Source organism: Carcharodon carcharias, chromosome 13 (genome assembly GCF_017639515.1).
Source record: "Carcharodon carcharias isolate sCarCar2 chromosome 13, sCarCar2.pri, whole genome shotgun sequence".
In the NCBI taxonomy this organism is placed as follows: Eukaryota; Metazoa; Chordata; class Chondrichthyes; order Lamniformes; family Lamnidae; genus Carcharodon; species Carcharodon carcharias.
Window position 1 is genome coordinate 32107802 of NC_054479.1, and position 144179 is coordinate 32251980.

Consider the following 144179-nt stretch of genomic DNA (forward strand, 5'->3'; position numbering starts at 1 on the left):
AGGTTAGTATAGCTCTTATGGAGAGACAAGAAATTTAAAAAAACTAAACCTTCCTTGTATTATGCACGAAAGGCAGGAAGCCATGTAGAATCATGACACTTTCTTTTGTTTTGGAAAGGTGATAGCTGAATATTTAAATCCCATACAAATAGTTTTTAAAGATTTATTTATATAAGCATGATATTGGCAGCTGCTCTGCAAGATTTTGCAAAGATTATTCTTTTGACAGCCTTGCTTAAATCACAAAATACCGTTAGTGTAAACAATTAATCAGGCCTAACTATAAGAGGTACTTGTTGAATACATTGTTGCTTTGACAACCAAAATGAATTATTCCTAGTGAACACAAAATGACACATAAGAGCAACAACACTTTGAATTTATTATCTATGAATAGCACAGCAATAACATTAAAATACCTTGATTATCATTCAAATGTGATCCCTCTTCATTAATACCAACATCAACCTTTTAACACAATTAAAATAACATATCATATCAAGGTTTTGCATGAAATGGTTTCACAAAATAATGGACATCGCTTCCTCTCTCTGTCTTCTCTGAAATGGAGCAGGAAACCAGCACAATCCATACATTGTGTCTGCGTACAGATACATTATTTTGTTTTTTTATTTTCTATTTTCCCATTACATCAGACCATCTTGTCATATTCTTCTTTATCTATCACTTTATCTATAATGATTAACTTTCCCAGACAGTAACAATCTCACCAACTTTCCTTGAAACTCCCAGATAATATGTTCACAGTTTCTTATTTTCCCCATCATACAGAGCCTCATTGCTCCACTCTCTTTTTGTAGTTCAAGACCTTCTCTTTTGCCATTTAACATGTGCAAATAATTTTCAGGACATGTCTACAACACTGCAATTTGAATCCTTCTAGTCCTTTGCTCACTTCATGTTCAAAATCCAATCACTAAATTAAATAAAACAACTGCAACTGGTGAACAAATAGAATTCATCACAGTTACTCTTAAAGCCAACAACTATTGTTTTAGAGTCATGGAATCCTTATAGCACAGATGGGAGTCATTTGGCCCATCAAGTCCACATCTGGTCTCTGTAGAACAATCTATTTCCCCTTGCCTTGCAAGTTTATTTCCCTGAAGTACATCTAATTTCCTTAAAATCATTGATTGTCTCCTCTTCCTCCATCTACATAAGTAGTGAGGGCTTGGCCTAAATAGCCAAGTGGTTATGGTACTGGGTTTGTAACCCCAAGATCAAGAGTTCAAATCTCACAATGGCAAACTATGGAACAATGTGACTTCATCTGAAACAGATGGAAACAGGTTTGTACTCGAAAGAGTATCAAGAGTTCAAATCTCACAATGGCAAACTATGTAACTTCATCTGAAACAGATGGAAACGGGTTTGTACTCGAAAGAGTTACAGCATGCAGGTGTAATGAAAGCATGAAGAGTTCAAATCTCACAATGGCAAACTATGAAACAATGAAGAGTTCAAATCTCACACTGGCAAACTATGAAACAATGTAACTTCATCTGAAATAGATGGAAACGGGTTTGTACTCGAAAGAGTTACATCTTAAGCTTGGCCTAAATAGCCAAGTGGTTATGGTACTGTGTTTGTAACCCCAAGATCAAGAGTTCAAATCTCACAATGGCGTTAAAAATATTAGGCCTAAATAGCCAAGTGGTTATGGTACTGGGTTTGTAACCCCAAGCTCAAGAGTTCAAATCTCACACTGGCAAACTATGAAAATAATGTAATTTCATCTGAAAAAAAAACAGATGGAAACATGTTTAAGCTTGAAAATGCTTGGCCTAAATAGCCAAGTGGTTATGGTACTGGGTTTGTAACCCCAAGATCAAGAGTTCAAATCTCACAATGGCAAACTATGCAACAATGTAACTAGCTTGGCCTAAATAGCCAAGTGGTTATGGTACTGGGCTTGTAAACCCCAGATCAAGAGTTCAAATCTCACAATGGCAAACTATGAAACAATGTAACTTCATCTGAAACAGATGGAAACAGGTTTACTCAAAAAAGAGTATCAAGAGTTCAAATCTCACAATGGCAAACTATGAAACAATGTAACTTCATCTGAAACAGATGGAAACGGGTTTGTACTCGAAAGAGTTACATAAGTAGTGAGGGCTTGGCCTAAATAGCCAAGTGGTTATGGTACTGGGTTTGTAACCCCAAGATCAAGAGTTCACATCTCACAATGACAAACTATGAAACAATGTAACTTCATCTGAAACAGATGGAAATGTGCTTGTACTCAAAAGAGTTACATAAGCAGTGAGGGCTTGGCCTAAATAGCCAAGTGGTTATGGTACTGGGCTTGAAACCCCAAAATCAAAAGTTCAAATCTCATAATGGCAAACTATGAAACAACGTAACTTCATCTGAATAGGAACAGATGGAAACGTGTTTGTACTAGGCATGAGAGGGATTGGTGACCTGACTCTGAATGAAGTATGGGGGCTATAGTTACAGTGCACCCACATCTGTAACATAACCAACAAATGATGAAGAGGCTGCAGATAGGGCAATCTCTGTAAAGAGGTAAGAGGAGTGGGGCTCTGCCTTACCAACCACACACTCACTAATGACACTTTACCAACCTAATTTTAAGCTTGGCCTAAATAGCCAAGTGGTTATGGTACTGGGTTTGTAACCCCAAGATCAAGAATTCAAATCTCACAATAGCAAACTATAAAACAATGTAACTTCATCTGAAAACAGATGGAAACGTGCTTGTACTTGAAAGAGTTACATAAGCAATGAGATCCAGGTCATTTCTAAGTGCTGCACAAAAAAAGTTCTTCTTCACATCTCCCCTGCATCTCTTGCACAAAACCTTAAATGTGTCCCTTAGCCCTTGTAAGATCAACTAATGGGAACAGATTTAAATTTTGTTTTCATTGTTGAATTAAATCAAATTTGAGAATGCTATAGAAAGTTTTGCAGAACATATTATTAAAAAACAGAACAATTAAGTTGTTCCAATAAATTTATAAACCACAAAAGCAAAATTCGAGCACTTTAGCCATTCCTAAATTTGATTTACAGCAGCTACTCATACCTATGAGCTAGTGAATACTTTTAACTGTTGATAGCCATATATGTAATATTTCAGGCATTAGGGAGTAATTGTAGTCACAGTCCCTTGAATTCCTCCACCATCTGTTAAAAGCTTGACAAGTAATATTTGCAATCACATCTGCAAATCAAGATTTGTTCAATATCAAATATGAGAGAACACAAAATTGAGACAATGAACAATTGGTGTCCAGAACCCTCCTTATCAAAACAATGATAAGATCCATCATCAGTTGGTGGGCTGAAGGTTTAGTTTCCAGTGAAAGATGATTTATTTCTGGCTATCTTAATTTCACCCAGTAGAAAACTGTATTAATATCTTCAAAACCTAGGGACAAAGATCTTCAGAAACAAGCTTCTTGAAAGGTTCCCTGCTTTCATGATATGTTGAAAGGTTTGTATTTTGATTTGAGAGGCAAAAGGGCCCTTTGATATGTTTCAGTGTGATGAGAAGCAAAAGGGCCCTTTGATATGTTTCAATGTGATTTAAATAACATTGAATATGGTTATACATAAAGAAAAAATATTTTTAAACCTCAAGAGGGCATCACTGGCACTTTAGATTTGAGTTGAAATACACTCTTACATTACAACAGTAACTACACTTAGATACTGCAGATGCTGGAAATCTAAAACAAAAACACTTAATTGGCTGTAAAAGCCTTTGTTATGTCCAGAAAGGAATGTAAATCTTTAGAAACAGAATCACGGCCCAGACGGAGACCTTTCGGCCCATCGTATCTGTTGGGCCCAGCCAACGTAAGCTACAGTTTTAGATAAACTTGGAATTATTACAAAACCAGTCTTTGGTTAGTTATCTGTTTTCGTTACGATATATATTTTTATATATTCCGATTTTTAACCAGTGATGTAAAGAGACTGGCGCTGAAGAAGTCACCCTGGACTGGGAAAGTTATCTGTGTCCCTCTATCTCTCTCCGCAGACGCTGCCAGACCTGCTGAGCTTTTCCAGCATCTTCCGTTATTATTTCCCATTTCCAGCATCTTCTGCTTTTACTAAAGAAGGAGGCGCACTCGATTTGAACAGAGGTAAAACATCCTTTGCAAAATGAAGCCATGTTATATTCTTACGGAGATCATTGGTATTTAGGAGGAAAAAAAAGGTAGGTTAAAGGGGAGCTGTTGAGGTCTGTGTGTGTGTTTTTTTTAAAAGGACAAGCTTCACGAAGGCATTTCGAATTGCGCGGTTGACGGGGGGGTGTGGGGGGGCGGTAACGTCGTCCCAAATAGGCTTCCGTAGCCGGAGAAAAAAAAACAAAAAAACTGCGGATGCTGGAAATCCAAAACAAAAACAGAATTACCTGGAAAAACTCAGCAGGTCTGGCAGCATCGGCGGAGAAGAAAAGAGTTGACGTTTCGAGTCCTCGAAGGGTCATGAGGACTCGAAACGTCAACTCTTTTCTTCTCCGCCGATGCTGCCAGACCTGCTGAGTTTTTCCAGGTAATTCTGTTTTTGTTTCCGTAGCCGGAAGTTGCGTGTGACGCGGCGCCCTGGGCCCGGATGTTCCGTTGATGTTGGGTTAATGGCGGCGGGATGCCTCGATATGCTCAATTGGTGATGGGACCTGCCGGCAGCGGGAAGGTATTTCACACTGAAGGACTCCGGCAGTAACAGCGGGAGAGAACAGCAGCGTGTTTTTAATGGAACACCACTGGGGGTGGGAAACATGCCCGGGCCGTCGCGGGAGGTTGTTAGGCACTAGATGGGGTGAGCTAACACATGCTGCCCTCAGCCAAAGCCTCATGATCACAAACAAGTAACTATCACAGTGTTGACAAGCGGGCTCCCACTGTCTGCTGTAAAATCATTCGCATTATAATATTGTTAATTAGTTTTTGCAATGATCGTAATAGTGCGTTGAGATGTAAAATATTGGTTGTCCTGAGACTAAAGAGGCTTTCGCACAACATGCAGCATAGAACCATGAATGTTTGCGACACAAAAGTAGCCCACTCAGCCCATGGTATCCTCTTTGACTTTTTGCTTGAGCAATCCCACTGTCTCACACCCTCCCTGTATACCCATAACTTTCTCTGCTTCAAATCTTTATCAAGTTTTTCCCCAAAATTTGCAATGGTCTCCGCCACAACTTTTTGTGTTAAATCATTCCACACTTCAACTGGTAAGAAATTTCTTTTCACCCCTCCGCTCACTTTCATTGATCATTTGAAATTGATGACCCTTTTGTAATGACGCTACAGACAGCAATCTCATTTTCTGTCAAAATTTAAAAAAAAATTAAATCTAGTTTTGTCTCAAATCGCTCCACATAATGGTAGCTTTCTATCCCTGTTCTGGTGAAGTTGCGCTGTACACTTTCTGTGGCTTTTATGTCTTCTATCACAGGGAAAATAAAACTACTCTTACTATTCTAAATGTAGCCTAACAAATTTTTGTATGAATTATTAGTTCTTTCCTATCGTACTCTATATTCCTAATTATAGGTCTTCGTTACCCATAAACTCTAAAGCAAATTGTATCACATAAGCCATGTTATGGAATCTTTCTTGGCTGCATTTGCATTAGCCTTCAAAGAATACTAAAACTTAATGAAAAACAGGTGTTTGTTTTACAAAAACACAATCTTTCTTTGGATTTCATTCTTTGTGGTTTATAAAGTATTTTGAACCCCTTTTAAATTATTTTATTATACTGTTCTATGTCCATTATCCTTTTTTACCCTCAAGATTAGATGGTAGCTAGCAGCAGTAATTATATGGGAAAATGATGCCTTTTGATCCTTTAAAACAATTGAAGCACTTATGATTAAACACAACATCTAATTAGACTGATGCATCACTAAGGTTAAGCAGTGAAATTTACACATTTTTGGTTACAGAATGTTGCAAATTTCTAGACATCAAGCGAGGAATTGTTAGATTATAAGTGAACAAGTTTGGGAGAATTTGTGTTCTTTGATTTGTATATTTAATACATGATGCTTGAATAAGAAGCTGGATTTGCTGTATTTCATTTCAGAGCACTTACTGTTCCTCTGTGCAGCAGCACTGTGAGGTACTGAATCGGTCTGTGCAGGTGGTGAACCTTGACCCTGCTGCAGAATACTTTGACTATCCTGTCTTGGCAGGTGAGTTGGCTAATGAATTTGTAATTCATCCTTAAACTGTTCTTTTGAAAACCTAAACAAAATGAGGTTTAGCAATTTAGTGTAAAGACTGTGCTTCTTGGTACATTGTGTATACCTTGCATAATATGATAACACCCATTGCAAACAGAATTTAATTTTCATGCTAAATTCTTAGAAATATCTATTGAAATGTAATAAAAAAAATAAATTCTGAAATAGAAAATTCTCTCAATGACATGATTTTCTACTAGGTGAATAATGTATATATAAAAAAAATTCCATTGCCCTGTATCAAGAATTGGTTTAACTTTAACCTCATTTTAACACCATATCCCTCGATCTTCTTTTCTATTCCAAAACTCAGCTGGTTACCTCTTCAACTTATTTATGTTTTCCTATCAGCTATCTTTCCTGGTGACTTAGTTCACAAGTCTAATGCAATTTATGCAACAAAATAAATCTACCTGCCTTCCTTAAAATACTTTTCAACTTGTCTCCAGGCATTTGAATCTTGAACAAAATCCTGCAGTTTTGCCAATCCCCTTCATAATCTTAAATTTAGAATCTTTAGATTTAAATTCAAAATGGATGGGAGCCTGTCCTTGTTTTGCTGAGTACTGTTCAACTGTTATTAAGAAATGCATAAAAATTCATTTTTTGCGTTTGCGCTATATCTTGAGTACTAGGAAAAGCATTGATGTTAGGGCATAGGAGACACTTATGTTCACCTAATAATTTGCACACAAGCCTGTTGTTTGGGTCAAAGTCACTTCTACAGGCTATGTCAGATTGCACAACCTGTCTATATGTTCATTTACAGAGCCAGAAACAATAGTAAATCTTGAGCAACACCTTGTACACAGATAGTTTCCCTGTACTCTCAAGGGCTTATTGGATAACTGAATTGATGAGCTGTGTACAAAAGAAAATTGGCTCTATTTTTTTGTATGCAACATATTTTGGGTTATATTCCATGGTTATTGTTAAAAATAATAGCTGTAGAAAATGATCTTTTCTGTCAGCAGTTTTATTCTACAATAATTGATTATGGTGGATTTACTTGCTTTTAAATGGTTATTTCGATAAGATAAAAATACCTGGAAAAACTCAGCAGATCTGACAGCATCTGCGGAGGGGAACACAGTTAATGTTTTGAGTCCGTATGACTCTTCAACAGAACTGTTCTGTTCAACAGATCTGTTCTGTTGAAGAATCATACGGACTCGAAACATTAACTTTGTTCCTCTCTGCAGATGTTGTCAGACCTGCTGAGTTTTTCCAGGTATTTTAATTTATGTTTTGGATTTCCAGCATCCGCACTTTTTTGCTTTTATTTTGATAAGATGTCCAGTTTTAAAACTGAGTTCCCCGATTCTAAAATGTTATAGTGAGTTACCTTTCTTTACTGTTACTGGATATAGATATCCGGGAGCTCATCCAAGTGGATGATGTAATGGAAGATGATTCCTTGAGGTTCGGCCCAAATGGTGGACTCATTTTCTGTATGGAATACTTTGCTAACAACTTTGATTGGCTGGCAGATTGCCTAGGTCATGTGGAAGATGACTATATACTATTTGATTGTCCAGGTTGGTAGAAATTGATATGTGTTTTCAATAGTAGTTTGATAATGAAATGCTATGATGAAGCAGTCTTGGATTTTTTCCAGTCGTGGCTTTTGTATCCAGAAAAGGCAGTGAAGAAATGGTGGGAATGTTGACAAAAGCTGCATGATTACACTACCAAAACTGTCCAATGCTGTAATGAGAAAGAAAAGGAGAAAAATTTTAAGGGAGTGACAGAGGTAAAAGTCAACTCTTGAGCTGATTACCTCCTGATGGGAATTCTGTTTATAAAATAGAACTGGAGAACTGTAGCCTGGGAGGAGGCTCATTGTGGCTATGCAAGCTCTTTGAAAGCCTTTTTTTCCCACTCCATGAGCCTTTCTCTTTTGATTGTTACCATTGAATCTATTTCCACCACCCTTTTAGTGTGGTGGAACAGATAATTTGCTGTTTGCTGCATAAGAAAAATTCTCCTCATCTCACCTCTGGCTTGTTTTCCAATTGCCTTAAAGCCCTGTCTTCAGGTTAAGCTTTGTTCATTTTTGTTGTAAATGCAGTTAATTTATTGCAACATTTAGCTCGGTATAGTGTATTGACTAGGTGTAGCAAAATTTATACTATATTATAATCCTAACACAGTAATGGTCTCTGATTTAGAAAAGAAACTTGGTCAAAGAAGCAATCACAAAAGTGTATTGAGTTACTACGATACCAATTTTGGGCTCTTCCTGAATTTTTTTTCCCCCTCCCCCTCCCTCCTGAAGATGCTGACTCATGAAATGCAAGTGTCAGCCGCTCCTAATACTTTCTCCAAAAGCCATTCCATGAGAAAATTTGGACGGTGAGCATTAGCAGGCTATTCAATCACGTCATCTCATGATCAAGTGAAGTCGGAAAAGCCAATCTTGATTATTCTCTCACTCAACATCCATATCTGTATTTTCTCATCATAGTTAGCTTGGGTGGGTTCTGTCTGATCTATATGGATTAGTGTTAAGTTTCTTTTATCATTAGACCACTAGGTGTGGGGTTTGGGCTTTGAATGCATAGTGGTTATGATAGCATTATACACCCAATTTAAACTCTGTGCACCTTTGTAACTGAACCCTTTCATATCTAATAAGTTTTGATTGTTGGTTCTGCAAACAGATTGTAACCTAATGTGCCTTTTATTCCTTCATTACAGGTCAGATTGAGTTATACACTCATCTTCCAATAATGAAGCAGCTAGTGGAACAGTTGCAGCAGTGGGAGTTTCGTGTCTGTGGGGTATTTCTTGTTGACTCTCAATTTATGGTGGAGTCATTTAAGGTAGTTTTCACTACTTGATCAAGATGTCATAGTAATCCTGCACTGTTGCATTTGAAGTTTTCGTAACCATCTAGTTATTACATGATCAATGTTATTGAATATCTACTATTTTTATTAAATATGTGACTTGCAAAAAGGTAAAACTTTTGGTCCAGACCTTCGCCCCCCCCCCCCAAACTTTTATTGCCTTTTTCTCCTCCTGTTCGTCTAAAATCAGTGATTTATGTCGGAATATAATTCCACAGGGTCTTCAGTACTTTGCTCTGGTGGCCATTCTTCTTGTGAGCCTAGATCATGATATCAGAAAGTTGTTTAACTGTGGAGACAACAGCCCTGAGTCTGAGACCGTCCCCTTCCAATGTCACAGGGCTTTCAGAAGGATGACAGGCAAAAGTGAGAATGTTGAGTGTGGAATTTTCTGTGCCATTGACGTTGGGTGTCATGGCAGGTGTGAGGGGACACTGTGCTGGGAAGGCCAAAAATCGGTTTCAACCAATAGTGAAACCAGTTTGCGATCGTCCGCTCTGCCCTTCAATGGCAGGCCTCCTTTCCCACTGCCAGACGTCAGGAACTTTGTTTTAACACATCTGCATATCATTATAAGCCCTGATTGTTGGAATCATCCCCTCATGCTGGGTAATCCAGGCACATGCTGATGTGTTTCACAACTGCACATAAGCAACGTGTGCCTGGCGAGCTGCACTTCGCTCGGGACTTCAAGGTTTATTTGCCTACCTTTCTTCAGGTAGCAATCATCAGTGCCATGCTTCACAGGCAGCACCACATCACTTTTAAGGGGACTTATGGGCAGGTATCTACCTACCAGAGCAGCCGTAAGGCTTTTCAATGGCTGCAGGGCTAGGGCTTGCTTGGGGAAGGGGAAGAATTGGCTTCAGGCAAGGGAATAGGCGGCAGGGTGAGGGCTGTACTCAGGAAGGGGGGTATCCCAGAGAATGTATGGGGGCACATGTTGATCTGTGCAAGTGACCTCAAGCTGGTGAGGGCTGAGGAGGCAGTTTCCAGAGGAGATGAAGCCAGATGGCGATGTGAAGGTGTGTGTGAGAGAATGAGTGGTGAAGTCCGTTGAGCTGGCAGTGAGTGAGATGCCAGTGAATGTGTGGGGCCTTGAGTGTGTGAGTTTAGAGTGATCTAATGGTTGCTTTACCTAGGCACAGATGAGATCATTCATCTGCTTTCTGCACTGGGTGGCCAACCTTTTGTGTGCAGCATTGGCACTGACCACCTCTGCCACCACCTCCCAAGCTGGCGTGTCATAGAGGTCTACGGCACAGAAAAAGGCCCTTCGGCCCATCGAGTCTGCACTGGTCAAATTAGTACCTAACTATTCTAACCCCATTTTCCAGCACTAGGCCCATAGCCTTGTATGCCATGGCATCACAAGTGCTCATTCAAATACTTCGTAAATGCTATGAGGGTTTCTACCTCTACCACTCTTTCAGGCAGTGAGTTCCAGACTTCCACTACCCTCTGGGTGAATTCCTCCTCACATCCCCTCTAAACCTCCTGCCCCTTACCTTAAATCTATGCCCCCTGGTTATTGATCCCTCCACCAAGGGAAATGTTCCTTCCCGTCTACCCTATCTATGCCCCTCATAATTTTATACACCTCAATCATGTCCCCCCTCAATCTCCTCTGCTCCAGGGAAAATAAACCCAGTCTAACCAATCTCTCCTTGTAACTAAAACTCTCCAACCCAGGCAACATCCTGATAAATCTCCTCTGCACTCTCTAGTGCAATCACATCCTTCCTATAATGCGGATTCCAGAACTGCATGCAATACTTTAGCTGTGGCCTAACCAGCGTTTTAAACAGTTCCAGCATAATCTCCCCGCTCTTATATTCTACGCTTCTATGCTAATAAAGGCAAGTATCCCATATGCCTTCTTAACCACTTTATCTACCTGTCCCGCTACCTTAAGGGATTGGTGGGCATGCACACCAAGGTCCCTCTGATCCTTGGTACTTCCCAGAGCCTAACCATTCATCGTGTATTCCCGTAAGTGGTGAGACTGATGGGCCTCCTGCGGCCAGAGTGGGGGTAGAGGACATCGCAGCATGCCTTCAGGGTGTCCAGAAGGCGTCCCAGGGATGTATCGCTGAATCGGGGGGTGGGGGGGGGAATGGGAATGCAGGGGTTGCGTGGTGTTGAGCTCTTCTTGGCTTTTGGAGGCCGTGTCTCCACTGGTGCCCTTCTGGGCTGCAAGCATTGAGAAGTGTCCATACAGCTGCAGTTTAAATATAGCACCCTGCGTGAGGAAGTGGCAAGGTAACGGTGCGGTGGGCAATTCAAAGGCCACGAGCTGGTGTATTTCCTGTGGCTACATAATTAGAAGCAGGAAAGGGACAATACAGCGCGAAAAGCTGCCATTGTGGCCTGCGGTTAAAATGTCCTTTTTCCACTTAGTGCAAATCTGGGATGATTCTGCCTTGAGTGTGGGATTCTCCTTTATAACCTAAGAGCACAGAGGTCAGTTGCATCTCAATCCAACTGAGATTGGTGATCTTAACAAAAACCAAAGATTGAATCTGGGATCTTTTTGGTCTGGGTGGCTCAGCACCCCATAGCACATATTACACAAACGTATTCCATCAGCCCAAGCATAATCTATTAATTATTTTATAAATGGTTAATATATGATATAAATCTGACATTCACTGTAAGACGTGCAGATGTATAACTTTACAATTTTCTTAGTTTGTGTCAGGTGTTTTGGCAGCCCTCAGTGCAATGGTGTCTCTGGAAATTCCTCAGGTCAACATCATGACAAAAATGGATTTACTGAACAAGAAAGCAAAAAAAGAAATTGAAAAGTAAGTGAAACCTTATGTTGTATCTGATGGACCCATTATACATACAATATTACATATTGTAACATACCTGTTAATGGTATACAGTTTCAGAAATGTATCTTGTTATATTGACCATTTTTAGATTATTTTCGGATTGACAAGTGACGGCTAAAAATTATTTAAGGATTTTACAGTTCAATTCCTGATGCATTTGTAGATATGGGTTGTGGTGCTACAAGACAAAGCAAATGTAAATTTAAGCTGGGAAAAGTAAATTTGGAACATATATTATGAAAAACCTCTTGACTGAAAGGTGACATTTTTGGAATTATTTGCTTTGCAGGATAGTGGAGATTGACATTAGAAGTATTCAAAATTTAGTTGTGTGTTAGACTGTGAGCTTCTTTGAGCCAAAGCCTTTTCTTTACCTTGACATGTATTTGTAAGAACACACATTTCTATAATTACACCATTTGCATTGTTCCACATACTGCTACCATGATATTACACACTTCACGATGAGAGCATTTTTTGGCAGTTGCCATGTGGGGATTGGTGGTGGCTGGACAGAGATGCTCAGTCACTATCCTATCGTTCCTGGGAGATTGGTTGCTTTCATTTGTTGTTGAGGTGCCTGGAGAGTGTATTCCCATCTTCCCAGTGTAGTGTGTACAATGTAGATCTGTTGTGTTTGGGGCAGGAAGAGGACCCAACTGCTTGGTATTTTTCTTGTCTTTTAAGTTGAAGTTGAAAATTGTGTGTTCTGATGGACAAATACCATGCAGACAATTTTTCTCTTATTTGTGGTGGAACATTGTCTTAGTGATGTTTGCAGCTTTCTCTGATAGCGAAGGTTTGTATTTGTACTTGTTTGCATGTTTGAGGGCCTCCTTAACCTGAAAAGTGGTAGTTAAAAGCCTTTTAAGGTACCCTTGATAATGCTTTTAAAGTAAGAAAGGACTTTCCTCAATGTTACAAAACACGTTACAGATCGTGAAGTGCTTTTGAAATGTTCACTGTTCTAATGTAGGAAACAGGACAGTCTAAAGGGTGGAAAGGAAGGTCCCACAAACAGCAATGTGATAATGACCAAATAATTTATTTTTTAATATTTTTGATTAAGGAATAAATGTTGCCAGGACACTGGGGAGAGCTTCCTTGTTCTTCAAAATAGTGCCATGAGATATTTTATGCTCACTTGAGAAGAAGGGCAGGCCCTTGGTATAATGTCTCGCCAAAAGATGGCACCACTCCAGCAGTGCTCCATCCCTCCCTCACTACAGCACGAGTGTCAGCCTGGATTTTGTGTTTGTTTCTGGAGTGGGGCTTGAACCCACACCTTCTGACTTTACATAGTTTATTCTCTTCCTCTAAATGGGATTTCCAATGGGTGATAAAACACGAAGCAACTCAAAACAAGTGCAGCTTATTTCAGGAGTTGTAATGCTAAACGTGTTTATTTTTCTATTAAATTATATTCACTTTCCTTCTATATTGAGTTCTCAAAACAGCAAAGGAACTCTAATTTGAAGATTCACGTTACAAAACAGTTTTATATCAAACTTTTCATATATATTTTCAGAAATTGTTTTGACACAGTTCTTGGACATTAATGTCAATAATATTTCCTGATATTCTTTCATTAAAGGTATTTAGACCCTGATATGTATTCATTGATGCAGGACTCAACTGACACTTGGAAAAGCAAGAAATTCAGAAAGCTAACTAAAGCAATTTGTGGATTGGTAAGTAGTTTGTGCTGCAATCAAAGAAGCCAAATTTCCATTAACATCAAAAATGCTCTATTAGCTTATCTCAATCAAATTCTGTATTCCAAGATTACTTAAGCAACATAGAACTGTTCTGTCTTTGTACAAATAAATGATTGTGTAGCATTAGTAAAATATTAGGCATGAAGTTTATTATGAATAGAGAAAGTTGAGAAGATTTATTAACAGTGTTCAAATGATTAAAGGTTTTAATAGAGTAAAAAAAGGGAAAGTGTTTCCACTGGCCGAGGTTCGGTAATCATAGGACAGAGATGTATGATCACTGGTACTGATCAGTGCAGTGTTCTGGCAGCAAATTGAACCTCAACATTGATTCTATAGAGGGTGGAGCTATAGTACTGGAATTCTAACTATTTTGATAAGGGTCCCACGTAATTGCTTCAGTTACCTATGCCATTATTTGCTAGAGAATTTGAGACATTGTAATGGCACATGCCATAGACATACTATTACTACAGTGCATGTTTTAAGAAATTCCAAATCAATTTACAGGATACAACCAAAGACCATGACAATTCAGGTCTGACTTGAAACTGAGCTTTTCTCAAAAATCTAAATGTACTTTGAGCATTTTAAAAATAATACAAAGGTACCAGTGTTTTTGCTAGCAACATTTGATTTGTGTTTTTTTAATATAATTTATTTTAAAATATTGGCTAAAATGCTATTGTGAAAATCCTCAATAGTGAAAATCATGGGATCTAGAATTTTATAAGTTTCATCAGAATGATGCTGTGCAAACATTTTGATAATGTTTATTAACATCAACATTTGTCTTTTTAGATTGATGATTACAGCATGGTTCGTTTTTTGCCATTTGATCGTTCAGATGAAGAATGTGTTAACATAGTCTTGCAGCACATTGATTTCTCCATTCAGTATGGAGAGGATTTTGAAGTCAAAGAACCAAAGGTGAGTGACATATAGATTTTGTATAAGAGCTTTCCAGTGATATTGTTTGTCCTGACCATCTTCTGTCCTTCAGCCTAGTGGTTAGGAATCTCTGTGACTATAGATATTTCAAGACGGATTAGTAGGTGACGCACTGGAAGTAATTTAAGCATGACTTTATCTTGCGTTCCTTATTCACCAAACTGACTAAGTACTAGATATATTAAAACTACATCAACAGATAGAGATCAGTTGTTGTCACTGATGGACCTGTGATTTAATCTGTGGCTTATGAGCCAAAGGATCATGTACATTGGACAATGATAGGACCAAGTTTCAGCTGTGGTGCCTCCTACAATTGAATAACCTGCACACGTGCACTCTGTAGGGTCACATAAAGAATGGATACTTGGATGAAATACTAGTGGGTTCCTGACTCCTGTGGAATTCCAGGATGAATCATTCTCTTTAGGAGATAAAAGGGGGGAGCAATTGCTTTTTAGTAGATAACACCAGGCTGTAAAGATGTGAAGTTGTACAGTTCAATAAATGAGTATCCATCTTTAATGTATTCTTGTTCGGTTTTTGCTTTGTTTCTCTTCGATTATCTTTGGAACTAAAAAAAAATTGCAACGACCTTATTAACACAATTTTGATATACAATTCAATTGAGTAACTTTGCTGTTTAGTAGTGTATCTTGAGACAATTTAAAAATTCTTTTATGGGATGTGAGTGTTGTTGGCAAGGCCAGAATTTTTTGTTCATCCCTAATTGTCCTTGAGAAGATACTCTGTTCGATTACATAAACCTGCTTTGAAATAGCTGAGGTTTTCAAAACTTGCTTGCATAATTATATTTACTAATGGGCCTTTTATTACAGGAGCAAGAAGAAGATGCTGATCCCCCTAGCGCAAGTGAGCAGTTTTTTCAAGGTGCAGCAGCAGACTGAAGTTCCCGGATATGGCCAAATGTTTGGACCAGTTAAACATTTGGTGTGTTAGAAGCATTCTATTTGGATCCATTGCCATTGTGCCCTTCCAGCATTCCCTAATATGAGGCACTTTAGGAATTTTGTTTAGAACTCAACTAATTTATACCATATTGTGTGGAGGAGATCTTAGAGACTTTAAAACTGAAAAAGAAAATTATTAATGTTTGAGCTTGCTAGGTAATTATGTGCAGATAACTTATCAACACACCAGGTTCCTATTCTACTTAAGGTCCCATAAAGAATTCTTTGATGTTTAGCAAGAATGGTGGCAAATTTTTTTTATCTAAAGTAACACTTTCAAAGGCCTGTACCTTTTAAAAGGTTGTTTGCTTCAAACTGTGTGAAGGATAAGTTTTTGTTTTTCCTCAGCTTTTACACTTCTTCTGCTTTTGAGTATGTGTTCTCCTTAAGTTGTTAGAGTAAATTATTTTTGACAGCCTGCAGAATGGGCAATGTCAGGAATTGTACAGCAATGAGTTTTGCTTTAATAAATCTAATTTTTTTGTTCAAAAATATCATTTTCATATGATGGCAAAAACTTATAATGGGATTTTGGAAAAAAAGCATTCATGGGATGTGATTGTCACTGGCAAGGCCAATGTTTATTGTCCATTTCTAATTGCCCTAGAGAAGGTGGTAGTGAGTGGCCTTCTTGAACTGCTGCAGTCCATGGGTGTACATACACCCACAGTGCTGTTAGGGAGGGAGTTCCAAGATTTTGACCCAGGGCTAGTGAAGGAATATTATATATTCCCAAGTCAAGATGGTTTGTGACTTGGAGGGGACTTGCAGATGGTGATGTCCCCGTGTGTCTGCTGCCCTTGACCTTTTGGGTGGTAGATGGTGATGTCCCCATGTGTCCGCTGCCCTTGACCTTTTGGGTGGTAGAGTTCGCAAGTTTGGAAGGTGCTGTCAAAGCAGCCTGGGCGAGTTGCTGCAGGGCATCTTGTAAGATGGTACACACTGTAGCCACAATGTACTTGTGGTGATAGGATGCCTGTCAAACGGGCTGCTTTGTCCTACATGCTGTTAAGCTGCTTGATTGTTGGAGCTGCAGTCATCCAGGCAAGTGGAGAGTATTCCATCACACTCCTGACTTGTGCTTTGTAGGTGGTGGACAGGTTTTGGAGAGTCAGGAGTGAGATCCTTTTTGTAGTTCCCAACCTCTGACCTACTCTTGTAATCATAGTATTTATGTAACTGATTGAGTTAAGTTTCTGGTCAATGGTGATCTCCAGGGCGTTGATGTGGGAACTCCGCGATAGTAGCACTATTGAATGTCAAGGAAGAGATGCTTAGATTTTCTTGTGTTAGGGATGGTCTTTGCCAGGTACTTGTGTGGTGTGAATGTTTTGCAGTTATCAGCCCAAACAATGTTGTCCAGGTTTTGCTGCACACGGGCAGGTACTGCTTTATTTGAGGAGTTGCAATTGGAACTGAACACTGTGCAATCACGAGCGAACATCCCCACTTCTCTCTGACCTTATGATGGAAAAAAGGTCATTGATGAAGCAGCTGAAGATGTTTGGGCCTTAGGCCGAGAAGCTCCTGCAACAATGTCAGGGGGCTGAGATGATTGGCCTCCAACAAACACAACTATCTTCCTTTGTGCTAGGTATGATTGCAGCCAGTTTGTTGGAATAGACTTAAGTGTTCCTTACAGCTGTTTGGTGAATACAGGACCACAAGGCAGAGCAATATATTGCAGCAGAGTAGACATGGGCTACTGATGTGATGCAAAATATTCTGGCTTTGCTCTTCCGTGTTGTCCCAGGGAATTGATGACAGGCAAGATGCAGTCTCCGTGTGTACATGTTCAACGAGAAGTTGCCAGCTGCGTCACCGAGAAGATGATCCAACACCCTAAAGTGGCCTCCCGATTGAAATGCCTGAAAGCATATTCCAAATGGTTTCTCCTTAAGTCTGTGAAACCACCGGTTGTTTGTCACTGGTTAGCAGAAACCAGTAGGATTTGATCGTATTCCATAAGCCACATACAAAGCACCCAATATGCTTCTACAGCGAAAACTAAAAATATAAGTAAACCAACATAAATCTAATCACATGAAGGTTGGAACTAAATGCTTATAGAAACTTGAAATAACTGCAAACATTTATAAATTCAAGTTCATTTGCACTGTATGGAAAGAAAAGCTTAATTTGCTTCAGTTCATGCAACTGATTACAAATGTAGTATGACTCTTTGGCGGTCATCAAAAGGGAAGAGTGTTTTTGTTTCAACCATAAAAATGTGGAATAAATTTCTTATTTTGGTACCAGCTGAATCAAGTTTTGCAATGTTTATATAATGGTAATTAAATAAAGTGAGTCTCAAATCCCAGCCTGACTAAGATGGGCACCTCCAAAGTTGTCTTTCTCGATCTTGGCTGGATTGTGGAAAGTTGTCCCATAAAAGTTTTCTTTCCACCTCACACAGCTGTGTCTCCTGTGTTGACAGAGTTTAGTGGATTGAAAATGCTTTCTTGACCAGCGAGTATAGATATGAGAGACAATAACTGGGAAGGGGGAGTAAGTTAGAAGAGGAAGTACAAAAAGTCTTTTTCAAAATTGCCTTTTTGTCAACATGCAGATCTTTATATCTCAAACCTTGTGCAAATGAAAATCTTATGCTTTAGGTTCCTGGCTATTACATATACTGCACTTGGGTACCATTTGTTCAAGTATTACAATCTTTTTATAGTCATTTAAATAACCATAATTTGGAATGTAATAAATTGCCATGAAGTTTAATCTGTAAGAACATACTTGCTGTCATTCAGCATTTGGAATTGAATGTAACAAGACGGGTTGGAGATCATGCAGAGTTAAAGGTTAATGATCAAACTTCCTTGTATCTTGGAACAACAGGCTTTCCAATATAGACAGATGGCTTTGAAGTGTCATGAGAAGAAAGCATATGGTTACTCTTCTGCTTTGAGTGTCTGCTTTAAATAAGATGCTTATGCAAGGAAAGAAGTGACCATAATGACATCAACCATAGATGATTAAAGTTTAATCTTGCTGACTAGTGCAACAAACATAGATTGAAGGATTTATTAACTACAGTAATGAAAAATAATAGTTAGGCCGGGATTCAAGAACAGTTAAGTCAGGATGTCTTGTTTGAGAGAAGTAGCTTTGGAGTTTTAAAACAAAAGAGTTTACATTAATAGACCTGTTTTCAAATGATTCAGGAACAGCTACATTATGAGGTCTTATCTGTGATGTATAACTTTTATGTAGACAAAATGTGATGCATAAACTAAAGGAGCATGGTTTTCATCAGTCCTTCAGAGGATTCAAAAGATAGAGCTAGAAACTTAAAGCCTTTGTTTGTGTCTAGTTGGGCTGATTACCTATACTAAATGTCAATAAAGCCTGTTTCACCATCAAGTGTCTTGTGCTTTCTCAAAATGTATTGTAGTGAACCAGGGAAGGAAGGAAGTTGACTGATAGTTGAATGTTGACAGATGACATGGTCATGATTATTTCTTTGTTCCCCCCCTCCTTTCTCAAAACAAATCTATCTGCTCTGAGTAATTACCTTGCAATAAATGAAGCCCACCTTTAAAACCCATTTGAAAAAGTTGTATTTCAATCAATTCCGAGTAAGCGCTACTTCTGTCAAGAGCTTGAAGCAGTTTCTGTGCAGACGTGTAAGTTGTAATATATCTGGGGTATTTGAGGGGAATATAACTGTCTTCGAGTTAATAGCTCAAAATGATGTGAATATACTCTATACAACTCAGTTTTGTTCAACTTCCCAGGGAGATTTTATTATTGATGCATATCTACAACTAATCCAGAGGACAGCTTGACTGCAACACTATATCCAGGCTTGGAGAAAAGATGAATATATTAGGAACATATTATTCAGAAGGAGGGAAGCGTTGGGGTAAAGTGAATGGAATAACAAGTTCCCGAAACAGAGACTGTCAATAAAACACCATGAAACCTTGTTATTTAAAAATTAAGGTTACATTTGCAGTATTTATCAAAATATTCTCCATTCTAAAATATTCAAATAGGGTTATTAATATCTGCATTTAGTTGACAAATATGCACATTAACATTTAATTTTAAATTAGCTTTGAGATCCAAAATAAATCTTAATTTGAAATGTCGTTATTTGGAATATTATATTTTCTTTGTTAGAATTTATAGATATAAATTTGATATCAAATCCTGACTTTGTTTAAATATAATTAATCCTGATTTTAATATTAAACAAGTCCTTGTACAATAACGTACACAGGATAGAGCAGGTAATAAATGGGCTTACAGGATGGTCTCCTGGACCCACAGTCATAAGTTGCTTCCTTCAAGAGAAGAGTACATTCATCAAAGTTGAGACACTTCTAAAATCTTTTATATTCTCAATTAATAAATAATAGTAAAAGAGATCAACTGATGACACGTGATTATGGAGCTCTCCATCAATCAAAGACTCTAACGATGAGCAGTTTTCCCAGTTTGTAGTACATATTTTTGCCCATTTGCTTGAAATCAGTGTTGATGGAAAAAATATCACCACATTCTTATTGATCCAAATGACAAAGATAAATATTGATAATGACATTTTATTAAAGCTGACATTGTCAAAAGGATATTACCTGCCCTGTACTTCTACAGAACTAAAATGATATGCACACTGAAATGATGACAACCTACATAGCAGTTAGATACATTTCTGGGTAAGATTCTATAGATGCAAGCAGCCATTCAGTATAACTATTTTCCTAGAGGCATACATGCTGATTATCAGTATTTCACATGAACAGTCTGCATTTTGGGGGCCTGGTCAGTCTTCCAATGTTTGCTGGCAGACAAAAGCCTTGGACGCCTCTTGTATTAAAGAGTGAAAAGGAAAAACAATGGTGCAATGGGGTCACTGAAAGTGGAATTGGGCAAAGATGTGACAAATGATGCTACTCGCTCAGTATTTTTGCCCAGGTTTTTTACACAGGTGATGGGTAACAAATGATCTAGAAAGGGAACTAGGGAGTGTTGCAGAGGTAAGTTGTTTGTCACAATCCACATTACTACCAGCATTGTTGCCAAATAGCTTTGAAAACTCAAGGTAAATGTCATAGAATCTCAGAATTTTTACAGCACAGAAGGAGGCCATTTGGCCCACTGTCTGCACCAGCTCTCTGAATGAGCAGTTCACTTAGTGCCATTCTCCTGCCTTCTCCCTGTAACCCTGCACATTCTTCCTTTTCAGATAACAGTCTAATTCCCTTCAGAATGCTTCGATTGAACCTGCCTCCACCACACTCTGAGGCAGTGCATTCCAGACCTTAACCACTTGCATGAAAAAGTTTTCTCCCATGTCACTTTTGCTGCTTTTGCCAATTACTTTAAATCTATGCCCCCTTATTCCCGATCCTTTCAAAGGTGGGAACAGTTTCTCCCTATCTACTCTGTCCAGACCTATCATGATTTTGAATACCTCCATCAAACTTCTCTTTATTCTTTTGCAGGATGCACATGTCAATGGCAAGGCCAGCATTTGTTGCCTATCCCTAATTGCCCTTGAACTGAGTGGTTTGCTCAGCCATTTCAGAGGGCAGTTAGAGTCAACCACATTGCTGTGGGTCTGGAATCACATGTAGCCTAGACCAGATAAGGATGGCAGATTTCTTTCCCTAAAGGACATTAATGAGCCTGATGGGTTTTTACAACAATCGATGATAGTTTCATGGTCACTGTTACGGAGACTAGGTTTCATTAATTGAATTTAAATTCCACCATCTGCCGTGGTGGAATTTAAACCCATGTTCCCTGCACATTAGCCTGGGACTCTGCATTACTAATCCACTGACATTACCACTACACCATCCTGCCTCATGAGAAGTAACCCTTTTGAAACATTCAAGATTCTGAAGGGTCTTGACCTGTTGATGCTGAAGGTTCTAGAGGATGTTTCACCTTGTGGGGGAATCTAGAACTGGGGGCAAAGTTTAAAAATAAAGGATCTCCCATTTAAGATTTAGAGATGATGAGGAATTTCTTCTGAGGGTCATGAGTCTTTGGAATTGTCTTCTACAGTGAGCAGTGAAGGTTGGGTGATTGAATATATTCAATGTTGAGTTAGGCAGATTTTAGATCTGCAACAGAGTCAAGGGTTCTGGGGGCAGGCAGGAAAGTGGAGTTAAGGCAGCCATGATTTTATGAATCATAGAATGGTTACAGCATAGAAGGAGACCATTCAGCCCATTGCGTTGCTGCAAACTCTCTGCAAGAGCAACTCAGCTAGTCCCACTCCCCAACCTTTTCCCTATAACCCTGTATTTTTTTCTCTACAGATAATTATCCAATTCTCTTTTGAAAGCCACAATTGAATCAGCTTGCACCACAGTGTCAGGAAGTGCATTCCAAATCCTAACCACTTGCTGCATAAAAATGATTTCCCTCATGTTGCTGTTGGGTCTTTTGCCAATTGCCTTAAATCAGCACCCTCAAGTTCTCGACCTTTCTGTCAACGGGAAGAAGATAGAAGCAACAGTTTAGAAACATAGAAAATAGGAACAGGAGTAGGTCATTCAGCCAATCGAGGCTGCTCGCCACTCAATATGATCATGGCTGATCCTTTATCTCAACACCATACTCCTGCTCTCTCCCCATACCCCTTGACTCCTCTAGTGTCTAGAAATCTTATCTATTTCCTTCTTGAATATATTCAGTGACTTGGCCTCCACAGCCTCCTTTGGTAGAGAATTCCATAGGTTCACCAACCTCAGAGTGAAGAAATTTTTCCTCATGTCAGTCCTAAATGGCTTATCCTGTATCGAGGCTGAGAGCCCTTGTTCTATGAACATACAAATTAGGAGCAAGAATAGGCCATTCGGCTCCTCAAGCCTGCTCTGTTATTCTGGGGCTTGCTGTGCGCAGATTGGCTGCCGTGTTTCCTGCAATACAGCAGGGGCTACGCTTCAAAAGTGCCGTTGAAAGGTCACAGTCCACATATACACCTAATCACTTTAAGTCTAGTTACATCCACATTTGTAACATTGCTTGATTCTGTGCTTAAATCAACTCATCTGCTACTGAACCTCTCATCCTTGTCTTTGTTACCTCTGCATTGAACTTAACTATTCCAGTGGTCTCCTGGTCGACCTATGACCTCCCACACTACATAAACATGAGTCATCCCCTTATCTTAACTTACAACATCTCGTTCACCCATCACCCCTACGCTCACTGATCCAGCAACACCTCAATTTTGAAATTCTTACCCTTGTTTTGAAATCCCTCCATGGCCTTGCCCCTCCCCATTACTGTAGCTCCAATTCTGGCCTCTTGCACATGCCCCCATTTTAATCATTGTATCATTGATGATTGTGTCTTCAGTTGCATATGCCCTAAGTTTTAGAATTCCCTCCTTAAGCCTCTCTCTACCTTTCCTCCTTTAAGACACTTAAAACCTAACTCTTTGTCCAGGTTTCTGGTCATCTGTCCCATTATATCCAATTGGCTTGGTGTGAAATTTTGTTTGATAACATTCTTGTGAAGTGCCTTGGGATGTTAAAAGTGCTGTATAAATGCAAGTTGTTTGTTGTCATCATTACAGCATTCCAGACTCAACATTGAGTTCAACAATTTCAGATCATAACTACTACTTCCATCAGTCTATAAAACTCCACTTCAGCCTCAACTGGAGTACTGTGTCCAAATTCTGGGCATTGCACTTTATAAAAATTATGAAGGCTTTAGAGTGGGTGCAGAAAAGATTTACAAGAATGGTTTCAGGGATGAGGGTCTTCAGTTACATGGACAGATTGGAGAAGCTGGGTTGCTCTCTAGAAAAGAGAAGGCTAAGAGGAGATTTTATATAGCGGTGTTTAAAATCATGAGGGATTTAGACACAATCTAGATAGGGAAACTATTTCCATTGGTGGCGGAAGGGCTGAGAACTAGAATTGACTGATTTAAAGTGAATGGCAAAAGAACGGAAAGGCAACAGGAGGAAAAACATTTTTATGGAGTGAGTGGTTAAGATCTGGAATGCACCGCCTGAGAGTGTGATGGAGGTGGATTCAACCATGGCTTTAAAAGGCAATTGGATAATTACCTCAGAATTTATGAGGGACTATATCAAAAGCCTTCTGAAAATCCAAATACACCACATCTACTGGTTCTCCCTTATCAATTCTACTAGGTACATCCTCAAAAAAAAACTCCAGTAGGTTTGTCAAACGCGATTTCCTGTTCACAAATCTATGTTGACTTTGTCCAACCCGTTGATATTTTCTAAGTCTTCAGTTATCAGTTTATAATAGACTCCAGCATTTTCTGCATTACTGATGTTAGACTAACAGGTCTGTAATCCCCCGTCTTCCCCGTCCCTCCTTTTTTAAACAGTGGGGTTGCATTTGCCACCTTCCAATCTGCTTGGGATTGTTGCAGAACCTGCAGAATGTTGGAAGATAACAACCAGATCACCTCCCCCTCCCACCTCCTCCTCCCGCTCCCGCCCACCTCCTCGGCCCTGGAACCGTTCACCTTCCCCGAAATGTCTTCACCTCCTTCCGACAGCCTGGTGCCCAGAGTCAGGCCGAACCTGCCCTCCATACAGTTCGGTGGAAGGGTCATGAGGACTCGAAACGTCAAGTCTTTTCTTCTCCGCCAATGCTGCCAGACCTGCTGAGTTTTTCCAGGTAATTCTGTTTTTGTTTTTGCCCTCCATACACATCACAATACGGAGACCCTGGGCCCTCCCTCACCACCTCCTGCCCAGCCGCAGGGCCAATTGGGTCACGTGGGACCGGCGTCGCCGCGCTCGTCCCCACTCTCCCTCCCTCCCTCCCTCTCGCCGCGCTCGCCTCCGCTCTCCCTCCCTCTCGCCGCGCTCGCCCCCCGACGGCGTGCTCGCGGCCGACAGGGTGGGACAGGCGGAAGCGCTGAGACTGACAGACTCAGGTTTATTTTCAGAAGCCGCTCGGTTGCCGTTTCTAAAATGCCGGTGAGTTTGTGGAATGATTGTCTCCCCCTCCCCGGGTGCCGGAGAGATTTTAACTCCCGCCAAATGGATGTTATTTCCTGGAAGATGACTGTTAGAATGGTGTGTGAGAAATCAGGAAGTAGGCCAATTAGGCCTACACAAAATTACAATTTCTTTTGACTTTTACATCAAAAAACAAAATGTTTGGGGGAACTATATGGATTTCCACCTTTAGCCTAACGAAGTGAATAATTAGAGTTCCATAATATAATGTAATGGTGACCTTCACTAAACATCCTTCATCTTCCTGGAAGTTGTGGTCTGAAGTGCTGACCTTAATCATCTACAAAGAAGAAAGTCTTAATCCATGTTTTAACATGAACATTCATTCCACTTCAGACCGAATAATAGAAAGGCGGGGGGGGGGGGGGGTCAGGGGAAAGCATTTCTAATTGTACTTTATTTCTCCCTCTCAGGCTTATCATTCCACCCTCATGGATAGTGATGTCAAACTGATTGGAAACATGGCGCTATTGCCACTTCGAACCCAATTTAAAGGACCAGCTCCCAAAGAAAGTAAGCTTTGAGATTTATTTATTTTTTTATAAAGCTATACAATATTTGTATCCATTTATACTGTTATGCACAAGCAGCATGAACATTCGTTTCGTAGTTTAAACCTGTTAACAGTCATAGAATGATTTTTCAAGAAAATCTTGGTGCTAGGAAGCTAAGTAATGTCCATAAGTTTACAAATTGACCTGAATCCCTAGAGCAGTGTTGTCATGATAGAATTTCCCGACTAGCCGCCGGAATGGCTACAGTGACACCGATTTAGCCATTTGCATAAAACATCTAACGCGCAGCACAGGGAAATGTACTTTACCTGGGTATATTTAGCATTTCTACCACCATTCGGTAATAAAGGACTCAAAAACTAAATACACTGCTCTTTTTGTGATTTTTAACAACAAATGCACAAAGGTTAAAGTGGTTGTGCTGTGTGGACAAGGGTATTGAAATCCCATGCCCAATGACAGTGTCTATTATTCAATTTTTTTATTTGCTTATCAGAAATAGTTACGTAGAACTGGATTCCTAATTAGCCACATGTGACTAGTGGCTAATATATTGAATATCATACAAATTCCCATTCAACAACTCTAATACAATGCATGCACCTCCCACGGTGAATCTCAGCTGGGTTCTCTGGAGAGATGTGGAGTTCAACAGTTAGTAATATTTTTGAGAAACTGTAAAACAACTCAAATTTTGATACTCTTTTTGGCCTTGAACTATGTTCAAGAGTACTGTTAGCAGAGGTCTGGATGTAGGTTGCTTACATACGAACATACAAATTAGGAGCAGGCCATTTGGCCACTTGAGCCTGCTCCGCCATTCAGTAAGATCATGACTGATCTGATTGTGGCCTCAACTCCTGCAATTATACTTTCGAGTGTCACTTGGAAGATAAGTGGTAGCCATATCTGAGGGGTGAAACTAGCTTTAAGGGGTTGTGTTTTTGCACCATTCACTTGGTGAGAAACCAAGGAGTGGTTGTATAGGCCTCTGGATGTTATTTCACAATCAAATGTAGTATGTGGTAAAATTGAGCAGTTTGCAGCAGTTAGTAGCACAAAAAAAGCATCAGTTTTCTCAGGATAGACCAAACTACAATTCCTAGTTTTATGTAAATGTTCAGCCTGAGAATTCTCCAAGAGGACAAGTTTTTTTTCATTGAAATCTGGTTGCCTTTGGAAGAGAGACCTAATTGGCAATTGCAATGTCTTCATGGACTATTCAAGTATTGATTGGGGAGGACAAAATTGGGATGTTAAGTTGTTACTGTGTTTTAAGGATTTTATTATATGATTTGATTACCAAGGGTTATCTCTTCCAGCCAAAGACTCTGATGTCATCGATGAAGCAATCTACTATTTTAAGGCAAATGTTTTCTTCAAAAACTATGAAATAAAGGTAAGTTTTTGGTTTTTGATTTTTGTCAATTTTGAAGAAACTTTTAAAAAAAAACTGGATAATGTGTCATATATGGTATGTATTGAAGAGAATGCTGCATTGCAGAGTATAACAGTGAGATCTGTGAGAACTTTGGCACAAAATAGTGGGATATGGATTTGCACCTGATTGTCAGTTGCTGATATCAGCCATACCACTACGTTCAGATATCCTAAAATGTCCCAAGAAGCAGCAAGATCAGAGGGAGATTGCTATAGGACATTCTTGGGCACATCTTGTTAACTGATCCATGAGATGCATCGATGCAAAGCTTAGAGCAGATTCTCTGCCTACCCTCTAGTATATGGGGCTCAAGAAAGATGTTTCAAAAAGAAACATGGATAACAAGCCTGTTAAGTATAGCAATATAAAACCACAATATGGTGAAGCTAGTATTTTCTCTTGCATTTCTTAGAGGGTTTCTATCTCAATTATTCTTTAAAAGTAAAGCTGTTTTAAAAAAATTATTCAATTTTGTTTATATTTAGAATTCTTATAAGTCATCCTGAGGATTTAGCTATTGGACATTACTTTGTTTTATGTTCTTAGATACTTTCATATTAAAATGAGTAAAGATACTTGGGACTTCTCCTTTTACTTGCACTACTAGCAGCTGCTACTTATGTTTTAATGGGAATTCTTTTAAAAATTCAGATTGTTCACAATACTCTACTAGTCTGCCACCAAAAAGCTGTTGAGGCTAGGTCCATTGAAAACATAAAATTGGGGTTGATAGATTCTTAGGCAGGGCATTAAGGGTTGCATAAACAAGATAGTTAGATGGAGTTAAGCCATGATCTAATTGAATAATGGAACAAGTCCATGGGGCAAAATGACCAACTCCTGTTCCTATGCTCCAGCATTTTAATACTGCATATCAGAATGTTCAACTAACAAGTTTTTTTTTGCAGAATGAAGCTGACAGAACCTTGATTTATATCACCCTCTATATTACTGAATGCCTCAAAAAATTACAAAAGGTAAGGAAAAATGCTGATACACTAACTTTTTCTTGCCTTGCTTTTGTCAGCTGTGAAGGTTGGCAGGCAGACTAGCCCCAGACTTGCAGTACCGCTTGAGCCAGTTCCACCGAGTAGATGTGTGATCTGAATAATTTGCTTCATAGTTGGAGCGAGGAAGTAATTTTAGTCATACGGAATGGTGGTTAGAATGTTTCTGTTACGCTAAGTGGTTGCATGAAAAGGTGTCACAGATGTAGTAGAAAAATAGAAGAAACCCAGGAACTCATTAGCATTGACAATGCTACTGCTGTTTTGCACATGGTGAGTTGTGAGCTATTTGACAGTTCTGTTTCATAAAATAGTGTGCACTTGTGTGCTTCAGCATTATTTTGGGATGTGAGTGAGCTTTTTTTCATTTTGGTTGTTTTTATTTTACACAGTGCAACTCCAAAAATCAAGGAGAGAAGGAAATGTACACCTTGGGGATAACTAACTTTCCCATTCCTGGAGAGCCAGGCTTTCCCCTCAATGCCATGTATGCAAAGCCTGGACACAAGCAGGAAGATGGTATGAGGAAGCAGCACTACTAGAATTAATAAAGTTGATTATTAAAGGACAGAAAAACATATATCTAGCCAGAGTATTTTTACTACTTATATTTTGTTTTAAAAACAGAAGTTGCAGAATTCCTCAGTCACAAATAAATTTTATGCTAATTAAGCTTAATTCCACATTGATTCCAAAATACTAAAGACATTGAAATTAAAATTTAGATTTTTGTTTGAGGTTGGGAATCTTCCTTTAATTTCCTGATTCATACGCTTGATCACTTCAGATTGTGCACTATCTCTGAGAATAAGGTTCCCCCTTTGCTTCTAGGAATTTTCCAGAAATGCTCTGAAGCTGGCCAGTGAGATGTAGGAGTGGGGTTTGTAACAACTCTTCTTGTAATTTTTCCTCAATCCTTTGGGGAAACTTATCTGTTCACTATGTGACTAAGGTTGGGCATTCAATATTTTCGAGGGAAATTAAACCAGAGTCTCTCCACTGCATGGTACATACGCTGGTAGTCCAATGTGTTATTCTACCCTTTTTTGCACAAAATATCAGTGAGCTTATATTTTGTGGATTGAGTGTATGTCCTTGCATGTAACCTAATTTTGCATAAAACAAATTCTTGCTTCTAACTTTGGAGGACTCATGAATTTTAATTGTTTTATCTTAAACGAAGGTGAGATGTCTAATTATCATATTTCACATTGAGATTTAGCTGTTGGATATCATTTATAATGTATGCCCTGAGAATTAATTGTTCATGATTATATAAATTCTGGTTACCTTTTCAGAGATGATGAGGGGTTATTTGCAGCAAATCAGGCAAGAGACTGGACTGAGACTTTGTGAAAAGGTGTTTGATCAACAGACAGACAAGCCCAGCAAGGTAAGCAGCTGTAGTCTTAGCTTTAAATTATCATTTATAGTTCTTACAAAAAGATTAATAACTTCAACAAAAAAATTTAACCACAGATACTCGTTTAAAAGGACTGGATGGAATCCTAATGGTAAGGGGATATGGGACTAGGTTCCAGAAGAGAAACGATGGAAGGTTTGTGAGAGTAGGCTAGATGGACCAATAGTTTTCTCCTGCCTGGGAATTACGATGTTAATACAATATAGGGCTCTATTTTGTCTGGTCCACTAGTAACATTATGCTGGTCAAATGCCACTGGGAAAATTACTTCTACATGCTATCCCAAGAGGAAGGTGCCAAGATGGGTGGTTCAGTCAATTAAAACGCATATGAGTATCATAGTGATTTAATTCTTAGTTGATGAGACAAACCATGTCCTATGATGCCCACCAGTGGTGGAAAGCAATAAAATAGGGCAATAGTTTTAGACTGGATTGTGGTGTCATCTAATAATGTTGCTGTTCTTCCCAAATTCAAACTAGTTTATAAGCATCTAGTTTTTTTTCCAAGTATGCTGCCATTAAAACTTAACCATAGGAAAGTAACTATCATATATCTCCATTTGCCGTCTCAACAGCAGTTTATTAAACTGAACAACAGAATTACACTAAAATTTAAATTTACTTCGGTTTTCAGCTTTTTCTTGACTTGCTTTGAATTTTTTTTGTGGTTACTGTGTGAGATGATATGGTAAATGATTTCTCTGGTGATTGTGGTTATTTTTAACAGGAGACTTCTGTTTCCTGAACTCATGCAGTACTCAAACTAAGCTGTTCTAAAAGTAGTGTGTCAGTCAAGGTTTTTAATACATGAGTTGATCTAAAAGACTGATGGGGAAATTTGGGGAAAATAATTTCTCTTCATTTTAACTTTATTAAATATCACAAAATACAAGATAAATGTTTTTTTCTGTTTCTAATGTTAAATTCTACAGTTGTACAGGACATTGGTGGGACCACACCTAGAAGACTGCATACAGTTGTGGTCTCCTTATTTAAAGAGAGATATACTTGCATTGGAGACAGTTTAGAGAAGGTTCAGTAAGTTGATTCCTAAGATGAAGAGGTTGTCTTATGAGAAAAAGTTGAGCAGGTTGGGACTATACTCCTAGAAGCTTAGAAGAATGAGCCGTGATCTTATTGAAACATAAGATTCTGGGGGGGCCTGACATGGGTAGTTGCTGCATGGATGTTTTCCTTCATGGGGGATATCTAAAACTATGGGACACAGTTTCAAAATAACATCTCTCCCGTTTAAGATGGAGATGAATTTCTTCTCGCAGAGGGATATTAATTTTTGGAATTCTGTACCTCTACGAGCAGTGGAAGCTAGGGGACCGAATATATTCAAGGCTGAGTTTGACACAGTTTTGATCTATAAAGGGAGTCAAAGGTTCTATAGTTAAGGCCAGAATCAGATCAGCTGTGACCCTATCGAATGGCAGACTCCTCCTATTCCATACGTAATTTTGTTTGGAGAGTTTGACACCTTCCATATACCATTGGGAAACAATTGTTGGTGCTCCTGATTTTGAGATTTATTTGATTTTTTTGATGTGTTTTGTGCTGATCATGATGTACCATTTTTGGAATAAAATGAATAAGATGCAAGATAGTGTTTTTTCCTGTCATCACTTGGACTTAACTGTTGGAAGAGCAACTGCATTAGTGAGAGCATTTTTATTGTCTTTTATGGTTTTAAATAAAAGATTGTTCTTTTCATGCTGTGGACATACATATGCAGGAAATGGGTTGAAAATTTCTAAACTTATTTCATGTCATTTCATGACAAATATGCTTTTGTTTTTAACTCCTGACTGTAGATGTACCTGGCTTAATTATTTGTTTTTGTCTTTCTAGTGGTGGACATGCTTTATAAAGAAGCAGTTCATGAACAAGAGCCTATCAGCACCAGGACATTAATATCATCACAAATATTAAAATGATACGTGCAACAAGTGAGAAACATCATACAGACATGCTGTGCAGCAAGATGTACAAAGTTTTTGCCTTGTTTTGTATGATTTTATACTGGGGATTGGATATAATAAAAGTACGGTGTCATTCTGAAGCGCGTTTTTAAAAAAGGTGAATATTACCTGCTTGGTCTAATATAATTTACATGAGCTTCTACTCATACACTTGTTTAATGTGTTCACGTGGCTCATATGTGCATCTAATATTTGGTGCTTAAATGGTGGTCAATACAGAAGTTACATAAAGTAAGCCTGCTGTTTATGATATTTCAAAACTGTACCCTCACTGCTGGTTACTGCTCACATCACATTGCATGTAATGTCAGGTACAGGTATATAATCATCTGATGCTGCTTGCACAACGATATTAGTATTAAGAATAAAGTGTTGGTATTTCTTCTCTCCTGTAACTGGTATTAGAATACTACCATATGTAACCATTTGTCGTTTATTTTGGATTTATTTTCTGCTGTTTAACACAATTTTCTCAGCTGTATGGAACCAAAATAGTTAATTGAAACCTGTTTGATTGCCAAGCTTTAATAGGGATTTAGCTGGCTTTCCATATTTTGGCAAAAAATTATGTTGATTTTTTTTTAAGAAAATGGACAAATAAAAATATTGGACATCATAAAGGCCTGATTGATGTCATTCATGAAATGGTTGTTGCTGACAGACATCTGGAATTTTTCAATAAGCATAATTTTAATTCTTCAAAATATAAATTACAACTCTCTAAATTCCTGATTTAACTAGTGATATAAAGAAGTGAATACATTCATATGGCATAACTGCTGTGCGGCAGCAATTACATAATAAACAATTGTATGCTATAAAATGTTGCCAAAATTTTGTACGTCTTTATTGATCAGTTAACCAGAAAAATGATATTCAGTATGGCAGATAAGGTTCCAAGCAGAAAAGCATGAAGCAGTGCACTTTGGGAGGACTAATAGGGTAAGACAATATACTGTAAATGACCTGATTTTGAAAAAAGTAAATAAGTAGACACACCTTGGTATCCATTTGTACAAATCCTTAAAGCTGGCAGGGCAAGTTGATGTTGGAAAAAAAGCATATGGCTTACTTAGGTTTGTAAAAGCAGAGAACTACCTGAAAATATGGTGGAAGCTGATTCCATAAATCATTTTAAAACTGATTTGGATAGGTTACAGACAAAAAGCAGGGATGTGGGACTGAGTATGACCCAAAAATCCAGCACTGGCATGATAGGTTATATGACCATCTCTTGTGCTGTAAATTTATACATGAAATGAAGATGTCAATGTTTTGCTCCATTTATCACTGAGTACTTAGTCCCACAAATTACATTTACTGAATTCAAAGCTGTGGCAGCTCAAATTTTCTTTGCTCTTAAATTGAGGCACACACAGCAAACTAACTTTGTGTAGGATATAGTGGCTATCTTTATCTATTAAACCATTCATAGGGACCAAAACTTTTAAGTTGGTACAAAGCTGCCTAACAATATTAAAGTACACTTGTGTATACTGAAGAGAGTTGGCACAGTAAATGTTTAGATGTACATGAGTCATTGCAACAAGCTTTATTCCTCATTATCCAGCTGAGTAAATTTCATAAGGTTACATGTATGAGTGTTCAGAGTAATATCAGTTGTCACTTACACTTGATTATTGCAAATAGGTTTGCTGCATGTAAATGCTTTTTTCAAAAAAAAAATAGCGCTGGTTTTATAATCTTTAAGACTTAAGAACTAAGAGTACCTTCTGTTTTGGAATCACACAATAAGTACAATCATCCTGGAGGTCAGAAAATCTTATTCCTCTGCTCAGAAAGGATTACAATGAAACACTTGCATTTTGATGTAGGAAATGTCCCAAGGTGTTCATTTGTATAAGGAAAATGTAAACGAAGTCAGAGAATTGATTCAAAACCTTAAAGAAGTGGGCTTTGAGGAGGATTTTGAGAGAGATGGAAGGGTTTAGGAAGGAAATTCCAGACAGTGGGATTTAAGCAGCTAAAGGCACTGTGACTACCACTGGGGAGAAGCAGGGATGCAGAAGAGTTCACTGAGATTGTTGCTAATCCAGTCATCTATGCCTCAGATTGGTTTTGTACCTGTAGTTCTCCCAGACAAATTCCCAGTATAATATGCAAGTTGTTACCTGTGGGACAAACACTTTGCTGTAAGTTTGTGTACTAAAAAAAAATTAGAAACTAGCTGCCAGGAGATGAATTAAGTTAGAATAGATAGAAACCATTGGTATAATTCAGGCGCTTAAGGTATTTTGTAACCTTTCAGATCTGTAATGATTTGGTTTGTCTGGTGATACCAATACTCTCAGTACTAACATGCTTTACAAACGCACAATTTGACCATTTCACTTTGAAGCTTTTTTTTCACATTGAGAATATTTTGTATCACCAGCTTGTTCTAATTAATGTCTTTTACCCATGTTAACCTTCCCTCTAGAAGGAGACCCCAGTTTCCAGTTTTGAAAGAAGTCTTCACCTGGGAAGCCTTGGTGATGAAGGAGAGAGTTTAGTTGTGTAGAATGTAGCTATGTAGGAGAGGGATATTAAATATTTTGTATCAGTTATTTCAAATGGTGGTAGAAGTGAGAATGTAGAGAAGGGGATGGAACTGGTTGTAAAGAAGATGAGATAAACTTAAAGTGGAAATGTTACTAGGTTCTCATGTAAATTGTACCATGGGACTGAAAAGTACCCAATGTTTGTTCAAGAAAGATAAACCATGTAAATGGACAGTAATGTTAGTTGTGGGTAACCTCTTACATTTAGCATTTAGAAATGCATGTGTTGATCAAGAACAGACAACATGGATTTGGTAAAGGTAAGTCATGTTTGACTCTTTTTTTGAAGAGATGACCGGATGAAGAAAATATAGTAGGAGCAGTGCATATGGATTTTCAGAATGTGAGAAGAGGCTTGTTTGAAAAAAATTCAGACGTATAGTACAAGAGAAAATGTAGTAAGTAGTATGGAATGGCTGTTGGATAGGAAACCAAGCTGTGTTAAATGAGTGTTGCTTGGATTCCAGTGATCACTTCTGGGTACATGTTTGTTCTTTAATATATAGGGATGATTTAGACTTGGTCATATGAAACACAATCTTTACTTTTGTGTCTTCAGCAAGGAGGAGAATTATAAAAGACTCCAGAATGGCTGACATTGCCAGAAGCAATTTAAAAAGGACGAGAGAGATGATATCCACAGGGAAGTGAAACAAGGAACAGGAATTCATTCAGTAGCATGGATGAGTAGAGATCCTGGAATTCCAATTCAATAAGCTGAAAGTTTAAGTCTAGGTAGAAACAGTTGTGAACTAGGATAACTGCATTTTGAATTTTATGATGGGGCAAAGAGTACGAGAGGAAGAAGTATTGTAAATCTGTACAAACATTGGTCAGGCCACAGTTAAGAGTGCTGTGTGCCGTTTTGGACACCACAAGCTGGCAAAGCGATAGAGCATATATAATGTAGATTCACCAGAATGATGTCTGCGATGAAAGTAGTTATCGAGGCTTGAGATATCGCTCATTCCATTGCGCAGAGATTTGAGGTTTTAAAATTATGAAGGGTTCTGCATTTGAAAAACAGAAAAGGGAATATAAATTTAATATTGTCACTGAGGAAACAACATTTCTTCATGCAGTGGGTTGTTAAAGCGTGAAATGTTTTGTCAGTCTTTAAGGCAGGGACTATTATATAACTTTAATAATTTTCTGTTAAGCTGAAAAGAAAAAGAAAATATAGAACAATTAGGAAAGAGTAGGACATTGAGATTAGTTTTGTATTGCTTCGGCAAAGATCCACCACATACATGATGGACTGAATAACCTATTCTATGTTGTAAACTTGAATGGAAATGGTGAACTATCATCTCTTCAGAAGCTGGCGGATGTGATGTAGTTCTGGCAGTTTCTGCCCTTTTGGATTTTTGGGATTCAGTTTACTTTTGTTATAGTTCAGCTGTTTAAACAACTCATTCATTCTCATTTATCCTGTCCCACAGATTCTAACTATTTGTTCACATTTGAAAAATGTCATGATTTATAACAGTTACACATTGCTATACAGAAAAAGTGGAATATTGCATATATGTAATTTATAAGAAATGAGTAACCAGCTCAGAGCTGTACTGAGCATAGTAACAAAATAACAAAAGGCAAAAAAAATCTACAACAGAATAATACTGGATGCTATCCTACCAAGAAGTGTAAGAGTGTAAGTTGCAAGAAAAGCACTAGACAATTTCTTGCCTGAACAATTATCAAGGGTAAAATAAATATTTGTTAATGGAAGAGCTTTCAGAGTAAAAATATCACTGGACAAAGGGTGGAAGTGATGATAATTAACAAGAGCCAAAAACGTTAATTGAAAGAAACAAAACTGTCAGTACCTGAAAAAGCAAAGAATGAATGAACTGGCATTGATATTGTGCTGTGCCATGTCTCAAATGTCCCAAAGTACTTCACACGAAACAAAGTTCTTTGAAATAGTTATGAATGCAAATATGGCAGCTTATTTTGCATAAGCAAGATCTCAAATGGCAACGAGCTGATTAGCTGGTCAATCTGCTGCAGTGGTGTTGGTTCAGAGAAGCATTGACTTGACCATCAAAATGCTTTATTCCAAATGTCATGGTCTTAAAACATCCAACTGAACCAGTGAAATGGGTAAATGGATTCTCGGTTTAATGTTACATCTAAAGGAAAGTCCTTTTGCTAATATAGTATTGTCTTGGTAGTGGACTGAAATCGTAGCCAAGATTATCTAGCCACAAATCCAAGAATAGGGCTTGAATCCACAACCTTTTGCTTTGTTACCAAGCTGATGCTCTACTGAAAACCAAGACAATGCCATTTCTGGCTAATATTATAGTTGCAACAGCAATCAGTTTTTAAGAAATAAGTGAACAATTTTTAGTTCAAGTTTCTGAAAGAAAATAAGAGCCAGTGTTTTGAAGGATTCAATTTTTTAAACTAAGGAGGATAAATTAATTTGAATTTAAGAAAATTATTTGATTTGAAATTTCATTATTTAGCTTGTATAACTAACATATGCCTTTTGTTTTGTCTGTCATGTTACATTAGTAATTTTATGACTATGACAGACAGAACTATTAGTTACACAATCAGCCAGATTCTAAAATAAATTCGGTTTATTAGGCTCAGATCAAATGTGGAAATAGTTTATAAAAATTAAAGCTGAATACTTTTACAATCTTCATACTTTGCAGCAAGAAAACAGCTAATAACACCCCAAACTCTTAGCTGCTCCTTATAATATATTCAAAAATAAGTTTTGCATTGAATCATACAGTTTTCAAATGAATGGCAAATGCAGTAACCAGAACTGTTTTTGTATTTCCTGAAATTGCTACAGCACCAAAACTGGCTTAAAAGGAAAATCAGGGAAGGCATTTTTAACCATCCCTTTTCTTTTCCCACTGAGCCTTGAATACTATTACTGTACTGTACCTGAATTATTTTTTAAAATTGTTAAACTAAAAAAAAAATCAAAAAAGTTACATGCTACATTACTGTAAATGATTCGGTGAACTAGTTTGTCACAAACCATTCCCAAAGTATATAGATTATATTTGCTTTAGGCAGAGCAGCAACTTTCAGAAATACAAAAGTAAGCCTTGTTTAACACGACACTTTCATAAGCAGTCTGATTTCTTTCAAATAAATAAACATAATTCACGGCACGATTTGAAAATAACTGAGATGAAACTTAAGGTAATTTGAACTTTTTTTTTGTTGCATTAAACGGAAAGCCACATTTCTTTCAAGAGCTCTTAGCAATGAGCATCTCTCTCTAGAAGAGGAATTCTCGTCTATCCAAGCTCTACAGCATGGAATTCTTAGCTGCAGGCTGCATTGATGTTATGGCCAGTGACCAGTAAGAACAGGTAAAGGCAAAGTTCTTGTTTCAGCTACCCCTGAAAATAGAAATATGTCAAATTAGAAAACAAAATACATTCACATTTTTCAAAAAGCTCATCAATAGAACAATGAAGTATATTATTTCACAAATTTAAATATGTTTTTAAAAGGATATCAGTCACATTTGAGATGTGCACTCAATGTGGATGCAACAGGATGCAGACTTTTTCCTTTCCACATGGTAAACTGTAAATCTTGATCAAGTCTTTGGAGAACCAATTATCAAAACGAAAATATTTGAAAAAAAAAGCCAAAATAAAAGCTCTTCATCACTTTAGCAAAAATACTCTTCTTCCACATAATCTGAACAATTACTTTTATTTATTTAGAAGTAAAATTCTGGATAAGCCAGTCTGGACTATACAGACCTATTAAATGCATTTACAAACACAAGCTCTCATCAATTACTTAGTTGGCTATTAAGCTATACCAATACCAAAGTTAAACTTAGATCATTGTTCAAAAACATGCAGATAGGAACACTTCATAGTTTGAGAAAAACGGCAAAAACAAGTTCGCTCAGTCGACAAAAAGCGCCATCGACCTACAATATGTTATATATTATCCAAAAGAAACTCAACTTTCTTCAGTGTGGATGGTCATGATGATGTGACAAATGAAACTATACTTCAGCAAACATAAATAGCACCACTGAATATCTGTCCACAGAAGAATCCATGACTTAAGCAAACATGAAGTCACGAGAGGAAAGAGACGGATGTTCACCAACTGAAACTTTATGCAACACTTCTAACTGCATAAACTCAAGGCAAAATCCCAAGACTGACTGACTTATGGCCCTTAAACCACAGGAAGAACGATGACGATCTTATGTCATAGCCACTTTACAGGATTAAAATGAATGAGTCAGGATCAGTGAGTAGAGAGACAGATTTAAATTTTCAAAACTCCTTTGCACTAAAACACTCCTAAGTATCCTACACAGTCGTATTTGATCATTCATTCCACATAATTATGGTCTTCAAAGTTTGATTAGTTTCTAGCAGCTTTCAGATTTTATTAAATCTGTTGTAGCTGAGCCTTTTGAAAATGGTGTGCTCTATACTCCTGAAGACAGTTTTACATCTGGATAATTGTGTTATTCAAGGGGATAAGAATTCTATAATATTTGTTGCTTGCAAATGACAGATGTTATTTAAATCAGAACATAACCAAAATATTTTCTATAATCTAACTTTAAAATCTTAATTTAAACCTTTTATATGATTCAGCTGAACCTCTTTATAATCTTTCATGTCAAACAAAATTTTGAAGTGTGATGAAGAAATGTATAGAGATGATGGATTTCTCACATTCAGTTTAAATTTTAGAAGAAATTATACAGAATTCAAGATGGATAACCAGATTTGATGTAAAGCACTGGCAGCTTAGTTATCATACCTCATGATAAAAGTTAAATTGACGCCAAGTCAGATTTGAACATCATAAGGGCTCAGGTAGTTTTTTTAATCCCAGCCAATAGTCAACACTTCTGTTACATCAGTAGCAACCTCGAATTCAACTGCTGTAAACATTGTAGTTAGCTAAATGTTAAGTCATAAATTCCTCTTAATTGAGCAGTGCGAGGAGTTACTGGTTCAACATCTATATGACAGAGTAATAGAATATGGATGCAGTAAGATTCTGCATGCGATTGGTTTCATTTTATACACATCATTTGGGGAACATACTGAGTGGGGTCCATGTGGCTTCACTGTAGGGAGTTGGGGCACATTAGAATAAATAGTTGTTGTTAAATAAAAAAACAAACTGAATAACTACCAGCACATAAATCTAAATAGAATTCACATAGTGTCACAGTATGAATTTAAAAAGCTATTTAAAAACCCAACAGTTTGAAAAAATACTTACCACAAAATTGGAGGAAAAATTTACTCAAATGCCATTTCTTGGCTTTTTCTTACACACCGAGCAACTTTCCTCTTAAATTCACCATTAGGATCATCTCGCCATTCTTTCTACATGAAAGCATAATAATTGTGGTAAAAAAAATGTCCACTCAACTATTAGTTAAAAAACTGGCTCAGCAGGCACCACTTTCTTCAATAGAAGTTGTATTTAATTTGGTCTCTCCACATCTCTCAAACCCCAAGCTTAGCAATAATGTAGAGCTCTTCTTCTGCCATCTATGCACCTTTTTGTTCAAGATACATCTTTCCTCTGCGAATTTGATCCATTATTTCTTTTTCAACCTTCTCTATCCTCTTGCCTTTTTATTCAATATTGCTGCTATGATATTATTGGTCATGTCAATTTCCCTGTTCCCCTCTATATCCTAATCCATGATCCCTTTATCCTGTAGCTTTCTATTAACTGTTTCAACTCAAACCTGCTGACAAAGGGGTAATTATTGCTGTATGGTGTTTAAAGGACCTCCAGCTGGCTGAGGCTGAACACCAACCACCCTTATAAATCTTCCTACCTCCCTCTGGACCATGATCTACCTAACAAAGTTTCATTTTCAAGAGCACTGCATCTCCTGCCACGACACTGGAACAGGAAGTTGGCACCCAATGCATCCATAGATGCATGCGTGGTGCCACTGACATCATCGTTGTGTGCCCATTGTCCATGGAAAGCTCACCACCTTTGCTCACCCCTTTGCTTGTGGCCTCACTCACTGCTATACACAAGATCTGAAACTTCAATAAATAAAACTTGTACCTTAAATATATTTAAACAAACTACGCTTCCTACATTATAAGAAGTTCTATTTCAGTATTCTATGATACAGGCAGCTACCTGCAGCGTTGCTGGCAATGACATCACAGTCACAGTGACTGCATGTGCAGCGAGTGTACCCCCTGCAAATGCAGTCTTTCAAGAGTGTTACTAATAATAACTCTTCCAAGATCTCATTGCCAGTGTTTTATTGTCCTTCCCCCACTGCCCATTTCTAATTCCTCTCCAAGATACACGGAGAAGTGTCCGAGAAAGCTTTCTGCAGTTTTTTTTTATTCATTCTCAGGATGTGGGCTTCGCTGGCTGGGCCAGCACTTATTGCCCATCCTTAGTTGCCCTTGAGAAGGTGGTGGTGAGCTGCCTTCTTGAATCGCAGCATTCTATATTGTGTAGGTACAACCACAGTGCTGTTAAGAAGGGATTTCCAGGATTTTGATCCAGCAACAATTTTCCACATAGACAGGTAGATGCCAGTGATGTAGCTGTACCAGAACAGCAAGTTCTGCAGCACATTCTTCAGTGCTATTGCTGGAATATCGTTAGGGTTCATAGCCTTTGCAGTATCCAGTGCCTTCAGCCATTTCTTGATGTCACGTGGAGTGAATCAAATTGGCTGAAGACGGGCATCTGTGATGCTGGGGACCTCTGGAGGAGGCAGAGATGAATCATCCACTCAGCACTTCTGGCTGAAGATTGTAGCAAATGCTTCAGCCTTATCTTTTGTACTGATGTGCTGGGCTCCCCCGTCATTGAGGATGGGGATATTTGTGGAGCTGCCTCCTCCACCGAGTTGTTCAACTGTCCACCACCATGCACGACTGGATTTGGCAGGAATGCAGAGCTTAGATTTGATCCGTTGGGGGGATCGTTTAGCTCTATCACTTGCTGCTTATGCCGTTTGGCACACAAGTAGTCCTGTGTTATAGCTTCACCAGGTTGACACCTCATTTTTAGGAATGCCTACTGCTGCTCTTGGCATGCCCTCCTGCACTCTTCATTGAACCAGGGTTGATCCCCTGGCTTAATGGTAATAGCGGAGTGGGGGATATGCCAGGCCATGAGGTTACAGATTGTGTTCGACCACAATTCTTCTGCTGCTGCTGATGGCCCTCAGCGCCTCATGGATGCCCAGTCTTGAGTTGCTGGATCTGTTTGAAATCTATCCCATTTAGGATGGTGGTAGTGCCACACAACATGATGGAAGGTACCTTTAACGTGAGGATTGGACTTTGTCTCCACAACAACTCTGCAGTGGTCACTCCTACCGATACTGTCATGGACAGATGCATCTGTGGCAGGCAGGTTGGTGAGGATGAGGTCAAGTATGTTTTTCCCTCTTGTTGGTTCCCTCACCACCTCCCGCAGACCCAGTGATGGAAGGATGGCAGATTTCCTTCCCTAAAGGACATTAGTAAACCAGATGGGTTTTTAGAACAATCGACAATGATTTCATGGTCATCATTAGACTTTTTAATTCCAGATTTTTTTTATTGAATTCAAATTCTACCATCTGCCATGGTAGGATTTGAACCTGGGTCCCCAGAGCATCCTGGATTACTTGTCCAGCAACAATACCACTACACCTCCCAGCTGAACTAATTTCCTTACATCTGAACTCTTTTTGTATAGCTTCTAACCATTTATATTTGTGACTCTTCTGATGCCCTCTACAACTTTCAGTTCAGTTCAGTGATGGGTCAAAGCAGGCAATGATGTGGAAGTGATAGTAAAAGGAGTTGAGGATACGGTATAATATGGGATAGGAAGCAGTCAAGAGTTTGCAAAACTGCAGCTGTAATTGACAAAGTGTGGCAGTTGGATGGAGGCTGGCAATGTTAGAGAAATGGTAGTAAGTTTTGGAGAATATATGGGGTCAGAAACAGTTGGAAAGCTTGGTTGTAATTGAATTCGTGGAGCTTATTTAGTGACAAATGCAGAAGCAAGTAGGGTTGGAATGGACTAGGAGGACATAGATGCTAATACCATAAATATGCCATTGATGGTCTAGTTAATGAGTGAGATCACGGGAATAGAGAGGCCTAGGAAATGGCATTTTGAGGGCTGGCAGTGTATATGGATAGAAGGTTTATACATGGCAATGAATTTAGAAAAAAGAGGGGAGGAGAAGCTCTGATTGAAACTAAAATCATTGAGGATGAGCAGTCACTCAGTGCAGCAGTTGAGGGAGTAAAGGAAGGAGGATAGCTCAGTGATAAATTTAGGATGGAGTTCGAAGGGGAGGTAGGAAATGAGAATTTTAAAGGAGAGGCAAGTTGATGTTTAAACAAGGTGTGTTCAAAAGAGAAGATACTAAAGGAGTAGACAGAGTCCAGTGAGTAACTTCGTAATAACATCACCACCACCGAGGACATCTTGTGGCAAGTGTAGGCAGGTGAGGAATAAAACACCACCTGTGAGCCAAGTTTCAATTAAAGCCAGCTGCCAGGATATCAATGTAATCATTTACAATAAAATGTGAACAGCACAAACTTGTCCAAACAGTCTGGAAGGAAAAGCAAAGGAACAGTGATTGTGGATCTGTTAGCAGTGTCCAAAGGATCAATGGTAAGTAGGGTTAGCAGGTCAGGGAACTTAGCCACATCCCTCATTTACTTTACAGCTGGAAGTAATGATGTTGAGGAGTGGTTCTACCAATGTCTGGAGGGCAAAAAAAGCAGGTTAACATTTTAGGTGTAGAGTTTTCATTAAAAGAGTTTTGGGCTTGAGGTCTGCATCCAGACTTTGCTCGATAGTTTTCATTTCAGACCTACTGTGCATTTCCAGCATTTCTCTCGCCCAGGTTTTATCCCTATTTTAATTTTTGCGTGATCCTTTGTTCTTGGAATACTATTCCATTGTCTCGCTGAAATGACCTTTGACATCACTTAACAGTTTTTTATTAAGTTGCCTGCAGCTCATTCAATCCATTAATTTCCTCTCTGATCGGAGTAACGGTTTTTTCTCTCCTTTTAATCCCCTAACTTTACTAAAATGATTACATATCTTTTAAGTATTCAGGTCTGTCAAAGGTTTGCACACAAAACATTAACTTGTGTTTTCTATTTGTAAATACTCAATGATTACCAGCATTTTTCATTTGCATTTAATTTCCAGCATTTGCAGTGTTTTGTTTTCTTTTTACACAAATGTTCTCCAATTTTTGCCCAAAATTATATTTCCTTAAAATGTTAGCTGCTTAACAGCATTGAGTTACAATGTGATCCTTCCAACTGTACTTATAGTAACCCTACACAGCTATGTAACATGATTACACTAAGCAACAAAACAACTACTCAAATGATGTAGAATTGGTATAAATGATTATACCCAGCTACTGGAGGATAAATGGAAATGGTAGAATAGATATGTTTCATGTCAAGACTCTTTGTTTCAGTGCTTCCAAGCTGTAACATACTCCCATGCTTATATGAATACCTTTACCTCCCTAGCTGCCATCTGTTATATTTAGATGCATCTTTCTGCAGCATTCCAAAATGAAACATATCCAAGTAACACATTAGAGGAATGAATGCAATGAAACACAAGAGAATTCTGTCTATGGCATTTCCAAAAGTAAAAAGTTAAAATTTAACAACTTTTCTGCAGAAGTTTTTGATAAAGTAAATTAGGAAAATATATTTTCGTTTCAGTTACTAAAGGGCATAAATTCCCAGAAGAGTGAAGAGAAAGGGTAATTTTTTTTTTAGTCTAAGTATCGTTGGAACACAGACTATTCTACCAGAAGCAACATTGAAGCAGACTCCATTATAGGTTTTTAAAAATATAGTGGATACGTATTTGATAAAGAAAAAATTAAATGGGCATGGGAATAGGAAAGGCAAATAGGTCTGTGGATAGCTCTTACAGAGAACTGCCATCGACACAATGGATTGAATGGCCTTTCTCTGCTGCAAAATTCTTACAGGGTGTAGTGTGTAATAAGATGAATATGACATTCACTAAGTTCCAGCAGTCACTTCTAAATGCTAATGACAACGTTATGGGAGGGCAGAAGGCTCATGAGAACAGCATTAACTTAGTTGTGGAACGTGAACTCACAATCCAGCATCAACAATGCACACCATTTTTGGTATCATGATAGTCTGAAAATAAGTGCAAAAATCATTTTACATGCAGGATGATTGATGGAGGATTAAAAATTAAACAATGCAACAGGGCTTTGGAAATGCCAGATACGAGTGGAGGATTCACAAATACATTTTTTAAATTCAGGAGCATTATATTATTAAAAGTTCTGATCACCCTGCCTTATGAAAAATAAACACTTACACTAATTCTAAAATACTTACTGCAGCATCAACATTAGCGGGCGAGTCACTGTTGGGATCAGCTAGCATAGAGATGACACTGATGAGAATTGTCTCTACAGTGTGAATGGGCAGCCAACGCTCCTCAGGTTTCTCATAACCAAATTTATCCTCACCTGGCTCATGCAGAATTGAAATGCACACATCACCATTCTTGGCAACTGTAACAACAATAAATAATGATTTTAATTATTTTCCTAAATAGTTAATTAATGACTAAACAAAATCAAAATACAATGGTTTCTGGAAATCTGAAATAAAAACAGAGAATGCTGGAAATACTGACAGTCTCTGTGGAGAGAAACAGAGTTAAGATTTCAGATCGTTCCATATCATCAGTTCAGACTTGAAATGTTTATTCTATTTCTCTCTCCACAGATGCTGCCAGACTTGCTGAGCATTTCCAGCAATATCTTTTTAAAAATTTATTATAGTTAATTAATAAAAATAAATGTAGGAATTTCAACAAAATTGTCGAAGGTAAAGCTACTCAAATTAACAGTTAATCAAGATACCTCTACACAGAATGACACAAACTTTGTATGTCATCAGGAAAATGTTAAGAGTCTATAATTAAGGATAGGATGACTGAACACCTTGAAACTTTTCAGCTGATCAGAGAGTGCCAACATGAATCTATAAAAGGTAGGTCATGCTTAATGAATTTGATAGAACATTTTGAAGAGGAGACTAAGTGGTGGACAGGGAAATGTCCACTTTTGTTACTTATATGAACTTTCAGAAGGCATTTGATAAGTTTCTCCTAAGAGACTGTTTACTAAAGTTAAACTCTTGGTGCTGAAGATAAATTATTGACTTGGTGACGAAATTGGCTAAGCAGAAGAAGACAGAGAGTAAGGATATATGATAGATACTTTAATTGGCAGCATTTGACTAGACTGGTGTCCTGCGTTGGGACCTCAATTATTCTCTATATTCATCAATAACCTGGAGGATGGGATAGAAAACACATATCCAAAATTGCCAATGACTCGGTATTGCAAGCAGTGTAGATGGAATGGTGGGGTTATTCACTCTGGACCCAAAAAGGATAGAACTCTAAATGGTGAAAAGCTAAAAACAGTGGAAATCCAAAGAGACTTGAGATCCAGGTACACAGGTCATTAAAATGTCATGAACAGGTATAGAAAATAATAAAAGGTTAATCAAATGCTAGCCTTTGTATCTAGAGGAATAGAATACCATAGACATTAAGGGATATGAACCGAAGGCAGGTGTATGGAGTTAGGTTACAGATCAGCCATGATCTCATTGAATGGCCAAAAAGCTCAAGGGGCTAAATTAGCCTGTTCCAGTTCCTATTAGATACTGCAGCTTTAATAAAACCTTCAACAATGGCTCATCAATTAGGAGAGACCCCGTACCTTATGCTGCTTCCAGTAGTTTGTGTAAGCTTACAAGAAGCCACTGGCTATTGTAAAATACATCCTCAGAAATTTTCTTATGTATCAGTTCACAAGTACTGGGGTATTATTCTAAACTTGAAGCTTATATCTGTACTGCAGATTTTTTTGACAGTTAAACAAAGTATGCCATACTCCCCTAAAATAGATGGTAAGTCCTACACCTCATGTCAATTGAAATCAGGTTCCATTGCTGGAGAGTTCCCCCCACTTTATGGCAAGTGAGTTGCTAGAAAAAATTGTAAGAGGAGCTTATCCATCTAGTAAATATTGACTCATTATTGGTATCTACTTTGGGGAAATCTACAGCAATGATTGAGGCACCTTATACTATACCACCACTTTGCAGAAGATCAAAATGATACAGGATAAAATGATACAAAAGTCTCTTCTCTCTCCCCTAACCCCCAACTAAAGGTTTTAAAACTGACAATTATGAATGAATAAAGCAATAATATATGTACAATTTTACCATTTGGATGCCATATTTCTGTGATGAAATTCATCTTTGGAGGCCGCAAAGGGTAATCATTAGGAAAAGTCAGATGAGCTTTGAAGAATCCACCCTCACTAGGGAAAAAAAAGAAATGAATTGTGATGGAAGACAACTGTATATTGCTGATCAGAAGGGAAACTAAATATTTCAAACAAAAATTGTAAAATCTTTACTCTAACAAGGCTAGCATAGGAGAATAACAGTTTCCTAATCAGCTTTTCAGATATTAAGAACATTTCATTGTCAAGGTTTCGTGACAGATTGTGGGGAGGCTGTAGCATAATGGTAAGGTCATTGGACTCTGGTAATCCAGAGGCCCAGGCTAATGCGCTGGGGACAAGGGTTTAAATCCCACCATGGCAGCTGGTAGAATTTAAATTCAATTAATAAATCTGGAAATAAAAGCTATCCTCAGACCACAAAACAATTGTCGATTATCTTTAATGCATTTTAGGGAAGGAAACTTGCTGTCCTTACCTGGTCTGGCCTACATGTGATGCCAGATCCACAGCAATGTGACTGACTCTCAAATGTCCTCTGAAAGAGTTCTAACAACATGCTACAAAGCATAAAGGAAATGAAACAGGATGGATCACCTGGCACTGACCTAGGCAACGACAACGACACACCCAGCCCTGTCGACCCTGCAAGTCCTCCTTACTAATAACTGGGGGACATCTACCAAAATTGGGAGAGCTGTCACACAGACTAGTCAAGCAACATCCTGACATAGTCATATTCAATGAATCATACCTTACGGAATGTCCCAGACACCACCATCACCATCTATGTTATGGCAGGACATACTCACTAGAAGTGGCGGCACAGTGATATACAGTGGGGAGGGAGATGCCCTGAGACTCTCAAAATTGACTCCCACCCCATCAAGTCACGTGGCAACAGGTCAACATGGGCAAGGAAACCTCCTGCTGATAACCACTTGCCACCACCCCCATCAGCTGATGAATCAGTACTCCTCCATATTGAAAACCAACTGGAGGAAGCACTGAGGGTGGCAAGGGCACAGAAAGTACTCTAGGTGGGAGACTTCAATGTTCATCACCCTTAGTGGCTCAGTAGCACCGAGTTTTAAAGGACTTGGCTGCTAGACCAAGTCTGTGACAGGTGGTGTGGGAACCAACAAGAGGGAAAGACCTACTTGACCTCGTCCTCACCAATCTACCTGTTGCAGACGATTGTACTTATAATGATAGGAGTAACCACCATACAGTCCTTGTGTCTTCACATTGAAGATATCCTCCATCGCATTGTGTGGCACTAATGCTGTGAAGGATGATTTTCTTTACAGTGTACAAGATGGGTTTCTGGAGCAGTATGTTGAAGAACCAACTAGGGTTTGGGCTGTTTAGATTTAGTTTGCGTAATGGGAAAGGGCTCATTAATAACATTGCTGTAAAGGAGACTTTGGGAAATAGTGATTGTAATATGATAGAATTTTACATCAAGTTTGGAAGTATTAATAGTTTATTCTGAAACCAGGGTCTTAAATTTGAACAAAGAAAACTATGAAAGTGTGAGGGGCAAGTTGGCTATAGTGGATTGGGTAAATACACTAAAGAATTGATGTTAGACAGGCAATGACTGGTATTTATAAAGTATTATATGGTCTACAACAAATATACATTCACCTTTCCTGTTGGGTTTTTGTGTCTTAAAGGAATCAATTGTTACTAACAAAAGAAGTCAAAGATTGCACTAGATCAATGAAAGAGCTTATAAGATTGCCAGAAGAAGTGGTAAATCCGAGGATTGAGAGCAATTTAGAATCCAGCAAAGGAGGACCAAGGAACTAATAAAGGGGAAAGAAAATATGAATGCAAGCTAGCAAGAAACATAAAGGCGGACTGTAAAAGGAGGTCAGTGAAAAAGAAAAGATTAACAAGGACAAATGTGGGTCCAATACAGATGGAGATGGGAGAATTTATAATGGAGAATAGGGAAATGGCAGAGAAATAATTACTTTGTGTCTGTCTTCATGGGGGAAGATGCAGAAAACCTCCCAGCAATACTAGGGGCTTGTGGAAATAAGGAACAGAAAGAAATTAGTATTAATAAAGAGTTAGTACTAGAAAAAATAATTGGATTGAAAGTTGATAAATCCTCTCGACCTGATGAATCTACATCCCAGTGTTGAAGAAGGTGTCTATAGAGATAATGGATGCATTGTGGTTATCTTTCAAAATTCTATAGATTCTGGAAAGATTCCTGCAGACTGGAAAGTAGCAAATGTATCCCCATTATTTAAGAATGGAGAGAGAGAGAAAATGGAGAACTGCAGACCTCTTAGTTTGATAACAGTAGTAGGGAAAATGTTAGAATCTAATACAAAGGATGTGATAACCAGACACTGGGAAAATAATGATATGAATGGCAGAGTCAACATGGATTTATGAAAGAGAAATCATGTTTGATAAACCTGCCTGAGTTTTTTGAGGAACAATAGAAAAAGGGAACCAGTGGATGTGGTGTATTTAGATTTTCAGAAGGCTTTTGATAAGGTTCTTCACAGGTCAGTAAACAAAATTAAAGCACATGAGATTGGGGGTAACATACTGGTATATATTGAGAATTGGTGAACAGACAGAAAATAGAGTAGGAATGAACAGGTCATTCGCAGGTTGCAGGCTGTGACTAGTGGGGTACCACAAGGATCAGGTGCTACGTCCACAGCTGCACATAATCTATATAAATGATTTAGTTATGGGGACCAATTGTGATGTTTCCAAATTTTCTGATGATAAAGCTAGGTGGGAATGTAAGTTTTGAGGAAGATGCAAGCAAGTTCCAAGGGGACTTGGTCAGGTTAAGTGAATGGGCGAGCACATGGCAGATGGAATATAATGTGAAGAAGTGTGAAATTGTTCACTTTGATAGAAAAAAACCCCAAAAAGACAGAGTATTTCTAAAATGATGAGAAGTTGGGAAGTGTTGATGTCCAAAGGGACCTGGCTGTCCTTGTTCATGAGTCACTTAAACTCGCATGCAGGTGCAGCAAGCAATTAGGGACGCAAATGATATGTTGGCCTTCGTTGCAAGGAGATTTGAGTATGGGTCGAAAGATGTCTTGCTGCAATTGTATAGAGTCTTGGTGAGAGCACACCAGGAGTACATCTACAGTTTTAGTCTCATTATCTAAGGAAGGATATACTTGCCATTGAGGAAGTGCAACGGAGGTTCACCAGACTAATCCCTGGGATGGCGGGATTGTCTTAAGAGGAGACATTGTGGAAACTGGGCCTGTATTCTCTAGGGCAGGCTTGTCCAACCATTTCGCATTGGGGGGCCACATTTCAATTTTCCCACGCTCATGGGGCCGATGAGCAAATTTCGGAAAGATAAGGTTTGGCACAACATTAAACAGGTATTTGAAAAAAATAAGCTGACTCATGAAAAGAAACAACTTGCTGAACAAATGATATATCAAAACAATAAATTGATAATTTTAAAAAACGAGTAATAACTAATTAGAACCATTAGAATGTGATTGGGTGAGAGCATGTGCGTCGAGTTCACTCCCAGTCTCAGGGTGCTCATTCACTTACCCTCACCCACCGTGAAAGTGGGTGAGAATGCGTGGGGGTGAGGGTGAACGAGAACCCTGAGACTGGAAATGACCAGACACATACTCTTGCTTCCCTCACACCACTATCACATCCCTTCATGTCCCTGCGTCTCCAACTCTTACACACACTCGCCCCTCTTGCTCACACACACGCACATTGACTCACCTCACACAAGCTCTCGCCCGCTTGCGCACACACTCGCTCCCTCACTCGCGCGCACTCGCCCCTTGCCCTCACTCGCGCGCGCACTCGCCCCTTGCCCTCACTCGCGCGCGCACTCGCCCCTTGCCCTCACTCGCGCGCGCACTCGCCCCTTGCCCTCACTCGCGCGCGCACTCGCCCCTTGCCCTCACTCGCGCGCGCACTCGCCCCTTGCCCTCACTCGCGCGCGCACTCGCCCCTTGCCCTCACTCGCGCGCGCACTCGCCCCTTGCCCTCACTCGCGCGCGCACTCGCCCCTTGCCCTCACTCGCGCGCGCACTCGCCCCTTGCCCTCACTCGCGCGCGCACTCGCCCCTTGCCCTCACTCGCGCGCGCACTCGCCCCTTGCCCTCACTCGCGCGCGCACTCGCCCCTTGCCCTCACTCGCGCGCACTCGCCCCTTGCCCTCACTCGCGCGCACTCGCCCCTTGCCCTCACTCGCGCGCACTCGCCCCTTGCCCTCACTCGCGCGCACTCGCCCCTTGCCCTCACTCGGGCGCACTCGCCCTTTGCCCTCACTCGGGCGCACCCGCCCCTTGCCCTCACTCGCGCGCACCCGCCCCTTGCCCGCACTCGCGCGCACCCGCCCCTTGCCCGCACTCGCGCGCACTCGCCCCTTGCCCGCACTCGCGTGCACTCACCCCTTGCCCGCACTCGCCCCTTGCCCTCACTCGCGCGCTCGCCCCTTGCCCTCACTCGGGCGCACGCGCCCCTTGCCCTCACTCGGGCGCACTCGCCCCTTGCCCTCACTCGGGCGCACTCGCCCCTTGCCCTCACTCGGGCGCACTCGCCCCTTGCCCTCACTCGGGCGCACTCGCCCCTTGCCCTCACTCGGGCGCACCCGCCCCTTGCCCTTACTCGCGCGCACTCGCCCCTTGCCCTTACTCGCGCGCACTCGCCCCTTGCCCTCACTCGGGCGCGCGCGCACTCGCCCCTTGCCCTCACTCGGGCGCGCGCGCACTCGCCCCTTGCCCTCACTCGGGCGCGCGCGCACTCGCCCCTTGCCCTCGCTCGGGCACAGCCGCCCCTTGCCCTCACTCGCGCGCACTCGCCCCTTGCCCTCACTCGCGCGCACTCGCCCCTTGCCCTCACTCGGGCGCACTCGCCCTTTGCCCTCACTCGGGCGCACTCGCCCTTTGCCCTCACTCGGGCGCACTCGCCCTTTGCCCTCACTCGGGCGCACCCGCCCCTTGCCCTCACTCGGGCGCACCCGCCCCTTGCCCTCACTCGCGCGCACCCGCCCCTTGCCCGCACTCGCGTGCACTCGCCCCTTGCCCGCACTCGCGTGCACTCGCCCCTTGCCCGCACTCGCATGCACTCACCCCTTGCCCGCACTCGCCCCTTGCCCTCACTCGCGCGCTCGCCCCTTGCCCTCACTCGGGCGCACGCGCCCCTTGCCCTCACTCGGGCGCACTCGCCCCTTGCCCTCACTCGGGCGCACTCGCCCCTTGCCCTCACTCGGGCGCACCCGCCCCTTGCCCTTACTCGCGCGCACTTGCCCCTTGCCCTTACTCGCGCGCACTCGCCCCTTGCCCTCACTCGCGCGCACTCGCCCCTTGCCCTCACTCGGGCGCGCGCGCACTCGCCCCTTGCCCTCACTCGGGCGCGCGCGCACTCGCCCCTTGCCCTCACTCGGGCACAGCCGCCCCTTGCCCTCACTCGGGCACAGCCGCCCCTTGCCCTCACTCGCGTGCACTCGCCCCTTGCCCTCACTCGCGTGCACTCGCCCCTTGCCCGCACTCGCCCCTTGCCCGCACTCGCCCCTTGCCCTCACTTGCGCGCACTCACCCCTTGCCCTCACTTGCGCGCGCACGCGCCCCTTGCCCTCACTCGCGCACACGCGCCCCTTGCCCTCACTCGCGCACACGCGCCCCTTGCCCTCACTCGCGCACACGCGCCCCTTGCCCTCACTCGCGCACACGCGCCCCTTGCCCTTACTCGTGTGCATGCGCCCCTTGCCCTCACTCGCGCGCACTCGCCCCTTGCCCTCACTCGCGTGCACCCGCCCCTTGCCCTCACTCGGGCACAGCCGCCCCTTGCCCTCACTCGCGTGCACTCGCCCCTTGCCCTCACTCGCGTGCACTCGCCCCTTGCCCGCACTCGCCCCTTGCCCGCACTCGCCCCTTGCCCTCACTTGCGCGCACTCACCCCTTGCCCTCACTTGCGCGCGCACGCGCCCCTTGCCCTCACTCGCGCACACGCGCCCCTTGCCCTCACTCGCGCACACGCGCCCCTTGCCCTCACTCGCGCACACGCGCCCCTTGCCCTTACTCGTGTGCATGCGCCCCTTGCCCTCACTCGCGCGCACTCGCCCCTTGCCCTCACTCGCGTGCACTCGCCCCTTGCCCTCACTCGCGTGCACTCGCCCCTTGCCCTCACTCGCGCGCACTCGCCCCTTGCCTGCGCACTCGCCCCTTGCCCTCACTTGCGCGTGCGCGCACTCACCCCTTGCCCTCACTTGCGCACGCGCGCACTCGCCCCTTGCCCTCACTTGCGCGCACACACTCACCCCCTCGCTCGCGCACACACTCGCCCCCTCACTCGCGCGCGCACACACTCGCCCCCTCACTCACGCACATAGCCCGCACATGCACACAAAATCAATATTATATGACCTGTCAGTCTATACTTAGATGGGTAATAACAGATCAGTCAAGTATCTGGATTAGATATTTACATTAAAAATGATATTAGTAATCCATATGGATGGGTGTTCAATGCTCCCGCTTTGCAAAGACATTATTGCTGTAACAATCAATCTTAGTTGAAAATCCACCTATTGCATTGTTCAGGGACATTGTGTGTAAATCACCCACCCACTTGTTCCCTCACTCACCCTCCCACCCACCCACCCACCCCCTCACTCGCCCTCCCACCCATCCACCCCCTCACTCACCCTCCCGCCCCCCCACCCAACCACCCCTCACCCACCCTCACCCAGGCACCCCCTCACTCACCCCCAGGCACCCCCTCACTCGCCTTCACCCACCCCCTCACTCGCCATCACCTAGACACCCCCTCACACCCCAACCCAGACCCCCCTCACTCAGACACCCCCTCACTCACCCTCACCTACCCCCTCACTCGCCTTCACCCACCCCCTCACACAACCCCCCCTCCCTTACTCGCGAGAACCAGGGAAAGGCGGTAAGACCAGGGGAAAAGCATGGGGAGCAGAGGCCCCATGCACCCCAGTGTGTTTCTCTGTCTCCACATACTCACAGTTGCCAGTGTTCGCCACTGAGCCTATCAGTAGCAAATACGGGAGAGGAATCATGATTGGAGGAGCAGCCCCCTGAAGAAAACTTCAACCTTATTGACCTATCTCACCAGCATTTTGAACAATCGCTCCAGTGACCATGTAGAATGGCTATGTGGGCCACAAACCCACCCATGGGCCACAGGTTGGACAAGCCTGCTCTAGAATTTTAAAGAATGAGGGGTGATCTCATGGAAACTTAGAAAATTTTCTTGGGACATGACAGGGTAGATGCTAATAGGATGTTTTCCCTGGCTGGTGAATCTAGAACCAGAGGACACAGTCTCAGAATTAGTGGCAGGCCATTCAAGACTGAAATGAGGAGGAATTTCTTCACTTCTTCTTCTTCAAAGAGTGGTGAATCTTTGGAATTCTCTACCACAGAGGGCTAGGGAAGCTCAATCATTGAGCATGTTCAAGACAGAAATCGATAAATTTCTGGATACAAATGACATCAAGAGAATGGAGATAGTGCAGGTAAGTGGCATTGAGGTAGATGATCAGCCATGATATAACTGAATGGCAGAGCAGGCTCAATGGGGCTGAATGGCCTACTCCTGCTCCTATGTTCTACCATCTTGCTAAATGGGATAGATCTAGCAATGCAAAAATGGGCATCCATGAGGTGCTGTGGGTCATCAACAGCAGCTAAATTGTATTCAACCACAGCCTGTAATTTCATTGCCTGGCATATCCCCCCTGACTATACCATTACCATCAAGCCAGGGGATCAACCCTGATTCAATGAAGAGTGCAGGAGGGCATGCCAGGAGCAGCACCAGGCATACCTAAAATGAGGTGTCAACCTGATGAAGCTACAATATAGGACTACTTGCATGCCAAAAAATGGAAGCAGCATGCAATAGACAGAGCTAAGTCATCCACAACCAATGAGTCTCATCTAAGCCCAGCAGTCCAGCCACATCCTGTTGTGAATGGAGATGGACAATTAAACAAAGTCCCAAAGGAGAAGGCACCACAAATATCTCCATCTGCAAAGATGGGGCAACCCAGCACATCAATGCAAAAGACCTGACTAAAGCATTTGCAACCACCTTCAGCCAGAAGTGCTGAGTGGATGATCCGTCTCGACCTCCTTCTGAGGTTCCCGCATCACAGATGCTACTCTTCAGTCAATTCAATTCACTCCATCTGATATTAAGAAACGGCTGAAGGCATTGAATACTATAAAGACCATAGGCCCTGACAACATTCCGGCAATAGTGCTGAAGATTTGTGCTCCAGAGCTAGCTGCACTCCTAACCAAGCTGTTCCAGTGCAGCTAAAACACTGGCATCTATCCAGCAATATGGAAAATTGTCCAGGTATGTTATGTCCACAAAAAGCAGGACAAATTCAACCAGCCGATTACCACCACATCTACTCTTGATCATCAGCAAAGGGATGGAAGGGGTCAGACAGCGCTATCAAGCGGCATTTACTCAACAATAACCTGCTCACTGATCAGTTTTCATTCTGCCAGGGTAACTCAGCTCTTGACCTCATAACAGCTTTGGTCCAAATATGGTTCACTAATGTTCTTTAGGGAAGGAAATCTGCCATCCTTACCTGATCTGGCCTACACGCGACTCCAGACCCACAGCAATGTGGTTGACTCTTAAATGGCCTCCAAAATAGCCAAACAAATCACTGAGTCATATCAAACTGCTAAAAACAAGCCTATAGGGAATGAAACCGGACAGACCACCTGGCATTGATCTAGACACCGGAAAGGACAATGGCAAACTCAGCCCTGTCGACCCTGCAAAGTCCTCCTTACTAACATCTGCGGGCTTGTGCCAAAATTGGGAGAGCTGTCCCAGAGGCTAGTCAAGCAACAGCCTGACATAGTCATACTCATGGAATCATACCTTACAGACAATGTCCTAGACACCACCATCACCATCCCTGGGTAAGTCCAATTTGCAACAATCTTCAGCCAGAAGTGCCATGTAGATAATCCGTCTTGGCCTCCTCGTGAGGTCCCCAGCATCACAGGTACCAGTCTTCAGCCAATTCGATTCATTCCATGTGATATCAAGAAATAGCTGAAGGCACTGGATACTGCAAATGCTATGAGCCCTGACAATATTCTGACAATAGTACTGAGGACGTCAACTAGAACTAAAACAGGACAAATTCAACCCGGCCAATTACCACCCCATCAGTCTACTCCTGATCATCAGTGAAGTGATGGATGGGGATATCAAAAGTGTCATCAAGTGGCACTTGCTTAGCAATAACCTGCTCACTGATGCTCAGTTTGGGTTCCACCTGGGCCACTCAGCTCCTGACCTTGTTACAGCCTTGGTTCAAACATGGACAAAAAAGCTGAACTCGAGGTGAGGTGACAGTGACTGCCCTTGACATCAAGGCAGCATTTGACAGAGTGTGGCATCAAGGAGCCAATGGAATCAATGGGAATCAGGGGGAGAACTCTCAGCTGGTTGGAGTCATATTAGCACAAAGGAAGATGGTTGTGGTTGTTGGAGGTCAATCATCTCAATTCCAGACATCGCTTACAGGAGCTCCTCAGGCTTGAGTCCTAGGCCCAATCCTCTTTAGCTGCTTCATCAATGACCTTCCTTCCATCATAAGGTCAGACTTGGGGATGTTCGCTGATGATTGCACAACATTCAGCACCACTCACATTTCCTCAGATACTGAAGCAATCCATGTCCAACTGCAGCAAAACCTGGACAATATCTAGGCTTGGGCTCACAAGTGGCAGGTAACATTCATTACATATACATGCCAGGCAATGACCATCTCCAACAAGAGAGAATCTAACCCTCGCCCTTGACATTGAATGACATAACTGAATCCCCCGCTATCAACATCCTGGGGGTTACCATTGACCAGAAACTGAACTGGACTAGCCATATAAATACCTGTGGCTACAAGAGCAGGTCAGAAGCTAGGAATCCTGCAGTGGGTAACTCACTTCCTGACTCCCCAAAGCCTGTCCACCATCCACAAGGCACAAGTCATGGACTGTGACGGAATATTTGCCTGGATGAGTGCAGCTCCAACAACACTTAAGAAACGCAACATCATCTTGTGGATGCTAGATTGGCACTGCATCCACTACCTTAAGCATTCATTCCCTCCACCATCAAAATACAGTGGCAGCAGTATGTACCATTTACAAGATGCAGTACAGCAACTCACGAAGGCTCCTTCAACAGCACCTTCCAAATCTGCAACCTCTACCACCTAGGTCAAGTGCAGCAGGTGCATGCACCCTCCCTAACAGCACTACCTACACCACATGGACTGTAGCAGTCCAAGAAGATGGCTCACCACCACCTTCTCAACGGCAATTAGGGATGGGCAATAAACACTTGCCTTGCCAGTGATGGCCATATCCATGAAAGAAAATATCCATGAAAAAAATCATAATAATCTGCCTCACCAGGCAAAAAGTTTAAAACATATGGCTTTTAGATGTAAACATTGTCCTTGTAACCTAGTGCAAGTTTATTTTCCAGTGAACTTTGCAGTAAGCAAAACACAATAAGGCACCAAATAGAGAATATCCTGAGCAGCAAGAATAATTGTCATTGTTAATCAAGAAATTCTTCATGGCTACATTTTACCTATCAACAGATACCAACATCGGAGTGTAAAGATTCAACCTAAACATGCGTGTTGAGATTGTTTCAATAAAATACCAAAGCTCTGTACTTAAGGTTTATACAATCACTTGAAACCCTTTATTACGGAGAAGAGCTACTTCGCACCTGGTTATCAATTATTTATAGGTACACAGGCACGTTTTAAGGTCAATAGTGGGAGATAGAAAATCCATCAACACATTTAAAGGAATTATTTGTGTCAGAACCTACCAAATTTGAGCAAAGGCAGCATCTAGTATCTGAATGTACTAAACCATTCTATTAAAGGAGGGACTTTGAAACCCCTTCTAATAGTCATTTTGCTTTGTCATTCAATCATTTTTTTCCTTAATCATTACTGTTTAAATACCTTCTTTGCAGAAGCAGTGGAAGGAGAAGAGAATACTAGAAGTATACCTACAAAACTAAAATCTTGCCAATCTACAGATTTTTTAAAAATCAAAAACAACGCTTAAAAGTCTGCTATGGTTAGCAGTACACTAAAATAATTTCTACTGATGAAGATCTTGCATTCATATTGTGCCTTTCACATTCTCAGGATGTCCTAAAGCACTAAATAATTAGTTTAGAAAGGTAGACTCTGTTATGTAGGCTAAGTAAGACATATGTACTGCTAACAAGAGTGTCTCTCCCTTTTTCACCATTACTTGTTGCTTTATCAAGTTATTTCAATTCACCCTTGTTTCAAGTGATTTTATAGTAATAGACCAGTACTATTTCCCATGTATTTTTCCTTCTGAAAAAAATCTGGCCTGTTCTCGGTGCCTGGATTAACCATACTGCTCAATTCTACACTTTCTAAATATACAACTCCAACAGTGTCTCTCTCCTTTACCACCGTAAAGGCACTATGCAAGTTATTGTGCTTGTTTTTTTAGTAATGATTGCACACATCTGCAAGGAACATAGGGATGGAGAAGGCCAGTCAGCCCCTTGAACCTGTTCCACAATTTGCTCAGGGCTGATCTGTACCTCAAGTCATTTACCTGCTTAGAGCCTTGATACCTTTATCCAACAAAGATAAAACTATTGATATTCATATTGAAAATTTTAATTGATCCAACATCCATGGCCTTTTGGTGGAAAGTTCCAGATTTCCATTGTTCTTTGTGTGATAGTGCTTTCTGGTTTCACTCCAGAATAATGTAGCTCTAATTTTATGATTAGGCCACAATGATTAGTCAGACATGATCTACCCTTCACAAATTCACACTGATTCTCTTTGATCAGCTCATTCCTGTCTAACTACTCAGTTACTCCTGATAGATTCCAGTAACTTCTCCACAACTGATGGTAAACTCATAGGTCTACAGTTTCCTAGTTTTTTTCCTCCATCCATTCTTAGATACTGGATTGACATTTGCAATTGGCTAATCCATAGGCATAATTTCCAAAGTTAAAGCTGTGGAAAATTATGAGTAAACACATCTACAGTTTCTTCAGCTGTTTCTTTTAATATCCTGGAGGTGGAAACTATTTGGTTCTGGAGACCTGTCCATTTTAAGGCCCATTATTTTCTGCATTTAATTTTTTTAAAACTTTTATTAAATACAATAGGTTCCTTGATTTATATTTAGATTCCCTTGTACTGCTGCCATTCTGTCCACCACTTCTACTGTGAGTGCTGGTACAAAGAATTCAGTTAACAAGGTTGCCATTTCCATATTGTCTATTAGTTTCAACTGCATCTATATTTGATGGGACCACATTCCTCTTTACATACAAGCCTATGAATTAGGAGCAGGAGTAGGCACTTGGCTCCTTGAGCCTGCTCCACCATTTCATAAGATCATGGCTGATCTGATTGTAACCTCAACCCCACATTCCCACCTATCCCCTATAACCTTTCACCCCCTTGCTTATCAAGAATCCATCTATCTCTGCCTTAAAAATATTCAATGACTCTGCTTTCACCACCTTTTGAGGAAGAGCGTTCCAAAGACTCACGACCCTCAGAGAAAAAAATTCTCCTCAAATCTGTCTTAAATGGGCAACACCTTAATTTTAAATAGTGACCCCTAGTTCTAGATTCTTCCACAAGAAGAAACATCCTCTTCATATCCACCTTGTCAAGATCCCTCAGGATCCTATGTTTCAATCAAGTCACCTCTTGCTATTCTAAACTCCAGCAGATACAAGCCTAGCCTGTCTAACCTTTCCTCATAAGACAACCCACCCATTCCAGGTATTAGTCTAGTAAACCTTCTTTGAACTGCTTCCATTACATTTACATCCTTCCTTAAATAAGGAGGCCTACTGTACACAGTACTCCAGATGTGGTCTCACCACTGCTTTAGCACTCTTTCTCTTAATAAGTTCAGGAACTCTTTTATTGCTAGCTTTAATATCCTTCACAGGTATTTTTATTTTATATTTCATTACTTATATTGCATTCCTCTGTTGCTTCTAATAGATCTCCCAGTATGCTGGATTTCCATTTTCCATCAGATCTACGTGAACATTTTCTTTTAACTTAATACTATCTCATATGTCATTTGTTAGTCATGGTTGCTTAACTGCAAAAGTGAAGCCTTTACCTTTTAGGAGTATGCGCAAGTTGTGCATTGTAAAAAATACTTTGAATACTTCTGTTGCTTGTTTGTAGGTTTACCCATTAACAGTTCACTGTGATCACTTTGTTTCTTATCCCTTCGAACTCTGACTTACTTCAGTTTAAAATCTTAGTTTAGGATTCTCCCTCTCAAACCTAATAATAATAAATGCAACCATATTATGGTCACTATTCTTAAGATGTTCCCTTACCATCAGATTGCCAGCTAATTTTGGTTTGTTACCTATCACTAAATCTAATAAAGTGCTGCTTCCTTATTGGTTCTAAAAGGCATTGTTCCAGAAAACTATCCAGAATACACTCTAGAAATTTGTTCACTTTACTTGTTCCAAAAATTGAAAAACTGAAACCTCCACCTTGTTTTTTCTTAATACTTCCCCAATCTCCATATTTATACATCCTCTCACCATATCACGACTGTCAGGAGGTCTGTGGACAATTTCTGCCAAAGTTTTACATCCTTTGCTGTTCCATAGTTCTACCCATAATGCTTCCACTGCATGAATACCCTTACTGAAATCCTCTCTTTTAGCGGCTGTAACTGTGACTTTTACCAAAATGGTTATTGTTCTTTCTTTCTCAAATTCCCTGTCCCTTCTAAAGACCCTGTAGCCTGGAATATTTAGCCCCCAGTCTTGCCCAACAATAGCCAGATCTCTATAATGGGGACTTCACACCCATTAAGCTGAATTTGTGCTTCTAACTCATTTGTTTTATTTCTTATGCTATGTGAATTTGTGTACAGAACTCATACATAGGTAACTGTTCTCAACCCAATCTGTGTATTTCTCTCACTTATTCTTGTCACACTTTTTGTTACCAATGCTCTGTACATTGCTATGCATATATTATTTTCATCCCTCTTGGTTTACATTTAACAGCTATTTTGTTATTACTTACTGTAACTTTCTCTTTTCCTGGAATTTTGTGTTATCTTTTTTGGTACTTTTTGTTCTGACTTTTGCTCCTTCTTATTGTTAGGTTACTATTATTTCAAATGGGGCCGTCTGATTCTCTGCCTTCCATTTATTGGTACTATTTATCCTTTCTGCCATGCCTTGATCATAGCACACTTCAGGTACAACTCATCCCAGTCACACAGCTCCTTTGCATCCCAGTATTGATGTCAATATCCCATGAAATGGAACTCATCCCTCTCACACTGTTTTTCTGATCATGCATTTACTTTGCTGATCTGATTATCCCAATGCCAATAAGCACATCATTTGGATAGTTATTCACAGATTAGCACCCTCAACATTGTGCATTTTAATTTACTGTCAAACCTCTAATAGTCCCTTAGCAGAGCAATGTTTGTAATTATATTGACCTTCACAGGTGTTACTTCCAAAATTCTAGTAAGAAAAGTATGAAAGACGTTGTTATATTTAAATACAACTTTTGCATTTCACACATCATCAACTTGTCATTATTCTGAGAAAAAAAAATAGGTAGATAACAGCAGTTTCTCTTAGCACCAATAATTGTTAGCTTTAAGTACTTACAAAAGAGTATCTGGCGGGCCAATGATGACTACCTCCCATCTGTATATGTCATCATCATCTATTAGTCCAGCAGAAAATCCATCCACTGGATTCTTATTTAGTTCTTGAGGGGAAAAAGAACACAAACATGAAATGGTGTAACAGACACATCAATCCAGAAACCATGTTCCTGTATAATGACATAGGAGACAACAATGGTTCAGTTAAGTTGAGTCATTGGACCTGAGGGGGCAAAAACATATGAAGCAGATCTTTTTTCAACTCTGTTGAAAATCAAGCTCATTTCTATTTCTGGATGCTGATTTTGGTGGGCCAACTAATTAAAAAAAATAGTATTGAATAGTATCAAACTTCTCATTGGGTTAGAGGGGGAAGGACACTGATCTTCATCCAACATAATGAGATCTGGATAAAGATAGATGGTTCACAAGTTTTTGATTAGGAAGCACAACATTGCATGTCTCCAACAGATTCCGTTCATTTTTCAAAATGTTTCCTCTACAGTTTGAGGAGTTTCAAAAAATTGTTTGAAAATAGCAATTTTGAGGAAGGAGACTGCCTTAAATTGAAATTCAAAATACTTTTCTCTCCAAACAGAAAACAAAACTGATGAATCAAATCTCAGAATATTTTTACAAATTCACACCTGATGCAGTTATTTTTTTTTATACACAGAGGTCAATATATCACTGCTTTAACAATAAGTGCTACTTTGCACCCACAAAACCTATTTGGCTATCTGCAGCATTTGTTTTGCCATAAGTTTTTCACTTTGCCAGAGATGGAAATAAAATCGTTTCTATGCTGTTCTTCCTCAAATTTGACTAAGGACAGACTAAACATATTCTACATAATGCAAAGTATCCTAAGTAACAAAAAGTCCTGGCACTTAAATCTCAAACAAAATTTGGACAATCAGTGGGGGATGGAGCATGGTGATAATGCTGTTGGCCTAGTGATCCAGGTGCCTACAGTAATATTCTGAGGACATGAATTCAAATCCCATCACGACAGCTGAGGGAATTTAAATTCAATTAATTAATAAAGCTGGATTAAAAAGCTAGTCTGAATAATGATCATCAAACTACTGATTTGTAAAAAAATCCATCTGGTCCACTAATGTTCTTCAGGGACAGGAATATGCCATCCTGGCCTGGTCTGGCTTATTCGCAACTCTCAACTGCTCTCTTAAAATGGTTTAGCAAGCCATTCAGTGTTATAAAACTGCTGCAGAAAGGTAGAATAAGAGTAAAATCTGAAAAATCATCCAGTGTTGACAGAGGCACCAGAAACAGCAAAGGCACACCCGGACCAAATGACCTCCTCACTAACATCTGGGGGCCTGGGGCAAAAATGAGAGAGGTGTCCCACAATCCAGTCAAGCAAAAGTCTGACAGTCATGCTCATGGAATCATAACTTACAGCCAATGTCCCAGAGCCCTCAAAGGTATGTCCTTAACCACAGCCAGGAAAGAGCCAGTAATGTTGGTATCACAGTCGTATATAGTTTGGGGGTGGGGGGGGGGGGGTTTGGAGGAGAAGTGGTGCTGGGTGCTGGGGTCCACAACATGGGATCTATACCTCATGAAATTTCAAGGCATCAAGTCAAGCATAGGCAAGGAAACCTCCTGCTGATTACCACCTATCCTAAGCTCATGAATCAGTACTCTTCCATGTTGAACACTACTTGGAAAAAGCACTGAGGGTAGCAAGGGGACAAAATGTAGTCTGGATGGAAAGAACTTCAATGTCCATCATCAAGTGTGGCTCAGTACCACCACTACTGATCTTGCCTGGAGTGGGATTTGCATGTTTGATCAGCTCTCTGAATTGGAAGGAGAACATTCCGATTCAAATAATCTGCAACTCAATCATCTGGTAAATAAAGGTACAAAACAGGATGAGTAGTAAACACAAATAACTTACATAATAATAAATTGTGTTAACATCTGCTGTCCAATATTTTTCACACGCTAAACAGAAAGTAGTTTCTCCTTCCAGAGTAAAAACTCAATAAACTAACTGCTCCACTTGTTGGTCTACCCTTTACATTAAAGACATGCCTGCAAACGTTTGAGAATGATGGTCTCATTTCATTTTTCTGTCTCCTGAAAAAAACTGCATGGAACTTTAACATTAATTTCTAAGGTGCCAGAGTTTCAATCTCATGTCATTGTTTAGCTAGAGTACAGGTTAATTATAATCTTACTAGACTAAATAGAAAGAAAAATGTTAAATATTATGTAGGGTAAAATTATTTCTCTTCTACGATCAAACTATAATTCATTTAGTTAAATTGGATTGCAAACTCATCCTTGCTTTAGTTATTAGACATATGTAAAATAATCTAAAAAGGATCTGCTTTCCCACAAATTATTTGCTCTTCTCGATGAACCAAGCATCGTACATAATTCCAAAATATTAAAAACATGACTTTTCCTCTCCTACTTACCATTCCAGCATATTACCCACTGCAGTTCGTGGTAATAGAAGGAATCGAACGAAAACATGCCTTGACGTATATTGCAGTATTTTAATGCCGACCGAATGCTTACCATCAACTCTCACTGCTAAGAGGATAACTATATTTTAACTTCTGACAATAGGACGTGAAAAGAATACCAAAGGAAATTTAATAATTCAACAATTCGGGGGAATGACTGCAGGTCATTGGTTGAACCGCGCACAGTGAAAACATTTTTTTTAAAATGTGCCAAAAGTAAAAAAAAACATTAAAAAAACACAACCGTATCTGACTGTTCGAGGAGCGCCATAATATTTTTTCTCTTTTACAATCACTTCAGATTGACGACAACATCAGTATTTCGTATCGTCACTTTGACGCCGATACATTCGCTTAAAAACTGCCAATATTGAAAACTCGACTGACTTGTGCTCCCGTAAATATTTCTGGGCAGACACGGTGCCCACAGCCAGTCTGTCATAATGATAATGCAGAAGAGCTGCGACGGGGGAGGGGGGGGGGGGTAGGAAAGAAAATCTCGGCGGAAAAGTTACCAAACAATGATTTACAAAGAGTCAAAGGCCCGACGACACAATTTAAAAAAATAAATAACGTCTAAGAATGTTTTCTCCTTTAAAACGTTAACAGTTACCGATGGCCGAAATGAAACTAGACAGAAAGGAAACGGGACGGAAAGTGGGTCGAGGCGCAGCAGCAACAACAACAACAACCCTCCCGGCGCTCACATCTGCAGCAAAGTTTTAGTGAGATCCCCAAGGGCGGCGCGTACCTGCCAGCTGTTTCCTGAGGAGTAGAGCGGACTGGTCCGTCATTACTCAAGATCAAATCAAGCCAAGTAAAATATGAAAACCAGGTAGTAAACGTAAAGTAAATGGGTGAGATAGATGGTCAGGAGCACCCGCTCCAAGCCTTGCGGGCCCTCGCTACCCCCAGCTTCAGGCTGCGGCCGCGGCCTGTCAGGCTGCCCCCTTCCCGGCTCCGGCATCTAAGCCGCACATGCGCCTTCCGCCTAGCAACGCCAGGGCTTGCCCGCCATGCGCCCGTTTTACTGCAAAGGCCATTTCTAATCCCGTAACCCTGCAAACAAACGCTGCTATATATTTTAATTATTAAATACGTTGCTTTTAAAAAAAAATTACTACAACGCGGCGCCGTTGCGGTGAATGATTATAATTCAGGCGTTAAGTGAGCCGCTCCGGGTGGAGGGAGGTCCGCAGCGCCATTTTTGATGCTGCGGGTTTGGTGTCGAGTTCACCTGGAGACCTGGTCTGGAAGAAGAAGAAGAAGAAGAAAATGAACGTTATCGACCATGTCCGAGATATGGTGGCCGCTGGCCTGTACTCCAATGTGAGACTGCTGAGCAGCCTGTTATTGACCATGAGCGACAATAATCCGTAAGTGGTTGTTGCTGCTGGCAAGTTTTCCCGTCTCTTGGTTGGTTCTGTGTTTCCGAATTCCCCCCACCCTCACCCCTTACACCGTCTGGTTTTAAAATACAGTTTTTCGCCCATATTTCCAAAAGATCCAACCGATTAAAGGTTGGTTTTCAGGCTTCAATACAGTTTTGTTCCAGTTTTTAAAAATTCTTCCCATGGTGGGAACGTGCGAAAAGCGGTTTTGGTTTATAGGAACTTCCAGTATCACTGCCTAAACTGTGAGTTGAAGTCACTGTTTAAGTTTTTGATTGCATTTACGAGTTCAGGCCAGGGCCATGGCGATAGGATTGCCACCTCTGAATTCTAATAGAAATTAGGAGCAGGAGTAGGCCATTCAGCCCTTCGAGCCTGCTCCGCCATTCATTATGATCATGGCTGATCATCCAACTCAGTAGCCTGCTCCTGCTTTCTCCCCATGCCCTTTGATCCGTTTCACCCCCAGAGCTATATCTAACTCCTTCTTGAAAACATACAATGTTTTGGTCTCAACAGCTTTCTGTGGTAACGAATTCCACAGGCTCACCACTCTCTGGGTGAAGAAATTTCTCCTCGTCTCAGTCCTAAATGGTCTAGCCCATATCCTCAGACTGTGACCCCTGAGTCTGGACACCCCCCCATCGGGAACATCCTTCCTGCATCTACCCTGTCTAGTACTATTAGAATTTTATAGGTTTCTATGAGATCTCCCCCCACCTCATTCTTCTGAACTCCAGCGAATATAATCCTAATCAACTCAATCTCTCCTCATATGTCAGTCCTGCCATCTCAGGAATCAGTCGGATAAACCTTCACTGCACTCCCTCTATAGCAAGTACATCCTTCCTCAGATAAGGAGGCCAAAACTGCACACAGACTTCCAGGTGTGGTCTCATCAAGGCCCTGTACAATTGCAGCAAGACATCCCTGTTCCTGTAATTGAATCTTCTGGCTATGAAGGCCAACATACCATTTGCCCTCTTTACCGCCTGCTGCACCTGCATGCTTACCTTCAGCGACTGGTGTACGAGGACACCCAGATCTCGTTGCACATTCCCCTCTCTCAAATTATAACCATTCAGATAATAATCTGCCTTCCCATTTTTGCTACCAATATGGATAACCTCACATTTATCCACATTATACTGCAACTGCCATGCATTTGCCCACTCACTCAGCTTGTCCAAATCACACTGAAGCATCTATGCATCCTCCTCACAGCTCAGCCTCCCACCCAGCTTTGTGTCATCTGCAAATTTAGAGATATTACATTTAAGAATGGGTTTAAGTTTCTGTGAAGCTGTACACAAAATTAATAATCATAAAAGCTGATGAAATACTGGTCTTTATATCCAGAGAAATGGAATACAAAGGAGTAGAAGTTGTGCCTCCGTTATCTGTTAGACCATTATCTGGATTACTGTAAGCAGTTCTGGGGGCAATCTCTTGGGAAGAACATATTGGTCTTTGAACATATCGGTTTACTAGAACGATACCACCAGCTATGAGGAGAGATTTTTTTAAAAATAGGGTTGTATTCCCTGGAATTTCGAAGGTTAAGGGGTAATTTGATTGGACTTTTCAAGATAATAATGGTAATAGCTAGGGCAGTTTGGGAGAAATTTTTTTGCTAGTTGCAGAGTCTAGGTCTAAGGGCATAATGTAGAAGTTAGAGGCAGACCTTTCCGGAGTGATGTCAGGAAATTCTTTGTGTAAAACATGGTAGAAGTTTGAAACTCTTCTACAAATGACAAGTGAAGCTTGATCAATTTAATTTTAAAATTGCAATTGATTTTTCCAAGCCAAAGAGCGTTTAGTTAGATCGTAGATCAGCCATAATCTCATTGAATTGCAGAATAGGTTTGAGGGGCTAAATGGCTTATTCCTGTTCCTATTGAAGGTTATGAGAAAAGACCAAAAAATGAAACCAGATAACTTTGAGGTGGAGCTTCAGTGGCACAGGCATGATGGCAGAAATGGCCTCCCAAGACTTGAGTATGTAATTTAGTCTGTAAATCATTGGCTTCTTGTCCCTGACACATTGAATTTAAACTTGCCAATTGGATATAGGCTTGCTTCTTCAAATTTCTCCCTGATCTAGCCTGACTATCTCTACATCTTTGGCCTTTTGTGCCCCCTAACCTTGCTTTGCTTTACCTTTAGTAGCAGAGATTTCTACCTTTTTAAAATCTTTCTGAAAAGCCAGTCACCAGCTTAATTGTCACCATGACTTGATGTCTCTATTTTATTTTCTCTCAGCCTCATGAAAAGCACCATGGAATGTTTTCTATGTTAAACATGCTTTTTACAGCAATTTGTTGACACATTAATACCCACGGAATGGTTCATTATTGGAGGGATTGTCCTGCAGCTAAAATGTTAAACTTGGAGTTCCACTTACCTTTTCATTGATTTAGGTGGATGTTAAGAGTGCTATGAACTTGTTCAGAGAACAAAAGGAGTTCTGGTGTCCAGCCAACACACTTTCCTCAACCAGCAGTGCCCAAGAAGTTATTTATGTCATTGTTTTTGGGATTTTGATTCTGCAAATTGCCTACTACATTTGCCTCAAATTAGTTGCTGGACTTCAATGTATTTCATTGTATTGCTGAAAAAAGACATACCAAAGCTTTTTGTTTTACACTCATGAGGACACTTTGCAAGAATACCAATATAAAGGGAAAATAACAAGCAAACTCATGAACGGGCCTAAAGCCATCACTTTCGACCCTGAAATGTGCCCAGTCTACCTCTGATTACCCTGGAAGAGCAGATATCTCAAACATTTGAGCAGCAGGTGAAGCTAGCTGTTTCACGCTGCTACTATGTAGTAGCAACACGAATGGCAATCACCACTAACAGGATGCTGTCATCAAGCCAAAAAAACCGTTCTGCCTATCACACAAATAGGTAATCTGGTATATGAATTTCAGTACAAAAACAGAATTACCTGGAAAAACTCAGCAGGTCTGGCAGCATCGGCGGAGAAGAAAAGAGTTGACTTTTCGAGTCCTCATGACCCTTCGACAGAACTTGAGTGAATCCAAGAAAGGGGTGAAATATAAGGGTGTTTGGGTGGGGGGAGAGAAGTGGAGGGGGTTGGTGTGGTTGTAGGGACAAACAAGCAGTAATAGAAGCAGATCATCAGAAGATGTCACAGACAACAGAACAAAAGAACACAGGTGTTAAAGTTGGTGATATTATCTAAACAAATGTGCTAATTAAGAATGGATGTTAGGGCACTCAAGGTATAGCTCTAGTGGGGGTGGGGGGAGCATAAAAGATTTTAAAATATTTAAAAATAATGGAAATAGGTGGGAAAAGAAAAATCTATATAATTTATTGGAAAAAACAAAAGGAAGGGGGGAAGAAACAAAGGGGGTGGGGATGGAGGATGGAGCTCAAGACCTAAAGTTGTTGAATTCAATATTCAGTCCGGAAGGCTGTAAAGCGCCTAGTCGGAAGATGAGGTGTTGTTCCTCCAGTTTGCGTTGGGCTTCACTGGAACTATGCAGCAAACCAAGGACAGACATGTGGGCAAGAGAGCAGGGTGGAGTGTTAAAATGGCAAATGACAGGGAGGTTTGGGTCATTCTTGTGGTCAGACCGCAGGTGTTCTGCAAAGCGGTCGCCCAGTTTATGTTTGGTCTCTCCAATGTAGAGGAGACCACATTGGGAGCAACGAATGCAGTAGACTAAGTTGGGGGAAATGCAAGTGAAATGCTGCTTCACTTGAAAGGAGTGTTTGGGCCCTTGGACGGTGAGGAGAGAGGAAGTGAAGGGGCAGGTGTTACATCTTTTGCGTGGGCATGGGGTGGTGCCATAGGAGGGGGTTGAGGAGTAGGGGGTGATGGAGGAGTGGACCAGAGTGTCCCGGAGGGAACGATCCCTACGGAATGCCGAAGGGGGGGGTGAGGGGAAGATGTGTTTGGTGGTGGCATCATGCTGGAGTTGGCGGAAATGGCGGAGGATGATCCTTTGAATGCGGAGGCTGGTGGGGTGATAAGTGAGGAAAAGGGGGACCCTATCATGTTTCTGGGAGGGAGGAGAAGGCGTGAGGGCGGATGCGTGGGAGATGGGCCGGACATGGTTGAGGGCCCTGTCAACGACCGTAGGTGGAAAACCTCAGTTAAGGAAGAAGGAGGACATGTCAGAGGAACTGTTTTTGAAGGTAGCATCATCGGAACAGATGCGACGGAGGTGAAGGAACTGAGAGAATGGGATGGAATCCTTACAGGAAGCGGGGTGTGAGGAGCTGTAGTCGAGGTAGCTGTGGGAGTCGGTAGGTTTGTAATGGATATTGGTGGACAGTCTATCACCAGAGATTGAGACAGAGAGGTCAAGGAAGGGAAGTGTCAGAGATGGACCATGTGAAAATGATGGAGGGGTGGAGATTGGAAGCAAAATTAATAAATTTTTCCAAGTCCCGATGAGAGCGTGAAGCAGCACCAAAGTAATCATCGATGTACCAGAGAAAGAGTTGTGGAAGGGGGCCAGAGTACGACTGGAACAAGGAACGTTCCACATACCCCATAAAGAGACAGGCATAGCTGGGGCCCATGCGGGTACCCATAGCCACACCTTTTATTTGGAGGAAGTGAGAGGAGTTGAAGGAGAAATTGTTCAGTGTGAGAACAAGTTCAGCCTGACGGAGGAGAGTAGTGGGGGATGGGTATTGTTCGGGCCTCTGTTCGAGGAAGAAGCTAAGGGCCCTCAGACCATCCTGTTGGGGGATGGAGGTGTAGAGGGATTGGACGCCCATGGTGAAGAGGAAGCGGTTGGGGCCAGGGAACTGGAAACTGTTGATGTGACGTAAGGTGTCAGAGGAATCACAGATGTAGGTGGGAAGGGACTGGACAAGGGGAGAGAGAAGGGAGTCAAGATAACGAGAAATGAGTTCTGTGGGGCAGGAGCAAGCTGAGACGATCGTCTACCAGGACAGTTCCGTTTGTGGATTTTAGGTAGGAGGTAGAAGCGGGCCGTCCGAGGTTGGGCGACTATCAGGTTGGAAGCTGTGGGAGGAAGATCCCCAGAGGAGATGAGGTCAATGACAGTCTTGGAAACAATGGCTTGATGTTCAGTGGTGGGGTCATGGTCCAGGGAGAGATAGGAGGAAGTGTCTGCGAGTTGACGCTCAGCCTCCGCGAGGTAGAGGTCAGTGCGCCAGACAACAACAGCACCACCCTTGTCAGCGGGTTTGATGACAATGTCAGGGTTGGACCTGAGAATGGAGTGCAGTAAGTTCAGAGAGAGAGATTAGAATGGGTGAGAGGAGCAGAGAAATTGAGACGACTAATGTCGCGCCGACAGTTCTCAATGAAAAGATCAAGAGAAGGTAAGAATCCAGAGGGAGGGGTCCAGGTGGAGGGAGAATATTGGAGGTGGGTGAAAGGATCCGTTGAACAGGGAGAGGACTCCTGCCCAAAGAAGTGAGCCCGGAGACGAAGACGGCGGAAGAAGAGTTCAGCATCATGCCGAGCCCGAAATTCATTGAGGTGAGGGCGTAAGGGTATGAAACTACGTCCTTTGCTGAGCACTGAACGTTCAGCATCGGAGAGGGGAAGGTCAGGGGCTATAGTGAATACACGGCTGGGGCTGGGATTGGAAGATGGGGTGGGGACAGGCAGGGGTGGAGGGTCCTAGATGGGTGTTGGTGTCGATGAGTTGTTGGATCTTGCGTTCCTTAGCACTTGAGAGAAAGAGGAAAAAGTTTCTTGTTGAGGTGTCGGATGAGACGAAGAATAAAATGAAACTGGGGGCACGCACAGCTTTGAAAAAGGGTACGGCGGTGCTGCTGGAGGGAGAGGTCAAGTATGTTCATATGGCGGCGCATGGCACTGAGTGTGGATCTCAGAATGTGACGGGAACAGCAGTCCGAGAAACGTTTTATGTCCCGGAGATACCTGTGATCCTGGGTGGGTTCGAAACATGAGGGGTGGAATTTCAGTTGAAATCCATGTGGGGTAAGTCGGAGACGGAGACAGTCACTGAGAAAGGAGATATGGCTGTGAAAGTGGGTTTTAGTGAATTTCAGTGCCAGTCTGATGCTAGGTATGTAGGCAACAGGCAAGGTACAGACTGTACCCAATGTGCAACATTAGATGTGATTTTGCGATTGGACAACATTTGCTATCCTCAGTATGCTGAGAATTATGTTGACAACCAATTTAAGATTGAGAGTCAGACTTGCAGTGTGGCACATTTGCGTGTACTGGAAGCTACATATATTAACACAGGGGGTCCTGTTTGCAGACAGAAGGAACGTGTACACACATTGCATCTGTTTCAGATAACCAAAATAAGTAACATCCATGCACTGACTCATTCCTCAAGGGAATGCCTTGACCAATCAGGGTTAAACTGCCTGGTTTAAATTTCAAACGGTGCTTGGCAGTTAACTGTCAGTCACCACCACTGGTGCATTCTTCATGGCAACGCCTCTCCCAATCAGAGTCCACTTGCCAACCAATCAGCATTCTCTTCTCAAACAGTATAAATTGTTGTTAACCCCTAATGTTGGTATTCTTGGGAACTGTCCAGATGAGTGCAAGATGAAAAGCTTCAACGTTTCTCTTTTTTCAGCAATACTCATGTTCCATACTACCAAATGACACTCTCATTTTATGGGAAAAAATGAATAGCATAGTACAAGATGAAAAACTGCACGTGTTAGAAACCTGAATCAAACTGATCAATAAACAGTTGTAAAGAGAAAAGAGAAGTACAGATATTTGTCATTATATATGAAGAGCTTTAAGAAGTTCTGAGAGAGGTGATCAGGTGTTGGGGGGAGGTGGAGGATTAGAGAAAGTGGGCACCACTGAAGGGAAGGAAAAGCATTCTTCAGATGGATCATCAGGCTCGTATACTGAATATGAGTTAACTCAAATTTATTTTTGTTAAATATAAAAAGATGAGAAAACAGCATTACACTCTTCTGCTATTCTTGTAACTTGATTGGCATTTGCTGTTTTATTTCACCTGTTGCCCCAAAAGCTTTTGAAATTTATCAGTTGTGAAACAAGTATATTAAAATTTTCTGGAGGACCTGCACCTTGGACTATTGTGTGCACTTGTAAGGATGAGGAAGGGCATATTGTGTACTTAGACCACGTGTACTGTAGCAATTTTAGAAGGCGGCTCACCACCACCTCATGAGAAGTTAGGGATAGGTAATAAAATACTGGCTTTATTAGTGTTGCTCACATCCCAAGAATGAATAAAGAAAAACTGAGGCAGCATTTGGAAAGAATGCTTGTAATTCCAAATTTAGCTATGGTCTAAAGGGAACTGAAAAGGAAAGTTGGCATTGGATTTATAATAAAATAATCTTGTAAAATTTGTGTGATTATAAGTAGTTGTGACCTTGGGGACCACCATATAAGAAAAATCCTCATAAATGTATAAGGATTGCAAATAATTTCACAGATGCACTAATTCTGCTTTGTTTGTTCTTTACTCTTAGAGAATTATTCTCACCAGTGCAGAAGTATCAGCTACTTGTCTACCATGCAGATTCTCTCTTTCATGATAAGGAATATCGTAATGCTGAATCTAAATATAAAATTGCTTTACAACAGAAGAAAGCTCTAAGTAAGACAACTAAAGTGAGACCAGCTGGTGGGGGCACCCCCTCAACTCCACAAACACAGGTAGTGTGTAAAGAACAAGAAGTTTATTTTTGAGAGATAACCAGTAGCGTTTTTTTTCCCCTCTTCACGGATCCTGTCAAACGTGCTGAATATTTCAAGCATTTCCTGTTTTTATTTCATATTTTTAGCAACTGCAGCATTTTGCTTTTGTATTAAGGTTTTTTAAAGATGTATTTTTACTCACCCACATTTCAAGAATTTTCAGTGAGACACTACTTGTTGCCGACAGGAAAGTTATTGAATTACTCTCCCGTTCTGTAAAATTATATAAATAATGCTCATAAAAAGGATAAATCTGTGACAAATATTTTGATGGATAAGCATTCATAATGAGGTACGTAAGAGTTGCCTGATTTGAAAGGGGTTAACTGGAAGGCATTGATTCTTATGTTCTTTGAGTATTGCTGGTAACCAATTGATGCTTTATTGAGCCTTTTGGAGGCCAATAAATTGATAGTCACCCAGTCACCAGTCAACTTAACGGCGACCTGATAAGCTCAGGAGTTTTTGAGAACTGCTTTGGCAACAACTAAACCTCGTGCTCTAAAAGAGAGTGAGTGAATTCCTTCCCATTAGAAACGGTCTAGTTTGAGATTGGTTACTGTGTATGGAATTGCAAGCACAGATTCAAACCCTGTCACTGTGGTTCAGTTTCTGGTAGCGTTTTTAAGAGTGCCTTTCAAGCAACATATTGTTTGATACTGTGATCCTTGATGAAAAATCACTTGTTTAAACAACCTCTAGTGTCTTTGGAGTATTATGGTTAATAGTAATGCATATAGTCCCTTCCCTATCTGCTGAGTATGAAAGGAAGTTGTACACTTGGATGTATGAAAAACACATGCAGGTGATATAAGATAATGAGCAATAGTGTGATAATCCCTAAAGTGCTGCCCACATCTAGGCCAGACAACATAAAGAAGTATCTAAAACTAAGGTCACATATCCATAGGCAGGAAAAGTGCTGTGGCCATGGTATTACCAGTTAAAATTAGCAATCGATATTCATTTAAATGCAACAGTTAATGGCAACCCTGTTGTTTTGCGCAAATATAGCTCATGGTGTGAAGAGCAAAGGAAATATTCTGTAGAAGCTGGATTCCCACAGTGCATGCTCAGGATCCCTCTTTCAATATTTAATTTAAAACAAAAGCAGGTCATTAATCAGAATAAAAATCATAAGCCATAATGGAAACACTTTCCAATCAGGAATACTTGCTCATCTAAAAGCACTGTTGCCTAGATTTGTAGTCACCCTAATTCAGTGGATACATGATTAGGTAAATTAAATTGCTACTATATGCATAAGTTATGCTGTTACTATACACAAGTTTCATAAAAGGTTAGGTCTGTATTCATATAAACCCAGCTAGGACTATATTCATCTACACCCACCTGTGGCTTAAGTTGAGGATCACAGAACAATTTAACAGCAAAACCTTTGGTATCCTGGTTGCAGTAGGAAAAGACGAGAAAGATTGCTACATCTACAAATACAAAATCCAGTGGCTTCCCGATTCTCAATAGTGATAGCAAATAGGTTGTTCCACAAATCATTAATCATTTAACAAGTGTCTGCATGCTTGACAACTAGAATTTAATGTTAATGGGAAGCGTAGGTTCTCTATTCTGCAAGGCATGTAAATGTTCCTGAGAATGTAGCTTAATCAAAACATTGGGCAGAATCGTCCAAGCCCGCTGGTGTCAGGCGTGCTTGGCAGCGTGAATGGGCAACATCGTGAGAAGGCCAGAAATCGGTTTCACGACGTCATAAAACCAGTTTGTGATTCTCCACTCAGCCTGTCGATGTCTGATGGCGGGAAACAGCTGCCGTCAGGAACCTCATTGTAATACATCTGTATATCATTATAAGGCCAGCCTGCGAAATCATCCCCCCCCACCGCTGGAATGTCTGCCCACGTCAACATAATTTCACAACAGCATATATAAGGTGTGCACTTGGCAGGCTGCACTTCGAGGGGAACTCAGAGGCGAGTACACAGTAACATTGTGCAGTGCGCGCCTGGGTCACCTGTTGGACTTGAAGGTTGAGGCGCGTTGGACGCTTGGGGACAAGGACTGCCCTGCAATTGAGGCAACTTGGGGGTGAGGCCAAGGGCTGCCCTGCGGTTGAGGCAACTTTCGGGTGGGGCCAAGGGCTGACTTGCAGTTGAAGGTAGTGCACATGCACGTGTGGTGTTGGGGGTGGGGGGAGGGAAGCAGCTATGCATTAGGGAAACCTTGTATAAAGTGACCATACCTCTGCAGCTGAGACAGTTCAGATGCAGCCACATTGACATGCATGGAGTCAGGCCTCTAGCTTATCTGTCCACTCAAGCAACACACAGGCATGAAACTGCCTCCAAGTGCTTTTCACCCTTGGGCACAGACTGCAAACTAATGAGCACTTTAGTGGACTGCAGAACAGTTGAACGACCGGGCACGTTGTACAATCTCCTTGCTAAAGTTAGTCGTGGAGCAGTCACTGGTGGAGGCACTCACAGCCCCTTGCAATATCATCATTCCAGTTTGGACTAGTCTTCCCCCATGGTTCAAGCTAACAGTGCAGTCTTGCAGTGTGGGTTAGGAGAATGCCTGCATCTGAGCTGAGAACATAGCATGCATCCAATGGGCAAGGCTGGCACCAATCGGTTAGGTGGAGGTGGTTGGGGTTTCAGGCAACCACGCAGCGCACTAAACTCTGGCCATCCAAGTGGTGGCCAGCACTCTTCGGGATGCGTTAATGGGCCTTCAGACTTAACCAAGAGAGGTTCATAGTATACCCAAGCTAACCCATGCATCTCTCTCTTTCATCCTGCAGGAGGAGTACATCAGGAGCATGGAACCTGGTGAACTAGCCATATGCCTCGTGGTGTGCAAAGAGCAGAGACAATGAAGAAGAGAGCGATGGAGGCACTTAGCTGTGCAGAAGGAGAAGCAGCACCCTCGGGAAGAAGGGGTGGCTGGGGAAGGGCCACAGCGAGCTGTCGTTGGTTGGCACCTAGTTAGACTGAGTGTCTATAGACGCCACCTTTCATTCCTGCAGATGACCGAGAACCAGTGTCGCTGAAGACTGCGCATGTTTAGGGAACTGGACGGTCACATCTGCCAGCCACTGCAGGATTTGGTGCCATGGGGACATGGAAGACATCCACTGCTAGTGGCTGTGAAAGTGACCATGGCGCACAATTTTTACACTAGTGACTCCTTTCAAGGCTCCAAAGGCGACCTCTGTGCAATATCACAAGCCTCCACCCACAAATGCATCCATGAGGTCACGGATGCCATCTTTGCAAGCGCACACAACTTTGTGCATTTCCCCCGTGACCTAGAGAGCCAGGATGCAAGAGCAATTGGATTGGCCCAGACCTTTGGTATCCCACAAGTGTAGGGTGCAATCAACTGCACTCACATGGCACTCAAATCTCCATCGTAACAAGGGATCAGCTATGTCAACTGCAAGGGCTTCCATTCACTGAATGTACAGCTGGTGTGCGACAACCTCAAATGCATCCTGTAGGTCTGCGCAGGGTTTCCAGGGAGTGTCCATCACTCCTACATTTTAAGTTGGTCACAGATTCTTGATGTTTTCGAGGGTCCACAGAGGCTGCAGGGTTGGCTCCTAGGAGACAAAGGTTACGCTGATGACACCCATGCAGTGGCCTTAGACTGCAGCAGGGCAAAAGCATAACGAGGTTCAAGCTACAGCTCGTAACTTAGTGGGGCAAGCTATTGGGATGCTGAAAATAAGGTTGTGGTGCCTGGATTGGACTGGTTGCCCACAGAGGGTGTCGTGCATTGTTGCGGACTGCTGCGCCCTTTACAACCTGGTTCTACAACGGGGAGAGGAACTGGTTGAGGAGGAGATTCAGGAGCTGAAGCCCTGCTCTGCTGAGGGTGAGGAGGTCGTTGAAGACGGTGATGAGGGCCTCACGCTGGCCACACGAGGCAGGCGTGCTCAGGAGGCTCTCATTGCTAGATTTGTGGAGGATAATTATGACTTGCAGTGAGAAGACATCATAGATCCTCACATTGCACCTGTGAATGTTTGACTCCAGCCTGGCTTATGACAGTGCACATACCCTCTGTGCGATCATGCTCCTGTCATGGGGACGCATGGGAGATCCTAGTAGTCGCTCAGTTGCAGGAAGAAGATACCGACATGCAGTGAGGACACTTCTTAGATCTTCACATAGCATCTGAGAGTGTTTGACTCCTGTCTGGCTGAGGGCAGCTTGCTTGTGCTTTGTGATTAGGGTCATATCATAGCGATGCAGCCATAAAACTTTGAAAGCATCCGATCCTTTGTCCGCCTTCAACACCTGAGCCCTTCAGGAGCACGGCATCACTGGTCACAGGTGCTGAAGAGATGGGGCCAGCCCCATCTTAAAGGTGCTGAGAGCGTACAGAGAATATGATGGAACTCTGATGCCTGCCCACAGAAGGGGAGTTGGTGGTGTAGTGATAATGTCATTAAACTAATAATCCAGAGGCCCAGGCTAATTCTTTGGGGACATGGGTTCAAACCCCACCACAGCAGCTGGTGGAATTTAAATTCAAATTATAAAACTGGAATATAAAGCTAGTCTCAATAATAACAACCGTGACAATCATAATCACATTCTGGCAGCAATGACAAACACTGTCGAGGTGCAGGCATCACTAATAGGTCCAGGGAGTGTGAAGCCGGATCATCACTTTGGTTTGAAGGCTGCACAAAGCACAGGGAAGAGGCCCTGTACTGAGACACCTGCCTTTATCTTGTGCAGGGACCAAAGTTTCACATCTGAGTGACACGAACACTGCTCATCAAAACAAGGAGCCATAGACAGGGAGACATTCTTGGGAGTTTATTTACAATAGTGAACATTATGTACATGTGATTAACATTCATGCCCAGGCTGTGTAGCTACACCATTTTTCCTGATCTATGAGCACCCTGATTTTGTTAAGTTAATTTATTTGGTTTTGACTCGAAAGAGTTACCTCATCTTAACTTTCCTAACCCTGCAGCTATGTCTTGGTGCTCCCCAGAATCCACAGCGGAGGTGGAGGCAGCCTGCGGATTGCTACACCCTGTCTGTGATGCCTTGGTGGGCAGCCTGTGGAGGACTGAGACTTGGATGGCCCCAGCCTGCTTTCAGGGTCCTGTTGAGTGGCATTGGCCTGTGGAGCTGGAGCTGCTGAGGTTACACGAAGAGGAGATTGGATGGGCCAGACACTCCTGGAGTCACTTGAATGGATGGCCCTGGAGGGTACACCTGCTGAACCACCTCCCTTTGGGTGCCCAAGGGCCCCTGGCTGACTCCTTGAGGAGAAGGAGTAGCTGGAGTGAGATCAGGCTGCCTCGCACCCCTCTTGTGTACATACTGTTGGAGGCCAACTTGGCGTCAGCGATGGAGTTCAGCCCGCACAGCAGTGCAGGAGCAACATCCTGGACCAAGATCTCCATGGTGGCCACCATCCAACTAGTGTTGACCTTGGTGCATTGGCACGCTGGTGCTATCACTTCAGCCTGAAGGTGGACAGACTCCTTCATTGTGTCTTGCAATCTGAGGAGTGCAGCGGACATCCCTTCCTGATGTGCCTGAGCTTGCATTTGCAGCTCCAGCAACTGTGACATGACCAAGTCCAGAGGCTCCTCATCTGACTTGAGGACTGCTGGATGCCAGAAAACTTGCTGAGTCAGAGTGCCAGGACACCTGGGAAGTCCCTGCTATTTTCTGCTGTGGATCAAACTGTGATTATGCTCACCAGATCGTAATCCTGAGACTACTGTAAAGCTAGGTTCCACCGATGTGTGTTTGCATTGGTGGAGGGTGTGGGTGAGCCCTGTGACTGGTCTTCAGGGAGAGTTTCAGCACATTCCTGTTCTGAGCTTCCTTTGGGCCTTGATTAGAGGCCCTGGGCCATGGACTCCCTCTTGGCAGTTTCCCAGATGTGCCTGCAAAAACAAGGAGAGATAATTAGTGCGTAGCAATGGTCTGTGAAACAGAACACATCACTCGCAGCATGGCATTCTGATGGATGTTGCACTGCTAGATCCTCAGTTAGTTGAGCACCACCAATCTCACCTTCAGCACAGGAATGGTCCAGATCCCTGCTGGCCCGCTGGATGGCTCTGTTTTCAAAGTCCATGAGGACCTTGATTTCAGGCGTTCCTCTACCAGTCTACCAGTGACCTCTCCCTCTTGTGTGCCAGCTTGTCTTGCATGAATAGAGATGGAGAGAGTGTAAGCAGGATGCCTGCCAGGCCAGATGATAAGTATGCCTGACTTTTGTTGGTCGTGAGTGATCCCATGGACGGGATGAGGACAATGAAGGTGTGTGTGAGAGTGTGAATGGTGATGCCCCTTGAACTGGCAGTGAGTGAGGGCCCTGTGGATGTGTGATGGGTTTGTGAATGTGTGAGTTGAGAGTGATGAAAAGAGTGACTTACCCTGCAGAATGGAGGAGATCATTCATCCTCTTGCCACACTTGGTGGCTGTCCTCTTTTGCAGGGTGTTGGCGCCGACCACCACAGCCACCGCCTCGCAAGCCAGATTAGTTATGTTACTGCCCATTCTGTGGCCAGGACAGGGTAGGGGACATCACAGCAGGCCTCCTCTGCGTTCAAAATGTGCTCGAGGGACACGTCATTGAACCTGGGGGCTACAATCATCTTGCCTTTTGGGGCCATGTCTTCCGTGCAGCAGTCATGGCTGGAAGCACTGATAGGTGTGCGCATGGCTGCACTTTAAATAGTGCCCGGTGTGATGAAGCAGCGAGGTGATAGTGTGGTGGGCGGGCGGTCCACCCACCATGCAAACGGTGTTTCCATGGAATGCCTAATTAATGTCAGGTTTGGAATGATGCGGCCATTGCAGCAGGTGTGTGAAACATTGTTTTACCCACCTGCTACTGCATTTAGCACAAATCTGGGATAATACCGTCAGGAAAAAAAACACTGTTGTAAACTAACTCGGATTAAAGTTACACTTTCAACAGCTGGGTTTATAATTTTGTACAGAACTGTAGTTAACTATTGTTGTAAATTGCCCAGTAATGGCAATGTGACTAAGCCAATCAATCCAGTTGTTGTGCACTCTGATGCTGTGTGAGGAATTTCCTTCATTTTGAGGCACAAACCATCTGTATTTGTAAATTGTTGCCAAGTATTTTTTTCAAACCACTATTTGCCACTAGCTGCTAATTTAAATAACTATAAATTGCCAGCATTAAATGTGTATAATTTGGTGAGAGCTTGCCCTTGTGAATTAGGGAGCATCAGTAGTGAAGAATGGAACATTTTCACTTTTTGCTTCTGGTTTTGGCTTCAAGCATGCCTTGACACACACAACCTGGTGCTTTAGCCTATAGATATAGATTATTACTAACATTAAAAGACCGGTCCTACCATGTATTTCAATTTTTTAATACATATTTCTTATAGCAGCTTTCCCAGTGTTTTTTTTTTGACTGAGATACCTGAATTATGGGTTGCTTTGTGCCTCAGGCCTGGACCCATCAGACAACTCAGTTTAGACTTTCAAACCCCATTTCAAGTAGCAATCTCTTTATTTCTTTCTTGGGATCACACCATGCATTTGGTAAGGTAGGAAACTTTCCCAGGGATCTGAAAATGCTCTTGGTGAACTAGTCACTAGCAAGAAACATGACTCTTTGTTTCCTGCATTTAGGTGGGAAGGTGTCTGGTTCCATTGTAGTTGTATCTCCCATTGTGCTCTGCAGATTGTTTTTGTAATATGTTGACAGTCAGGTGGAGAATTAGAACAGTCACTGAGCTCAGTGGCCAAATATTCCTTTGGGCCTGTATGTACCTGCTAATTTTGAATCCAGTTCCTGGAACTTCAATGTCATAAAAGCCACCTCCCTTAGACGTAGGAAGTATTCGAGTTTCAGTCTAGATTTTACACTAACTCTGACATATTAAATTGATTAGTAAAATATAACTAGAATTAAATTATAAAATTTATTACATTCACATGTATGATTTTGCACAACTAGTTTATGCTTGTGATACTTGGGTTATTTATAATTGCCCACTTGGACAGCTGCTGTTGAAAGCAAAAACAAGGGAAATAGGAGACTAAAATCAAAACCTGTAACAACAAAGGAAACAGAATGGAGGCCGTGATTATGGCCTGAAATTGTTGCCTAATTGAAAGATAAATTCCTTTTCCTCGAGCTTATGTTGAGCTTCATTGCAGCACTGCAGGATGCTGAGGACAGAGAGGCCAGCATGAGAGCAAGGTTAAAATGACAGGCAACTGGAAATCCAGGGTCATGCTCTAGACTGAACGGAGGTTTTTCCATAAAGCCATCACCCAATCTACTTTTGTTTTCCCCATTGTGGAGCAGATCACATTGTGAGTGGTAAATATAGTATATTAGATTTTTTTGAAAAGTACACATAAATTACAGTTTCACCTGGAAGGTGTGTTTGGGGTCTTGGCTGATGAGGTAAGAGGAGGTAAAAGGACAGGTGTTGCATCTCGAACGCTTACATAGAAAGGTGGCATGAGGAGGGAGGGAGGTATTGTGAAGGAGAGCGAGTGTTGAAGTGGTAGAAGAGTGGACCAGGGTGTCACGGAGGGAAGGATCAATTTAAAATGCTGAAAGGGAAGATGTGTTTGGTGGTAGCATCATGCTGGAGGTATTGGAAATGGCAGAGGATGACCCATTGAATAGGGAGGTTGGCAGGGTGGAAGATGAGGACAAGGGAAATTCTATCATGGTTCTGAGAGGGATGGGAAGGGGTGAGAGCAGAGTGCAGGAAATAGGATGGACAAAATCAACCACTGGGAGAATCCTTGATTTAAGGAAAAAAGAAGGCATATCAGAAGCGCCAGTATGGAAGGTTGCATCATTAGAATAGATGTGGCTGAGACAGGGAATCTGAGAGAATAGACTGAATTCCTACAGGAAGTAGGATGTAAGGAAATGAACACAAAAGCAAAATACTGCGAATGCTGGTAATCTGAAATGAGTATAGGAAATGATGGAAATACACAGCAGACCTCACATCATCTGTGGAGAGAGAAACAGTTAACATTTCAGGTTGTGACTTTAATCAGTCAAGGTAGCTGTAGGAGTCAGTGAGCTTATAGTGAAAATTGATTGACAGACTATTTTCAGAAATTGATACACAGAAGTTGCAGAAGGGAAGAGTCAGAGATGGACCATGTGAACTTGAGAGAAGGATGGAAGTTGGCAACAAAGCTGATGAAATTTTCCAGTTTGAGGCAGGAGCAGGAAAGGGCAGTGATACAGTCATCAGTATACTAGGAAAAGAGGTGATGGAGGAGGCCCAAGTAGGCTGAAACAAGGAAGAGTACACATATCTCCAAAAAGGCATAGCCAGGACCTATGCGTGTAACCATAGCACACCTTTTATTTGAAGGAAGTGAGTGGAGTTAAAGGAGAAGTTGTTCAGCCAGGGAGAAGAGGGTGCTGGCAGATGGAGTCTGACTGTGCTTCTACTTAAGGAACAAGTAGCTAACCTTCTGATCTCTGTGCAGATGCTATCTAACCTGCTGAGCATTTCCAGTGTTTTCTGTTTTTATTTCAGCATTCCAGCATCCACAGTATTTTGCTTTTGCCTCAGTTTTGGGATAATTAGATATAGAGGTGACAGAAGCATTGTTGATGCTTTCAGTGGCAAATGGGTATAGAATGGAAGCAGGAAATATGATGATGTTGGAAGTATGTGGTTTTTGTGCTTAAAATATGAGCCCAGAAGCTCAGCTTGGAGTCAAGTGGGATGTATTTATTCTGCATTCACCTTTAAATTCTGACAGGGAGCAGGATAGGATCAATGGCAAGGTACAGAGTTTGTGGTGGCAGTCAAAAATAGCAACTTTAGTCCTCCCTATGTTTAACTGACAAAAAGTGGAGTTCATTCAAGGTTAGACAATACAGGAGGCTGAGGGGTTGGCAGAGGTGCTGCTAATTCTGAAAGCAGGTTGAGGTACAGTTGTGTGCCATCAGCATGCAAGTAGAAACTGACTGCGTCAAAAACTGCCGTTAAGGGGCTGCATGTGGATGAGGAGAAGAGGGCCAAGGATAGATCCTGGGATGACCCTGGAGATATTGTAGGGATTAAAAAAATTAGCAGTTTCTGGAGATCTTCTGGTTGCAATTGGTTTAGTAAGACCAGGTTCAAGCAAGTAAAGTGTCACTGAGTTGGTCAATGTAGGAGAGGCAAGGGAGGAGGAGGGGGATTTGGTCAACTGTGTCAAAGGCTGCAGAGAGGACAAGGATGGTTAATCTACCATAGTCACTAGGAATGTAATTTGAGTTTGGATGGAGCTGTTTCAGTGCTGTGGCAGAGCTGGAAATCTGATGGAAAGATTCAAGAATGTGAAAATGATATGTATAAATTGGAAGCCAAAAATTTGCTCAGGATCTTTGGAAAGGAGAGGGAGGTTGATGATGGGGTGCTAACTGTAAGGGGCGATTAACACAGTTTTGCAAGAGAGCAGGAATCATTTACAATGTTAGGAAAGTTGAGTGGTTAGCAATTTTATGGGAATGGGAATATAGGAGGATGAGATGATCTCAGGAAGATTATTAAGGGAGATGGAAAATCTCGAGTATACGCTGACAGCAATGACAGGGACTTGAGGGAGAGATTTAGCTTGGGCCATGGGAAGGGGTGGAAATAACACAGTTACAGAAATGGTTCAATCCCATGACAGAACTTTGAGCTCCATGCTCTTGTTCGAGACCCTCGTCAAGTACTAACTGGTTCTGCTTGAATTCACTTTCTTGGTGATAAAATTATGGTATTGATGGCCATGAGAAAAGCAGATAATTCTAATGTTGCAGCTGAGAAAGGATGTAAGGTGAGTGACGTGGATTCCAAGGGAAGAGAATGGAATAGAAAAAAGTGCACAGTTAATATAGCTATAGTGTGGACCTCATTGTCCTGGCATCAGGCTTCCTTTGGATTAAATGCGTAAAAACACTAACATTGACTGTGACCAACATAGAGTGTATATGTATTTGATGTAGTATAGCTTCTGAAGCAATGCATTAAATGCTTTCTTCGAACTGAACAGCATTTTTGAATGCCAAAACAATTGATAGGGAGGTCACATAATGTGCAGCAAGCTGAGGCTTTATGAGATGGTGGTCGTGAAAGGCAATATATAAATGCAAGGTTTTTTTTGTATGAGAGGTTGCTCACAATTTTACACATGATCTTCCAGTTTCAGCTAAGTTGCTTTTAGGTTGATAGGGTGGTGATTTGGTGCCCCTTCAAGAGAGAGGAAGGGAAATGGCGGGTGGAGGGGGGGTAACTATAAACCACTTTGGATGCTTTGTATTGTCTGATTTCAGAACACTGGTAGCAACCTTGGGACTTTATGGTGCATAGGGACTATTTTATTCTTTAAAAGGATAAGCATGACTGAACCTCAGTTGAGAATTGTGACTTGATTTGTAAGATAACACCAACTTTCTGGCAGAAATTTCAGTAGCTCACCATTTTATGGCTCTCTTCGTATTCAGTAACAGTAAATTAGTATTGTTTCCAGTTTACTGACTTAATTTTGTAGAAACAAGTTAATGATGCACAACATTATATGCTATTCCATATTTGCAGTCACTTTCTTGTATAGTTTATAGGGGAGCATTTGCAGAGACTGGAGACATTTTGTTATATTCTGCCTGAGTTTAGATCCCTAGTGTAAGGACTAAAAACGTTGTCGCATGAATTTAAACAGAGCAGAAGTAGAGCATATGGCCCCTTAAGCTTGCATTGCCATTCAGTACAATCATGGCTGATTGTCTGCTTTTAACTCCCTGAGGGACCGAAAGTCAAACTACCCCAGCCTTGAATATACTCAAACGATAGAGCATCCACAACACTCCAAGTAAAGAAATTTCTCCTCAACTTGGTCCTAAATGATCAATCCAGTGTTCTAGATTCCCAGCCAGAGGAAATAACCTCTGTATCTACCCTGTCAAGACCCTTCACTATCTTTCAATGTATGTTTCATTGAGATCACCTCTTATTCTTCTAAACTTCAGAGAATATAGATCCAATTTACTCAGCCTCTTATCCTAGGACTACTCTCTCATCACGAGAACCAGTTTAGTGAACTTTCATTGTACCACCTCCCTAGACTCCACCTTTAGACATGTAGATCAAAAGTATGCACAGTAATCTAGGTGTGATCTTGCCAAAGCCTTAAACAATTGTAGCAAGACTTCCTTATTCTTGTACTCAGTCCCCTTGCAATCAATGCCAACATGTCATTTGCCTTTCTAATTGCTTCCTGTACCTGTATGCTAACTTCTTTCTGAACACCAACATTTTAAAGTTTCACACCTTTTAAAACAATTTTGCTTTTTTTATTACTACCAAAATGAATAAACACTCACTTCCCCACATTATACTCTGTCACCTTGTTTCCCATTCACTTAATCTGTCCATATCTCTTTGCAGCCACGTGTTCTCCTCTAGCTTGTATTCCCACTTAGTCTTGTATCGTCAGCATACTGTATATTGCTCTCTCTCTTCATCTAAGTTATTAATATTGACTATAAATAACTGAGGCTCAAGCACATGTTCTTGTGGCACTCCACTAGTAAGTCTGCCAACTTTAAAATGCCCCAAGTATCTCTACTCACTGCTGTCTGTCCATTAACCAATCCTCCATCTATGCTAATACGTTATCCACAATTCTATGTTAACCTTTTTTTGGTGGCAGCTTATCAAATGCCTTTAGGAAACATATGTTTATAACATTTACATAAAGGCCAATTTTCACTCTTCACCCCACCCCACAAACTTCTGGTATCTTGTCTGGGGAATTCAGCTCCAGGTGCAGAAGTAGCCCAAATTCCTTTTGTTCCTGTGTCAGTCTACATAGAGATTGTCAAAACACTACTTCACAGTAGGCTGCATCATTGTCGAGGCCTATCTCCTATCTCCTCGCCTGGCACCTACATAAATGCATTTCCATCAGGTGTTTCTGGGTAGCAATCGGGGCAAATATGCTGACTCTCTTCACCATTCTTTCCCTCTCAGCAAACCCACCCCCCCAACCCCACAATTCTTGGAACAGATTGGGGTACCACTGGAGTCCCCAAAGGATCTATCTTTGGTCCCCTTCTATTTCTCATCTACATGTTGCCTCTCAGTGACATGAACTGAAAACATAAAATTCCATGTGTGCTGAGTATACTCAGCTCTACTTCGCTATCACCTCTCTTGACTCCTCCACTGTCTTTGATTTTGACATACAGCTTGTTTAGTATCTGATATTGGTTGAGCAGAAAGCTCTCCCAACTGAATATTGGGAAGATCAAAGCCATTGTCTTTGGTCCCTGCCACAAATTCCATCCCTCTCCCTGGTTCCTGCGTGGTGCTGAATAAGAGTTTTCTCAACTTTGGTATCATATTTGACCCTGAGATGAACTTTCAGCCACATCTGTTCCAACATCAAGACCACCTGTAATATCTCTTATCTCTGCCCCTACCTCAGCTCATCTGCTGCTGAAACCCTCATTCATATCTTACAGCTGTAGACTTTCTCTAGACTTGGCTATTATAATGCTCTCCTAGCTGGCCTCCCATAATGCACCTTATCCAAAACTCTGCTCCCCCTATCCTCACTCATACCATCTTGTTCACTCAGTACCTCTGTGCTCACTGACATACATTGGCTTATCCTTGTTTTCACATTCCTCCATGGTCTCACCCTTACTTATCTCTGTAACCTCCTTAAGCCCTGCAACCCTCTGAGATCTCTGCACTCGTCTAATTCTGACCTCTTGTGTGTCACAATTTTAATTGTGCTACCATTGGCGATCATGCCTTCAGCTGTCTAGGCCCCAAGCTCTGGAATACCTTCACTAAACCACTCTACCATCCTCTGCTATCTGAAGTTACCCCTTAAAACCTACCTCTTCAACCAAATATTTGGTCATCTATCCTAATGTCTCCTTAAGTGGTTTGATGTCAAATTTTGGTTGATATCATTCCTGTGAAGGGCTTTGGTATTGTTCCACTATGTTAAAGATGCTATATAAATGTAAATAGTTGTTGTGAAGAGGTCATTTGTGATGTCGCTATAACTCCCTCAGCTGAGGTAAATCATAGATCAGGAATCTAATCTGGTATCTTGTTAATTTGTCCATTTTCATTCGCAATGCCTGAAGTGGTGGCTAAGGGCATGGCCCCCAAAAAGGGGCCAAAGAAAACTGCCACTAAGAAACGCAGTAAAGGTGAGAAGAAGCGCAAGAAAAGCAGGAAGGAGAGCTACAGCATCTACATCTATAAGGTCCACCCTGACACCGGCATTTCCTCTTCAGCCGTGAGTGTCATCAACTCGTTCGTCAACGACATCTTTGAGTGCATCGCCTGCAAGGCTTCCCGCCTGATCCGCTACAGCAAACAGCACACCATCTCCTCCCGGGAGATCCAGGCCACCGTTCGCCTCCTGTTGCCGGGGGGACTGGCCAAACACGCCATCTCCAAGGGCACCAAGGCTGTCACTAAATATACCAGCTGCAAATAGAGCTTCTTGACAGATCTATCTTGTTAATTTGGTTGGCTCAGCTCCTCATTAATTTAACCAGCTGACCAGCCAAGCCAACCGGGCTGAGCTGTTTAATAGAGAGCAATCATAGGAGAGTTTCATCAAAGATTCTTAGAAGGCGTTATTATTCATAGTAAGCAAAACTAAAACTCTTAAGAATCTAGGGCATCTTTTTATTTTCCTTATCTTGTCAGAATTGGATATTAATTATTGCTCAGAACTAAGTTTGGTTGATTGGGCTAGTGGCTTTGAAGAACTAAGTTTATTGTGGGGGTACTCAATGAAAATGTAATCAACATTCTGAAATCATAAATCGATGTATCTAATTCATACACTTGAAGATTTGAGTTTCACATTGCTGAACTAGAGGATTCTGAGAATTCTTAACCATTTATGTCATTTTTTTAATGAACCATTGTAAGTAAGTAACATTGTAGGGTGGGATTTCAGAAGCAAACTTTTTTTTAAAGTGTGGATGTTAGCTTGGGAAGATAAAATTTTGCTCATTGGATTACATCACAATAAACCCTGACTATGGCATTGAGAAATGCTTCTTCATAAACTAGGGAGAGGTTATTTGGGTTAGAATGATTTAATCGCTTCATCCTTGCTGGCTGAAATCTGTAAATTGTTTGGGGAACTATAGATGCAAAACCACATTCTGTGCCACAGTGCAGTTTTTAAACTTTTTTTTTCCATTTTAGATAAACCTGCATTTATCTTCATCCCTAGTTGCCTTAACATGGTCATGAGCTGCTGCTTCAGATGGAATTGAGTCAGTCGCATAGTGTAAGACTAGTCCCATGCAGGCCAGACCAGTAGGAGTGGCAGGCTCTTTTCCCTGAAGCACATTAAAGAACCAGTTGGCTTTTTAGAACAATCTGACAGCTTTCTTGGTCATTTTATGTTTTTGATGGCAACCCACAAAGATTTATTAAATTTTGTGCCTTGAGTACTGTAGCATAACCTCAATACTACCAAGCCCATGCATGAGAGCAGTAACATACTGTCACTTATATTTTTGTAATGTTAGAGAGTTTTTATAAATGTATTTGACCACATATTTTGGTACCCAGAATGGATGTCCACTTGCTTCGAGTTCTGTGCTATTTGGTAATAAGAGCAAACCTCTTCATTCTTTTATTTCCCTGCCCACCCCCTCACTGCCCCATTTTTCTGCCTATCTTTCATTGATGCTTAATTTTGATAACCACTCTTCAGCACCTCATCTAAATGACCATTCTTTATCTGTGAGCCCAGACTGCATGTATCAATATTTTTGCAGGATGCTGCAGCCAAACTTAATTTTGTTATAAAAACGAAAAAACTGCGGATGCTGGAAATCCAAAACAAAAACAGAATTACCTGGAAAAACTCAGCAGGTCTGGCAGCATCGGCGGAGAAGAAAAGAGTTGACGTTTCGAGTCCTCATGACCCTTCGACAGAACAGTTCTGTCGAAGGGTCATGAGGACTCGAAACGTCAACTCTTTTCTTCTCCGCCGATGCTGCCAGACCTGCTGAGTTTTTCCAGGTAATTCTTAATTTTGTTATACCCTGACATTGTATGCAGACTTTCCACCAGGGGTCACTGGATAGCTTTCAGAGATGGGAACCTTGCTGATTATTTAGTTTTCTCTCCTTAGTGCAATTGTGCTGAAGCTAATTGCAGCAGCTTGGTTGTTAGCCTGCCTGAGATTGGGTGACCTAACCTGATATTTTGCAATCTGTATAGTTTAGTGAAATATCCCATGGTGCCTTTACCCACTAAAGCAGCAAGGGAGTTGAATCATTGTTACACAGAACTGTTTCATCCATATCACTGCTTTAAAAGTGGTGTGAAATACTTGAACTCAGCTGGATAGATTAGGAAAATTGTAGTTATGATCAATTATATGAAGTGCAGATCACTTTGGTAGAATTGTTATTCGTAGATACTGCTGGCAAGATTCAAAGGCCCAGTTGTCATATTTTGTTGTGTCTTTATAAGCTTCTTTCGACTTATCCTAATGGGTCTGTTCTGTTTACTTTGTAGGGATGTCAACAGAGAGCCAGAAAAGTTTCAGAAGTTGGTAGCTTTTTTTCAAACATTTCACTTTGACTTATTTGTACCTCCGTTCAATAGCTTGTTTCACATTTCATTTCCTTGCGCCACTTCAATGAGCATGTAACTTAGTATAGTGTATGTTTTATTAATTTCTTCTTTTATGTGTGTGCGCACGTTAATTTCAGATGTGACGGAACCACTTACCAGTATAGGCTAATTCAGGCTGGCACCACAAGGAGTAGTTATTCCTCTTTTAAACTGCTTTTCACTATTGCCATCATGGAGTTGGTACAGTACTAAGGGCGTGCTGCTGCTGTACACATTAAAATATAATCTATAGTTTACAATGTATTTATTGCACATATGCCTAGGTTTTCCACTTTTACGCTCAGTCATCAGCTTTTGATTTTCCATCCATTCATTTTAATGGGTGGAAAGTTGCAAACTGGGAAATACAGAATCGGAAGTCCTTGCTCACAATCTTTTCTAAATATATAGCTGCAAAGCTTCCTGGATAGCAGTAAGTGCAGAAACATGTTCTGAGAAAAATATAAGTACACTGAATATGTAAAATATTTGTCAATTTAAGAACTTATATTGAATGCAGCTACAGTGTTTTCCACTATCCCCAAATTGTTGAGAAAATGATCTGAGAAGCAATGTATGCCGCACAATGAAGGAAGAGGTTTTTCTATGGCACTGTATGGTCAGCTGTAGTGGAGTGATTTCTTGTGATACTTGAGATTTGTAACGGGTAACCGTGTAATTCAGGGTGAACCATATTTAACAAATTCTTATGTTTATTTTAGTGTCTGCCTTCAGAGATTGAAGTTAAGTATAAAATGGCTGAATGCTATACAATGCTGCGTCAAGAAAGGGATGCAGTTGCAATACTGGACACCATATCCACTAGGCAGCGCACTCCAAAGGTAATTTTTTAAGTACTTTGTGTAAACCCGGTAAAGTAATGTGAGCAGATTTGTTCAAGCACATATACTGTTGATGCAACTTAAATTTTTACCTAGCACAGTTTTAAATTGTGATGCTTTGTTTATATAATGCATTATGTTGAAACACAAGGCTATGGGCCAAGTGCTGGTAAATAGGATTAGAGAGGTATGTCAGCTGTTTCTCATGTGTCGGTGCAGACTTGATGGGCCGAAGGGCCTCTTCTGCACTGAGATTCTGTGATGACAGAGCTCTGAATTGTTAGTTCTAAACTGCAGTTTCTGTGGCTGTGAGCAACTAAAAAGTGGTTTTGCATCTTGTAAATAAAGTCTTAAAGCTCATAATCAAGACTAATTTGACACCCTAACTATATTTTAACATGAATTTGTTACTGTCTTGTGCTGAATTCTTCCGACATTTATAGCCTTAAAGAGAATCTTCTCTTTTCTGTAGGGTAAATATATTTGTTTTTCAGGTGCTTCCTTCCACCTGTCTTTCTGATTTCCACTGGTAACATACCAACTGTGACTGAAAGTGCAGGCAGACAATTTGCCAGCAATTTCTGGTATATTTTTAAACTGGCCTCTAATAACACACAAGCAACTTTGTGACAACTATTCTGCCAGTTTTCCTATTTCTTCTGCAGCTTCGAACTTAGCCTGACTGCATGGCCCACAACAGCTCAGCAGACTGGTGGGCCACTGGAGTTAACTCTGAATCACAATTGTTACAGTACAGAAGGAGGCTATTTGGCCCATGGTGTTTATTCTAGCTCTTCTCAGGAGCAGTTTACCTAGTGCCACTTTCCTGCCTTCTTCCTGTAGCCCTGCACATTCTTCCTTTTCGGATAACGATCCAATTCCCTCTTGAATGCCTTGATTGAACCTGACTGCACCGCACTCTCAGGCAGCGCATTCCAGAGCCTAACCACTTGCTGTATGAAAAAGTGTTTATTCGTGTTGTCATTGCTTCTCTGGCAATTATTTTAAAACTCCTATCATATCACTCCGTAGCACTGTGCTTTTATGTATACTTTGTCTTTTGCTGAGAAAATTCTAGGACCATAAATTCTTTAAGATTTTTGTGTTACTGACTGCTTTTTTTTTCTGTAATCTAGATTAATATGATGTTGGCAAACCTGTATAAGAAAGCTGGACAGGAAAGGTCAGCAGTCACCAGTTATAAGGAAGTATTACGACAGTGTCCCCTGGCTTTGGATGCAATACTAGGTAGGATTTTTTTAAAATCAAAATTCCTCTACACCAAACGAACTGTCGTTTTATTGGTACAAATGACAAGTTAAGGGGAAGTGGCGGCAGAGAGCTAGTCAGAGAAATGTAGATTAGGACAGAAGCCAGTGTGATGGAAATGAAATGATGCAAGGGGTAGTGTCCATGCACTGTAGTGATTAGAGGTGAGATTCACACTAGCTTCATAGATGCTTGCCATGGCAATCCAGCTTCTTGAAATTGAGGGTTTTCAATTGATTGTAAAGCTGATATTTTTACTGAAAGTAAACTTGGTTAATTAATTATCTGATTAATGCTAAATATTCACATGTTCAAAAGCTGCAGCAGCTTTTAATTTTCTCCTATAAGAATGGTTAGTCTATTTTGGACATTACAGATGTTACGGCATTAGTTTATTATCTTGAAAATGATTGACAGCTGGGTCAAATCTTGCTGATGTTTTAAGGGATGCACTCTGGAATGAACTGGGCTATTCAAGTCTTAGCCTGCATGACCTTAAAAGATATAGTTTTCTCTGCAGTTTGTTGTGTTTTTTTTATTTGTTCATGGGATGTGAGCGTCCTATTTGCTGCCTGTTCCAAATTGCCCTTGAGAGTGGTGTGGTGAGCCACCTTCTTGAACCGTTGCAGGCGACCTGGTGTATTTGCAATCACTGTTGTTAGGAATGGAGTTCCAGCTTTTTGACCCAGTGACCATGAAGCAACAGGAATATAGTGCCAAATCAGGATGGTGTGTGGCTTGGGGAAGAAGTTGCAGGTGGTGGTGTTCCTATGAATCTGCTGCCCTTGTCCTTCCAGGTGGTAAAAATCACTGGTTTGGGAGGTGCTGTCGAAGGATGCTCGGTGAGTTGCTGCAGTACATCTTGTATATGGTACACACTGTTGCCACTATGTGCTGGTTGTCGAGTGAGTGAAAGTTTAAGGTGGTGGATGGGGTACTAATCAAGCTGTTGCTTTGTCCTGGATGATGTCGAGCTGCACTCATCCAGGAAAATGGTGAATATTCCATCACATTCTGACTTCTGCCTTGTATATGGATGGTGTGAGGAAACTTAAAAAACTGGACAAAGACCTTTTAAAATAGCTGAACCATCTGTCTATGTGTCTGTCTATGACCCTCGAACAAAAGGAGCTACCTTGCAGTATCGACAAAACTTGCACCTCGTTATCCCTGAGGAGACACTAATGACTGTGCGCTGCACAGACCAAATTCAAAGTGAACAGTACAAAGGCCATCTGCATTTCATAACTCAGGTTGGCCAACCAGAGTATACTCGTATGCTAGGACAAAGGGCCCTGCAACTTTCCTTTCAATTCTTTATGGTTGAGGCATTTAACCATCTCAGGGAGCAGATGAGGGATACGCATCCCATGTCAAAAACAATGGGGAGAGATGGGAATCATGTGACATGGACTTCTAGCTTGTGTAACCAGTAATATTGCCTTACTGTACTGCAAAATCTCAGTCTGCTGTTTACCATCCTACAAGCAGCCTCACAGAAAAAGACCTCTGCCTAAATTGAACCTCTGGTCCCATCTACACTGCTTCGGCTGGAACTTCTGTACCATCGCTTACAAGACTGGTTCATCTCTGGGTGTCTGTCACATCATGTGAAGCCAACACTGCCAAAAAAATGAATTATACAACATCAGTTTTCAGCCCACCAACCTCCGAGAAAAAATACCTCCTTGGACTTTGACCCGGGACCCGGGACCCTGGACCCACGTGAAACAATATCTCTTTCCTCTGCGGCCTCTGCACTGTAAATCTTTCTTTTCTCTATCTCTCTTTTACTGTATGAATTCGAAGGAGGCAAAGTTGCTATCCTCCTCCTGCTGTTTGTGTGTTCAAATGTGTGGTAATTGGCTAGATTGGATATGTCTTACTTTCTGTGGTCAGGACATAACTAGACAGTTTCCCACACTGGTAGATATTAGTGTTGTAACTACACTGAAACAGCTTGGCCAGGGACACAGCTAGCTCAGGAGCACACTTTCAGCACTAGTGCTGACGTGTTATCAGGACCCATAGTCTTTGCTCTGTCCAGTAGGCTCAGCAGCTTCTTTATTATGTGGTGTAAGTCAAATTGGCTATAGGATATTGGATCAGCTATAAGAAGGTCAGTGTAGGAAAATTCTGTAACATGCATGCAATGCAAAAAAGGTAACAACCAAGAAGTCCTGTATCCAACTGCTTTGTAGTCTTTCAAACCACAAGTCATCTATTCATATCCTGCCCATTCTTTTCTCCAGGTCTCCTGTCTCTTTCAGTGAAGGGTGCAGAGGTAGCATCTCTGACTATGAATGTGATTCAGAGTATTCCAAATCTAGACTGGCTATCTGTTTGGATCAAGGCATATGCTTTTGTTCACACTGGTGACAACACCAGAGCAATCAATACTATCTGGTAAGAAAATGTTGTATACTGTGCAAGAGGAGAAAATGATGGTTCTGGCCTTTGTGTTTCAAGTTCCTTTCAATTTAAAGGAGACATTGCTGTTCTGTATTTTAAACATCCCGTACCTACTTAAAAAAGTAAAAAGCTCTAAGTTTATTCTGCACTACTCCTGGAGACCAGGCGTCAACTTGTAAACTGAAAATCACTGCTGATGTGTGAGAGCTAATTGGCATCTTCCTCAGTCCTGAATACTGATATGGATGTGTTCATACACTGAGATTATCTAATAAAGATATGGACATCTCCTCAGCTGAGGTTGATTTGTTCTTCAAAGCTTCTTAGTCCTTCAGTTATTATTTGTAGTTTGAGACAGAGGGACAAAAAAGAACGCAAGTTTAATTTGAAGATACAAAGTTGTGGAGAAATGTGGTCCTGTTTTATTCCATTTAATTAGACCCACCTAAGCACAAGTACAACCATAATCTATTAGCTATATTCTGCTAAAAAAACTTAATTGTGTTTTATTGTTTTAACCATATTGTTCAAGATTTTTGAAGAGCTTAAGCAGATTATATAATGAGATTTCCGTGGAAAATGTTATTTTTTGCTTTATAATGTTAAAAATTTTAGCATTTCCCACCTGATGGGTCGTCATGTAGCTCATTAGAAAGGCTAGTACCCAGTGACTGCTGGATGCTTGTTTGTAGAAGAAAGGCATAAAAGGAGATATTAAAGTGGTAGCCTTCCAATCACTGCACTGTTACAATTATTTTATATTCACAGCTCCCTGGAGAAAAAGTCATTATTGCGGGATAATGTGGATTTAATGGGAAGCCTAGCAGACTTGTATTTTAGAGTGGGTGACAACAAAAATGCAATCTTAAAGTTTGAGCAGGCTCAGATGCTGGATCCATATATAATTAAGGGTAAGTAACATACAAATAGGTGCCAACACATTTGCAATTTCTAGTTGTTTGTTTATCTGTTTGCTAAATTATAGTTCCAATCCCTCTTTTAAAGAGGGCACCTGAAGATTTGGGCTACTTTTTGAAAAAATTATTCTTTCATGGGATGTGGGCATCTCTGGCAAGGCCAGCATTTGTTGCCCATCCCTAATTGTCCTTGAACTGAGTGGCTTGCTAGGCCATTTCAGAGGGCAGTTGAGTCAACCACATTACTGTGGATCTGGAGACAGATGTAGGTCAGACCAGATAAGGGTGGCAGATTTCCTTCCTAAAGGACATTAGTGAACCAAATGAATTTTTATGATAATAGTTCCATGGTCACCATTATTGAGATTAGCTTTCAATTCCAGATTTTATTAGTCCAATTTAAATTCCACTAGTTGCTGTGGTGGGATTCGAACCCATGTCCCCAGAACATTAGCCTGGGCCTCTGGATTACTGGGCCAGTTTAAAGCCACAATGAGAGTTAAATTGACTATTCAACTGAGTACATTTCTTGAGCAATACTTAAACAGAAATAAAAATATTGGATGTGTACAAGTTTCAGTACAACACTTAGAAATATAGAGTTAAATACGGCATTACGTAATTCTATTTGATAGAATTATGCTTTCAAACTTATCCTCTCTTTAGGAATGGATGTATATGGGTACCTTTTGGCAGGTGAGGGTCGACTAGAGGATGTCGAAAATTTAGGTGGACGTTTATTCAACATTTCTGATCAGCATGCAGAACCATGGGTTGTGTCGGGGTAAGTGTTGAGGTTTTAAATTTACCTTACAGGAAGAAACAAAAGCCCTTTTTTCTTGGCAATATTATGATAATACTATAGGTGATTTCTGTCCAGGTAATTGTGACTGCAGCGTTGGTGCCAAAGTTGCTACACAGGTTTCCACTAGTTCTGTATGTACAGGTTTCTTCATAGATGACAAATAGGGACCCAAAATCCACATCATCTTTCAGCTCTTCCTAGATATAGTCTCTGCTGATCTTGGCCCAACTACCAGGAGGTGTGCAAGAAGTTCCTTTGCCCCTAGCCCACCCCCTAATGTATTGACAAATATCTGCTTTTATGTCTGTCGTCTCCCTTCCCCCAACCCCAACTACTTGACCCAAATCAGAAACTTGGAATTGTGGTGCAGACCAAGAATATCCCAAATATAGTGTATTACTGCATACAGAAATAAATGTTGGTAAAAATTGAAAAATTAAGAAAGTAGTGATGAACTGCCGCCTTGAGTCCCTGCAGTCTATCTGGTGCTGTTGGAAAGGGAGTTCCAGGTTTTTGACCCAGTGACAATGAAGGAACAATGATTTAATTCCAAGTCAGGATGGTGTGTTTGGAGGGGAACTTGCAGGTGATGGTGCATCTGCTGCCCTTATCCTTCTAAAGATCACAGGTTTAGAAGGTGCTGCCGAAGGAGCCTTGGCAGGTTGCTGCAATGCATCTTGTATATGGTGTATGCTGCTGCCACTGTGGTGGAGGGAGTGAATGTTTAAGCTGGTGGATGGGGTGTTGAGCAAGGGGCTGCTTTCTCCTAAATTGTTTTGAGTTTCTTGATTGTTAATGGAGCTGCATTCTTACAGGCAAGTGGAGAGTATTCCACCATGCTCCTCACTTGTGCTTTGTAGATGGTGAACAGGCTTTGGGGAGCTAGGAGGTGAGTTACTTGCTGCAGAATCCCCAGACTCTCACCCTCTCTCTGCTTGTATGGCTGGTCAAGGGTAACCTTCTGCCCCACCACCCTGGATGTTGATGGTGGGAAGTTCGGTTATGGTAACGCCAAGGGGAGTTGGTTAGATTCTCTCTTGTTGGAGATGATCTTTGCCTATCACTTGTGTGGCACAAATGTTACTTGTCAGCCCAAATAATGAATATCAACTGTCTTCTCAACACTGACTTCTCTGTTACAGTGGTGTTTGTGTATATGAAGGGAAGAAAATTAAATCTGTTTACAGCACAATTGATACAAGTTCAACGGTGCTACAAATAGTAAGATATAGTTAAAGAGAATGCTATATACATTTGCGTTTGGTCATGATTATTCAGATCACACCAATTGTATGTTTTTGCTCTGCTCATAAAGTTGGCTATGGATTAGAAATTGGGTCACCTCATTAAGGGACCTACTTGAGACCCAATATTTTTTTGAGGCCTAGTGTAACCATCCAATAGAATAAAATCTAATAAGTGGTGTGACAAAGTATTTTAATTATAGTGCTCAGTGCTGCAATTCTGAGCACTAAACTAGTTTAATCAGTTCATATTTGTAACCCCTTTTTCTCTTGGTCACAAACATAGCATTTCTTTGAACAGAAGGTCAAATGAACCTGGGGAAAAATAAGCAAAATCTGACCAGCTTTGTCAATAAAGCAATAGTGGTTTGACTGAATACAAGTGACAATTAATGAATGAATAAATGGCCCCCTGTAATTCTAGTTGAAAATGCTATTGATTTGACAACAAAGTTTTGCATTTATGTGGCACCTTTAACATAGAAAAGATGCCCGATGCACCTCAGGTGACTAAGGAGAAGATAAGTACTGAGGCACAAAGAAAGTGATATTAGGAGAAGTCACTACAACGTGGTGGATTTTAAGAAGGCTCTTAAGGCAAAGTGGGAGGTAGAAAGATTGAGTAATCTGAAGGAGGAAATTCCAAAGCATAGGCCTGGTTGGCTGAAAGAAAGGCTATACATGGTAGGGTGAAGAGAAAGAGGCCAGAGTCAGATAAATTGATAAGTTAGTAGAAAGAGTGGAAGTAAAGAATTGGAAGTGGTTACAGAGGTAGGAAGGTGAAAGACAATGAATGGGTTTAAGTGCAAAGGTGAGAACAGATATGGTTTTGGAAGAGCTGGTTTCTTGATGGTGGCCAATGGGAGGACAGCTAGGAAAGCATTGGAAAAGTTGCGGCTGGAATTGGTCAAGGCATACAAGAATTTTAGCAACTGATGGTAGGGGTAGAGACAGACAAAGTTATGGAGTTGGAAGTAGTCAGTCTTTGTAATTAGGTAGATAGGAGGTCAGACATTCAGGATTGAATAAAACCCTGAACCTGAGCAGTTCAGTTTCGCATGAGAGGGTGGGCATGTAGCGGGTAAAAGCATCATTGGTCTCACAGACATGGCATCAGTCCTGCTAGTGACTATCTGGAGGAGGTTGCTACTCATTCAAGACTGGAATTCAGACAAGCCATCTGGCAACATAATTAGTGGAGGGGGCAAAAGAGGTGAGTTAAAGATGATGTTGTCAGCTTGCCATGTGCACACTACATTTTGTACAGATATGGAATTATCCAAGGGATAGTGTATAGGTGAGGAAGGTCTGGGACCAAACATAGCTTCTTGAGAGACTCCAAATGTAGCATTGCAGGGGCAGAAAATTTGCATAACAGAATCCCGTTAAGAAAATAATTGTAAACTGACCCATAAACATATCCATTCCATCTTTGTCATTCCAATAAGTCCACTTTGATCACACTGCCCCACCCCTCCCCCTGCCCTCCACTGTCAGTATGCAGAGCCTAATGGAGGACATCAAGCAATCCTGATCTCTAAATATTTGTGGAAATTTTAACTGAAACACTGGCACTGTAATTCCCATATGCCACTCTGCAGCCCAGACCATATTGCACTGAGCATATATTTGAATCCAATTGTACTGTGAAGTTGATGTGACTTAACCAAACAAGCAGACTGTAACTCACAGGAAGTATCATGCAGCCCATGCAATGGATTTTCTGCAGTAAACATTAAAAAAATGCCACTCACAATTGGATATATTTTAGCATATTAGAAACAATATCTGTCATTAATTTCTTTGCTTTTCTGTCCACAGGTATCAGTGTTTGTACAGCAAACGATATTCACGTGCGCTGTATCTGGGGGCAAAAGCAATTCAGCTGAATAGCAACAGTGTACAAGCCTTACTATTAAAAGGTGCAGCTTTGCGAGCCCTAGGCAGAATCCAGGAAGCTATCATACATTTCCGAGAAGCAATGCGCCTTGCTCCTTGCCGAATGGATTGCTATGAGGGTAAGTTTCTTATTAACATCCTTGTGGAAAACACTGAATTTCCTAAAATCTGTAGTAGTTGTATGTTAAGGGTTTAGTTGAGTTGTATAAAATCCATGTGTAAATAATGGTAAAGCAGAATAGCTTTGAATTCTACATTTGATCTGTTGCTTGCTGCTGCATTATTTGATGTTGCACCCTTCACAAAGAGAGCAGAACTTCAGTGGCTCTGGGCAGATCAAGAAACAATGCCACAACTTATTTTTGTAATAATATATATATTTGCACCTTCGAATGAAAAGTTGTTTATGTATCCCTTGATAGGGAGTTCCCATTTTAAATTTGGCCACAAGTACTTGTTAGGATATAGGAGCAGGAGTAGGCCGTTCAACCTGTCGAGCCTGCTCCGCCATTCAATTAGGTCATGGCTGATCATCCACCTCAATGCCAACATTAGTATGCAACAATTCATTTGTTATGCTGCTTTTTTAAATGAAATTTTCCAATTAATATATCAGTGATACTGAAATATTTTAAAAGAATTGCTCTGAGTCTGCAAGCAATTTCAGGCTCTTGTGTTTAGGTGGCAACAGAACAAAATGGCCAGTTTACCTGGTTGGCATGGGGAGGAAATTATTTTCTCCTCTATCATAAGTTCACTATAAGCTGAATTTTAAACTTTTACATTATGGAGTTTGTGGATTTTATTTTCATATTATTGCTCTTTCCTGTTAAATTTTTCTCTTAATTCCCTCCCACCCCACTCCATTATTTTTAGTAGAAGATTTTGCCTCCTTCCTCTTGTCCAGCAGGAGCTGGCCTTGGACTTGCTCAGCTCCTGCCACAGCCCCCGCATTCTTTTATTGTATTTTAACAACTCCTGATAGCAATCTGTACTCTCCTCTCTACATCCGCTTCTTCCATGGCACTCCGCCAGTTTTTACCTCCATTGGTCGTAATTTCACAAGTCGGTGCATCCTTTCAGCCATTGGCACTATCCCAGAGCTAATTTTAAAGTAATTTCAGCCACTGGCTGTCAATGCTGCCCCTGGGCTCAGCACCACACATGAATGCAGTAGCCTCCCTATGCCTTCTGCACAGTCTCAGCTCGCTCCCTCCAGATATCTGCTGACTTTGTGGGCTTGGCCCTGTTCAATTTCTGTTTATACACATCTCTAAAGAATATTTAAAATTATTTATTTTAAAGGACTACCTCTACTTTTACAAACTTTTTCTTGTTCTCAATACATGGTTTTCAGGGTTTTCCGCCCGCTTTTTCCCTCTCATCTATGCTGTCCATCAATACTCCCACCCCTCCTCATCCTCTTCGTACTGACCCCTTCCCTTATTGTTTTCAATGCGTAAGGCAATCTGATTATAAGGGGATGGGGGTTTGAGTAGTGAGCAATACAAGGAAGCGATCACTGGTAGTTTAGTACCATTATACCCAACCTTTTTAATTCTCCCTTACCTGAAGATTTTGCTTAGCCTCAGCTTCTAGTGTTCAACACTGTGAGATTGACATGCAATTAATAAAGTTCTTTTAATAAACACACAAAACACAGACAATTTGCTAGCATAGTGGTTATGTGACTGGGCTAATAATCCAAAGACCTGGCCTAATGACCTGGAGACATGAGTTTAAAACCTACCACATAGGGAATTCTGTTAAATCTGGAATTAAAAAGATAGCATCAGTAATGGTGACCATGTAACTTCCACATTGTCATAAAAACCCACCTGGCTCACTAATGTTTTTTATGGAAGGAAACCTGCCATCTTTACCAGTGTGGCCTGTATGTGACTCCAGTCACACAGCAAACAAACAAACCAGTCAGTTCTATCAGACATCTATGACAAAATAACAGACTGCAGTAGTTCAAGAAGTTGGCTTACTACCACCTTCTCGAGGGCAATACCAGCGACACCCACATCCTGTGAATGAATTAAAATAAAAACGTGACTTCAATATTCTTAATAACCTGTGTGGAAAAATTCTAACTTTCCCTTTATGCTTCTGTCCAAATCCAAAGTCGAAGTGACTTGTTTCTGGTTTCACTGATTTGGTATTTACTTTCTCGAACCCCTTCTTTTAACCTTCTCGGGTCCAGTGACAACTGCCCTAGTTTTTTGTTTAGATGTCTCATCAGGGAGCCATTGTCCCAGTTTAAGTTGTAGCTTCAAAACATTACTGTGATAGAACACAAAATTAATTAGTTTTACCAAGTATTTATTTAACAACTTCTTAGTTATTTGATATTTTAAATATTAATAATTTTTTACAAAGTCATCTTAAATTATTGTTGCAGGTCTAGTTGAATGCTATTTGGCTTCAAACAGCATACGTGAAGCAATGGTGATGGCGAATAATGTTTTCAAAACACTCGGTCCAAATGCCCAGACCTTGACCCTTTTTGCCACTGTATGCTTGGAAGACCCAATGACGCAAGAGAAAGCAAGGACACTGCTGGATAAAGCTCTGGCACAGAAATCAGATTACCTGAAAGCAGTAGTGAAAAAGGCAGAGCTTTTGAGTAAGCTATATTTGTCTATCATTTGTGTTGGAAGAATTGATCATGATAAATGAAACTTAATTTTCTGGGTATTTTAAAGACTATTTGAAGAGTTAGTACAGTTTCAAGTATAGCTTTAATTGTGATAGAAATTAAGGAAGAGGTGAAAATACGTTTACTGATATTTTGTGCTCCATCCATGGACTTGTTTGTGCCCTCGGTTACATAATGAATGTCCCTATGAAAATATTGAATGTGAGCAAGTCATTAGTTAGGTCACAGTAAGAATATAGCATGTACTTCTGGGCACCCCACTGGGAAAGATATTAGAAGCATGGAAAGGGTACCATAAAAATTCAATGCAGAGAAACTTAAGAATGAGATTGATAGTTATTAAGGAAGATTTGAAAAGTTTAGGCTTTTATCATCAGAACATAAAGAGAGAACAAAGGGATTTGAAAGATTTGTTTCTCCTAGTTGGTAAATTGGTAACCAGCAGGCATAGATTGAGGATTAATAGAAAGAAAGGAGTTATTTGTATAGCAGCTTTCACATCCTTGATGTACACAATGCACTTTACAACTAGTGAATTAATTTTGAAGTGTAATGATTTGCTTTGTAGGCAGATGTTACAGCCAGCTTTCACACAACAAACACCACATTCAGAGATGATGTGAAAGGCTATTTAACTTGTCTTTGAAGGATTAATATTGGCCAGGAAAATGGGAGAACTCCAATATTCTTCAAGTAACACTATGAGATTTTGTCATTCTCCTGAGGAGGGCAAATAAATTCTCAATTAGCACCTCATAAAAGATGGCTCAGTACTGCATTAACGTGTTGGTTCAAGTTTGTGGTGAGCTTCTGACTCAACAGCAGGAATGCTCCCACTAAGCCATGGCTGACTCTAGAACGGATAGAGTTAGAAGAAATTCTTTCAAATAAGAGCTCGATAGGGTAGATGCAAAGATAATGGCCTGGATTTTGTAGTTACTGGTGAAGTGATAGCACTCTCAGCTGATCTCAAACAAGGCTGTCCACGAAGATCTAGTGATTCCTGGTGTAGATTTCTGCTTTCCGAGATTAATTTAATTCTGGCCCCAGCTGCAAAAGATCTTGGCGTCCACTAATAGAGGTGTCATCCGACGAGCTAAGCAGCCAATTGCATTGAAGAATTCTCTAAAAGCAAACAAGCAATTAACAAGCAGGTTTTAATCATTCATGTTTTATAATCTCAAAATGAAATAAAGATTGGGGCGTTCATATGAGATTAAAGTGAAAGCTGAAAAATTGCAAATTTTTAAAGAAAATCAAAAATCTGTGGATTGCATAGCCCCGAATGAAGGAATATAATGTCCCACAAATAGAAAGTCAGTTTTTCAGGGCCAGAGAGGCTGTTCAACAATAGGCATGTCTTAGTATACCTTTAAAAACCTAGTTACACTTCATTCAACAAGGTATAACTTTTTAAAGGGTCTGTACAGTGGGACTAAAAAGTGGACATTCACGTTAAATCAATGGCTTCTAATTGATTTATGCAAGAACTTCACGCTCTGTGGAGGATCAGGGAATCACTGACAGCAACTTCTAGATGTCCGTGTTAACTGCGTACGTGCAAATATCAGAAGTTGCTGTCAGTTTCGCTGAGTAATGATGGTAAACTCTTTGAGTTTTTGTTGTCGTTGCGGCAGCAAAATCCAGCCCGCGGATTCCACTTGCAGGTGAGACCAGACCTAAAAGCCTTAAATGTAAGATAAAGCAAATAAATGTGATAAGGAATTCAGGAGAAATATCTTTACTGAAAGAATGGTTAGAATGTGAAACTTGCTACATCGGGGAGTGGTTGAGGTGAATAGCATGGATGAATTCAAGAGGAAGCTGGAAAAAAAGAAAGACTTACATTTTTATGCAAATGAGGAATGGGGGGAAAAGAGGAATATGTTGATGGGGTCGAATGAGAAGGGTGGGAGGACGCTTGTATGAAGCCTAAAGACTGGAATGGACCTGTTCATCTGGTTGGTCTGTTTCTCTGCTACTATGTAATGTTTTATATATACTAATCAATCTTTCACTATGTTGCACATTGGGAGTCCAGAGCAAATGTAGTCTTCAGGTGAAGTGTGGTTATGGAAATAATTAGATCAGGGCATACATCTGGAATTCACTCCCATTTTAAAGTCAGAATTTTTAAAATTTCTGTTATAGATTCTTATGTTTGTGTTTAGGCTGTTGTAAAGCTGGCAATGATGTAATTACAGTCTCCTGCCAATGGTTATGCTGCACCATCTTAAACGTGTGCAGGGACGTAATTGCAGCCTGACAAGTTTCACATGGGTGGCTTCCATTATAGTTCAGAATCTGATTCAAGGATGCTGTCGAAAGAAATATAAAAGCCCTCAACATCAATCATGACAAGTGGGGTGGTCTAGCTGGCATTCTAACTGGTGACTAATGCAAATGGCAACACCAGCTGTAGATGGGGGTACGCCACAGAGTGACGTGGTTTCAGAAGCTCCAAAGATGGCGCCTGTGGCAGACTTTGACTTCCCAGAATTGGCTTATTTAGCCATCTAAAGCAGTGCAGCAGATGAACTCATCTGACCTCACCAAATTCTGAGGCTGCATTCCCATCATCTCTCACAGATGGAAGAATGCCAATCTTAATCATTAAGAATTGTAGTGGAAAAAGTTGACAGTTCTTGCAAAAATGAGAGATCCAATATAATTTATCAGTTTTTTTCATTTGGAACGTAACATGCATTTTTGCACACTTAATAAAAAAAAACTGGACATTCTGCCTGCTGTTCAAAAATTTCCACCGCTTGTCTAACAACACATTTGACAAAAATGGAAGAGTGTGAAGAATTGAATTAAAATGAGATTTGTCAAACCCCCATATGCTGTATCCTGTGTTTAAATTGTTAGTGTTTTTCCTTCTAGCGAATTTTGGAGCAATTAGGAAGGAAACGAGCGAGCAGCTTCCATTCTGCTTGTCACAACAGCCCAGAATCTGTTTCCATTTTCTTTTTCTTTTTAAAGAGAATTATTTTATGGCCACTTTAATCCTCTAAAGTTTGGTTGTATCATCTAATGGAAAGGTAGTTACAAAGGATATTGAAAATTTGGTTTACAAATGCTAAAGAATACATTTCCAAACTCTGCTTTGCTTTATATCACTTTTTTTAAAAATGTCATTATTTAACCTATATTCCCCAAATTAAGACTTAAACATGTATTTGCCAGAGTGGAATCTGATTTTTGTTTTCCTTCTGTGCATGAACTCCTCTGAAATATACATATATATATTTCTAAGTATTGCATCATTTTATTGCTTAATTCTGGTAATATTAACCATTATGTAGTCATGTCCTATAGACTAAATTTTTAGTGTATTTTAAAAGTTAGTCGGGAGGCTTAGTGCTCTGCTTTTCAAATAAAAAGAAAATATTGAGTTACTGATTCATGGTGAAAGAAGATTGAATTTACAAATGGTTGATTCTTAATTTCAGTCTTCCCATCTGGGAGAGGCTAGAGCTTCTCCATAGATGGGAAAGGAAAACTATGCAAACGAACCACAACACCACCTAGTGGTCAGTCTGTAAACAGGTGACATGCCTAATGCCGGGGAAATTGAAGGGATAGTATTAAGATCCAACTATAACTAAAATAACTTAATATTCTGTACTGTGAATGTTTGAAGACTACTTCCATGGTTTCTAAAATTTCTTTAACTCATGGTAGGTCGAGAACAGAAGTATGAAGAAGGTATAGCTCTTCTGAGAAATGCACTGGCAAATCAGAGTGTTTGTGTTCTACATCGGATGCTTGGAGATTTTCTCGTAGCTGTAAGTGATTACCAGGAAGCAATGGACCAGTACAGCATTGCATTAAGGTATGCTAAGCAAAAATGTTTGTTGTTGCCTGCAATTAAACTGTACTTGTTTTCTTTTTAATGGTTGTCTTTTGGCATTTAGAAATTACATGTCATGGCAAGGACAAATTAACTGACCAGGCTCTGAAACAAGCATAAAAATCACAATCAAATGAATTTAAATCTGTTTTAATTGACATTTGTGCTCATCCACAATTGTTGAGGAAGTTTGACAGTTTTTAGTCATTGAGCAGCAATTATTTAGAGTGTGAGCAGATCTGGGAGGACTGGGGGAATAAAACACTTGCCTGCAGATTGCCAGGTGAAGTTTGACAAATTATGGAGGACTCTGGTTTCCCACCTTCTGTGCTCATTCAAAATCCCTTAATATTATGCAAAGTAATGTTGCTGTTTTTATAAAGAAATGATTGTAATCAGATGTCAATTTATAAAAATAGAGTAGAGAATGCTCATATTGGAGTAAAGTAGGATTTCTTAGAGAACCAGTCAGTTTGTTTAGTAACTCTATTGATAACTTAGAATGATTTGGCTCTTGCTAAGAGCTAGATGTTCTTGACATTCTAGGGTGTCTACTCTTTTTGAACTGCCTGGAATGATCCTATCTCCTCGTGGGGCTGTGTTCAGCCATTCTGTATTTCTCCCTGCAGCCGTGTGGTGAAAATAGGAACATAAGATTAGATGAGCAATGTCAAACATTTGAAGAATTAGGTTATGATTTGCAACGCATATGCGTTGCCTTAAGAAATTGAACACTGCATGGGGATGTGGTCCAACTGTGTCTAACAATAGAAGTTAACAACAGTTTTAGATTAAAGGCTTATAATGCTGCCAAAGAGAGTAGAAAGCCTGAGAATTTTAGAATTCTGCAAAGAATAGTCCAAGAATGGATAAAGAAAGAGAAAACAGTACATATTTAAATTCAAAAGACACACAAAAACAGATTGTAAAATCTTCTATAGGTATGCTGAGAGTCCTGGGTGTATTTGTATACGAGTCTCAAAGTTAATGCACTGGTACAGAAAATAATAAGGAAAGAAAAGTGACATTTTGCCTTTACTCTTGTATCCTAAACCCATTGAAATAAAAAAGTCTTAATGCAATTATACAGGGTATTGAGATGACCATACCTGAAGTACAGTGTACAGTTTTGCTATCCTTACCTAAGGAGGATAAGTTTGCCTTAGAAGAAATACAACAAATGTTCACTTAGACTGATTTTTGGGATGGGGAGGTTTGTCCTATTAAGGGAGATTGAGTTGTTTCAGGCTTACAATCCCTACAGTTTAGAAGAATGGGGGGGTGGCAATCTCATTGAAAAGTATAAAATTCGTAAGGATTTGACAGGATAGATGCTGAGAAGATGTTTGCCCAGGCTGAGGGGGCTAGAACTAGTTGGGTTCGGGGGTGGGGGGGGATTTTTGGGTGCTAAGGGAATCAAGGAATATGGGGCTAATGCAGAAAGTGGCAAAGAATAGCCATGACCTTTTTGAATGGTGGAACAGGTTTGAAGGGCCACATGGTTTACTCCAGAAACTATTCTTATGTTCTGATAGCGTGGTGATAAGCAAGGAACTCGGTATGAGAAAGGTCTTGGGCGTAAACCATTTCTTTCCTTTTATATTTGCATTCAGTAATCAAAGTCTCAGGAATCTGGATCTTTTTAATTTTGTTATTTTCTTTCTATTTGCTGGTTTGTGCGTAGTTAGTTGGTATCAGCTGCAAGAGTGCCACATTTAGTCTAAGAGCCTACAAGCTGAGGTAGGAAATATTAACTGCCATGTTATCATCTTGCCCAGTGGCCCCTCCTGCAATAAGCTTGTGTGGGTGCAATGAAGACAGTGTCAGACTTGGCTGCTTCCCAATGCTGAATAGGCCATTCATTTCTTGGGCTCTAATATGAATTTCTCTATGGTGCCAAGAGTGTTACTGCCGCACATAGAGCCATATCTCAGCGTAAGTCACCATGGAAAAGTAAAGGGAAAAAAATCAAATTATGGAGATTGTGGGTAGATGGATTTCCTTTTAGGGCAAAAGATGAAGTTGTTATTTTTACTACCTTCATTCCTGAATTAATGTTTCATTGGGGGCCTCCATACCCACATTTTTAAAGAGTTACAATGTTTTGATCAGTGTTATTTTTGTTCAGATACCAGAACTACAAATTTTGCAACTGGTTTATTACCCAGTACATTGTCTTTGTGCTTCAATCCTTTACAAAATAGTAATGGGACACATTATTTGAAATAATGCTGAATTTGTTGCTTTTGATTACTATCACTTACTTGAAGCTCTCAACTTTAATTAGCATATCTCAGTTTTCTCTCTCTCCAAACCTCTGTGCAGAGATTTTCATCTTATGGCTATACCAGTAAGATTGAAACATACTCTTTTTCCAGAAGGTAGTCATTTTTAAAGTAATTGGTTAGTAACTTATTTTCCATTTCCAGTATGGATCCCAATGATCAGAAGTCTTTAGAGGGAATGCAGAAGATGGAGAAGGAAGAAAGTCAGACTGAGGCAGCACAAGAGGAGGATGTGGACGACATGGAAGGTAGTGGAGAAGAAGGGGACCTGGAGGGAAGCGATAGCGAGACTGCACAGTGGGCAGATCAAGAACAGTGGTTTGGCATGCAGTGAAAAAAACATTGAAATCCTCACAAATAATTACTTGTAGGCCTTTTCAAATGAACTGACACGTTTGGAATCCGTGCTTCTGCTATTACCCAAATGGGTCGGATTTTATAAGTAATAATCATTGATTCACAATACAGAGGAAAATACATCGTTCAGAATTTCAACTTTTATTTCACAAGGTACATTTCTACTGTGACCATACACCTTTGTACAGATTTGATTTTATTGCTTTACAAAAGCCCTTTCCTCTCCCCATAATGTTAATCCAGACCAGTTAACTGATGTAGTGACATTGGAATGGGCTTGTGTGAAATATTTTTGATGCTGAGTGTTGTTTATAATTTACATATTTCAGTTTGAGAATGTTCATCTTTCAAATTGATGAAAGCAACAAAGTGAGCCTAATGTTTCAGATGAAGGGATTACTTCAATTCACGTTAAACAAAGCTCTGGATGCTGAAATAAGCATTTTAATTCACGAAAGCTTTAAAATTTAATGTGGGATGGCCAAGAAAGGGATATTTTTTAAAAATTGTGAATCCTGAAGCTAAATTTTAAACAGCAAGTGATGGATTTCTTATTACTGTTGTGTTCAGAGATTTGAAATGTTGACCACCATCAGTTTTATTTTGAATTGTTCTCCCTCTTCCAGTGGACTTTCCCATTGACACCACTATTTTTTCAACATCAAACCCAGTGGAATAGATTTTCAGCTGCTAAATTCCCAGATCCATTTGAGTTTTACATTACATTATTAAAACCAGGATTTATTGGAACACCTCTGTAGCATTTGTTATTGGCTAGCTCTTTGAGTGTGCAAGAAGTAAATTCTGGACATTACTGCATCCACTGGTTCCTACAACTTATTATTTGTATTAAGTCTTTTTGATAGCTGTGATGTTTTGTGTGTACTCACCAGCCAGTTCTTGCAAGAACATAATGTTTTGATATTTCTATTGTGTATTTTGTAAAGTATGCAAAGGTGGAATAAAATTTTGCCGTACTAATTAAAATGTATACAATGTATACATAGCAGTTATGAGCATCATTGTGTATGAAATGCACGTATTTTTTCCTTTAAAATAAAATAAATAATGTCATTGTTAGCTTCTCATTTTTGGTGAAAGTTAATTACATGCCTGTTTCAAATAATTTTTCATTTGTGTGTGAAATTATATAATATAATTTTGGGTGTGCATCAATAGCCTGTAGGGAAAGTGTAATCACATTTTAAAGTGTCTGTCAACTTTGTTCTAATTCTTTTAAATATGGACTGGTAAATGTTCCCACCAATTATACAGCAACTGCTCAAACCCAGCCTGCTGGTCACGTTGCACAATTTTCTGCATTCCCTCATTCACCCACCCACCCCAACCCCCAAATAAAAAATACTAATCATCAATCAATACCTGCCACAAATCAAACAATTACTTGAAACTGCTTTTGCTGGCATTTTATTTTCTTGCTCAGGTCAGTGTGTACATAGAGCTTACCAGTTAATGCAAGCACACTCAAAGTTACAGTTATGTAAGTTGTACTTTAAATGTATTCCTGTATAGGTACAAATCCAGAGTACGCTATAACTGGGTCAAGCATTTAGAGTTAATAATGGTGAGTTGCAAGCAGCAGGGGGAAAAAAAAATTTATAACTGAAGCTGTTAGTTTATGGGAATATTGTTAAAAATCCAATCCATCTACATAGTTGACCTCTGCCCCTGTGAAATGCCCTAAATTCCTGACTCTCCACTTATCCTCCAACTAACTGCCCTCACCTCCTGTTCTCTGTATTTTCTCTCCCACAGTTACTCCTCTTACCCATGAAGCTTGTTCATTCATCATCTTAACTGAACTTCTGATTGCCTAGTTTCACCTTCTTGGTGTCATCAACTGCACCATTCCTAGTTCCTTCAAGCTGAAGTTAATCACTCCCTTCTCAGGAAACCCACTCGACTTTTTCACTTCAATTACAGCAAGTCCCTGTTTTTAGTCATTCCACTTTAATGTTCACCAATTAATGGGGCCCATATTTATCTTCAGCATCAGGAATCTTGTTTTTACATTGTTTCGGGCAGGGCCTGATGTAGGGTCGTGTTACCTGATCAGCGTCATTTTAGAGCGGTGTCTCTTGCTCCCTGATCTTCCTGGCCACTGCCTACTTTCCATCTCGCTGACCTTCCTTCTCTCCGACTCCTCTCTTGCTGACTCTCCAGCTTGCAGCTTACCTCTGCAAACCTGCAACTCAAAAGCTGCTCTTTCTGCCTTATGCCACTCATCTCACAAGTCCTCAGGGACACCTTCCAAACCCACAACCACTACCACCTAGAAGGACAAGTGCAGCAGATAGATGGGAACGCCATTATCTGAAAGTTCCCCTCCAAGTCAGGGGAGGGGAGGCAGTCGGGAGATTAAAAACAGCGCAAGAGGAGAGGCAATCTTGCCTACTGGGGGTGAAAGGAGTCGGACCTGTGTGGGAGCACCATTCCTAAGCTGCTTGGTAGTTTTGAAAAAGTATGAGTGGCGTCACAGGAAAACCGTGAGTTGATTGGTTCTTGAGCAGCTGCTGTTTGGGACTGTGTTTCAACCCCAGTAACTTTGAAAAATGTAAATTTCTAAAAAATTAGGTCAGGGAAAGTAAGAATTTCTAAGCACGGGAGAGGGAGCTGATTTGTCAGGAAGGGTGAAGAATTTCTATTTTCTCAAGTATAAAGTTAATAGTACAAGAGTAAGTTTAAAGTAAGTAAAAGTTAATGTCGCTAAAGTGATTTAAAAGTTTAAGGCATGGCAGGACAGCTCAGCCAAGCAGAATGCCTGTCCTGTGGCACGTGGGGAGTCGTGGACATTTCTCACAACCCAGACAAGCTTGTGCAGTCACCGGCTGCACAAACTTGAGCTCTGCGTTTTCAGAGCTTGAGCAGCAGCTGGAGTCCCTGAGGTGCATCCATGGGGCTAGCACGTTCAGAGGATATCACACCGCAAGTTAAAGGAAAGCAGGCAGATTAGGGAATGGGTGACCACCAGGTAGCCCAAGAGAAAGAGGCAGGTATTGCAGGAGACCCCAGAGGCCCAGCTCACAAACCGGTTTTCCGTTCTGGATATCGGCAAGGGCAATGGCACCTTGGAGGTGTGCAGCAAGAGGCAAGCCCATGGCACCACGGGCGGCCAGCTGTACAGGAGGGGAGGGGGAGGGAGAAGAAGAGCGGAAAGGCAGTACTGAGAGTGGATTCTTTATTAGCGGAACAGACAGGCGTTTCTGCGGCCATCTATGTGATTCCAGGATGGTTTGTTGCCCCCCTGGTGCTAGGGTCAAGGATGTCACAGAACAGCTGCAAGACATTCTTGTGGGGGAGGGCAAACAGTCAGAGGCCGTGGGCAACATTGTTACGAACAACATCGGTAGAAAGAGGGATGTGGTCCTTCAATCGCAATTTAGGGGGCTAGGTAGAAAATTAGCAAGCAGGTCCTCTAAAATAGCAATCTCTGGATTACTCCCAGTGCCATGTGCAAGTGAGTACAGAAATAGGAAGATAAGACAGATGAACGTGTGGCTGGAAAGATGGTGCAGGAGGGAGGGCTTTAGATACCTGGGACACTGGGACTAGCTCTGGGGGAGATTGCACCTGTACAAGCCGGACGGGTTGCATCTGAACAGAGCCGGGACTGTGCTTTTTGGGGGGTATTTTGCTAGTGCTGTTGGGAGGGTTTAAACTAACTCGGGTGTGGGAACCAGGAGAGTATATTAGAAAGCAATACCAGGGTGCACAGAATGCTGGGAGAGGCAGATAGCACTAAAATAGGGAATAGTAAGTTAGTAGATGGAGTCGGAGTAAGGGAGCAAGTAATGGAGTCTAAATCAGGGTTACACTGCATGTATGTGAATGCATGGAATATAGTTAATAAAATTGGGGAGTTACAGGCACAGATTGCCTTGTGGGATTATGATGTTGTGGCGATAGCGGAGACCTGGATTAAGGAAGGGCAGATCTGGGTGTTAATATTTATAGTTACAAGATGTTCAGAAAAGATAGGAAAGGGAAAAAAAGGAGTAGGGGTGGTGTTTTTGGTTAAGGAGAGTATTGCAGTACTGGAGAAAGATGTGTCAGAGGATTCAAGGACAGAATCAATTTATCTAGAGCTAAGGAATAAGAAGGGTGCAATTACATTGTCGGTGTAATATATAGACCTCCAGCTAGGGGGAAGGATATAGAGGAACAAACCTGCAAGGAAATTACAGAGAGGCATAAACATCATAGAGTAGTTATAATGGGGGATTTTAATTACCCGCATATAGACTGGGATGGTGGTAGTGTAAGGGTCAGTGAGGGACAAGTGTTCCTAGACTGTGTTCAGGAGAATTTCCTACAGCAGTATGTGTCCAGTCCAACAAAAAAGGAGGTACTGCTAGACTTGGTTCTTGGGAATGAAGTGGGCCAAGTAGATCAAGTGACAGTGGAGGAACATTTTTGTGACAGTGATCATTGTATAGGATGACAGTGGAAAATTACGTTGGTCAATCCAGAGTAAGAACAATCAACTGGTGGAGAGCGGACTTCAATGGGGCAGAAATGGAGATGGGACAGACATACTGGAACCAAAGGTTGGCGGAAAAAACAGTAGCTGAACAATGGGTTGCCTTCAAAGAAGAGATGGTTTGGGCACAGTCAAGGTATGTTCCCTCAAAAGGAAAAGGTATGACAAAAAATCCAGAGCTCCGTGGATGACAAAGGAGATAGAAATTAAGTTACAGAAGAAAGAGTGTGTTTGTAACAGGGGTCAGGCAGCAAATACAATTGAGAGCCAAGCTGAATACAGAAGGTTCAGAAAGGATGTGGAAAAAGCAAATACGAGAAGCAAAGAGGGACTATGAATAAAGACTGGCAGCTAACAAAAAGAAATCCCAAAGTATTCTATAAGCACATCAATAGTGAAAGGGTGGTAAGAATGCACAGAGTGTGGCTAATAAGATTGGTGAACTGCAGGCACATGTTGACAAATGGAACTATAATATTGCTATAAAAGAAACCTGGCTCAAAGAAGGGCAGGACTGGGTGTTAAATATTCCTGGGTACAAGGTTATAGGAGAGACAGGAGAGGAAGATTGGGGTGGGGAGGGGGGTATCCTTATTGATTAAAGGTGGTAATACACCACTGGAGAGAGAGGATGTTCCAGAGGGGTCAAAGACAGAATCTCTTTGGCTAGAGGTAAGGAATTAAAAAGGTGCAATAACATTGATTGGTGTAGTGTATAGACCACCAACTAGTGGAAGGGATGTAGAGAAACAAATTTGCAAAGAAATTAGAGAGGTGCAAGAATTATAATGGGGGACTTCAATTATCCAAATATAGATTGGGGTAGGAATAGTGCAAAGGAACAAGAAGGGCAAGAGTTCCTGGAGTGTGCAAGATAATTTTCTGCAGCAGTATGTTTTTGGTGCAATGAGAGGGCAGGTGCTGTTGGACCTAGTTCTGGGGAATGAGTTGGCACAAGTAGATCAAGTAACAGTGGGAGAGCATTTAGGGGACAGTGATCATTGTATAAGGTTTAGGTTGGCAATGGAGAAGGACAAGGAGCAATCCAGAGCAGGAATAATTAACTGAAGCAAAGCCAACTTTGATGGGATGAGAATGCATCTGAGTCGAGTGAGTTGAAATCGAATGTTGGCAGAAAAAACAGTGGTTGGATAATGGGCTACCTTTAAAGAGATAGTGTTGCAAGCAATGTCAAGGTATATTCCCTTGAAGGGAAAGATAGGACAAACAAATCTAGAACACTCTGGGATAACAAGAGCAATAGAAGTGAAGATGAAAAGGATGAAGTACGCATATGACAGATGTCAGGTAAAAAATACAATGGAGAATTGGGCTGAATATAGAAGGACCAGAGGGGAAGTAATAAAACTAGTCAGAAAAGCAAGCAGGGAGCAAGAAAAGAAGCTAACAGCTAAAAGGAAATCCCTAGGTCTTCTGTAAGTATGTAAATAATAAAAGGGTGGTAAATGAAAGGGTAGGGTCGATTAGTAATAAAAAGGGAGACTTGCATCTGGAGGCAGAAGTAGCAGCAGAGGTATTAAGTGAGTATCTTGCACCTGTCTTTACAAAGGAAGAGAATGCTACCCAGGCCAGGGTGAGAGGTAACCGGTACACTTGAGAAATTTACGAGTGAGAAGGAGGAGGTATTAGAAAACCTCTTTGAAGGTAGCCCATTGTTCAGCTACTGTTTTTCCCGCCAATCTTTGGTTCCAGTATAAAAACAGAATTACCTGGAAAAACTCAGCAGGTCTGGCAGCATCGGTGGAGAAGAAAAGAGTTGACATTTCGAGTCCTCATGACCCTTCCACAGAACTAGGTGAATCCAAGGAAGGGGTGAAATATAGGCTGGTTTAAGGTGTGTGTGTGTGTGTGTGTGTGTGTGGGTGGGGGGGGGTGGGGGGGGGTGGAGAGAAGTGGAGGGGGGGGTGTGTGGTTGTAGGGACAAGCAAGCAGTGATAGAAGCAGATCATCAAAAGACGTCACAGACAACAGAACAAAAGAACACATAGGTGTTGAAGTTGGTGATATATATCTAAACGAATGTGCTAATTAACAATGGATGGTAGGGCACTCAAGGTATGGCTCTAGTGGGGGTGGGGGGAGCATAAAAGATTTTAAAATATTTAAAAATAATGGAAATAGGTGGGAAAAAGAAAAATCTATATAATTTATTGGAAAAAAACAAAAGGAAGGGGGAAGAAACAGAAAGGGGGTGGGGATGGAGGAGGGAGGTCAGGACCTAAAGTTGGTTGAATTCAATATTCAGTCCGGAAGGCTGTAAAGTGCCTAGTTGGAAGATGAGGTGTTGTTCCTCCAATTTGCATTGGACTTCACTGGAACAATGCAGCAAACCAAGGACAGACATGTGGGCAAGAGAGCAGGGTGGAGTGTTAAAATGGCAAGCGACAGGGAGGTTTGGGTCATTCTTGCAGACAGACCACAGGTGTTCTGCAAAGCAGTCGCCCAGTTTACGTTTAGTCTCTCCAATGTAAAGGAGACCACATTGGGAGCAACGAATGCAGTAGACTAAGTTGGGGGAAATGCAAGTGAAATGTTGCTTCACTTGAAAGGAGTGTTTGGGCCCTTGGACGGTGAGGAGAGAGGAAGTGAAGGGATAGGTGTTACATCTTTTGTGTGGGCATGGGGTGGTGCCATACGTGGGGGTTGAGGAGTAGGAGGTGATGGAGGAGTGGACCAGGGTGTCCCGGAGCGAACAATCCCTACGGAATGCCGACAAGGGGGGTGAAGGGATGATGTGTTTGGTAGTGGCATCATGCTGGAGTTGGCGGAAATGGCGGAGGATGATCCTTTCAATGCGGAGGCTGGTGGGGTGATAAGTGAGGACAAGGGGGACCCTATCATGGTTCTGGGAGGGAGGAGAAGGCATGAGGGCGGATGCGCGGGAGATGGGCCGGACACAGTTGAGGGCCCTGTCAACGACCGTAGGTGGAAAACCTCGGTTAAGGAAGAAGGAGGACATGTCAGAGGAACTGTTTTTGAAGGTAGCATCATCGGAACAGATGCGACGGAGGCGAAGGAACTGAGAGAATGGGATGGAGTCCTTACAGGAAGCAGGGTGTGAGGAGCCGTAGTCGAGGTAGCTGTGGGAGTCGGTAGGCTTGTAATGGATATTGGTGGACAGTCTATCACCAGAGATTGAGACAGCGAGGTCAAGGAAGGGAAGGGAAGTGTCAGAGATGGACCACGTGAAAATGATGGAGGGGTGGAGATTGGAAGCAAAATTAATACATTTTTCCAAGTCCCGACGAGAGCATGAAGCAGCACCGAAGTAATCATCAATGTACCGGAGAAAGATCTGTCGGGTCATGAGGACTTGAAATGTCAACTCTTTCCTTCTCTGCCGATGCTGCCAGACCTGCTGAGTTTTTCCAGGTAATTTTGTTTTTGCTTTGGATTTCCAGCATCCGCAGTTTTTGTTTTTATCTTTGGTTCCAGTATTTCTGTCCCATCTCCGTTCTTGACTTAAAATTGATAAGATACCAGGACCAGATGAGATGTATCCAAGGATACTGAGGGAGGTGAGAGTAGAAATTTCAGAGGCACTGGTGATAATCTTCCAGTTGTCCTTTGGCACAGGGGTGGTGCTGGAGGACTGAAGAATTATGAATGTTACACCCTTGTTGAAATAGGGGTGCAAGGATAACGCCAGCAACTACAGACCAGTCAGTTTGACTTCAGTGATAGGGCTACTTCTGGACAAAATCAATAGTCAATTAGTCAGGTGTGGGATAATTAATGAAAGCCAGCATGGATTCATTAAGGGAAAATCATGTTTAATTAACTTGCTGGAGTTTTTTGAGGTGGTAACAGAGAAGGTTGATAAGAGCAATGCTGTTGCTGTGGTGTGTATGGATTTTCAAAAGACATTTGATACAGTGCTATACAACAGACTTGTGAGCAAAATTCTAACTCATGGAATAAAAGGGAAAGTAGGCACTTGGATAAGAAATTCGCTGAGTGACAGGAAACAGAGTAGTGATAAATAGTTGTTTTTCAAGTGTTTGGACCCTTGCTCCTCTTGATATATATTAATGACCTAAGCTGTGGTGTGCAGGGCATGATTTTAAAATTTGTGGATGATTTGAAGATTGGAAGCATTGCCAAATGTGATGAGGATAGCCTTGAACTTCAAAAGGACATGGACACATTGGTGGATTGGGCAGACAAATGGCAGATGGGGTTCAATGAAGAGAAGTGTGAGGTGATTCATTTGGCAGGAAGAATGTGGAGAGAGTATGAAATAAAGGGAGAAACTCTAAAGGAGGTGCAGGAACAGAGGGACCTTGGTGAATATGTATATAAGTCATGGAAGATGGCAGGGCATGTTGAGAGATCATTTAATAAAGCATATAGTATCCTAGGTTTTATTAATAGGGCATTGAGTACAAGAGTAAGGAGGTCATGTTAAACTTTATAAGACACTAGTTAGGCCTCATTAGGAGTACTGTGTCCAGTTCTGGGCACCATACTTCAGGAAGGATGTGAAAGCATTGGAGAGAGTACAGAGGTGATTCACAAGAGTGATTCCAGGGATAAACAGCTAGCTCTGAGGATAGACTAGACAGACAGGGTCTGTTTTCCTTGGAGCAAAGAAGGCTGAGAGGAAATTTGATAGAGATACTCAAGGCCCTGAGGGGTATGGACAGGGTAAATAGTGAAAAACTGTCCCCTCTCAAGAGTACATCAAAAACAAGAGAGCACAGATTCAAAATAATGGGCAATAGGAGTAGAAATGATGTGAGGCAAAGTTTATTCACCCAGAGGGTGGTTAGGTCTGGTACAAACTTCCTGAAAGGGTGATGGAAGCAGTTTTGATCGAGGTATTCAAAAGGGAATTGGATTGCTATCTGAAAATAAAATGTGCAAGGTTACCGGGATAAGGCAGGGGAGTGGGATTAGGTAGATCACGCTGGCTCACTGAAAGAACAGATTCAATGGGCTGAATAGCCTCCTGCACAGTTAAAATTTTGTGATTCTATGAACAATGATTTATACTGTATGTGAAGAGGGTCCTGATTGGTTGGCAAGTGGCATTGGCATTGCGAATGCACTACTGATGGTGAATGACTGTTAACTGCCAAGCTTTGGTTGAAATTTAAACCAGGTAGCTTGACCCTGATTGGTCAAGGCATTGCCCTGAGGGATGAGTTAGCGAATGACTAACTTATCTTGTTTAGCTGAAACAGGTACAGTGTATGTACATGTTCTTTCTGTCTGCAAAGAACAGGACCCTGTGAATTAATATTATTAGCTTCCAGTACACCAGTCTGGGGGCATATGGCCTACATACCTAGCATCACACTGGCACTGCATGCCATTCTTAATGACAAGTCCAAATTTGTATCCATTGGACCTGTTACTCAACATGACTCCTGCTTGAAAGTAAGCTTAAAAAAAATGCTTGCTGGACATCTGGAATAGTGATGAGCTACAGTGTGATATGTATGACAGAGTTCGTCTTCACGGTTCACTAAGTCTGTGTATGTTTGGCTCCAGACACATACACGTGATGTCCCTCTATTTCCCACCTTATCTATGACCGGTTCTGCACAACATGAATTGGCAAAATGGTTGGGCGAATTATTACAACCAGTTTTGATCAAGTTTTCCACATCCACAGTGAAGGATACCTTCACACTTGCGAAGACCATACAGGACTTGCGTATTGATAGCAATGATGTAGCTCATTTGACATCACTAGTCTATTCACCAATGTGCCACTTAAGGAAGACATAGATACTTGCACTGCAGCACTATATCATGGAGATCTGGACCTGTCACCATTGCCTCAATCAGTACTAATTGAACTTATGAACTTGGCAACTCGTGCAGTTCAGTTCAGTTTTAAAGACACAATGTATGCCCAACTAGATGGTGTTGCCATGGGATCCGCTCTAGGTCCAGCTCTTGCAAACACCTCTGTTGAGTTCCATGAGAACTACGTCTTTGATGGAATGACACCTAACCTTTTTTAGGCAGAGGGTAGTGGGTGTCTGGAATTCGCTGCCCAAGTTGGTGGTAGAGGCAGAAACTTTAAACTCTTTTAAAAAATACCTGGATCTGCACCTAAAGTGCTGTAAGCTGCAGGGCTATGGGCCGGGTGCAGGAAGGTGGGATTAGAAAAGGCACCTGGGTGTCCTCGGGCTGGCATGGATAAGATGGGCCAAATGGCCTCTTTCTGTGCTGTAACTTTTCTATGGTTCTATATTGATATTCTTGCGAGTGTCCTGATGCGTGCAAAATGAAAAACCTAGCCATGTCTCTTTTTTTTCAGCAACACAAGTTCTGTACTACTAAACAACTAAATAAAAGTAGAGCAGGTAATGGTGGGGAAGAGTTTTCATCAATGATGCAATCCAATAATTGCAATGAAGATGTGATGAAGATTGCACGAGTTGGGTTGCAGTTCCAGCTTCTGAGAAAATTCATTTGTATAATTGCTAATATAAATTCTTTAACAAACCAGCATAATTGGGAAGCCCACTAGAGTGTCATTTTTTTCTATTAAAAAGTATTCCTTGATGCATTTAAGAATGGTAACCTGATGCAGTTTTATTAATACCACTGAAAATGGGTTTAATAATCAAAAATAAGCACTGTTAATAAAGGTCTAAGTTTCCATCTGTCGGTAGCCTGGTTTCAAAATCACCAAAAATGACAAACTATACTGAACCATTTAATAGTTACATTGGTGTAGAGTAGTCAGTTTCTTAATGAATATTTTGGTATAAAAACATTTAAAATGTACCCACTAGTTCCAGTGTGTCCAAGAAAATGAGTGAAATTTGAAGAGGTCCCACAAACAGCAAGCAATTTGCCAGCAATCTATTCTTCAGCCATGGCGATTGAGGGATTAATATTGGTCAGGACAGCTCCCTTGTTCCTCTTCAAGTTATGGCATAGGATCTTTTGCATTCACCTTGAAACAACAGCTGAGGCCACAATTTGAAGATTCCTCAAAGATGACATCTCCAACATTGCTCCACTCCCCTGTTAACATTGGATTTCTGTTATGTGGCTAAATCCCACAATCTGCCAGAACTGATACCCGATAGTGTTACAAATACAGCTGATGCATGTGTCTTCCTCTATCAATAATGTGCAAAGTTTCTTGAACTCATGTTAGATTAATTGTTTTCATGACATTGCAAGCTGTTTTGGCTGTTATGGAAATCAGAAACTGCCCTTCAAATCTCAATACCTGACATTTGTTTGCATTGCCATCAACCATCAATTTGCATAAATAGCTCAAATAATGTTAGAAAAATCATGTTTTGCATAAGCTAAATTGTATTCAAAATGTAGTGTATGTTTTGCAGTACAACAATTCTGATTTTTTTTGCTATTTGCAAAAATCATGCTTGTAAATCATCCCATGCTTTACCAATATTCACATTTCTGTAGTGCACAGCATCCAGAATGATTTGTTCTCTTTGGTTAGTGACTCAGTTCCAAAGTTTTAATCATGGGAACATAGTTTGTGCATTAATATAAACTCAGTTTTAGATGACATACTCTGAAAATTGAAGTGAGAGCACGTTTTGAAGCACATCATAGCTGTAACAAAATGGTTCTTTATGAACCTGTTCTGAATGTCACAGTTTTAAGTGCATGACCTTAGTATGCTTTCAAGGGTATTTTAGATTCCATAATATACTTGAGGCATTATAACTTAAATTTTTACACTCAATGGCTAAATAACTAACTGACAAACAGATCAAAATAAGTAGGAGTATTGCCTTTAGCCAATGGGCAAGATGTATGATTCTCAACTGCTCCAAATTAATTTATGATACACAAATGCCACCAACAATAACTCCTTACAAAAAACCAAGTTGGGTTATTTAGCACAATTCAATGTATAAAGTTTAAGTGTAAGTAAATAAATGATAATTGTTATCACTGTACATTCTCCCTGCCTTGGACCATTAAGATTACTGCAATGTATTTGCTATAAAATTCCAAAAGCATAGGTTATATTGTACAATTTATATTCAATTTGTTTCCTATGACATTTCCCTTGGTTGTTAGCGCTTTGGGATATTTTACTATGTTAAAAGTGCTATATGAATGCAAGTTGTTGTAGATTTGTAGAATGTGTTTTTCTTGTCTATTAGTTTTATTCATTCAAGCTGTCACTTTGAGTTCCATTCATCTTCCTCCCCAAAGGTTTATTTCTGTTCAGATATGTGAACCTGCCCAGTTTATTCAAACTGGAAATAAAGCAGAATTTATCTTGCTTAGTTCATTGTATGAGGCCCTAAAACTATTCAATGCTATAAGCAATTTAAAAAAAATATTTTCTTGATATATTGAATTGGACTCTTAAAAATCAGAATAAGGTCATTGCCAAAATTACGTCTTAACACTGTCGAACGAGTCAATACAACAGAGAACAATGCTGTTTTAAATTCTAGCTCCATGGACCATTTTTGTGATTGAAATATTCTCCTAGCAGGTAACGAGTTGCAATGGGCAATGGCCTATATTCCGCTAATAGCCCTGCCTAGGGATAGAGCTGTACATTTTGTGATTCAGAAAATTTGTGTGCAGATATTTGCTGAGGTCTCAGCCACTTCTTAAAAGAGACTAACACAATCATGGGCTTTGCAATAAGCCCAGAGAGTCACAAATTCCAAAAACAGGAAATCACTTGCAAGTGAGGAAAAGGGAAAACCAAGGATGGGAAAGAAGTGAATCAAGGAACCCCTAATTTCAGAGATCCCTCCCTCTTTCAAAGACACTTCCATTTCAAAGACCCCCACCCTCCCTATCATATTCCCTTAATTATCGACTTCTCCCATGACAGATTCTCCAGCCCCCTCCGACCTGCAATCCATGCAATTGCAGATCCCTGCAGATGATATCACTAAGTTAGAGATTTTTCCAACTGGTGACATTTCTGTGCTGAGAAATTTAATCACGAATCTAGAGACAGTGCTCAATGGAAGGAACCTTATATTCTGGGAAACTTGGTTGGGACCCTTACAAGTGACTGGTCACATTTTATACCAAGCTGCATGTCAACTGAGTTCAGTGATGTCGCTTAAATGCGGCATTTTCTCAAGCTATTCTCGGAGGATGATATTACAAATCAACCAACCCATCCTTGTCCAATTCTAATATTTTTTATAGCTCACTTTAGCACAGACAAATTGCTTATAAAGGTTCATAATTAAAGTGTTGCATGCATTCTGTGCACTATCTCTACATCCACTCAGAGATACTGAATATGTCTCTCTGTGAGGTTGGCGATTCTTTCAATGCACACACAAATAGAACCATAGAAAAGTTACAGCACAGAAGGAGGCCATTCAGCCCACCTTGTCCATGCCAGCCCGTGGACACCCAGGCGCCCTTTCTAATCCCACCTTCCTGCACCTGGCCCATAGCCCTGCCGCTTACAGCACCTAAGGTGCAGATCCTGGTACTTTTAAAAACAGTTTAGAGTTTCTGCCTCTACCACCAACTTGGGCAGTGAATTCCAGACACCCACTACCCTCTGCCTAAAAAAGTTCTTCTTCATGCCCAACTACACCTTCTGCCACTTATCTTGAATCTATGTCCCCTGGTTCTAGAAGTCTCCACCAAGGGACACAATTTTATCCTATCCACTCTATCTATTCCCCTCATAATTTTGTACACCTCAATCAAGTCACCTCTCAGCCTTCTTTGTTCTAAGGAAAATAACCCCAACCTATCCAATCTCTCCTCGTAGCTACACCTTTCTAACTCTGGCAACATTCTTGTGAACCTCCTCTGAACTCTCTCCAGAGCTATTACGTCCTTCCTGTAATGTGGTGACCAGAACTGCACACATACTCCAGTTGTTGCCTCACCAGTGTTTCATATAATTCCTCATATAATTCATATATACCTCTGCCAATGAAGGACCGCATTCCATATGCCTTCTTTACAACCTTGTCTACTTGAACTGCTGCCTTCAGGGTCCTGTATACTCATACACCAAGATCTCTCACTTCACCTACCCCTCTTATTATATTCCCATTTATTGTGTAATCCCTGTAACTCTTTGACATCCCTAAATGTATGACCTCACACTTCTCTATGTTAAAATCCATCTGCCACTTTACTGCCCACTCCACCAACCCATCTATATCGTTTTGGAGATTATGGCTATCCTTTACACTATCCACTACTCGGCCAATCTTTGTGTCATCTGCAAATTTCCCAGTCATGCCTCCCATGTTCACATCAAAATTGTTAATATATAACACAAACAGCAAGGGTCCCAACACCAAGCCCTGTGGAACACCACTTGAGACAACTTTCCATTTGCAAGGGCATCCATCGACCATTACCCTTTGTTTCCTGTTAGAAAGCCAACCTTTTATCCAGTTTGCCACATTACCCTGAATCCCATGGGCTTTTACTTTCCTGACCAATCTGCCATGTGCAACCTTGTCAAATGCCTTGCTAAAATCCATGTACACAACATCCACTGCACTACCTTCATCAACCCTTCTTGTCACTTCCTCAAAGAATTCAATCAAATTTGTGAGGCAAGACCTTCCTTTAACAAATCCATGCTGATCATCCCTGACTAGTCCATGCCTTTCCACATGACAGTTAATCCTATCTCTCAGGATTGATTCTACTAACTTGCTCACCACCAATGTAAGACTAACTGGCCTATAATTGTTTGGCATTTCCTTTGATCCCTTTTTAAACAATGGAACTACATTTGCATTTCTCCAGTCCTCCAGTATCTCCCCTGTATCTAGTGAAGATTGGAAAATCATCCTCAGAGCATCTGCTATCTCCTCCCTGACTTCCTTCAGCAGCCTCAGAAACAATCCATCTGGCCCTGGTGACTTATCAACTTTCAAGGATTTCAACCCTTCGAGTACATCTCTCCCATGGTCAAGAGACTGCTGTGCACTGTCAGGATTCCCCTGTCTTTGCACTAGTGCCTGTTGATCAGGAGCTCGTGCTCAAAGCACTAAGATATTGTAGCACACAAGAAATGAACAAACTCCTCTATTCTCATCCAATGACTCCATAGAGTTTTAGATAACTCCAACACATCTCATGCTGGTTCTCCAGGCAGAGCCATCTATTTCGTGACTCCCAAGGCTCTGCCTCTCTTCTCCCCTGCTAAGCCTATCCTCCACCCTCCGAGGCTATTGGCCACAACCAATTCCACCTTCCCTTAATCTTCTAGCTCTGATGTGCACTTTGCCCAGTACCACTCTCTGGTGCAAGGGCCCATCAAGGCATGAGTATCTGTGGTGGTGGAGCGAGTACAAGAAAGATGGCTTAAGTGTCTTCCTCCTCCAACTCCTTGGCATTTTGTGGGCTCGTGACCCTCTGCAGCTGGCCCTGTGGGGGACATAAGAAATTGTGATGAGAGATCAGAACAATTAAAAGATGCTCACACTACTAAAAACAATGAAATGACTGCTTATGCATTGACAGCTCGATGCACAGGGATCATTTCCACATGTCCTCTAGACATGGAGGTATTGTGATATTTTCACCCTGTCTGCAATGGACCATAGTTTCTCTGACCCCCTGCAGCTTCCCACTCTGGCCAGGTCAAGGACCTGCTCCTTGAAATGCATCTGTCACATGAGCTGTGGCACCCCACTGTCCATGCATGCCCTCTTGTTCTCCCTGGTATTCAACTCCCATTTGGCCTGCAAAGTGAAGAAAGGTGCTGTTAGGACAAGGCCTCTCCACCTTATCACTCGCAGCTTATTTGTATATACAGCTGCAGTCAGCACTCCAGCCTCCTGTCCAATGACACTGAAATTCTGACCCATGTGCATGGATCAAGGTTGCTGAACGCACATCTCTGATGCTCAAGAGATCTCTATTTGCCCTCAGGATGCCCCTCTCTTTTGCATTCTGGTGACTGCTGACCAGGAGGCATGTTATCTGAGTTCATCTTTGAACTCATCTTGCCATGCCTGAGAAGGTCTTCGAAGTGCTTCTAGCACAACACCTAGTTCCTCCTCAGCACTCCATTGCTGCTGACCTCATTAGCCACCTCCTGGCATGCACTCTAGGTGAGCATTGCAGGCTTCCTGTTGCCACTGGCAGCCTCTCAGTCACAGGCTTCAGCAGCACCACCACCAGTGGAATGTCTGAAAAACCTGGAGGGTAGAGGTATGAGGTGCTCCCCTGACACAGGAGATCTTTCTCACTGCCCTTTGCTCAGCTCACTCCGTTCCCTGGGCAACAGCAACCTCAGCAAAAGCTGCCACCCACTCTTTAACTTGGGCCCACTGCTGCCTCAGTCTCACCTCCTTCCCACGTCCACCAATTCTAATTGGGTTTTGAAAGTGAGTCCAAGGCAATTAGCAACTTTGCATAGCAAAACAGCAATGCAAGTGCATTGTTGACATGGTGCTGGGTCAAGACCTAGAAATAAATGACTGGGGAGGGGTGGGGTGCAGAGGTAAGGTGGGTGGGGGTGTGGTTGGCAAGATGGTGGCTTAGTGATATTGTCCCTGGACTGGTAATCCAGACACCAAGGGTAATGCTCTGGGGACCAAGGTTCAAATCCCACCACAGAAGATGGTGGAATTCGAATTCAATAAAAATCAGGAATTAAAAGTCTAATGATGACCATGAAGCCAGTGTTGATTGTCCACTTGGAGAAAACCAGAGGCACTGAAGGTACTCCAGGTGGGGGACTTCAATGTCCATCACCTAGAGTGGCTAGGCAGCACCACCACAGACTGGCTTGCCAAGTCCTAAAGGACATTGCTGCTAGACTGGGCCCATGGCAGGTGGTGAAAGAACCAACAAGAGGGAAAACATAATTGACATCATCCTCACCAACCTGACTGCCACAGATTCCTTTGTCCATGACAGTATTGGTAAGAGTGGCCACTGCACAGTCATTGTGGAAACGAGGCCTAGCCTTCACATTGAGGACACCCTCCATCATGTTGTGTGGCACAACCACCGTGCTAAATTTCAAATAACTCTTAGCAACTCAAGACTGGGCATCCATGAGGCCCTGTGGGGCATCAGCAGCAGCAGAATTGTACTCTGACACAATCTGTAACCTCATGGTCTGGCATATCTCCCACTCTGCTATTATCATCAAGCCAGGGGATCAACCCTGGTTCAATGAAGAGTGCAGGAGGGCATGCCAGGAGCAACAGCAGGCACGCCTAAAAAATGAGCTGTCAACCTGGTGAAGCTACTACACAAGACTACTTGCATGCCAAACAGCATAAGCAGCAAGTGATGGACAGAGTTAAGTGATTTCACAACCAACAGATCAGACCTAAGCCCTGCAGTCCTGCCACATCCAGTTCTGAATGGTGGTGGACAATTAAACAACTCAGTGGAGGAGGAGGCTCCACAAATATCCTCATCCTCAGTGATGGAGGAGCTCAGCACATCAGTGCAAAAGATAAAGCTGATGAATTTGCTACAATCTTCAGCCAGAAGTGCTGAGTGGATAATCCATCTTGGCCTCCTCGTGAGATCCCCAGCATCACAGATGCCAGTCTTCAGCCAATTCGATTCACTCCACATGATATCAAGAAATGGCTGAAGGCACTGGATGGTGCAAAGGCTAGGGGCCCTGACAATATTCCGGCATTAGTACTGAAGACTTGTGCTCCAGAGCTTGCCGCTCCCCTAGCCAAGCTGTTCCAGTACAGCTACAACACTGACATCGAAACAGCAATGTGGGAAATTGCCCAGGCATGTCCTGTACACAAAAATCCAACCCAACCAATTACCACCCCATCAGTTTATTCTTGATCATCAGTAAAGTAATGGAAGGGGTTATCAACAATGATATCAAGCGGCACTTGCTTAGCAATAACCTGCTCACTGATGTTCAGTTTGGGTTCTGCCAGAGCCATTCAGCTTCTGACCTCATTACAGCCTTGGTTCAAACATGGACAAAAGAGGTGAGCCGAGAGTGACATCAAGGCAGCATTTGACCTAGTGTGGCATCAAGGAGCCCTAGTAAAACTGGAGTCAATGGGAATCAGGGGGAAATTATCCATTGGTTGGAGTCATACCTAGCACAAATGATGGTTATGGTTGTTGGTGGTCAGTCATCTCAGCTCCAGGACTTCACTGCAGGAGTTCCTCAGGGTAGTGTCCTAGGCCCAGTCATCTTCAGCTGCTTCATCAATGACCTTCCTTCCATCATAAGGTCAGAAGTGGGGATGTTCACTGATGATTGCACAATGTTCAGCACCATTCGCAACTCCTCAGATACTGAAGCCAGTCCACGTCCAAATACAGCAAGACCTGGACAATACCCAGTCTTGGGCTGACAAGTGGCAGGTAACATTCGCACTACACAAGTGCCAGACAATGATCATCTCCAACAAGACAGAATCTAATGATCGCCCCTTGATGTTTAATGGCATTACCATCATTGAATTCCTCACTACCATCATCCTGGGGGTTACCATTGACCAGATACTGAACTGGACTAGCCATATAAACACTGTGGCTACAAGAGCAGGTCAGAGGCTAGAAATCCTGCGGTGAATAACTCACCTCCTGATTCCCCAAAGCCTGTCCACCATCTACAAGGTACAAGTCAGGAGTGTGATGGAGCACTCCCTACTTGCCTGGATGAGTGCAGCTCCAAAAACACCCAAAAAGCTTGACACCATCCAGGACAAAGTGGCCTGCTTGATTGGCACCCCTTCCACAAGCATTAATTCCCTCCATTGTGTACCATTTACAAGATGTACTGCAGAAACTCACCAAGACACATAGACTCATATGTTTACAGCACAGAAGGAGGCCATTCAGCCCATCATGTCCATGGCAGTCAACAACGAATTGACTACACTAATCCCATTTTCAAGTGCATAGCCCATAGCCCTGGAGGCTATGGCAAAGCAACTGAATATCTAAATACTTCAATTTTACAAGAGTTTCTGACTCGGCCACCCTTTCAGGGAGTGAGTTCCAGACTCCCACCAACCTCTGTGTGAAAAAAATTCTCAACTCCCCTCTCAGCCTTCGACCTCTTACCTTAAATCTATGCCCCTAGTTATTAGCCCCTCTACCTCTATCAGGTCCCCACTCAACCTTCATTGTTCCAAGGAAAACAACGCCAGCCTATCCAATCTTTCTTCATAGCTCAGATCCTTCAGCCCAGGCAGCATCCTGGTAAATCTCCTCTGCAATCACATCCTTCCTATAATGTGGTGACCAGAACTGCTTGCAGTACTCCAGTTGTGGCCTAACCAGCGTTTTATATAGTTTCAGCATAACCTCCCTGCTCTTGTATTCTATGCCTTAGCTAATGAAGGCAAGTATCCTAGATGCCTTCTTAACCACCTTATCTATCTGCCCTGCTACTTTCAGAGATCTGTGGATATGCACACCAAGGTTCCTCTGACCTTCAGCACTTTCCAGGGTCCTACCATTCATAGTGTAACCCCTTGCCTTGTTAGACCCCCCAAGTGCATTATCTTAGGCAGCACCTTCCAAACCAATGACCGCTACCGTCTAGAAGGGCAAGGGCAGCAGGTACATGGGAACACCTCCACCTGGAAGTTTCCCTCCAAGACACTCACCATCCTGACTTGGAAACATATCGCCATTCCTTCACTGTCGCTGGGACAAAATTCTGGAACTCCCTCCCTAACAGCACTGTGGGTGTACCTACATGTTGGGCTGCAACGATTCAAGGAGGCAGCTCACCACCACCCTCTTGAGAGCAATTAGGGATGGGCAATAAATGCTGGCCTCGCCAATGATGCCCACATCCCGTAAATGAATTTTTAAAAAAAAATTGCTGGGCCCTGGTATTAAAATCCTGCCAACCCATTTCGAGTTGATGACTTTTCATCAGAGCAAAATGAGACCAATCACTGAAAAGGTTGGGATGAAATGTCATCGGCCTGAAACATTGACCCTATTTCTCTTGCCACAGGTGTGGCAGGACCTGCAAAGTATTTCCAGCATTTTCTATTTTTAATTCAGATTTCCAGAAGTCGCAACATTTTACTTTTAGAGTACTTTTAATTTGGTTACAGTTGCCTTCCTTCTTTAGGAACTATAATGATATTTTTTTGGTTATAGCCTGAAGACAAAAACTTAGGAGTGGAGTTGTGACATGCAAAAATGCTGAAATTGCACTACTTTGAAATGATCAAACCCTATCTTCAAAAGTATACAATGAAGGGAATAAAATTTGCATAGGGTAACTGCAAAATAGAATTGGGTCAATAACTCATCCTTTTCAAAGTTAAGGAGAAAAATTTAAAACAGCAAAAGCCCTACAATATTGAAATAATTAGCTAGAGGAGTGCAGCATACGTCTTCAGAGTTGCCTTCATAATACATTAACGAGGCTTCAATTCAGGTACTGTGTGCAGTGTCAACACACTTCTAAGGAACGTACATTTGTGGAAAAGATGCCAAGGAGGCAAGAGTAATCCCTAGTGTACACATAGGAAGTAGGAGTAGGAGTAGAGGAGTAGGCCACTCGGCTCCTCAAGCCTGTTTTGCCATTCAACTAGACCATGGCCGATCTTGCTCAAATCCATTTTCTCACATTATCCCCATACCCCTTGATATCTTTAATATCGAGAAATCAATCAAGCTCTGCCTTGAACAAACTCAATGACTGAGCCTCCACAGCACTCAGGGGTAGAAAATTCCAAAGATTCATCATCCTCTGAGTGAAGAAATTCCTCCTCATCTCAGTCCTAAATGCTAAATGGCCTACCTCTTCTTCTAAGACTTTATCCCCTGGTTCTAGATAACCAACCCCCCAACCTCCCCCCCCCCCCACCCCCGCCCCCAAACACCACCACCCAGGAGAAATGTCTTTCCTACATCTACCCTGTTGAGCCCTGTGAGAATTTTGTATGCTTCAATGAGATCACCCACCTCTCATTCTTTTAAACTCTAGAGAATATAGGCCCAGTCTCCTCAATCAGTTCTGCCAGCCCAGTAATCAGTCTGGTGAACTTTTGTTGTGCTCCCTCTTTGGCAGGTATATCCCTCCTTAGGTAAGGAGACCAGAACTGTACACAGTACTCCAGGTGCGGTCTCACTAAGGATCTGTAAAATTGCAGCAAGCTGTACTTAAATCATCTTGCAATAAGGACCAACATACCATTTGCCTTCCTAATTACTGACTGCACCTGAATGTTAGTTTTCAGTGATTTATGAACAAGGACACCAAGTCCTTCAGTCATTAAAGCAAATAAGCTGCGAAGAAAATGTAGTGAAACTTGAAACTCTACAGTCCATTGGGAAGTGCATTAAATGACAACATGTAGAAGCAGAGTCAACATCAGTGAGGTATATAACAATATATATTGTATAAATAATTATATATGGGAGGTAATCCCACCGGCTGGACAGACCCAGCAGAGGTGGCGGCACAGTGGTATACAGTCAGGAGGGAGTTGCCCTGGGATTCCTCAACATCGACTCCGGACCCCATGAAGTCTCGTAGCATCAGGTCAAACATGGGCAAGGAAACTTCCTGCTGATTACCACATACCACCCTCCCTCAACTGATAAATCAGTGCTCCTCCATGTTGAACACCACTTGGAGGAAGCACTGAGGGTGGCAAGAATGCAGAATGTACTCTGAGTGGGGGACTACAATGTCCATCACCAAGAGTGGCTCAGTAGCACCACGACTGACTGAGCTGGCCGAGTCCTAAATGACATAGCTGCTAGACTGGGTTTGCGGCAGGTGGTGAGGGAACCGAGATGAGGGAAAATCATACTTGACTTCATCCTCACCAACCTGCCTGCCTCAGATGCATCTGTCCATGACAGGATTGGTAGGATTGAACACTGCACAGTTGTTGTGGTGACAAAGTCCCACCTTTACATTGAGGATACCCTCCATTGTTGTGTGGCACTACCACCGTGCTAAATGGGATAGATTTCAAACAGATCCAGCAACTTAATACTGGGCATCCATGAGGCGCTGTGGACTATCAGCAGCAGCAGAATTGCACTCAAACACAATCTGTAACCTCATGGCCTGGCATATCCCCATTCTACCATTACCATCAAGCCAGGGATCAACCCTGGTTCAATGAAGAGTGCAGGAGGGCATGCCAGGAGCAACACCAGGCATACCTAAAAATGAGGTATAAAATGAAAATGAACTTGGTGAAGTTGTAACACAGGACTACTTGCATGCCAAAAAATATAAGCAGCAATTGATAGACAGAGCTAAGCGATCCCACAATCAACAGATCAGATCTAAGCACAGCAGTCCTGCCACATCCGGTTGTGAATAGTGGTGGACGATTAAATAACTCACTGGAGGAGGAGACTCCACAAATATTCACATCCTCAATGAAGGAGGAGCCCAGCACATAAATGTGAAAGATAAGAGTGAAGATGGTCCATTTTGACCTCCTCTGGAGGTCCCCAGCATCACAGATGGCAGTCTTCAGCCAAATCGATTCACTCCATATGATGTCAAGAAACAACAGAAGGCACTGGATACTGCAAAGGCTATGGGACCTGACAATATTCCCAGAATAGTACTGAAGACTTGTGCTCTAGAACTTGTCATGCCCCTAGCCAAGCTGTTCCAGTACAACTTCAACACTGGCATCTATCCGGCTATGTGGAAAATTGCCCAGGTATGTCCTGTACACAAAAAGCAGGACAAATCCAATCCGGCCAATTACCGCCCCATCAGTCTGCTCTTGATCGTCAGTAAAGTCATGGAAGTGGTCATCAACAGGGCTATCAAGTGACACTTGCTTAGCAATAACCTGCTCACTGACACCCAGTTTGTGTTCTGTCAGAGCCACTCAGCTCCTGACCTCATTACAGCCTTGGTTCAAACATGGACAAAAGAGCTGAACTCCCGAGCTAAGGTGAGAGTGACTGCCCTTGACATTAAGGCAGCATTTAACCAAGCATGGCATCAAGGAGCCCAAGCAAAACTGCAGTCAATGGGAATCAGGGGGAAACTCTCTACCGTTTGGAGTCATACCTCGCACAAAGGAAGATGGTTGTGGTTGTTGGAGGTCAGTCATCTCCGGTCCAAGACATAACTGCAGGAGTTCCTCAGGGTAGTGTCCTAGGCCCAACCATCTTCAGCTGCTTCATCAATGACCTTCCTTCCATCGTAAGGTCAGAAGTGGGGATGTTCACTGATGTTTGAACAATGTTCAGCACCATTCGCAACTCCTCAGACACTGAAGCAGTCCATGTCCAAATGCAGCAAGACCTGGACAAAATCCAGGCTTGGGCTGACAATTGGCAAGTAACATTCACGCTACACAAGGGTCAGGCAATGACCATCTCCAACAAGAAAGAATTCAACCGTCACCCCTTGGACGTTCAATGGCATTACCATCACTGAATTCCCCACTATCAACATTCTGGGGGTTACCATTATCCAGAAACTGAACTGGACTAGCCATATAAATACTGTGGCTACAAGAACAGGTCAGAGGCTAGGAATTGTGTGACAGGTAACTCACCTCCTGACTCCCCAAAGCCTGTCCACCATCTACAAAGCACAAGTTAGGAGTGTGATGGAATACTCCCCACTTGCATGGATGAGTGCAGCTCCAACACCCAAGAAGCTTGACACCTTCCAAGACAAAACAGCCTGCTTGATTAGCACTATATCCACAAACATTCACTCCTTCCACCACCGATGCATAGCAGCATCAGTGTGTACCATCTACAAGATGCATTGCAGGAATTCATCAAGGCTCCTTCAACAGCACCTTCCAAACCCACGACCACTACCATCTAGAAGGACAAAGGCAGCAGATAGATGGGAATACCACCACCTGTAAGCTCCCCTCCAAGCCACTCAGCATCCTGACTTGGAAATATATCGCTGTTCCTTTACTGTCGCTGGGTCAAAATCCTGGAACTCCCTTCCTAACAGCACTGTGGGTGTACCTACACCACATGGACTGCAGCGGTTCAAGGCAGCAGTTCACCACCACCTTCTCAAGGGCAACTAAGGATGGGCAATAAACACTGGCCCAGCCAGCAAAGCCCACATCCCGAGAATGAATAAAAAAAAAGGCAGGCCCACAATATTACAATATCAATTAATATCAATTGACCAAAGCAGCATAATTTAGGTTAGTGAAAAATACATTTAGCTTGCACTTGTAACAACTTCAATGTAGATGAAGTATCCCAATGTGTTTCATTGAGGCGCAAGAAAAATCCCATTTATCTCTATAGCATTGAATTCCAGATAATTCTAAAAATATTTATTAGTAAATTACTTATTTTTTGTATTTTGCACATTTCTTTTCCTTAAAAAATTCTTCCTTGCCATACATCATTTCCCAGAGACTTGAGCCCAAGCTACTTTGCCAGCTGCTAGAAGCTGTAACAGCTTGGAGTGACTCAGCCTTTCATTTGCTTAATTCTACTGCTGTTCAACACAATTTATTTAAGCATCCTCTTCATGTCTTGCTACTTGTATGCATGACTTTCAAAGAGGCAAAAATAGATCTAATTTTATTCAAACAAAAACACAATTAAATATTTGACTCCTTTTATTACATTTTGTATTTACTGCACATTTTAAACCGGTACTTTACTTAAAATAAACAGACACTATAGCAATATACGTACTTGATAGCTATTTGGGTGCTTTGTTATATTATTGGAGAGCTTTATTTACTGCACCTAATCTGCTGAGTCTCTCTTCTTCCTAATAATCAGGATCACCATAAACAAATCCCCAATTTTCTAGCGAAATTTACTCACATTAAAAAATATCAATTCTCTATACCTTCAAATGACACTGAGCCAAAGATGATATTTCAAGGGGTGACTAAAAGCTTTGCCAAAGAGGTGTGTTTTAAAGAGTACCTTAAAAGAGAGGTGGAGAAACAGAAGTTTAGAAGGAAATTCCAAATTTTAGGGCCTAGACAGCTGATCAACGGCTGCTAATGGTGGGGAAAGGGGAGTGTGACATGCACAAGAGGCCAGAGTTGGGAGATCCATTGTTGGAGAATTAGACAAGGTAACAGCTAGGAAGGGGTTTGAGCAAGGATAAGAATTTTGAAACCGAGGTGCTGGTGGACTGGGAGACAAAACATGGGCAGTGGGGTTTTGGATGAGCTCAAGTTTATGAGGGTGAATGATGGGAGGCTGATCAGGAGAACGATGGAATAGTCAAGTCTAGGGTTAACAAAAGCAGGGCTTCAGATCAGCTGAAATCTTGGCAAAGGTGGAAGTAGGTGGCTTTCTGATAGAACAGGATAAAAGCAGCAATTATTTAAATGGAGATTGCTGAACTTTGAGGTACAGAGGAATCTGTATGTCCTTGTACATGAATCACAAAAAGTTAATATGCAGGTACAGCAAGTGATTAGGAAGGCAAATGGAACGTTGTAATTTATTGCAAGGGAGAATAGAATATAAAAGTAGGAATGTTTTGATACAGTTGTGCAGGGCATTGGTGAGACCACGTCTGAAGTACTGTATAGAGTTTTGGTCTCCTTATTTCAGGAAGAGTATAAATGCATCAGAAGCAATTCAGAGAAGGTTCACTAGACGGATACCTGGGATTGTCGGGATTAGGATTATTTTATGAGAAATGATTAGGAGGCTGGACTTGTATGCATTGGAGCTTAGGAGAATGAGCGGTGATCTCAATGAAACATAAGACCCTGAGGGGACTCGACAAGGTGGACACTGAAAGGATGCTTCCACTTATGGGAGAGACTAGAACTAAGGGACACTGTTTAAAAATAAGCGGTATCCCATTTAAGACAGAAAAGAGCAGAAATGTTTTCTCTCAGAGGGTTGGGTGTCTTTGGTACACTCTTCTCCAGAGAGCAGTGAGGCATGGTCATTGAATATTTTTAAGGTAGAAGTAGATAGATTCTAGGCTAATAAGAGAGTCAAAAGTTATCGAGGGTAGGCAGGAATGTGGAGTTGAGGCCACAATCAGATCAGCCATGATTTTATTGAATGGCGGAGCAGGCTCAAATGGCTACTGCTGCTCCTAATTCATATATTCAAGATATAGAGCCACAGTCAGAAAAAAATAGGTCACCGAGGCTTTGCGAGTTAAGAAAATGGGATAGTTTTAAACTAATCAAAAGGTGTTTTAGAACTGATTGAGGAGGTTAATCTTCACAAAGAGTAATCAACACTGGGAATGGACTTCCAGGCGGAGTGAAGGAGTTGAAAACCCTGGAATTATTTAAGAAACTAGATGCCAAAATGGAGGTAGGGCCGATAAGATATTTCTGGAAGGATGAATTAAGATTGGGCAAATTGTCCTGCTCATCTGTATGTTTAATCACAATTTCTACCTTTTCCTGATTATTATGCATGAATCATATATACATAGCTCTGATGAACTTGCATGGGCTAATTTATTAGCCTGTAATTCTCCAAGACTTATATGAATAAAGGAACAATTAAAGGTCAGAAAGTGGAGGATAGTTAACTGTTGTTTTTCAAACTTGAGGGAAGTGTACACCGGTAGTAATATTCCCCAGGGATCAGTATTAGGAATAAGTATATCAGTGACCTGGATTTGTGTCCCAAATTATCATCTCTAAAATTTTTCACACAGACATTAGGCTGATTGGCCTGTAATTGTTGGATTTATCCCTCACCTTTTTCGTTCCTTATGTGACAATTATAAATAGTTTGGTCTACAATTGATTTTTTTTCTCCATCTCTTGTTTAAATGCCACATTGCATTGAAGGTTTATGTGCTTTTCATATGAGACTGCTTCAGTTCACCTTTCGTTTAGAATTAAAATATAATGCAATGATCAGTGAGCTCAATGATCCACTTTTAGAGCTACAGGAAATTGCAGGCTATTTGATATGACAAAGATTAAGCAGAAATGACAATAGTACAGCACTCCATCACAAACAGCGCAAGTATGAAGATTTGGAATTGAATGGATTACCTCTTCTCCTGTGAGATTCAAACAAATACATCACACATGCCAACTCCAAAAGCACATCAGAGCTTACACACAGATGATGTAATAATCATCTTCAATGAAGTATATAAGACTTATTCATAAAGCAGCTCCTCACTAACTGCTTTATATAAAAAAAACACTAATAGTATCAATTTTTAATTTTGGAGCTAAAAGCCCATAAGTTAGTCGACATTATTAGAAGTTCATTTGTGTGACATTTCTTTGCCCACTCTTTGATCAGAGGTATATGCAGGAATAACATGAAGCAAGAATTTTTTAAAAAGTGTAATTTGTCGATATTAATGACAGCTGGGATGATTTACCATTACAGTTTCTAGTCTATTTAGAAGGGCATGTTCTCTCAAAGCAGTATACATATTAGAAAATATATACGCACATCAATGCCTAAATGCTGAAATGTGCACCATGTAAAAAGTTAATTTTCTTAGGGAAGATGCCCCTAACTTCAAGAAAATGAATATCATTCATAATGTATAGCGCTGTATAGCCATTTGTAAAGTGACACATATATTCCTGGCCGAGAATTGAGACTCATATTGGGATCAAGGCCCAGCTGGGAAAATCAGCCCTATGTCCTAGGGCCCCCATGTTGGGAAACCCCATGGGACTAAAATCAAGCTATACTCTGACTTATTTACTTGTACAGTCACTTATCATGACAACAAAAGCAAAACACTGCTCAAATCTGAAATAAACACAGAAAATGCTAGAAATGTTCATCAGGTCTGTCAGCATCTGTGGAGAGAGAAAACACAACACAAAAAATGCATGAGTCTACATAATTTTATATTTTTAACACAATGACAGGTTTTGTGCACCATATACTGCATATAATTTGCATTTCAGTAATTATACAAGCAGGAACCCACTAATAATTACTGGCTGAACAAAGTAGTAGCATTGAATATAGGATGTTATTTGTGGGTTAACAAAACCAGGCAGTGAAGCCATTTCATTGGGTGAAATCAAATGAGAGGAAGTTCGGTGCTATATTTTTGGGGGATGGTAAGTGAACATCTATAGTAAGGGAGGGCTATGGAAGAGAAAGTGGGATAGGTCTGCATATAATGCAATAGTTATGCTTTAGTTCATCTTTACATAGGAAAGAATTGCATTTTTGCAGCCAATTTCATTTATAGTTATTTGCAATTTCTCCATGCCACATTAATGGAAATCAGTCACCATTGGCATCCTTCATGCACATCCCATTAGTCACTTTAAGCAAGGGGCCTGGGTGGTGCACCTCAAGTAGATTATCCACTGGCCTTCTTAGCTGGGTAATGTCCATGATGAGAAGATGGAGGGATTTATCCCTGGCATTTGTTTTAGCATTCTACTTACACTGTGGTGCATTGTGGATGTGGAGATGGTGGTGTAATGTTAATGTTGCTGGACTAGTAATCTAGAGGCCCAGGCTAATGTTCTGGGGACTTGGGTTCAAATCCATATTGTTCATTCTCATTTCATGAATCACTTTGATGCTCACAATATCCTGGTAGACAGTCAGCATGGTTTTCAGGTGACAAGAGCTACAGAAACACAGCTTTTACAGACTGTCAGTGTCCTGACTTCAAGTCTCGAAAGAGGTGAAACTACTCAGATGGCAATACTGGATTTTTCAAAAGCATTTGACAACTTCACTACTATTGAATTCAAACGGGCATTATTAAATTGGATCCAGCAGTTCCTAACCAACAGAAGACAGGGTGGTGTGTGATGAGGGAATTATCCTCTCAGAGGTGCCCTCTCCAGAGTGCCCCAAAGAACCATGCTGGGATTTTTGCTCTTCTGGACTTATATAAGCCACCTTCCCAACAAGCTAAAAAAAATGGTGCAATTATTTTAAAGGACATCAGGGAAAATTCAAGATTGTATAAATTCGCTGCAAGATGATCTTCTGGAATTGTAAAAATGGTAAGACCAATGGGAGGTGGCATTCGATGCCAAAAGACGTTATGTCACGTGCATTACTGTCAACAAGGATCCACCAGATAGCTTCTGCAATCAAATTCTCCAACAGGTAGATACACAACCATACCTGGGACTCACTTTAAAAACAATTTTCAATGGGGATTGCACATTCAGCAATAACATCCAAAGCTGGATGTTACCTTGGATTTCTGAGGACAGATCTTTGGTATTGCAACAAAAATATTAGAGTTACACTTTACCAAACATTTGCTCATCCAATCCTGGAATATCCAGGTTGTGTGTGGGATCTTTGTATGGTGAGAAATACAAATACGATTGAAGTGAACCAAAGACATGCTGCATAATTCTGCACAAATCAGTATGGGAAATACACCAGTGACATATCCTTGATCAAAGATTTGGAATTGGAATCACTACAGCAAATGAAGGAAGAAAAATAGGCTGACCACATTCTATAAAATATGGAATGGTGAAAATCGACACAAACAGGTATCTAGTGCTCTCCAGCAGTGATGAAACATAAGATAGCCATTCACACAACCTATAAAGATCATTTGTTTCCAAGGCAGTGCATTAAAAATCTTTCTTCCCAAGGACAATCCCACAGTGGAACATGCTGCCAAAAGGAATAATCACTTGAAATCTTCAAGACCCAGCTTTCTGTTATTTTCATTTATAGGCTTTTCATTATCAGGTTACGCCTGGTTTAGCAGATGCTGACCATATAAATGTTGGAGCAATACAGATGTTCGTCTGTAATGCCAACACAATGAAATCAGAAGCAATAAGTCTACTCTCAACCATTAGTAAAGTGATTAAAGGGGTCATCAACTGTATTATCAAACAACACTTACTCAGCAATAACCTGCTCACCAGTGCTCAGTTTGGATTCCACCAGGACTGCATGGTTCCAGAACTCAAATGGCCGTGGGCAAACATGGACAAAAGAGCTGGATTCCAAAGATGGGGTGAAAGCGATTGCCCTTGACAACAAGATAACATTTGACAGAGTATAGCGTCAATGAATCCTAGTAAAATTGAAGTCAAAGGCAATCAGGGAGGAAATTCTCCACTAGCTGGAGTCATACTTAGCACAAGTGTGATGATTATCGTTGGAGGTAATTCATCTCAGCCCCAGCAAATCCCTATAGTATCCTGGAAACAACCATCTTCAGCTGTTTGATCAATAACCTAGCCTGCATCATCAGGTTGGAAGTGGGGATGTTCATTGATGATTGCATATGCTCAGTACTATTTGCTACACCTCAGCTAATGAAGAAGTCTGTGTCTGCATGCAGCAAGACCTACTTAACATTCAGGCTGATAATTAATATTCACACTACACAAGTGTTAGGCAATGACCATCTCCAACAAGAGAAAATCTACCCACTTCACCTTGGCATTCTTTGGCATAATTTATCATCTAATCTCCCCACCATCATCCTGGACCAGGGTGTGTTGGGGGGATGTTAACCATTAATCAAAAACTCAAGTGGATCAGCCACGCATATACATTATGGCTATGAGAACATGTCAGAAGCTAGATATTTTGCAGCAAGTGACTCACCTCCTGACTTCCCAAAGCCTTTTATCATCTACAAGGCATAAGTTGGGAGGGCAATGGAAGACTCTCCACATGCCTGGATGAGTGCTGTTCCAATAATACTCAAGAAGCTTAATACTATCCAGTGGAATGCAACCTGCTTGATTAGCACCCAATCCACCACTTTAAACATTCACTCCCCCACCACCAGCGTGCTATGTACTATCTGCAAGATGTATTGCAGCAACACAAAGGAGCTCAATAAGGTTTCTTTGATAGCATCTCCCAAACCAACTAACTCTGCCAGCTAGAAGAACAGAGGCAGCAGGTGCATGGGAACATAGCCACTCCCCATGATCTCATCCTGACTTGGAAATTTCTCAACATTCCTTTATTGTTGCTGGTTCAAATCCTGGAACTCCCTACTCAACAGCATTGTGTGAGGGCCTTCATCACAGCGGTTCGAGAAGGTGGCTCACCACTGTCTTGGATGGCAATTAGGGATGGACACTAAATGTGGGCCTTGCCAGCAACTCCCATAGTCAGTCAATTATTATAAAGAACAATGAAATCCCTAGCTGGAATATGTGAAACACAGATTCATGTACACAATTGTAAAGCAAATTAATTGTTTAAATCAAACAGTAACCCAAACATTGCATACTGCAAAAATAATCTTATCACGTTACTTGGCTAATAATTTATCAGTCACCATCCGCCAATTCAAACATACACTAATATGATTTGATACGAGTTAGTCACTGACTCACCAAGGTTTGAAGTATGCAAGTGGGCTGCACTCAAGCTGAAACAAAGTAAGTGCCTTTTGCATTCTAAATTTGAAGCTGATGACTCAACATGGGCTTTGAATTAGATAGAGGTGACAATGCAGCCAACTCACACATAAATTGGTAGACTTGAAAAAAAAAATCCTAATCTAGGTGTAATTTTAATATAAAAATATTGAACAGTGCAAGTTACAGGATACCTCAAATTCACAATGGAAGAAACCATTCTTAGCACTTTGAACCAAATGTACCGCAGCTTCTCACACTTTGCGTTTCTGAGCAGAAGAAAAATAAAAATATTTCCACTTTTGAATGAACTAATCTCAGACAAGGCTTTTTTTAAAAAAAGTTAAACATTGATATCTTCATACATTTGGTAGTAAAGCAGGAAATGGATTATTCATTTTCCACCAATTTTAATTATGCTAAATACAATTGGGTTGACAATTATAGGAAATCTGATCTATAATTAGCAACTCATTAGAGCGCTGATGAACCTTCACCTATGTTTTCAAATCTGGGGGAAAAATATGTCCTTATTACATACTCTAATTGAAAGAAAATTTTCACCTCTAGCTTGAGACTCATGAAAAAAAATTACAAAGTATTTACAGCATGGACCTCACAGATTCACAGTGCGACACTGTTACATGCAATATTTCAGAGCGCTATTGCCTAAATCCAAACTTATGGTTAACAAAATGAATGCTCTAACTTGAAGGATTCCACTTCTCGTATCTTTCAACCAATATTGCACAACAACATTTTATACAGAATACTTTCTGCCTTTTTGAAATGTCACATTTTATTGTCTGTTCATACTCTTAGGACGCATTCTCATTCATTGCAGCAGCTAACTTCTCCCATTGCGCTACGTGCTGTGAATAACAGCATTTCCCCATCACAATGCACATTGCAACTCCCAGTACTCTTCATAGTATGGCACAATTGCAGCTATTAGGATTCCGTGGAGCACTACAACCATAAGTTCATGCAATCCACTTAGAATAGCGCTGCAGTGTGCACAGTACTATAACATATTGTTGCACACGAATTCCTGGTGAACATTAATTTTTTGAAAACATCCTATTGGAGAGAACCCAATGTTACTGGAATGGATAAAATCACCTTCGACAGTTCCAGCGGAATTTGAAGTCTAAATTCAATGACATCCCATGACTAGGACGAATCATATATCTATCAGCCACTTCCTACAAATCATTGGTGTTACAACAGACAAAAAAGAATGAAGGTATAGAAAGCCATTTCTTGTTTATAGATACAGGAGTATAGATAGCCCAAGAAAAACATGGGTGCTGAGCCAAAAGGAAAGGTGACCAAAAGCATGGTCAGGGAGATTTTGTCTTGAAAAGAGTGGGTGATGGGAAGGCAGAGGGGTTTAGGGAGTGTGGAGCTCTTGCAGCTGATGGCAAGGTGGTAAAATGTCAGGGTAAATGAAGGGATGAAGGTGGAGATGCACTAGAGACTGGAATCAGAGGAAAGGAGATTTGGGGCAGGTGTTTGGAGGTAATGTGGGTTACTGCTGGCAAAGAAGAGGCTGTATGGGGTAAAACCATCAAAGAATTTAAACACAACAATGACATTTTTTAAAAAAATGCTTCATCAGGCAACTGGGAGTCAATGTTGTTCAGAGGACAAAGATAATGGGCAAGTGAGACTTGAACTGAATTAGGATATAGGCAGAAAAGATACAGAACATGATAAATGAGGCAGGTAATATTAGCTATCAAACTGCATATTTGAAAAAAAAAATTACAATATTTTACATGCCAAAAGAGCAGAATTAATAGGGTGTGATTCCCTTCTCTTCTCCACAAAGAAAAATGTTAATTGTAATATTGAGATCGATACTTTCCTTTATGTTGTTTAGTTCACATCTGAGTCACTGAATGTGGGTAGGTGCAAAGTGTCAAAGGAAAGCACCATGTAGCTCAAAAGATGCTGCTTTATCAAATCTACTATGAATGTTCAGTCAATCTTACAGATTAAAACCAGCAATATGTCTTGCCTGGACCAAATTAAAAATAAATGCAAGTTTGTTTAGTGTTGTGCATGCTTGGTTATGCTAACTTGAAGTTATTCCTCAAGTTAAATTTAGCTGATAAACTACGTGCTCTGCTTCTCCTAATCCAGCTTCATATAAAATACCACTATGTAGATGAAGCAGCATCAAATGAAGGAGGGGATTCGAAGGTGACACCAGTTGCTTTCAAAACAGACATCAGTTGCAATACATTTGAGTGTGGAAGGTAAACAAAGAAAAAATTGAAGTCAAAATTCTCCAGAATCACAAGGATTTGGAACCCTATATTTACCTGACTAAATCTTAGGCAATGCAGAATGCGGCTTTGTGGATTGTTAGACATCATTTTTCCTCAAATGCTTAGATTGCTGAGATTGTGGAGCAAGAGTAAAGCAACACATAATTACTTTATATTTTGGCAAAACTTCGACACAACTTGGAGGCATCCTTATTAAGTCAGTATTCATTATAAAATGAAAACTTGAACCAACTTTAAAGAATTAGTGAAAGCTTTCAGGGATAAACTTATTGAAAACTGCATTACATTTTTGGTACCATACTCAAGTATGCAGAGTTCTTAGCTGGGTGGAAGTACAGCAAGTATTTATAATTTTCCAACCTTTTCTGTACTACAAAAACAGCATTTAATTTCACTGCAAGGATAACAGATGTTGGATTACAGTTAAGTGAAAAGCATTTTACATTTTAAAGGAAACATCACAAAGGACATAATGTGGAGTAACTTTATTTACCTGAATTTATGAAATCTGCATGTTACAATGTCATCACTGAAATAAACATAGGATCTTATTTACAGATTTTCAACATTAAACATGCTGTTTTCTGGCAACTGACAGGTTCTTTTTAAATCTGCATCACAATTTTCTTATTGCACCAACGCTTCTGTTAATGCGCTACAACTTAAAATAGTTAACTTACAGTGCAAGAGGGAATTCTCATTTTGTCTCACACCAAAGAGAAAAAAAAACTTTCCTTAGAAAAAAATACATTGAAGTTATGAAATTGTCAACCTACAGGATGTAATTTACATTCATGATTTGTATCTTTCATCTAAGTTTCTCATAAATATAATAGCATTTTGTACATAGCCATTTTTATAAAGTAGTTCTTCGTTTGTCTTGATGACCCAATACACAGATTCTGTTACTTAAACAGAAGGCATGCATTTTTCATAATGTACAATTTATAAATTCAAATGAAATTTTACACAGAGATGTGGGTCCTCAACAGTTGGTGACGTTTATCTCTTTAGCAAAGAACCCGACTTCTCTGGAGTACTGTAAAGTTCACGAGGATGTATTGCACAAATGTACAGTTTCTCTGAAGTCCTAAATTTTTTAACACACTTTTCCTCCAAATAGCATACTATTGTTGCACATTATACATGCAATGGTCTTGGTAGTTGTGCTTAAAAACACACATGCACGCGATAACAAAAGAACCTTAGTTTTCTGAAAATTGTTAAGGGAATTACTTGTTCTCCTCTTCATCATCCATAACTGTTGAGAAAGGAAAAAGAAAAATTAGCTGGTTGGTCACGTTAACAGTTTTTTTTAAGGAGCATCCAAACTAAACAATCTGCTCTAGAAATGGAAGTGAGCAGAGTGCTGAACATCGCCTGCTTGACAGTGACAGAAAGCATTTCCAATAGAGGATAATAAACAAGCCATTCTGAGGAATAGGAACTGCTTTTTTTTTAAAAAAACAGGCAACTTTCGTTTTGTAAACACTTAAAGCAACAGTGCTACAGATAGTTACTACATACCAGAATATTGTTTTAAAGAAGCAGTGAAAGTGAATGAAACATGCACACAAGTTTTCGTTAAAACTGTGGGGAAAAGGATGACAGACTATGGCACCAATTGCAAACACTGCTGTTTACATTCCTATCCCATGGGAAAGGGACACACTTTGGTTCAATCTTAGCATGCCAATTTTTCCATTATTTTTTTCTTTCAGAATTCTCAAACTGTGTACACACCCTTTCCACACTAACACTCGATTTTCTTTGATGACGCATGCAGCCAATCCGCTGACAGCCATCTGCTGGGCTTTTGTATTACTAGTTCAATCATCTATCCATCTCTCCCTTCCTGATAGAATGCCTTGTGTACCTTCCCTTGATGAATCTAAAATAGTGATTCTCCTCATGCCAATCACAAGTTTTAAGCTCTGGCCCCTATCGCTCAGGTTTAAACAGTGAGCCGCTCTACTCATTTCGCTCAGGTTTAAACAGTGAGCCGCCCTACCCATTTCGCTCAGGTTTAAACAGTGAGCCGCCCTACCCATTTCCCTAACCCCAATTTTCCGTCTTCTGAATGAAGTGATTCCCTGGATACGAATCGTTTGATGGCAGACATCTTCTAGCATCTCACTCAAGTGAGCATAATTTACATGCGAGCTTCAACATTTGTAAGGTATGTGCCATTGTCAAGTCTGATCTTGTTCTCATCCAATATCACACTCTTACTTCTAGCACGAATCACTTTGAATCTGGCTGATTTTCTGCCACAATAGGCAACTGTAGCCTGCTTCCAGCACACCTGAGGCCAGAGCAGAGTGGGCTAAATCGGAATTAATGAGTCTATTTGGCTACCTATTGGATAAAGTGGCTAAGTAAACCTGGACGCTCCAAAATGAATTCTCAATGATGGCAACAAAACAATAACTAACTCTATGGGCAAGATCCTTTTCACTTTACTTCAGAATACCTGTACTCTATGAATAACTATTTTGCCACGGTCACGTATACTACATTTCCAAGCTGAGTGAAACTGGTCTACCTCACAGCGAATTGACAGCCTGTTTTACTACATGGTCAATTCTGGTTTCAACTGATTCCGTCCATTTTCATTGGGGAAAAAAATGAAGTGGGTTTTTAAAAAAAAAATAAAGTTATTACAATTTAAGCAGTAGACTTAATTTGGATCATAATTACAGATCAAAATGAGGAGCTTTCAGGTGAAACTAGAAGAACATCCTCCTTGCTTTCTTCCCCTACTCCTCTTCCCAAATTAAAGGAATAAAGCCAAT

At 41.2% G+C, this 144179-nt stretch overlaps 5 protein-coding genes across 7 annotated transcripts in view; 3 read left to right on the forward strand and 2 right to left on the reverse strand.

Annotated features, from left to right (window-relative positions):
* Positions 1-4585: 4585 nt before the first annotated feature.
* On the forward strand, positions 4586-18953 carry gpn3 (GPN-loop GTPase 3). The gene is made up of 8 exons (XM_041203218.1): positions 4586-4695; positions 6094-6202; positions 7624-7791; positions 8954-9078; positions 11797-11912; positions 13540-13636; positions 14465-14593; positions 15454-18953. The coding sequence occupies exons 1-8, from the start codon at positions 4648-4650 to the stop codon at positions 15520-15522; spliced, it is 861 nt and encodes a 286-aa protein (XP_041059152.1). The 5' UTR covers positions 4586-4647; the 3' UTR covers positions 15523-18953.
* A 5433-nt stretch (positions 18954-24386) lies between these two features.
* Positions 24387-31563, forward strand: arpc3 (actin related protein 2/3 complex, subunit 3). Its single transcript, XM_041203464.1, has 7 exons — positions 24387-24529; positions 24985-25084; positions 26409-26485; positions 27436-27504; positions 27927-28053; positions 28833-28927; positions 30817-31563. The coding sequence occupies exons 1-7, from the start codon at positions 24524-24526 to the stop codon at positions 30877-30879; spliced, it is 537 nt and encodes a 178-aa protein (XP_041059398.1). The 5' UTR covers positions 24387-24523; the 3' UTR covers positions 30880-31563.
* Positions 31564-32484: 921 nt separating this feature from the next.
* ube2g1b (ubiquitin-conjugating enzyme E2G 1b (UBC7 homolog, yeast)) lies at positions 32485-64083 on the reverse strand. Of its 2 annotated transcripts, XM_041203462.1 has the most exons (7): positions 63854-64083; positions 63052-63169; positions 60600-60702; positions 45817-45914; positions 43903-44081; positions 38762-38868; positions 32485-36885 (listed from the first exon to the last, which is right to left on the reverse strand). In XM_041203462.1, the coding sequence occupies exons 2-6, from the start codon at positions 63155-63157 to the stop codon at positions 38782-38784; spliced, it is 573 nt and encodes a 190-aa protein (XP_041059396.1). In that variant the 5' UTR covers positions 63158-63169; positions 63854-64083; the 3' UTR covers positions 32485-36885; positions 38762-38781. The 2 variants fall into 2 exon arrangements, with proteins under 2 accessions (XP_041059396.1, XP_041059397.1); XM_041203463.1 differs by lacking the exon at positions 63052-63169 and having other exon boundaries at positions 63854-64082.
* A 204-nt stretch (positions 64084-64287) lies between these two features.
* Positions 64288-108457, forward strand: anapc7 (anaphase promoting complex subunit 7). 2 transcript variants are annotated; one of them, XM_041203320.1, is made up of 12 exons: positions 64295-64478; positions 71961-72147; positions 88734-88766; positions 89555-89674; positions 90811-90922; positions 93196-93349; positions 94124-94266; positions 94939-95056; positions 98143-98339; positions 100628-100852; positions 104573-104723; positions 107171-108457. In XM_041203320.1, the coding sequence occupies exons 1-12, from the start codon at positions 64378-64380 to the stop codon at positions 107358-107360; spliced, it is 1731 nt and encodes a 576-aa protein (XP_041059254.1). In that variant the 5' UTR covers positions 64295-64377; the 3' UTR covers positions 107361-108457. The 2 variants fall into 2 exon arrangements, with proteins under 2 accessions (XP_041059255.1, XP_041059254.1); XM_041203321.1 differs by lacking the exon at positions 88734-88766 and having other exon boundaries at positions 64288-64478.
* Positions 108458-141854: 33397 nt separating this feature from the next.
* LOC121285552 (sarcoplasmic/endoplasmic reticulum calcium ATPase 2) overlaps positions 141855-144179 on the reverse strand; it is a 179362-nt gene continuing 177037 nt past the window's right edge. The window contains exon 21 of the mRNA XM_041202082.1: positions 141855-142645. Coding sequence (XP_041058016.1) covers positions 142617-142645 — 29 coding nt within the window. The 3' untranslated portion in view covers positions 141855-142616. The remainder of the gene's footprint in view (positions 142646-144179) is intronic.

Excerpts from the sequence above, each read along its gene's own strand:
- gpn3 (XM_041203218.1), top strand. The coding sequence starts at position 4,648 with ATGCCTCGATATGCTCAATTGGTGATGGGACCTGCCGGCAGCGGGAAG. Across the intron at positions 7,792-8,953 it reads TATACTATTTGATTGTCCAG|GTCAGATTGAGTTATACACT; the intron begins GTTGGTAGAAAT and ends CCTTCATTACAG. Across the intron at positions 14,594-15,453 it reads TTGAAGTCAAAGAACCAAAG|GAGCAAGAAGAAGATGCTGA; the intron begins GTGAGTGACATA and ends CTTTTATTACAG.
- arpc3 (XM_041203464.1), top strand. Across the intron at positions 25,085-26,408 it reads AGGACCAGCTCCCAAAGAAA|CCAAAGACTCTGATGTCATC; the intron begins GTAAGCTTTGAG and ends TATCTCTTCCAG. Across the intron at positions 28,054-28,832 it reads TGGACACAAGCAGGAAGATG|AGATGATGAGGGGTTATTTG; the intron begins GTATGAGGAAGC and ends TTACCTTTTCAG.
- ube2g1b (XM_041203462.1), bottom strand. The coding sequence starts at position 63,157 with ATGGTAAGCATTCGGTCGGCATTAAAATACTGCAATATACGTCAAGGC. Across the intron at positions 60,703-63,051 it reads GTGGGTAATATGCTGGAATG|AACTAAATAAGAATCCAGTG; the intron begins GTAAGTAGGAGA and ends TTTCCCCTCAAG. Across the intron at positions 44,082-45,816 it reads AGAAATATGGCATCCAAATG|TTGCCAAGAATGGTGATGTG; the intron begins GTAAAATTGTAC and ends TTGTTGTTACAG.
- anapc7 (XM_041203320.1), top strand. The coding sequence starts at position 64,378 with ATGAACGTTATCGACCATGTCCGAGATATGGTGGCCGCTGGCCTGTAC. Across the intron at positions 64,479-71,960 it reads ACCATGAGCGACAATAATCC|AGAATTATTCTCACCAGTGC; the intron begins GTAAGTGGTTGT and ends CTTTACTCTTAG. Across the intron at positions 93,350-94,123 it reads AGAGCAATCAATACTATCTG|CTCCCTGGAGAAAAAGTCAT; the intron begins GTAAGAAAATGT and ends TTATATTCACAG.